The sequence below is a fragment of the Rattus norvegicus genome, chromosome 15 (genome assembly GCF_036323735.1).
Source record: "Rattus norvegicus strain BN/NHsdMcwi chromosome 15, GRCr8, whole genome shotgun sequence".
Classification (NCBI taxonomy): domain Eukaryota; kingdom Metazoa; phylum Chordata; class Mammalia; order Rodentia; family Muridae; genus Rattus; species Rattus norvegicus.
Window position 1 is genome coordinate 36,048,947 of NC_086033.1, and position 121,896 is coordinate 36,170,842.

The following is a 121,896-nucleotide window of genomic DNA, read 5'->3' on the forward strand; positions in this document are numbered from 1 at the left end:
CAGTCTGTCCCATGTCCAAAAATAACCGTCAGTCCAAATCCAAGAACACAGAGGACAATCAACACACAGACAGCTCGCCCCTGCCACAAGCACAGAAACCAGGTTATAGCAAGACTTGGTCAGCTCCTGCCGATACTGTGTTTTGCTGTTTCCAAAAGGAGCAGAGTCCTCCCTACTCCCTCCCCACTCCTCCTCTTCCTTCTTTAAATTGAACTTGTTACTCATCTTGAGCTTGGAGCAGCTTCTAGTTAGTTGGCTTTTCGCCCCCAAACCAAGAGAAGTTTGCCATCGAGTCTTACTAAAAACTATGCAGTATGTCTGCAATAAATCCACTTTCGTTTTTATACCACTGAGAGCACCGAGACTCGTCTCAAAACTGAGGAACGTGAAGATTGTTTTTTTTTGTTTTTTGTTTTTTTTTGGTTCTTTTTTTTCGGAGCTGGGGACTGAACCCAGGGCCTTGTGCTTCCTAGGCAAGCGCTCTGCCACTGAGCTAAATCCCCAACCCCAAGATTGTTTTTCATTACAAAATGTATCAATGAAATATTAGCAAATCACCAGACCCAGATGGGAGCTTTGTGATGGAAGGGACTTGGCCAGATGCCTCCTCTCTGCTCTGGCTCCCCCAGTAAGTGTTGATTTCTATGACTCTGTTCTCCGCAGCCCCCTCCCTTCAGCTCCTTCAACTTCAGAGTAACTGCAAAGTCTGACTGGGGAGGACCCGGGTGTGCTTTCCAAGGTGCCCAGGTTCCGGAGTAAATCTCAGTGGAGTCTTAGTCCTGACCCTCTGAGCCACACATGAGCTCTGTTAGCAGCCTGGAGAGCCTGTGGACTCCCTTCACTTCCGAATCTGGGAGCAGCTGTGCAGCGCTGGCCTGGGGTGTGTGAGGTCATAGGTTCAACACTAAGCAACAACCACAGAAAACTAATAGTAATTTATGAGAAAAAAAATTTTTTTTGGTTCTTTTTTTCGGAGCTGGGGACCGAACCCAGGGCCTTGCGCGAGAAAATTTTAGTTGTGTATGATGGCACATACCTGTAATCTCAGCACTTAAGAGGCTGAGAGAGGAGAATGGCCACAAGACCATACATTCTGCTGAGTTGTACAATTTCCAGTACTGACCTAGGCTCTTGTCTCCAAAAAAAAAAAAAAAAAAAAAGGAAAAATTTTAAAATTAAAAAAAAATTTAATTTAACTTAAATTAAACACACTTGATCATAAAGGGAACCAGTTTTACTGAAACACAGTGTGATCTGGTTCTGTGATCGAGTATAAACACGCATGCGTGCATCAGGCTCTGACGGCAGATCTGACGTGCTCAGTGGTCTGCAGCAGCCATGGCTGTCCGTAGCATTCCAAGAACGATGGCAACAGTTGTCATGTCATGGGACAGTGCCTAGAACTTCTATGGAAACCCCAGTGCTACCAAGATAGTCACACAAAAAAGAAAACCAGTTTTAATGGGAAGTTAGATAAAATAAAGACGCAGTTTTCACCAATTCGCAAGCCCGCTGGTGCTCTCTCCACTTGAGATTCAAAAGAACCTCTCACCTGGACCCCTGTTTCTCCGAAGAGGATTTCGAGAGCTCAGGAGTTCAGGATGGGCTTTAGTACCACAGTGAGACTCCCACATCACAAATAAAGAGGGGGTGAAGGGAAGGAAAAATTACAAAGAAGGATGGAAAGACAGAAAAGGGAGGAAAGGAGGGAGGGACAGAGGTGGGGAAAAGGGAAAAGGCGGTTAGGCGGGGGTGAGGGTGGGGGTGGGGGGTGGCTGGGAGGGCAATTAAAAAGAACCTGGACTCGTATTGACACTGTTTTAGTTTCTTTCCCTGTTGCTGTGATGAACTACTTAAAGGCAAAAGGGTTTCTTTTAGCCCCCAGTTCCAGTTTGCTGTCCACCATTGCAAAGAAGGGAAGGCAGAGGCAGCCTGAAGCCGCTGACACATCATGTGAAACGCACTGCCGCACTGGTTGGCTAACATCTTTTTTTTTTTTAAGACAGGGTCTTCCTAAGTAGGTGTGTCTGGCCTGAAACTTACAAGGCAAAGCAGGCGAGCCTTGAACTAGACATCTGCCTGCCTCTACCTTTCAAATGTTGGGATGAAAGGCATTTGCGATCTCGGCCAGCGCTTTCTTCACACCTATGCAGTCCACAGTCCTCCGCACTGGGGATGAATGGTGCCACTCGAAAGGTATGGGTGGTCCCATGTCAATTAATGTGACCAAGATAATGGGCCTCCAGCATGTCCAGAGACATCCCCAGTGATTCCAACCTCCGTCAAGCTGTGTAAGTGCTTTGAGAGTTCAGGCCATTTCAAGTTTCCCCCTCTCTGCTCCTTGCTTATCGTTATGGCGTTCCTCTACTTTTCCTGCCTCCACACCTGCCTCGTGCCACCATGCTTCTCTGCTGTGGTGAGCTTTTATCCCTCACCGTAACCCCAAATAAATGCTTTCTGCAATAAGTCGGTTTGGTTGTTTAATCATAGCATAGAGAAGGAATATACCTGATGATTTGAGTTTGATGTCCAGGACAGGGAGAAATCTCTCTCTCTCTCTCTCTCTCTCTCTCTCTCTCTCTGGCTCTCTCTCTTTCTCTCTCGCTCTCGCTCTCGCTCTCCCTCCATCCCCCACCCCCCAGAAAGCTTGTTTCTGACTTCCATGTGCACACCATAGCACATGCTGCACACACACATAAATAAACCCATGGAAAAACTAACAATGAAGGACTCTGGGAAAACAAAAACAATAGTGTAGTCAAGCGGACCTTGCAGAGGCAGCCTCTAAGCATCATGGTAAAAGGAGAAGTGGCTGCTGAGAGCTCCCAGTGTCTCAGACATGGAGGTGTCCTCAAAGCTGAGAAGAAGAGCAGGCTAAGCTCCTCTCAGAAAGAGGCTGTGTCCCTTATAACCAGGGAGCTTCCTTGGAGGGTAACTAAGGTGAACAGAGGAGCATCTCGCAGAGCTGTACCCTGTCAGCACACTGTCTTCAACTTGTGACCCAAATCTTCTCAGACAGCCTTGATAAAGTTAGGGGAAGTTTTGTTGTTCAGAGAGTGTGGGTAGGAATGGCAGCCAACACCTGTAATCCCAGCGTTGGGAAGGTGAGGCTGAGGACAGAGGGTTTGAGGCAAGGCTGAGCTACAAAGCAAGCTCTGCCTCAAAACAGCAGAATTAAGATGGTCATGTGGTGGAGGTGGAGGCAACAGGGAGAGAATCTGTAAATCCCTGGCCAGCGGGGAAAAATAGCGTATTTATGGAGAAAACGAAAGGAAGGAAGGAAGGAAGGGAGGGAGGGAGGGAGGGAGGGAGGGAGGAAGGAAGCATGTGCATGTCTTCCTCATTGTGTCATGATAAAAATTTCATAAATTCTATGTTCCTGAAACCAGGCCCAGGAAGATGGCTCAGTGGGTAAAGATGTTTGTCACCAAGCCTCATCCCCAGGAGCCACGTGATAGAAGGACAGGGTAGACTTTCATAAGTTGTCCTCTGACTTCTGACTTCCACAAGCATGCCATGGAGTGCACGTGTGCGTGCACACATAACACATACACACACACACACACACACACACACCACACATACTACACACACACCACACACCACACACCACACCACACACCACACATCAACACACACACACACACACACACACACACACACACACACACACACACACACACACATCATACACACCAAAGAGAGACAGACAGACAGACACCCAGAGATGAGAAAGACAGAAATGTTTAAAAAAAAAAGGAATTTCATAAACCCATCATTTCACAACTGTGGTCCCCCAAATAAACAGGTTGCACTTCTGACCCCACTAATTCAGAGTATGAAGGTTTTCTCACTCCCAGTCCACCTCAGTTGCTTCAAGACTGGGGTCGACAGTAACACCATACAATTATCTCCGGTTACAGGTCCCTCTCAGACAAGGTCAGAAGCCAGCTGTGGCTGGTATCATCAGCAATGCTGCTGTCCTGAGGTTGGAAGACAAAAATGGGGACATTAGAGAAAGAGTTAGTTGGGCAGAGATGCACACACCTTTAGTCCCAGCACTCAGGAGTCAAAGGCAAGCAGACCTTTGTGAGTTTGAGGCCAGCCTGGTCTACAGAACATGTTCCCAGAAAGCCAAGGCTACACAGAGAAACCTTGTCTCAAAGAAGCCAGAAAAAGAGAGAGGGAAGGAGGGAAAGAGAGAGGGAGAGAGGGAGAGAGGGAGAGAGGGAGAGAGGGAGAGAGGGAGAGAGGGAGAGGTTGCCGCTTATCTAACCTGAAATCATTAGCAAGCAGAGCCAGGACCCATCGTGGATGTCAGAACTATAATCTGGCTGATCTTGCCCTGTGCTGCCCTGTGCATTCCTCTATGATAGGAGGGCTTGGGCCAAGCAGGAGGGATGAGCTGGAATTTTTCCTTATGCCCAGTTGCAGGGAAGTTGAGAGAGATTTAAGGTGATGTCAAGAAGTTCTGGGATAAAGTTCAAAGTGTCTATTGGCCAAACAAACACATTAAAAATGTTTAAGTTGGGGCTGGAGAGATGGTTCAGCAGTTAAGAGCACTGACTGCTCTTCCAGAGGTCCTGAGTTCAATTCGCAGCCATCTGTAATTGGACCCGATGCCCTCTTCTGGTGTGTCTGTAGACAGCCACAGTGTACTCATATATACACAGTCCACACGGGCAACGACAACACCTGGGTAACAGGGGATCCAGCCAATAGATGAGGCAAAAAGAGCGAGACCACGAGGATCATGTATCTCTTGTCTATGCAGAGACAGCTGTGGGTCATCAGTACAGAAGAAGGCGAGTGGACATGACCTGCTTATGTGCACCCAACACCATGGCAACTCTTGTTTCTTTTTCTTTTTCTTTTTCTTTTTTTTTTCGGAGCTGGGGACCGAACCCAGGGCCTTGCGCCTGCTAGGCAAGCGCTCTACCACTGAGCTAAATCCCCAACCCCTCACCATGACAACTCTTGTCCCAAAGTTCAAACTTAAATCTGATCTTGCTTTTTAATTTAATAACCAATTTCTAGCAAGTTTATGGAAGAGAGGAAAGTTGCTAAGGGATACTTAAGCAGACTGCACTCCACAAGCATTCCTCTCTCTCTCTCTCTCTCTCTCTCTCTCTCTCTCTCGTTTTTATTTGTTGATGCTTGGTTTCTTTTGAAATGGTCTTTCCACGTAGGTCTGGCAGTTCCTATGTCATCTTGAACTTGTGACAATCCTCCTGCTGCAGCTCCCTGAACATGGGTAGCATCCATGTATCACCATTTCAATGGATTTAATGCCCTCTTCTGGGTCCTGAGAGGACCTGCACGCCTCTGGTATACACTCACACATATAACCATAAATCATTTTTTAAATCTTAAAATACTTTTTAATGAATAAAAGTGATATAAAAAGGAACTTAGGGTTAAAAAAAAAACAAGGTCAGTTGAACTGCATGCTATACATGATATTCCATCAATAACAAACAAAGATATATCAAATAATAATAAACAAAAATAAAAAGAGGGAGCTGGAGAGATGACTCAGTGGTTAAGAGCACCGACTGCTCTTCCAGAGGTCCTGAGTTCAGTTCCCAGCAAACACATGGTGGCTCACAACCATCTGTAATGTGATCCGATGCCCTCTTCTGGTGTATCTGAAGACAGCTACAGTGTACTTATGTATAATAAATAAATAAATACTTCTTTGAAATAAATAAATAAAAAGAGGATCTCGACCAGGACAGTCTGCTGAAGGGTTACGGTCTGGTGAGTCATGTCCCAAGTAAAAGTTTGTTGTTGAAATAGTCATGGCCATGTCAAGGACCCCAGAGCCACAGATCCATGGAGGACTGGAAAAGCCTTCCTTCTGGGTAAAGCCCAGAGACAACCAGCAGAGCTTTTTTTAGCGACCAAATGCAAGCATTGATAGTGTGTGCAGAAAGTGCCCGCATAGTTTTCTCTCCCCAGGTACTTACAGCCTGCTCCTCTACAGAGCCTGCTCCTACCTAAACCTGTCTCCTCCACCCAGCTGCACACCACAAACCCCGCCTCCTCGTCTGGCTGGGTGCGTAGCCTTGTCTTTCTGTTCCACTTTATGAAGGCCCAAGCTTCTGGGTGCTGCTTCCTTCTATCCGAGAGTGCAGACCACCCAGCCCTGCTGTGTCTGTCCTTCTGTCTTTTCTACATTCCTTCGCTGCTCCAGCCATGCCCAAGTCTCTGGATCCATTCTGCTTTTATGTCCCATATGTCCATTATGCTATTGTGTTACATAGTTACCTCCACAGGTCCCAGGTACCTCCATAGTTACCCAGGTCCACAGTTTATTTTAGGGTCACTCTTGGTTTTACGTATTCTAATGGCCTGGACAAATGTATGATGACAGGGACCCATCATTTTGGGGTCAGACGGGGCAGTCCCACTGTGCTTAACCTGTGTCCATCAGTCTTAGTTAGGGTTTTACTGCTGTGAACAGACACCGTGACCAAGGCAAGTTTTCTTTTTTAAAAAAAAGTTATTTATTTATTTTCATATGAGTACACTATAGCCATCCACAGACACACCAGAAGAGGGCATCAGATCCCATTACAGATGGTTGTGAGCCACCATGTGGTTGCTGGGAATTGAACTCTGGACCTTTGGAAGAGCAGTCAGTGCTCTTAACCTCTGAGCCATCTCTCTAGCCCAAGGCAAGTGTTATAAGGACAACATTTAATTGGGGCTGGCTTACAGGTTCAGAGGTTCAGTCCATTAACATCAAGGCGGGAACATGGCAGCATCCAGGCAGACCTGGTGCAGGAGGAGCTGAGAGCTCTACATCTTCATCTGAAGGCTGCTAGATGAATACTGACTTCCAGGAAGCTAGGAGGATTGTCTTAAAGCCCATAGTGACACACATCTACTCCAACAAGGCCACACCTTTAAATAGTGCCACCACTCCCTTGACCAAGCTTATACAAACCATCACATTCCACTCCCTGGCCCCCATACATTTGTTCAAACACATGAGTCTATGGGGGCCATACCTAAACATAACATAATAAAAAAGCACATTTAATCCAACTTCCAAAGTCCCCATAGTCTATAGCAGTCTCAATAACGTTAAAGGTCCAAAGTTCAAGGTCTCTTCTGGGATTCATCCAATCACTTAACCGTAATCCCCAAAGCAAGACAGGAAACCAGCTGGGCAAACTCCAAACTCTGCATCTCCATGTCTGATGTCAAAGAAGCCTTCAGGGCTCCAACCCCCTTTTCATCTTTGTTGACTGCAACAAACTTCTTCTCCTGGGCTGGTTCCACTTCCTGTTAGCAACATTTCTCAGGAGATATCCTATGGCTCTGGCATCTCAAAAATCTTGGAGTCTTTAAGGCAGCTTCAATGTTACAGCTTCTTGTTCCAATGCCTGGGATCCACACATGCTCTTCTGAGCTCCTCCAAAGGGCTGGTGTCACATGTCTAGCATGTCCTCTGTAGCACTCTAAGCTCAGGATGATCCATTCTACTGCCACTGCTGTTCTTGGTGGTCATTCCATGGTACTGGCATCTCCAGTACTCTGGGGTCTTCTGCTACAGCTAGGCTTCACCAATAGCCTCTCATGGGCTCTCTTCATGGGACTGAGCCACAAATCCTTTGCCTGATCCCTTCAGTCCTGGGCTGTCAACTACAACTGAGGCTGCACCTTCACCAATGACCTTCCCTGGCCTCTCACAGTGCCAAGCCTCAGCTGCTCTTCATGACCCCTTCATGCCTTCAAAACCAGTATCACCTGGGTAATTCTTACACATTACCAAGTCCAGCTGCAGCACGAGGTACAACCTTGGCTATCTCTGGAACACAGCTTCTTTGTGCTCCCAGAAAACACCTCCCAGAAGATTTCACCTCAGTGATGCTGGTCTCTTCTTAATCACACTAATTTCTTAGCTCCAGCTCACCAGCGTCAGTTGTCCTAGTGGTCCCTTCTATTCTGGACTCTAAAGCCAGGGCCACATGGCCCAAGCTGCTGAGTTCTGCTGCTTCCTGGGGCTGGAACATCCTCCCCCAGGTCCCCTTGTTCTATTATTTCTGTTTTCCAACTCTCTCACTGCCTATGCTTGGCTTTCCTGGAACTAGCTCTGTAGATCGACTGAGAGATCTGGGTGGCTCTGTCTCCTGTGATGCTGGGATTAAATGTATGGTCCACCATATCTGGAGTTAAGCTTTTCTTCACTAGTTTGTCCCAGGCTGGCCTAGAACTCAGAGATGTTTGGCTTTGTCTCCTGGGACTAAAGGTATGTACAACCATGTCTGGTTCTAAACTTAGCTGGGTAGGATCATGCCCCCCAAACCCCCTAATCTGCTATTTCCTAGAATAGGATTCAGCTCTATTTCACTTCCTGGTGCCCCTTTAATACCATATATTTTATATTTTTCCTTTCTAAGCTTGCTATGCTTGCTTAAAACACTCTTCAAGAGACTTAAACAGAGAACAAAGTGTCTGCTGGGCTTTTTTGAGACTTTCTTTGTCAATGCAATTAACACATTTCTCTTTACCTCAGACTCAGGTAAATGCTTCAGACAGGGCAAAAAGCAGCCACATCCTTCACCAAAATACCACAAAAGCAGAGAACTGTTACCTGGTCCTCTGTAAGAATAGCAAGTGAAGACTATTCTCATGACACCTCTGAATATTCTCCTAGCAAAGATTGTCTCTAGAGTCTAAGCAGCAAGAAGGGATTGTAAGGACTATCAAATAACCCTAGAGAATCCGAAGTGTGTGTTCAGCTTGCCTTCTCACCAGAGCACAGAAGTGTCAAGGCCTATAACCACTATCGTCAGTTCTATCTTTTGTCCATACGCTACATCCGACTTGTTTTTAAAGCAATCTGTTAAAAGCAGTCACCAGATCTTTAACAAACTCTATGGATCAGTAGTGAGATTCAGAACATTATGTGCGTATTGTTAGTTTAGATTCTTTTTTAAAGCGACTGCTTTAAAATGGAGCTGTGGGGTTAATGTTTTACTCTCTATAGCATATTGTGAAGGTTTTGTTTTGTTTTGTTTTTTTTCCTATCAGTCTTTCCCACTAGTACTTTTTTAGGTTTTGTTTTTGTCTTGAAACAGGCTCTTTCTACATAGCCCTGACTGTCCTGACACTCTGTAGACCAGGTTGGCCTTGAACTCACAGAGATCCACCTGTCCTGCCTCCAGAATGCTGGGGTTAAAGGAATGTACCACCACGCAACTGGGTTTGCTTCTCTTGTATTTCGCTTTACGTAAAAAGAGCCCAGTTCATCACAGCCCCAAAACAGATGGTTTCACCCCATCACCTACGGAAATGGTATCATTTGGCTGCAGGCCTTGCAGTACCTGTCTACCTTAGCGGTCCATATAAAATCAGTCCAGTCGGTTTGTCATCACTATGACTACCTTGTTCATATTTTTACATGTCGTGTGAATATTCTTAAGCTTTTCGTCTTCGCTACACATTTTCATCATTACGCATGAAAATGTCACGTTACGCTTACTTGGACAGTGAACGTGTAAGAAAACAAGACTTGGGGTTGGGGATTTAGCTCAGTGGTAGAGCGCTTGCCTAGCTAGCGCAAGCGCAAGGCCCTGGGTTCGGTCCCCAGCTCCGAAAAAAAGAAGAAAAAAAAAAAAAAAAACAAAACAAGTTTCCCCCCCCCCCACAGACGCCTGTAGACCATTGCGCATGCGTCCGTCCCGCCCCTCTCCCAGGGCAACACGTACGCGCCGGCGCGCGTGTGGCCACACACATAAGAAAGTGCGCTTGCGCCGAGCGACGCCCCGCCCTGCCACTCGTCCGCTATAAAATCTCGCTCCTTTCCTCGCGAGAGACGACTAGCTCATGCTCGCCGCAGGGGTCGGAGGTCAGGGCGAGCGTCTCCCGGGCCGAAGGAGGAAGATGGCGGTGGAATCGCGCGTTACCCAGGAGGAAATTAAGAAGGAGCCGGAGAAGCCGATCGACCGCGAGAAGGTGCGGGTCGCGGGCGGCTGCGGAGCAGAGGCGGCGGGCCGGCTGGCGGGCGGGCGGGCGCGGCCTGCGGACGGGTGGGCGGGAAGGCCAAATGGCGCGCCAGAGGCTGACTCCCCGCTTCTTTCCAGACCTGCCCGCTGCTGCTGCGGGTCTTCACCACCAACAACGGCCGCCACCACCGAATGGACGAGTTCTCCCGCGGGAACGTGCCTTCGAGCGAGCTGCAGATCTACACCTGGTGAGCCGCGCGGGCCCGGCGCCTTGCGGGCTGCGCCCTCAGGGACTGACAGGGCGGCCTTACTCGCCGTGTAACGCATTTAGGAGTGGGGTGAAACGTTAGGTTACAGTGAACTCACCGGTCTTGCTCTCACCGTGTGGCCTCCTGGTACAGAATGATACGTAGTTTAAAATGCGGCAGAGAAGATGGTAGATGACTGGGAGTCGGCTGTTGAGTATATTATGTTCTCGGAGCGTAGGCAATAGGAAGCCTCAAGTCTGGTAGCACCAAAATATTAAAAAGCACCATCACACCCGAGTCCTTTCTGCTCCGGCCCTCGGTGTAAACGCGTTTGGTGTGTGCTCAGTGAAAACGGCTGTCCAAGTGTTTTATCTCCGAGTACCTGCCTTGCTGCCCACTCAGCTAGGACCGTTACCCGCTTGTCCTTCGTATTGTGTCCGGTTGACACTGATGGCTTTGGGAAAGCAGCAAAGGCTAACTTTAATATATTTTTGTTGTTGTTGTTGTTGCGGTGGTAAGATATACAACACATAATTGGCCACTTAAAACTTTTGAAGGTTTTCTTTTTTCTTTTTTTTTCTCGGAGCTGGGGACCGAACCCAGGGCCTTGCGCTTGCTAGGCAAGTGCTCTACCACTGAGCTAAATCCCCAACCTCGAAGGTCTTCTTCTTAAACCTTTTCACACACTTCACAACCAGGAACTCTGCACCTTTTAAGCAAACGGTAATTTCCTATTGCAAGCGGACCTCTTGAGTTTGAGGCCAGTCAGACTCGAAGAGTCCTTGTCTCAGAAAACAGACAAACAACCCCACCCCAGCCCCAAAACACGAGCTAGTGGTTGAATTTATAAGGGAGAACTTTTAACAGCCTGATGTAAGCCACTTTCTCAATACTACAATTCTCTGTATCTCAACAAATAAGTTTTGCAGCTTGCCAGGACTTTCCTTACATCTCGATGATATCAAGAACTGCTTTTCTATAAGGTGAGCTCAGCTTTCCAGAGAGGGTTATCTGTTTGGAGAGATTGTTCCAGAGCCACATGGATGTCAAAATCTTGGAACGGTAAAGTTTTTTACTTTAAAGACTGTTGTAGTGTTTATTGTCCACACCCTACAGCATCTGCTCTTGGGACTCTCCCTGTGAGAGCCAGCCCTCTGCCAGGGCAACCCAGTCTAGAAAAGCTTCTTTACTTTAAAAGTTGCCTCAAAAGAAACTCAGAATTATATCACTCCAGAGTTTATGCCAGCATTGACATTCACTAGGGGCAAAATGCAAAACGTGAGAGTTAATTGTGGAATAGAATAGGAATTCTGGCTAAGTAAAATTTAGCTGCATAATTACATAAGAAAGTAACTGTCAAAAAAAAAAAAAAAAAAAGAAAGTAACTGTCTTTTTCTCTGAAGTTTTACAACTTATTTGGTTCCACAATGAACTACATACAGTTCTGAAAAAATAAGATTTTACTTGAACTATGCATACTGTGAACTATATATTTTTGTGTCAGTTTTGGTATTATATCTTTCAAATTTTAACTTATTTTTATGTCTATGGACATGGGTGTTTTACTTTCATACATATGTGTGTGCACATATAAACGCCTGGTGTCTACTGAGGTCAGAAGTGGGTGTCAGATCTCTGGAGCTGGAGTTACAAATGGTCGTGAGCTTCGATGTTGGTGCTTGGAGTTGAACTCAGTGCTCCTGTGTCTGAGAGATTGCGTTTTGTCACAGGGATAGTGAGAAATACCTATCTGAAAGGTCCTCCTGGGTATTTTCACTCGTGTGCTGAGTAGGCTGGCGTGGAGATACGCTGTTCACAGCAAACATGCAGTGGGCTCTGCGGTTCTCTCCTTGGTTCAGTCCCATCAGTGTTCTCATTCTGAAGTGTCTTTCTAGGTTCTACTGTTTTTCCCAGCGCTTGGCACAGAACTGTTTCAGGTTTATACTTTGCATTCCACTTACCTCCTGTTGTTGGCAACACCAGTGTAACCGTGAACTAGGCTAAAGGTTTACATTTTCAGTTACTTTGCTCTAGATTGTGCTGTATAAGCACGAGGGCCTATATTTAGTTTTGAGTTCATATGTGTATTTTTAAGTTAATAATGACTTAAGTTGTAAAAGCAGCCTGAAGTTTGTCTTAAAATTTCATGTCCTTGGCTTTAGGATTCAGTCATTTAAAAAAAAAAAAAACTTTTTTTTTTTTTTTGTAAAACATTTTGTTGTTTCTATTGTTATTTTGTGTTGTATGTGAATTGTGTAAGTGCCATACCCCTTAGTCAGAGGACATCTTTTGGAATATTTCTCTCCACGTTTACTTGAGAGTTTTGGGGATTGAACTCAGGACAGTCGGCGACTACCTGCTGAGCCATCTCACTGGCACATTTGTTTTGGGTGTATATGTGGCCTATGGGAGTGGAGGTCAGAGGACAGTTTGGGAGGCAGTTGTCAGGCTGTCAGCAAGCACTTCCGCCCATAAGCAGCCGACTTGCCTTGCCTCCATCATTAAGATTCTGAGAGAAGACATTACATATCCTTATGAAGATGCTGTCCCAGCACATTGGTCCTAGGATGCATTCCACTTTTAGATGCCGAAATGTATGGCAGAGCGTGTACCTTAGAAGATAGTTTATTTTGTGTAGTTGAATAATTTGGACTGAGCCAGATGATGTTATGTAGTCTCGGAACAAGGCATGTGGGGCTCTCCTTAAGCCCTTGTAGCAGGATTCTGTAATTTATTAATGTTTTTCCACACTGCGGACAGCAGGGGAAATATTCAAAGCAATTTTTCTTTGTTGTTATTAGGGGTGTGTATGTGTGTATTTGCGCACATGCCATGAGATGCTTGAGGAAGGTCAGAAGACAACTGTGGAAGTTGGTTCTCTCCTTTTGACCCTTTCTGGGTTGACACAGGTGCCAGGACTGTGCAGCAGACTGACTGCTCTGCTAGGCCATCTTGCCAGCCACAAGTCATACAGTGTGAATCACTGGGCTACGAACGACTCAAGGACATACAACTTGCTTGTTTTTAATGCCCCTGCTACACTAGTGTTTATTAATCATAATTATCTCTTCAAAAACTTCAGGATGGATGCAACCTTGAAAGAACTGACTAGTTTAGTAAAGGAAGTCTACCCAGAAGCCAGAAAGAAGGGCACGCACTTCAATTTTGCAATTGTTTTTATGGATCTTAAAAGACCTGGATATCGGTAGGTGACTTGTGACGTGAATTCCTGTTATTTCTGCATTTTGCGAGTCAGGTTCCCTCCCCTAGTAGCGCACATATATTCTCTTTCTGATACGATGCGCGGTGCTAGTATTACAGGCACATGTCACCGTGCCTGGCTTTGGGATAATCCCTTTAGCGTCTGTCTTTAGTGGCAGTAGTGGTGTCTGTATAGGCTTATATTCAGATCTGGCTTAACTTGAATATAGTGCTTAAACTCTGGATTCATCATGGGAAATCATCTTGTTCTTTATATAGTCTGTACTGTTCTGTTGATGCAGTGCTAGTCCATTAACTGTTGGCTTTCTTTCCTGCAGAGTTAAAGAGATTGGCAGCACCATGTCTGGCAGGAAGGGCACTGATGACTCCATGACCCTGCAGTCACAGAAGTTCCAAATAGGGGATTATTTGGACATAGCCATCACGCCTCCAAATCGGGCACCACCTTCGTCAGGGAGGATGAGACCGTACTGAATTTTATTGACTTTCTTGAAGTTATTTTTCAGCCAGTTTGTAAAATAAACTTACTTAATCCTTTCCTCCCCCGGACTTTGCCATTAAGCCTTTAAATGTTCAATGAATTGTAACATTTATTTAGGAATTAGAATTGGATGTACTTTGGTATATTAAAGAAAGTCCATATGTTTTAAGCCCTTCTGTAAAATATGAAGAAAAAAGTGCTCTTAGCATTCTGTATAAAGCAGTACTGTGAAATACATGTGTTCATTTAGCCCAGGTGTAAAAGGTAATTGAGGCAGGAGTCTCACTTGATAATGGAGGGTTTTTATTAAGCAGTAGCGGGCATTTTTGAAGTCCTAATAAGGCAGAATAAGAAAGCCATGGAGTGATATAAAATGGTGAATATGTTTGTGGCATTAGACTATAGGCCTATGGGAATAAGGCAAGTTGGTTATCTTGTGTTGGAAACGTTTGACTCACTTAAGTGACCCATGGTAAAGTAGATGGCAGGGGCTGGAGAGATGGCTCAGAACTTAAGAACACCTGTTGCTCTTACAGAGGAACCAGGTCTGTTCCCAGCATCTGTACTCTTTTTTCCCAGCTCACAACTCTGTGTAACTCCAGTCCTAAGGGACCTGATCCCCTCTCCTCCTCTGGGCACCAGGTATGCATATAGTGAAGGGAGGAAATGAATCCAAACTTAGCTGAGTGCAGCTTAACCTCAAGCTGAGAATGGAAATACATCCTGTCAAGTGCTGGACACCTCACTGGAGAGTTGTGAAAGCTACATATTTGCAATAGGCTTTAAAATAGTGCGTAACAGGGCAAAGGGGGATGGCTGAACCAGTAGTCATCAACAGTAACATGTTTCAGTATCACATGTGCAATGTGCATGCCAGCACATGCACCTGAAGGGAGGGCGAGTGGAAGGGTCAGAGTGAGTGGAAAGCTATCAAAGCTCTTTGATAGGAAGAACTAGATGTTTCTGAAGTTTCTGTTCCTGGCTTGTGTGGGACAGCTGTGCCACACTGCTAAGCACTATCTTAACAAAACCTCCACACCTGAGGTGCAGTGGTGATCCCTCTCCACTGGAAAGGTGAGGCTGCTTGGTGAGCTCATGATGGTCATTAGGGACAAGTGACCCTGACTCCAATCTTAACACATGACTGGTCTCCACCGTGAAGGTGGTGTAGAACAGCACAGTGACTGTCTATCAATGCCTCTGACTTCTAGGGTTGACAGGTAAACTTGTGTATTTACTTTATTCTATTTATTTATTATTTATTGACCAGGTAATCAGTCTCTGAGGATAAAATCATAGATTCTTTTCTTCTTCCAGATAAGGAAATTCATAGGGGCAGTAAGCTAAAACCCAAGCATAATCGAAATAAAATTGCATTTATTTTGGAGGAAGGGGAGTGTGGAGGTCAGGTCAACTTTTGTGAGTTGGTTCTCTGCTTCCACTAATTTGAGTACCAAGAATGAAACTCAGGTTGTTATGCTTGATAGAGTAGACCCCTTCACTGAGCCATCTCACTGGCCCAAAGAGCATCTTAACATTCAGGGTTTTTTCTATTGTTACTTTGTGAGTGTTTGCCTGCATATATGTGCACTGTGTCTGCATGGTCCCAAAGGTCAGAAGGTGTTGTCAGGCCCCCAGAACTGGCATTACAGATAACTGTAAGTCTCCATGTGGATCCTGGGAATGGAACGGAGTCCTTGGTGTAAGTATCAAGTGCTCTCTGTAGCTCTTGTTTATGAGACAGGGCCTCCCACTTTGTAGACCATGCTGGCCTAGAATTCACATTTCTGACTTGCCTTTGCTTTCTATATTGGGATTAAAGGTAAGATAGGGCCATGCCCAGGCCAAAGAGCACTTTTAATATTAAACATTTAGAAAGTCACATTAATTAGGGAAAATCTTTAGCTTGAGAATGTTAGATAATCATTATGTGAAAAGATGCTGTGGTGATATGCAGAGCCTTATATTTTGTCAAGACAGGGTTTCTCTGTAGCTCTGTCTGTACTGGAACTCAAATGCTAGCCCAAGCTGGCCTTGATTCAGAGATCACCTGCCTCTTGCCTCCCCAGTGCTGGAATTAAAGGCATGAGCCACCCCTGCCCAGCTGCAGAGCCTTCCAAGTGTGGGAGTCAGTGGAGTGGGGAACTGCACAGAAGTTTCTAGTGAGCACTAGTTTCCAAAGAGGGACACACACGCCTGTCCTTTACTCTGCACCATAGGTCGCTCCTATCTCCTAACCCTAGTCAACTGCTTTCAAGTTTCCAAGGAAAAAAGGGTCTTTTCATACTCCTGAAATTCCTGACCATCCAGCTATTGGGCTTATAGATCTAGTTGTACTCAACTAAAATAATTTAAATGTGAATGAGGTGAACTTTCAGAGAAATTGTCTGTTTAAGAAACTTGTAGTGTTCCTGGTTCACTTCACTCAAGTTTTTCATCACTGGTGGCACAACAGGTGCCAAGGACTTAAAGATCAGATAGAGCCTCTCAAAAATATCTTACAGCAAGGATGGCAAGAATGTACAGATGCTTATGACAAGTGTCATGAAAAGGATAACTGCTGGGGCTGGAGAGATGGCTCAGCGGTTAAGAGCACCCGACTCTCTTCTAGAGGTCCTGAGTTCAATTCCCAGCACCACATGGAGGCTCACAACCATCTGTAATAAGATCTGATGCCCTCTTCTGGTGTGTCTGAAGACAGCTACAGTGTACTTATAATAAATAAATAAATAAGTAAATAAATATTAATAAATAAATAGAAGGATAACTGCTGAAACCACGCAGTACAGTTCTGGAGATGGTAGGAGCTTGTCTTCAAATTTGAGATTGCTGCTCAGATAAAGGGCTCGATAAGCAGAAGAGGACCCACAATGCCCACAACTTTGCAGTTTTAATCAAATGCAGGGCCCTGCACATTAAGCAAGCACTGCCCCTGAGCTACACTCCAGGCTTCTCACCCAACTTTTTATGTACTGTAGGCAAGATTTGATGGTAAGGAAGGAGAAATGTCAGATTACATACCAAGGTGAGAACTGAGTAAAGGACATGCCAGACTTTAGAGACCATCAGAGCTTTGTAAAACAGTGTTTTACACTACAAGTTCGGTTGCTTACCTCAAATGTAAGAACTAACTACATATGCTAATAAAAAGCATTTAGAAGCATACATGACAGTTAAATCTCAGTAACTCACACTATTACTAGTTCAGTAAACAGGAGACCAGGGCAGAGGTCACAGAAAGGTTCCTGCTCTCACCAGCAGGTGAACATGAATTTACATTTGGATATACAGTACAAGTTCTTAGTATGACAGACAACAGCACCCAAGAGCTGTACTGGGATCTGGAACCATCCTCTAATACTGTTTAGTTTTTGTTTGCAATAATAAAACTACCTACAACTAGCTTAAAGCACAGGCCTTATGATCATTTTACAAAAAGTGCAGAGCACAGCTAGCTGGCCTGAGACGAACTCACAATGGATGTCTTGCTGTGTGGCTGTGTCCAGGTGTGCCTCTGCATGTTCAGAAAAGTAAACTCCAGATTCCACAGTTCCCGGAGGCCCCAGTACTGATGAGCATGCTTAAGAGACTGCAGTGCTGCTTGGCTGAGCCTAGAACTGCATTATAAGGTTTTAAGTGTAGAGGAGCAAACTACGTCAGAAAGACGAGAGAATGAAGCAGAGCAGGCAGTGTATTAAGATCAAGGCAGGATGCTGAAGATTGGCATGGCTGCTAAACTGCACATTTCAGGAGAGCAGTAAGGTTGAATCTCATTCACTAAGACCAGACCAGTGGGAAAACCCCCCCGGAAAGACCACAGTGAACTACAAGCATCACCATCTAAATGACAGACTAGGAGAGAGCTGCTGAGGGTGAAGGCCAGGGAAACAGGAATTTTGTATAACCTGAGGGGCCAAGGTCTACTGGTGACTTCACCCTGAGCTACTGCCCCATCCATTTATTTCCCTTTAGCAAAACCCCGAAGGGCTGCCTAAAGCTACTCTCTCCTTCCTCTGCCCTTTCTTCGGTCCATCCCAAACTTCATGTCAAAAATTAACAGTTGGCAAACCTAACAGTAAAACTAAGTCTCGGAGTTCTCAGCAGCCATGAAAGAAATGGTACTCTGCCTGAAACACTTTCCCCTGTGTATACTAGCCTCTTTCTCAACCTTTCCTAGAACACTGTCCTCTTCCCTGGGTCCTTAAAAATTTTTATTAGATTTATCCTCTGTGTTAGGTGTGTTTTGCCTGTGTATACACACACCTGTGTTATGTTTGGTGCCCATGTAAGTCAAGAGGGCATCAATCCCGTGCAACTGGAGATAGGGATACTTGTAAATTACCACTTAGGTGCTTGGAATCAGAACTGGGTTCTCTGCAAGAGCAAGTGCTTTTAACCTCGGAGCCATCTCCCCAGCCACTCTCTAGAACAGCAGAATCAGTTATGTGAACTCTTGACTACAAATGCCATGTAGTAAAAAGGGCTGCAAGAAAGTGCAGAGTTGGCAACATGAAAGAAAGGTGGACTAGAGTTTTATTCTGAAAATCACTTATTTTACATTATGTACAACAGCAACAACAAAAAAATACACTTAGAATTATCCTGGACTTTTCTCACTTGATTCTTTTATGTACGTAAGTACATTGTAGCTGTCTTCAGACACACCAGAAGAGGGCATTGGATTTCATTACAGATGGTTGTGAGCCACCCACCATGTGGCTGCTGGGATTTGAACTCAGGACCTCTGGAAGAGCAGTCAGTGCTCTTAACCACTAAGCCATCTCTCCAGCCCTCCACTTGATTTCCAATGCACAATTACAGAGTAATCTTTATGCCACACAAAATTTCCTAAAGCTGTCAGATGGTGGTGGTGCACATAAACAGGAAGATCTCTGAGTTCAAGGCCAGCCTGGTCTGAGTGTTTCCGGACTGCCATAGCTACACAGAGAAACACTGTATTGGGGAGAAAAAAATTCCTAAGACTAGTAAGTCAGTTGGTAGTAAGCCAGTTACTTCTCAAAACTGTAGCTGGTCCCTACAGAAGAGCTTTTCATCTCTACCTGGCTGCAGCACAAAGCTCTCCCAGCAGCACTGCCATGAACCTGGAGAATTGCTTTCTAGTTGTTCTTGGATCAGAAGAACCCTGGGCTCTGAGGCCAAGCTCTAGATTCCAGATGTTCCCACGGCTTCTGCCTCAGCACAGGTGTTCAGAATCTTCCAGGTAGAATCAGGATCTGCTGGGTGGTCAAGCTGGAGAGGCCATCACAGTGTGGTGAAACAGAAACATTCATGTAAGAATGAAGTAAGATAAACCCTGGGAGGAAACCCTCTCCACCTCTGCTACTCTGTTAATCAGTTAGAATTTGGAGAACTTCAGTTCAGCTCACTTTCCAGCTTCTGTATTTATCAGATGTATCCACAGTAGAATTCCTACAAACAGAAACAAAATCAACTAAGGACAATTAAGAGATGAACAGTAGCTAAGAACTTTATACTTTTACACACCCACACACTATAAAAGAAAAAGAAGGGGTTGGGGATTTAGCTCAGTGGTAGAGCGCTTGCCTAGGAAGCGCAAGGCCCTGGGTTCGGTCCCCAGCTCCGGAAAAAAAAAAAAAAAAAAAAAAAAAGCTATGTGGCGACATTTGCCAAAGCAGGCAGGCAGGCCGATCTCTGTGATTTGAGGCCAGTTTGGTCTATGTAGCAAGTTCCAGGCCAGCCAAAACTATACAGTAAGACTAGTTCAAGAACTGATGATAAAGATTAAATTAAAATGGAGGGGGTTGGGAGTGGGTTTATTATCACACAAGCAGACTTATAATCTGGGAATGAGGAATCCCAGGACCAGCTCATGGCACTGGGAAGGGAAAGGGAACCTTGCCACCATTCTCACCCTACTTCTCAAACGCCTCAGGTGACACAGGCATGGTCTGCCAGTTGTTCTTACTCACTGTTACCAGTTCTCCTTGTTGGCAGCGCCCCGGGTGCTCTGCCCCTTGGACGTGAAGCCTCTCCTCAGTGGCATCGCTTTAACATCAATGGGAGAAGCTAGGTTGGAGTTGTACTTTAACATCTAAAACAAAAGCAAATTTCTTTTTGAGGTCACGTGAATGACAAGTCTAGAAAGTGTTACAAACATTCAAGAAAATCCATTAACAACTTTTTTTAAAAAAATATGCAAAGGCGAGGTTTATTACAGAGACCTATTATGGAGATCTCCAGGCCGACACGTATCCCAGGCAAGAGACAGAGGTGTCGACTGCCATTAACAACTTAAGGGTTACTAACAATACCTTAAAAAAAAAAAAAAAAGTCAGCAGTCCATACAGACATTGAACAGTAAAAGATATAAAACTGTAACTTCATATGGAAGTTTGATGTCTAAAGTTAACTGAAGTTAATGGAAACCCCCTGAGAGCCATGTTAGGTCTGATGATGGTATAGAAATGACAGAAGACTTTCCAATGCACTGGAGAAGATATGCGACAGCTGTGAGTGAGAGCGCTGCATCTGTGCAGGACAGCAAATGAGCATCCCTCCTGGATGGGGAGGCTCACAGGCCCCACCTCTCCCTGGAGTACATAGATACAGTGAGTGAGGGGGAGACCCTCGTCAGTGGCACAGCCACTCAGAAACAAACCCTCAGTCATGCCTGTCTCATCCAGAGTGTCTCACTCTCAACATAAAAAAAGAGAGGTAGTTGGAAAGGGGAAAGGGATCTGAAGGAGCCGAACAAGAGAAGGTAGTGGGTGTTTGTGTATGTCTGTAAACAGGAACAAAATATATTATGTACATGTATGAAAATGTCACCATGAAACCATTACTCTATATAATACACACATGCCACTTAAAACTTTGAAAGAAACAACTAGAAGTAGCACACTGAATGTAAGGTGTCCTTGGGACTGGGCACGTAATAAAATGGTAGTGCTTCTGTACCATACACAAGTCCCAGGGTTTTACCCCTAGCATTGTTTAAAAAAAGCAACCAACAAAAACACAAGGGTTCCTTACCTTCACAGAGAAAGACCTACAGCGGGAAATAGTAGCCCTCCACATGTGCCCTCATAAAGACAGACGGTTCCATACCTATTGTTTTTATCTTCTAAGAAAGCAAGCAGTCAGGTAGGAGGACTGGAGACAGCAGTTAAGCTCTTATAGAGGACCAGAGTTCAGTACCCAGATCCCATTTTGAACAGTTTACAATTGCCTCTAATGCTAGAGCTGACTCCCTCTTCTGACAACTCTGGCACCAGTGCTCATAGGCACACTTATTCCTACACAGATACACCTACATTAGACACAGGTAAAAGTAGGTCTCTAACAGAAGACAAGATCATCAGAGCCCTTGTTGATCTTTCAGATGAATCAGCTCTGGCATTCAGGGTTCTTCTCACAGTTTACTGTTCTCATGGCACCCAATAAGGAAGGCAAAGCAGCTGTAGAGCGGCAGTCCCTTAGGAACTCTGCACATCAGTGCTAACTGCCTGGCCCTGTAACCCAGATTAGAGTCAGATCAGTCAGCTCGTACTGCCCACTAGTTGGAGGTGCCACACTGCAGTCTAATATTTTCACACCATGTGATACCATGTGGATCAGTGCCTGCAAACGGACAGTTTGAGAAATGCAGACACGAGTGTTAATGAGACCCTGCCATGGAGAATATAGGGCAAAGAACATTCTTACTTTTAATGGTACAACAGCTGATATAGCAACTACAGATTAAAATGTAACAAACAATACACTGTAGAACAAACTACAAGACAAAGTACCTTAGGAGAATAATGTTGGTAAAACCAACCTAGAAACTGCTGTCTGGTTCAGGAAAGTCTAAGGTTTTCCTCAATACCCAAAGTCACCCTTTGGCATGATGGTAAATATGACAGTTTATATGCAATTTCAGTTTTCTAACACACACACACGTATATATAAAATTTTGAAAATATTAGGAAAAAAAGCCTAGAAAATGACCTGGAGGATGTCTTCTGGAATTGCAGTGACTTTCGGAGGAGACGGTGTTGTGAAATTTTCATAAGAAGTAATTGTTGGAGAATGGGGGTCTGCAAAACTCTGATAGCATTCATCTGAATTTAAAATTAATGGGGCACAATCTTTATCTTCCAAATCAGTTGGTGAACTATTTGGTTTTGATAGTGGATAATCTATAGACACCTGTAGAATAAAAATAAATCATTAAACTATGGTAAGTAAATAAAGATGTTGTAAATAATTCATTTGGTTCTGTTGGAGTCTATTAAGGCAGACCCTGAACGGTCCCACTTTCCTGAGTGCTATCCAAATCAACAAAGTCATATACAGAAGACAAAGTGCTGTTTTCAGTACTGCTCGAGGTAACTGGAAGAACTCAACAGAACAGTGGCTGAGCTCCAGACATGGACAGATCCCACCACCCCATCTCAGCAGCAGAAACCCGAGCCAGGTGAGAGCTGCAGTGAGAGACTGGGTAGCAGCATCTGAGTCCTAAGGAAGAAGATTAGCGCTTTTAACTTAAGGAACTTTACCAGAGCTGTATGGGTCTCTACAGCGGGAAGCTTTAAACTACGAGTGCAGACTTGAGGTGCTAAGGTAGAGCATACAAACAATGGGAGGAAAGGCTAGTCTGGGCTAGACGTGAAAGCCCAGCTCAGAAGAACATAACACTTATTATATACACTGTCTGCATACATGCAAGCTCACTCCCGAATCCGAGAGGGGCTAAGCATACACTTTGCACACACCAAGTCTTGGGTTAATAAAGAGCTCAGTTGGGAACATCCTGTCAACAGGGTGCCTTTCACAGGGGCAGAGACCTAACAAGTGGGCTTGTGCTTGGTTCAAGAGAATGAGCAGGTCGCAATCAGTTCTCAGCTGAAGCAAAGTCAAGGCCACTGTGAGCTACATGAGACCCTTTCTCTAAAAACAAAACAAAAAACCATAGCAAACGTACAACACACACACAGCACCAGAGGATGTAAATGAACTGAAAACAGCACATGCAGCAGCCACCCTGTTAGTAAGGCGCTGTTATCTACAGCAGCGCCATCCAGGATGACTAGTCACAGCTCAGGGGCACCAAGACACACATTATGTATGAGCTTAAAGACTTTGACCAGTGGCTGCCGTAGCCAACACTAGGAACAACAGACCATTCCCACCACCGTCAACAATCTTGTCAGACAGTGCAGTACTGGCTGTCTCACCTGACTAACGAGTAAGGCTTTGATTATGTTAAATAAGTTAAGAAAAATGAAAAGGGGAAGACATTAAATTACTTAAAAACCTGTTACTTAGGGAGAACCAGTTTGACGTTTCTATTCATCGTTTTTTTCTTAGAACACATGTGCATAGAATCCTCTATCTTTAAGCATCACATTTCTTCAAAATCATCTTCTTTCAGCCTTCTGATTTAGACTATGACAAGATTCGTGGCCTCAGCTCTTCGATGAGTTTCATACATTCACTCTGCTGCTCTGTCATTAGCTAGCCACACTGACTCCATGCCTCTACACTCCTCTCTATAGTGTTACAGATCTGTCTCAATTGCTTTAAACAAATTTAGACATGAGAAAAATGTACAGCTCCTTATTTACGGTGCTAAACTCCCTCCCAGAATGCACTGCACATGCACATGCACTGGTCTGACTTGTTACACATACTGTGTCCAGAAGGAATGTCTCAGTCATGGGGGAGATCTGAGCTTTAGTGGAATTTTACCAGATCTGTACTGTCCATCGAAGAAGGAATTTTCAAGCCAGGAGTGCAGAACTTAGGTGGCAATGGTGAATTTATGTATTCCACATCTAGAAGACATAAATTAAGTTAAAATATTTAAATTTTAAAAAATTGCATGTGCATGCATGTATGTGTGTGTGCGTGCGTGCGTGCGCGCGTGTAGGTGTGCACCTGAGTTACAGGTGGCTATGAGCGCTTGATGTGGTTACTGGGAATCCAACACGACTGTGCTCTAGGCGTGTGTGCTAAATTTCCCCAGCCCTGAAATTCTAAATTTTACGTTAAAAGCATTATCAATCTAGTGTGTATATTTTGTTACTAGTGTATTAAAGATGTAGGTATGGTGTGTGGTTTGGCAGGATGAGAAAACCCACAACTGCCAAGTTCACCACATTGGTCACCAGCATTACACAAAGGGCAGCACACTGAGCTCTGCTGTAACAAACAGGAACCGGTGACAGTGGAACATTTGGGGAAACACTTAGACTGAGGATTTAACTTAGCTGTTAGAGGAGTGCTTGCTTAGGTCTTAGGCTCAGTTCCTACTATCAAAAAGAAAATCAATAAGATAACTAAAAATAATCTATTTAAAACCGTGTAAATGGCCATGGCTCAGCTCGTAAAGTTACTTGCCACATAAACCTCATGTTCAATGCCCACATGAAACAGTGAGTCAAAGTTTTCCTCTGGCTTCCACACAATATGGCAAGCACACATCCAGCCCCATATGCAAACATCATGTGTAATATATGTAATCATACACCCAAAATAAATGAACATTACAAAAAAGCACCACAAAACAAGCAAGCAAACATCAGTTGGTGTAGCGCTTGCTTCCCATGCACAAAGTCCTGAGTTCAGGCCCCACCAATACAGAAAGCTGGGCATGGCGGTGTACTTGGGAGATGGAGGAGGAGGGTCAGAAAGGTGAGGCCAGGGCTGAAGGGTGGCTCAGTGCTTACGAGCGCTGCTCTGGTAGTTTCTAGGCTTGGTTCCCGGCACCAACATGGCAGTTTACAACCACCTGAAGCATGCGCTCTCAGGGACTCTAGTGTCCTCCTCTGCCCTTTGTGGGAACTACACATGCATAAAGCACAGAAACACATGCAGACAAACATACACAAAAGTAACAGTACATAAATCTTAAACAAAAAACCACAACACAGTGGTCCACACCTTTGATCCCAGGACTCAGGCTGAGACAGGAGGACAAGAGGACAACTCTGAGTTTAAGACTCAAGGTAAGACACTGCTAAGAGCGCTCTCTCCCTTATCTTCTTGGGTGAGTGACTGGTGTGGGTGCCCAAGTGTCTCAGTGCAATGGCTGTGCAGGCAAGAGGAGATACCACGTGTCTTCCCAGTTGCACCCCATCTTTGTTTCTGCTGTTGCTTTGTTCTTTTCCTACAAGACACTATTTCTCCAGAGTGTAGCTCTGAACTGTCATGGAACTCTGTAGACCAGGCTGGCCTCAAACTCTGAGATCCACTTGCCTTTTCCTCCCGCGTGCTGGGATTAACGGTGTGCACCATCAGGTCCAGCTTCTACTTCTGTGTTTTGAAACTCATAGATTTGGCTTGAGCATTGGGGGGTTCACCTGTCTCTACCTTCCCCAGTGCTGGTGTTTAAATGCATATGTCACCACGTCTGGATTTTCCTTCTGCCTATTTTGTTTTGTTGTTTTCTGAGACAGGGCTTCTCTGTATAGGCCTAGAAGTCAAGGAAATCATTCTGAACCAGGCTGTCTCTGCCTTCCTAGTGCTGAGATTAAAGGTTTGTGCCATCATCACCTGGCTCCATACCTGGATTTTTATGGAAAATTTGGGGCCTAAACCCCATTCAGTCCTGTTTGTGTGGCAAACAATTTGCTAACTAAGCTGTCTCCTCAACCATACTTTAAAAAACAAAAAAACCCCACAGAACTATACTTTATAGGGAATTGACTTCTGAATAAGGCATAAGGGCATGATGCAATTACATTTTTAAAAGATGTGTAAAGGCTTCCCTTTATGTGTATGGGTATTTTCTTTGCATACATGGTCTGTGCATGTCAGAAAAGGAGATGGTTGCTATCAATCAAACCAGGTCCCTGGAAGAACAGCTACTGTTGGATAGTTAATAACTCTATTAGTTCTTATTATGACCTCACCAACATCCCACTAATCGAGACACAGTCCTAGCAATTTATTTAATCAACCTTAACACAATTGTTGGCAATCATCCCTAAAATATTTCTCTACAACAGACGGCTATTTCCCAGCTGCTCTCCCCAAGTTACTTGCCAAGAGTCATCCTGTCTGTGCTGGACTGGCTCTATCAGTCCATTTCCTGGTCCTCCATCTTCCCTCCTCCCACCTCTCACTCCTGCCTTCAGCCTAGTGGTCCCCACCTACCTCTATTCTCCCCAGTAATTGCTGTCAGCCATTTTTATTTAATAGGCAAGCAAAGTTTATCCAACATCATTTGGTGTACATGAGAAATACACTCCTCTGAACTGCAATCAGATCTTGGGGCCAGTATTAAGCATCTGAATACATAGCGGCCCTGACTAACACAACAAACAGCAGTACCTTAATGCTGAATTAGCTCTGTAGCCCGAACTTCATTTTTCTTAAAGTAGGTGTAATGATGGCTCAGTGGTTAGGACCTGGCTGCTCTTCCAGAGGACTATGGTTCAATTCCCAGTACCCAAATGGAGTTTACAAGCATCTATAACTCCAGTTCCAGGGGATTCAACACCATCTCCTGACCTTGAAGGTGCCAGATATGCATGTACTTGGTGCACTGACATACATGCAGACAAAATACCCATATACATCAAAAAATAAACAGAACAAAACAGCATCTGGGCAGGCAGCTCTTTTGTCACCACCATGCCCAGTGCTTTCCTTCTGATGCACTACTGAACCTGTTCTCTTTCTTTAATATAGCCATGCTCTTCCTTATGGAACTGTAAGCTACTATGAGTATGGGCCAGTTACATTTCTTTTTTTTTTTTTTTTTTTTTTTTGGTTCTTTTTTTCGGAGCTGGGAAAAGGCCCAGGGCCTTGCGCTTCCTAGGTAAGCGTTCTACCACTGAGCTAAATCCCCAGCCCCGCCAGTTACATTTCTAAACTTGCTTGGACCAGCAGTGCTTATTAATTTAATAATATCGTTCAATTAACACCTTTTCTAAAAATAAGCACAAAACTTTGGAAAGATATGATAAAGACAATTTTGAACATTTGTCAATAAAGTGAGAAGAGCTCACAGATTTGCAAAACTTAAAGAATAAACTGGTGCTGATGAGACAGCTCGATGGTTAAGAGCACTGGTTGTTCTTCCAGATGACTGAATTAGGTTCCCCAGCAACCACACGGCAGCTCCAGAAGATCTGACTTCTCTTGTCACTGCCACAGGCACTAGGGGCACATGTGGTACAATCGTGCACATAAAATGTTAAAATATATATAAATATATATATTTACATTGGTGGTGGGATTGTAGTTTCTGACACAATTTCAAAATAGCACACACTGGCCTCAAACTTGGCCTTTTCCTCCCTAGAGATAGAATCACAGGTGTGCACCAAATCTGTTAGAATGGGATTGCTCAGTCAAAGAAAAGCCTACTCTGCAAGCACGGGGACCTGAGTTCAGATCTCTAGCACCAATGTAAAAAGCAGGGCAGGGCAGTGTGTGCTTGTAACTCCAGTGCTATGGGGGCTGGGGGCAGGCACATCCTTGAAGCTCACTGGATTTAATGAGAGAGCCTGTTTCAAGTACAAAGGCGATGAATAATCGAGGGAGATGCTCTATTCATCCTCTGGTCTCCACACAAACCCACATGAACACCTCCTAACAGAGCAGGTTAAAATATGGAGAACAAAAACCTGACGCACACCGCACACCATCAAAATAATACCAAAAACAACTGGGGCAGGACATATGGCTCAGCAGTAAGAGCCCTGTCTGCTCTTGCAGAGGACCCAGTTCCAGTTCCCAGCACCCACACCGTGGCTCACAACTACCACTAATTCCAGCTCCAATGCCCTCTTATGGACCCCAAGGGTATAAGGCACATATACATGAAATAAAGAAAAAAAAATTATAAAAATATATGTCTTCCATGAAATCAAGCTAAACCTAAGTGGAATGGTACTGAATAAAACCCAGTACATGTTGCCGTAATTCCCAACCCCAATAAGCCCATATAAAAAACACAATCCGATCACTGTAATTGTAAGCTATGTGCCTAGACTGGGCACATCTAGCACTACACTAACTCGTTTCCCAGCTCTAAGATCCCTTGCTACATGTGATTTATTTCTGCAGGCCATACAGTTCCAGTCCATCCTGGCTTCCTTCTGTCTTCTGTTCTCTCTTCCTCTTCTTGTGCCCCTCTCTCCCTCAACCCAAGCCAACTCTTAAACCTCCAGTCCCACCTTTTCCTTCCACTGCCCAATCACAGGCTCCTGCCTTTATAGACCAGTTAAGATTTATAGACCAGTTAAGATGGGAGAAAGCTCACAGGAGCTCACCAGAGTAGTGATGGACTGCTAGTAGCCCCTCTTGAGGAAGTAGAATTAACATCAGAATACAAACAGCACCAGGACAACCCAAACACCACACACTAAAAAGATGCAGAAAACCACCTAAAATTAGAGAACCATTGCTTACAAAAATAATTAGGAAAGAGTACAAAGGAGAAGCTAATTTTTAAGCTCACCATTTTTTTCCAGCTGCTGGATCATGGGACCAGGAATGGCAAAGGAATTATCACTGGTCACGGGCCCTGTCTCTACAGCTTCTCCACCGACACCACTCAGAGGGGAACTGTAAAGTCACAAGAGTTAACAGTCAACCTTTGTAGAAAACTTCATCTTACTTGCTGCAGTCTGAAGTAGTTAACCTTGGTTTATGAAATAAGGACCAACGGAAGAAATCACTAAGATAATTAAAAAATAAATTTAATACACATATCTTTTACTTTAAGTATTTAAAGTAGTGTACATATGCACTTTAGATATTCAACTATAAGGCAGGGTGTGGAGGCACATACATGCAATCCTAGACTTGAGAGACAAATGATGCCCTGTCTTGATCCACTTGAACTGGACTAACAACCTCGTACTGTGGAATTTTGCTACCCAGCATATAAAGGCAGTAAGGGAGCAAGACTTCATTAATAACCTAGTGTGGCAGAATAGTTTTTATTAGGCTGTCTGATAGAAAGCAAAATGATTAGAAGCTCAATGACGAGATGGAGGTGGAGACGGCACGGTGTTAAGAGCACTGGCTGCTCTTGCAGAGGATCCGCAGGGCTGTTCCCAGTGTCCGTCCGTCCACATGGCGGCTCCCAGCATCCAACTCCAGCCCAGGGGATTTAAAGCTCTCCTTCACAAGGGTGAGACATGAACAAGGTGTACAAACAGACCCAGGCAAACACCCAAACACACAAAATAAAATTAAAATTAATTAAAAAACCTGTCATTATTTACTCCTTAAATTCTCTAAGGAAATCAATGGCTCATACTTTATTGATGAAATTAGCGATTCAAGAGATTTAAAATATGAAGTAGCTGAAATCTTTCTAAGAATTGCTTGGAGAGATGGCTCAGTGCCTCCTGCCCTTCCAGAAGACCCACTTTGGTTCCTGGCACAGATATCAGGGACAGCTCATCTCGCCCGTCTCAGAGGCTAAGATTAAAAAGAAGTGAAACCAGGCCATGGTGGTGCACACCTTTGTTCTCAGCATTCTGAGGGCAGGGGCAGGGGAATCTGAGTTCAGGTCATCGAGGGCATATTAGAGAGACCCTAACTCAAACAAACAAGCAAAACCAATGACAAAAAACCAACAGACACAAACCCCCAAGTTCTGCTGGCTTGGATGTCAGGAAGGGGGATATTTACTTATTTACTCACTGGTGGGAGTGCAGACAGGCGCTGCACTAGGAAAACCAAGTGTGGAGGGTCCATATAAAGTTATCGAGGGAAAGCTAGAGCTAGAGACTCTCTTCCATCATTCAGCCGCACGACTCTTATGCATGTACCCAAAGGAGTCTATACCCCTACAGAGCTATCTACTCAACTGTCTTCATGGCTGCTTTCCCCATGATAGCCAGGAAATGGAAATAACCTACAAGAGCTGGTGACAGATTTGAAATGTGGTGCATTTACACAGTAGGATATTAGTCAGCTGATAAAAAAGAAGTTAGGACATTTGCAGGGAAATGGACGGAGCTGTAAGCCATCATTCCCAATGAGCTGACGCAGACCCTGAAATGCAAACATTATGATTTCTCGAGTACGTGGAAAATGCAGAGGCACACCCTAAGGGGACAGGAGTAGCTTTTAAGGACAGCAGACACAGCATAGGAGGAGGAAATAATAGAATAAGAAGGATTAAGTGGGGTGAATGAGATGAAGGCAGGATCTTTGACAAAGTCATAGAGACCTCCTACTGTAGAAGCTTCCCAATACATACCCTCACACAGAAAGTTTAAAAGGAGTTACCCTGAACACTGGCCCCGACCCCTGAGACACCACAGGCTATCATATCAGATAAAAACCCGGTACCTGGGGCTGGGGATTTAGCTCAGTGGTAGAGCGCTTTCCTAGGAAGCGCAAGGCCCTGGGTTCGGTCCCCAGCTCCGAAAAAAAGAACCAAAAAAAAAAAAAAAAAAAAAAGAAAAAGAAAAAGAAACCCGGTACCTGGAATAGGTTATCTTTTAGAGCTATTTGTTAGTGAGGCTCCACAGACTCCTACACATACAGACGAAATATACCCATATGCTCCATATATACATATACATATATATGGTGTTTCAGAAATAAAACACTTTCTAGCTGAAATTATGGCCTGATCCACAAGATAAAACCGATAGGTAAAACTTATTGGGGACAAGAACCTGTGGCTAGAGAGGTCTTAGCTCCATGGACACAGTACTAAACTAGAGCATAACGACACTACTATGCCACACATTAGTGCACATACTCACCCTTTCTTTTTTGAGACAGGTTCTCTCTATGTAGCCCTTGCTGTCCTGGGATTTTCTATGTAGACCAGGCTGGCCTCAAATTTGGAATCTGGAGATCTGCCTCCTGAGTACTGGATTAAAAGCCATACCCAGTCTGATATTCAGAGAAGCTTCACAGTTTTTTGTTTTGTTTTGTTTCTTTTAGACAGCCTGGCTATCCTGAAACTCACTCTGTAGACCTGGCTGGCCTTGAACTCACACAGATCAGCCTACCTCTGTCTTCCCAGGATATCCAGCTTGGAAAAGCTTCTTTTTTCAGATGACCATTAACACAGAGACATGGGGAGGATAAGAGACCACAGAGTGCTCAGTTCTAAACGGGACATCATCCCAAGACTCAGGGGTCATTTTGGAAGAGGCAGTAGAGGGCTACATTGCAATAGTGCTTTCTTGGAACAACAGGACAATTGCATAATGGACTCACAATAGTTTTGACAGAATGCACAAGGTTTAGCCACACAAGACGCCAACATGCAGGAGGAGGGTTACAAAGCTCCCGTCTCAGCCGTGGAGCTAGAGGCAACTGTTATCTGCTGGGACAGGCATTATGCCCGCAGGAAGCAGACTCCATGGGTTATTTAAAAGAAAAAAAAAAGCCGTGAATTGGGGGAATATAATAAAAAATACTGTATACAGTTTTTAAAGAATTAACAAAGTGTTTTCAAGGGACTGGATAGATAGCTTAGTAGTTAGCACCACAGACTGCTTTTCTAGGACCCGAGTTTGGTTCCCAGCACCCGCAGTCAGGGAGCTCACAAAGGCCTGCGCCTCCAGTTCCAAGGAGATCCACTGGCTCTGGCTCTGAGGGCTCTTGCACGCACCAGCACACACCCACACATGTAATTGAAAATTACAAAAGTAAACCTTAAAAACAACTCAAGTTGCTTACCTTTTAATACTCTTCATATTTTTAAGTCCCATTGTATAATCCTCATTTAAACACATCGTATATTCAGATATACCAAAGTGTTCTAATTTAGGAGTTACACACTCAAAATCATCCATCTTCAGAGCACATCTAGGCGTCTTCAACACCTGGACAGAGGGGTCTTTGGCAGGAGTGGTTTCAGATGCACGGTCTTCTTTGAGGCTGACAGTCTCTTGGCGAGGATTGGCTGGGCCTTGGGAAACCATGTACCGCTGAAGTCCAAAGTCTGACAGCTGTGGGCTCCTCAGGGGCTCCTCAGGAGCAGAACCGCGCGGAACACGGGGCTCAGACAGCTCCTGCTTCACACCAGGCTCTTGAGTATCTTTACACACAGCTAACCCTGGGCTGGAGTTACTTACTCTGTGCTCACATGCTGAGAGGAAAAGTCAAAGAGGTAAATTCTGGCTAAGCATCAAGACAGAGAATTTCTTGATTATTAATATCACAGAAGAGCCGCCCGAAAGGTTCCATGTTGGTGGAAACTTGTTCTCTTAGGTTTTCATTTCAACTGTCTCTTCTCAAAGTCTGGCATATACATCTTACCTACTTGTAGTCTATCTAGGCACTTGACAGACATGAAACCACTTTAAAAAAATCAACATCCACAAAGAAGATCAGATCCCTTACTTCCTCAATGTGACTTATTGGTCAGTATTTCCTGGAAGTATTATTAATACAAAATTAGTGTATAATCAACTATCCTAGATTTAACACAAACTGTTAACAGTATAATTTTAATCTTTTAATTTTGTAAAAATTTTAAATTACATTTGTGTGTGTATGGTGGGGGGAGACAGAGATAGAGAGACAGACAGTGTACATGTGGTGATTTCTAATCTCTCCTATGGGTTTTGGAAATCAAGCAGATTGTCATGTCTGGTTTGGTGACAATGCCTTTACCCAGAGCCATCTTGCCAGCCATAGACTTAACTTTTAAGTACTAGAGTATAGAAGGAAAGGAGTAGTATTTGAATCTATGCTTCTTTTACGAGGAAAGCAAATTACACATTTTTTAACTTTGAGAGTAAGCAATTCTGACCATCATGTTGACTGACAGTTACCATACATATATATTTGCTGGATTGCATTAATGCTGTCATACATACAGTGATCATCCACACAAAAGACCATGACTCTGAAGCATGTTGAAGCCAGCACTCGAGGTGCAGAATGGCGGCGGCTGCAGCAGCTAACACTGGGCAACAGACAGACTGGCTAGCCGCCATCTAGTGCCCTTCCTGCACTGGCCTCAAAGGGCTGCAATGTGCTCAGCTCTAACTGGTCCTTATACAACCTCATGAAGTAGACAATTCATTATCTCCACCTTACCCTGAGGAGCAAGGTCAGTAATTAGGCTCCAACTAATAGCTAATAACAACTGGTGACAGTTCTCCCTCAGACCCCTAGGATTACAGGCATGACTTGCTTTACTAACTAAACCACTATGGCATAATAACTAGCTTTTTTTCTTTTAATCTCCAACTAAGAAGGTATTTTATCAATTTATACAGCTTAGGCATTTTGTTCTGCAGGAGAAGAATCCGAATATAAAAGAAATGAAAACGCACCACAGTCCTCCAGCTACTTACTGGCGGAGCTGACTAGGTGTGCTTTGCCCATCCGTCAGGTGGCTGCACCTGCACTCTCATTCTAAACCGCTCAAAAGCTCTCAGCTACCACTGTGGAAGGAGGGTAAGGGAAAGTTCATTTCTTGCTGTCAAGTCTTGCTATTGTCCAGGAGGGCCCTCAAGTCAAGACCAGAGGGGCTACTTTCCAGGCGCACTGACTGGCATCGGGCTGATTGCTCTGAGCAACAGACCCAACTGGCCCCAGCTGAGCCCTCAGCTGTCTTAATCATCTGCCTGCTTCCATACTGAGATGCTAGGAGATGACGCAAACAAACCTGAATCCTCCTTGTCACGTGCTTGGTATCCGTACTTCTGGAAAAACTCTCTCAGTTTTATGATGTCTGCTGAATTTTTTTTCATCAGTACTTTTGCTGCCTTTATGAAATGTGTGCTTTCTCGACTTTCCAATCTTGCTTTATCAAGATGTGCATTAACATCATCCTTATAGGAGGAAAGCAAATATATTACACATTTTCTAACTTTCAAGTTTACTGTGCGATGGTTATTATTATGTTTAAGTTTAAGCTTACTATGCTTGGGAGACCAAAAAGCAAAAGCGCATTCTAATAAGCCCTAGCCTGTGCAACTGTAGCCTCCCCGTTTCCCAGACACTGAAGACTATTCTTGAAACTGATGGATCCTCCTGTAAGAGATGCTATTCTTGCAAGACAACAGGTCCCAAGACTGTTTTCTCTGCTTTTGTAATCAAGTGTGTTCACTCTGCTCAAAAAAGAGGATTATGACACTGTTAGACATGTATGTTAAATGAGGCCTTGGCTACTTAGGGACCACATGTAACCTAGGGGTTGCACTGATAAGCCCTGGACTGATGTGGCTGACTGCTCATCTCTGATGGTCTCAGATGCAGTCCTGGCACCAGTCAGCTCAGGTGCCAATGTCCAAGTATCCAGGTAACCTCCTCTTATTAAAACCTTCGTCTCTGTGAGGCTGTGATCTCTGGATGACCCTAGCCCCGTAACAACTTAGGCTAGAGAAAATTACCTATATAGAAAAATGGTAAGTAAATAGTACCTTTAGAGTCTGGACTTCTGAATAAAGGTCACACAAAATTCTCGCTGAAGAATCTTCAAAGTCTTCTAGCAAGGAAAAAAAAGTCCAATAAACACGAGGAAAATAAAAAGAACAGATAAATTACACAAATCTCCAGGCCTATGCCTTTGATCCAGAAGTGAGAAGCAAAGGAAGATGGATCTGTGTGGGTTCAAGGCCAGACAGATCAACACAGCAAGAACTACATAGTGAACTCACCAGGATAAAGTGCCTAACACCAGGCATAAGCACAGAAACACACTAATAGCAAATGATACAATGCAACGAGGCTCGCATGCTCTAGTCCTACAATGTGGATGAGCATGAGAACAACCAAGGCTACAGGACTGCACATTCCCGGGCTCCTGTTACAGGAGAGGCCCAGAAGAGCCGGTTCCCTGCACAGAAAGCAGCCATAGGGTTGCCTAAAGCCAGCAGGATGGACTGACAGGATTATGGGAACTGTTTCTGGCTGAGAGTTGTTTTCTAATGAATCAGTTTGGATTTACTGTAGTTGAGCTCTGAATTCAAGGCCAGCCTGGTCTACAGAGTGAGTTCCAGGAGAGCTACACAGAGAAATCCTATCTTGAAAAACAAAAACAGAAAACCCAAAAAAAGAGAGGGAGAGAGGAAAAGAGAAGGAGAGAGAAACAACACCTATAAAGACGAACACAAGGCTTCTGTAACAAAGTTCCAGGGAGTTGGTTATATTTTGGGAGTTATTAAAATCTAAGCCCTCCTAACTAGTAGTCGCACAACTCTGACTATACTAAGAACCAATGAAATGCATTCTTAAAAGTTTTAGCGGGGTTGGGAATTTAGCTCAGTGGTAGAGCGCTTGCCCAGCAAGCGCAAGGCCCTGGGTTCGGTCCCCAGCTCCGAAAAAAAGAAAAAAAAAAAGTTTTAGTATATGCAAACTAACTCAAAGATAATCTAGAAGTCCATTTAATGATTCATCACCATAGCCACTATCTTACGGTTATCACTGCTGTAATCAAACAGCACAATCAAAAGGAACTTTGGGAGGAAAGGGTGTATATTTGGCTTACACTTCCACATCACTGTTCGTCATCGATGGAAGGCAGGCAGGAGCGATGCAGAGGCTATGGAGGGTGCAGCGTGTGAGCTGCACTTATGGGACCAGTGACCACCAGTCCTGGGAGGGCATTACCCATCAACCACTAATTAGGAAAACGCCCTACAGGCTTGCCTAGACCCTGATCTTATGAAGGTAGCTTCTCAACTGAGTCTCCCTCCTCTCAGGTAACTCCAGCCTGTGTCAAATTGACATAAAATTATTTTTTTAAGTTTTGCAAGTGAAGCCACTGGCAATATTCCCTGTATTTTTTACATGTTAAAGAGTTATTACATTTTCTTGTAAAACAAACAACAAACTATTAAATGAAGTTTGTGCAGAGGTAATGTTTTAGTAAGACTACAGACCGACACTCAGTGAGAAGCAACTTCTATATGGTCGAAATGAGTCAGCCCAACATCATATCGCACACTGTAACCCCTAAAATAATGGTTAAAAAAAAAGCTGCAATCAACGGTTAAGTGATGTCTGCTGTGAATTAGATAATACATATATTTTTACTTTTAGGTATTTGAAATCTCCTACAGTACAGTTACTTTTATAGTCCCTGAAACATTTTCAAGTGGAGAGTTAGTTATAAGAGGAATCTGTGTCTACAGAGTGCAATTTTTGTTCTTTTCTTTCTGTTTTCCAAAACAGGGCTTTTCTGTGTACCCCTGGGTGTCCTGGAACTCAATTTGTAGACCAAGCTGGCCTCAAACTCAGGGATCTATCGCCTCTGTCTTTCAAAGAGCTGGGATTAAAGGCAAGTGCCACTACATTCCACTCTGACTGTCTCACTGTCTGTCTCTTGTCTCTTCTCTTTCTCTCTGCCTTGTTGATTGGTCAGGAACTACCAATCAAACGAGATCAGACCAACGCCATTCCTTGATCTGCAACTATTTTTTTAAAATCTCTAATGCAAGTCAAGAATGGTGTTTACTTTTATTATTAAAAAAACAAAACAAGGGGCGGGAGAGATGGCTCAGTGGTTAAGAGCACTGGCTGCTCTTCCAAAGATCCTGAGTTCAATTCCCAGCAACCCTTGGTGGCTCACGACCATTGTAGTGGGATCTGTTACCCTCTTATATCATGCGTGCCTAGATGCAAATAGAGCACTTGTTAAGTCCGGACTCCTCCGCCTCACTCAGTTCAGGAAGGAGCGGCGCCCAAGAACGACAAGAGCAATGCAAAAGCAACAGGCTGTATTCAGGCAGAGCTCTGGACCAATACGTACCTCTCGCAGGAGGCAGAGGGATTGGCCCCAACCACAAAAGCACAGAGTTTATATAGGGTTTTGGGTAAGGAGCGGGAAAAGGATGGCGGGGCGATACATGATTGATCCTCACGCTTATTTAAACTTAAGCAAGTTTTGGGCGGGCAAAAGGGATATCTGGGGTCCCACAGATGTCGGAACTCTGGATACAGGGTGGAGGAGGTCATTTACGCCCTTGGAGTACAGCTATCCGATCTCATGAGTTCCTGGAACACAAACTTCTCGATACATGGGTCATGTAAGAGTTAACTTGTACAGGCTGAAAGCCAGGTTCAGGCCTTGAGTGGGTGGGCGATAGGGACGAGTTTTTGAACAACATTTCACACTCATATACATAAATAAACAAAGAAATTAAAAAAGAAACACAGCAGTGCCGAGTATTTGTACTGCAGATGCTTGCTTCAATAGGTGCCCGTTAGAGTGAGAGGAAATCACTTTACTCCCTACAGAAAACAGTGCATCTTTAAACAGCTGACTCCGGATGTTGTTAACAAGCATGCAACAAACAGCTCGCCTCCGCTCCCCTGCCCCCACACCGGAGAACTTGTCAGCGTTGTTTTCCTCACAGATCGACAGCGCCCACTGAGGACCGTGTCCCTCGCCCGCGTCCACTCACCGCTGTCCTCCCCGTCCAGCGCTCGCAGCAGCCGGGCCGTCTCGCCATCCAGCACGGTGGCCAGACTCCGCAGTTTACAGTGGAAACTCTGGATGGGGTTCATGCCGAAGGCAGCTGAGCAGACAGCGACCTCCACTCCCCTCGAACGCGCCACACATTTGAATCCGTGCGTCGAGGAGGCGCCGCCCGCCCTGCGCAGGCGCAGACTTTTCTCGCGAGAGCGGAAGTCTCGCACCAGGAACGCTGCTAGCCGGAAGCAGCGCGCGTGCGCAGCCGCTTGGGTCAGTGTACGCGGAACTCTAAGGGAACCTCTCCGTGGTCAGTTCGTACGCGAGGTGGGTTTTCGGGGAGGTCCCCTCTTTCCCAGTAGTGTAGTCGGCTCCTGGTCACTCACTTCCGGCGAGAAGCCGAGCGTGCTCTGGATTCGGTCCCGTGGCCGCGGGACGTGGGCGTTAGCTTGGCTCGCTCGTTGCTCGCTTCCGTGTTCTGGGGCTCAGCGTCCGCGGCTTTCGTGTCCTTTCCTCAGGACGCACCATGTTCCTCACCGCTGTCCTCCTTCGCGGCCGCATTCCGGGCAGGCAGTGGATCGGGAAGCACCGGCGGCCGCGGACTGTGTCTTTCCAAGCGAAGGAGAATATGATCCGTCGCCTGGAGGTGGAGGCCGAGAACCACTACTGGCTGAGCATGCCCTACATGACAGCGGAGCAGGAGTACGGCCACGCCGCAGAGCGAAGGGCCCAGGCTTTTGAGGCCATCAAGGCAGCAGCCACCTCCAAGTTCCCTAAGCATAGATACATTGCAGACCAGCTAGACCATCTCAACATCTCGAAGAAATGGTCCTAACCCAGAATCGACACCCTTCAAGATCACGGATAATAGACTGCTCTGTCCTTACTTGGTCCTGGAGCTGAGAAAATGTAATTTATGTACCAGTGTGACCCCATCGACCAGTATCTTATTAAAGCAAACCTGATTAATAGTTGTCTCATATGGAATACTTGGTACCCTACCTAGGCGTTTGTTTCATGCCTGTAATCCCAACATTAGGGGCTGGGGATTTAGCTCAGTGGTAGAGCGCTTACCTAGGAAGCGCAAGGCCCTGGGTTCGGTCCCCAGCTCCGAAAAAAAGAACCAAAAAAAAAAAAAAAAAGAGGTAGAGGCAGGAAAATCTTTGTTGGTGTACTTTGTAAGACCTAGACTCAAAGCCAGAAGAGAATATTTGAGGCTCTAACGTTGCTACATGTACATAATTGGTCTATTTTCAGTTTTTTTTTTTATTATCCTGGCTTCAAACTTGCAGCAGTCCTGGCTGTGTCTAGCTGCTGGAATTACAGGCAGGGCTCCCTGCCCTTCTGTAAATGTGGGTTTTTTCCCTTTGTCTATGTAGCCATGGGACTTGCTGTGTAGACTAGACTGGTCCTGAGCTCAGAGATCTACTGGCCTCTGCCTCCCACGTGCTGGGATTTAAAGGCAAGTGCCACCAAACCCCGCCTTTTTTATTTTTAAATATGGCTGTAAAACTAGAAACTGATGAGTCTTTTAAGTCTGAAGTACTTGGCTAGAGCTTTGTTGTACAAGAGGTGTTTTCTGTCTAGAATAGCCATTCTCAACCTGTTGGGCATGACCCCTTGTGGTTATAGAACCCTTTTACAGGGTTTAATATCAGATATTTATATTATAGCAGCAAAATTAGTTATGAAGTAACAAAATAATTTTGTGGTTGGGGTCACCGCAACAGGAGGAATGGTATTAAAGAGTGTAAGGAAGGTTGAGAGCCACTGCTCTAGAATAGAGCCATAGAGCCTGCCTTTGACTCCCAGCATTCTGTAGGTGGAGATAGGATCAGAAGTGCAAGGTCAGCTTCCATGCAAATTTGAGGCCAACCTGACATACCTGAGACCACTTCTCAAATGAAAGAGTATTTTCCTGTAGAATGTAGATTCTATGAGTGGACATGTGATGTAAACATGGTTATTAGAACTGTTAACAGGAAAATTTCTGTTTGTTTAGTCTGATTTTTTTGAGTACATCTATATTGCCCACACTAGCCTGGAACTCCTGTCTATACTAAATGGATACAAACAGTGCAAGGGTGTTTTGTTGTTTGTTTGTGTAAAACACCATTTTTTTTTGTTTGTTTTTGAAACAGGCATTTTTCTGTGTAGTTGTGGCTATTGTCAAATTCACTCTCTAGACCAGGCTGGCCTCAGACTCCTAGAGAAGTGCTGCCTCTTGCCCACTGAGTGCTGCGATTAGAGGTGTGCACCACCATCAACTGTGCACACAACTTTTCTGAGACAGGTCTTGCTACACTACTGTTGTTGAACTTCTGGGCCAAATTGATCGCTCCTGACTGAGCATCTGGGTCTACAGGTGTAGGGCAAACTTGGGGTTTTTTAAATTTATTTTTAAGACAGGTCTCACTGTATAGTCTTGGTTGGCCTAGAGCTTGATATGTTCACCAGGCTGGCTTCAGATTTAGATGTCCACCTATCTCTGTCTCCCTAGTGCTAGAAGCTACCATGCCTAGTCCTTTTTAATATTTTGGATGGGAGATTTCATAGAAAGTTAGCAAAAAGAGGGAAAAAAGTTCAAGTCTATTGTAACTGTAACCAAGTAACATTTTTCTCACCACATCAAAACCTAGAAGTTGGCATGGTCTGTGGAGCTTTTTATATGCACCCCATATTTATGTGTACAAGTCTAGTTATCATATAACCATGGTTCCAATGCTATAGCGTCCTTCATTCTCTTTGTAGCAACCGGACTCCCCTACTATTGTTCATCTGTTTTTATTTGAAGGATCTGTAAGTAGAATTATATTGGCCTTTTAAAAATGCATAATGTAGTTTATTTCCTTTGCCATCTATTCTGGTGGTTACATATATTGTTCACTTCCTTTTTTCACTGTGTAGCCCAGGCTGCCCTTGAACTCAGGGATCCTCCTGCCTCTTCCCGTCAAGTACTAGGATTATAAACATGTACCACTATGCCTAGCAAGCTTGCTTGTTGACTGCATCGGTGTGTCATGGGCCTCTCTGGGCATGTACACAGATCTTCCTTAGACTTCTAATACACGCATGATAATATAGATATGCCTCCCATCTATTGATAATGGACATTTAATTTTTTTTCCTCCAACAAGCCTTGCTGTCAAGCATGTCAGTATACATGTGTTCTCAATGACTGCAGTGTGTGGAACAGTCCTGTGGTACTGGGTAGTGGGTCCTGTGTACACCAACACTGTCAAAATGGTGTCCATCAATTACCAATTTATGAGGTACTACATATTGTTTATGGTAGCAGACTTAAACAGTGAAAGAAAGTCTATGATTCAGAGACTGCTGGGCACTCTGGTTCACATCTTTCCCGATGGCAGCCGAAGCTCAGTGTTCATACAGAGGGAATTATGAGTCATCAGAAATGCTGAGAGCCAAGTATGCACTTGGACTGTTATTGGCCCCTTTGTTTATAACCACCCCCACACACAAACACACACACACACACACACACACACACACACACACACACACACACACCTACCTGTAATTTGGCTTTTACAGTTTTCCTAAGCGTGCAGGAAAAGTGTGTGGTCAGTGAGACAAGCAGTGAGGACTATGAATGGCTCCCTTCACCATTCTGCTTACTATTTTCCTTTTTCCAACAGTATGGTATTTCCTTGGGCATGAGTCAACTACTTTTTCTCCTGAACCTACCCAATGGACAAAACAGACTTACTAGTTAAGTATTTTGCTTATGAAACCAGTACACTGAAATATATCTACTGCTAACACGTAGTCAACAGTACCAAAACTATGTAAACGAAGGGCCCAGAGTAATCACTGCACTCAGAAGGACAGGTTAGCGCTATAAACATGACGTAACAGCTTTTATTTTCTACTTATTCTCTCATGTATGACTTCTGGAATGCATTTCACCCCCATCCCAATCTCTTCCCCCCAATCCACTCCTCCCTTTATTTCTCTTCAGAAAAGAGCAGGCCTTCCAGGGGTACCAACCAAGTAGTGTAAGATAAGTGAAGCAAGTTTTTTTTTTTTTTTGTTGTTGTTTTTGTTGTTTTTTTTTTTACCCAAGGGGGTTAATAGGATATAATCATTTAATTGCCCAGATATTGGGGTGCAGCTTTAAAATCTTTTTCTGTGTGGTTATTGGGGGCTCCCTGGATTTATTCAGTTTACATTTATATGAAAAATAATTCATTTTACAACTTGACAAATAGGGAGCTCAATTGAATTGAAAACCAACTAGAGAAGATTCTCTTATGAAAAACTGAAAGGGACAGGCTGGGGAGATGATGGCTCAGTCGTTAAGAGCATGCCCTGCTCTTACAGCAGACCTGAGATCATTCCTTAGTGCTCGTGCTGGGTGCTCACAGCCCCCCTAGTGTGCCAATTCCAAGGGATCCAATGGCCTTTTCTGGCCTCATGTGCACACATCCTCACCCACATGCTTACACATATTTAAAAATGAAGTGAGAACTTTTACAAATTGAAAGCAAAATAAGTTGTTTCTAAACTATAGAAGATAGTTGGCTGTTAGGCATCCTTCATATACCTTCCGGGAAGACTTTGCAATCTCCCAGTGGCTCACAACAAACTGGACTTTGTATGATACTCTTTACTTAAGATGTGAGCAACATGAAATGATTGTGACACTATGTACTCTGTGATGGGGTCAATTTTTACGGGCATGTTTAGAGTAGAGGGACTGTGGTGGTTTGAATATGCTTGGCCCATAGGAAGTGGCACTATTTGTTAGTGTGGCCTTGTTGGAATAGGTGTGGCCTTCTTGGAGCACATGTCACTGTAGGTAAGCTTTGAGACTTCCTAGTGTTCAAGCTCTGCCTAGTGTGTGAGACCCTCCTCCTGACTGCCAGTGGAAGATAGTCTCAAGGCTGCCTTCAAATCAAGATGTAGAACTCTCAGTTTGCAGGCCCCATGCTTTGCTGCCATGATGGTAATGGACTGAACCTGTGAAACACCATCCATGTACCTCTATCTGGTCTCTTGGTTGCTCAGCATTGTGTTGGGGAAAGTCTCCTTGAGGTTTACTTCAACTTTCTACTTCAAGCATTTCTGACTTTATAGATGATGGTGAACACAAGGACAGAGGGTGTGGGAGTCATCTGTACCTGCCTTTTGTTATCACAATAGTTATTGGATGTTTACAGTGAGTTGCATGTGGGAGTTCCTTTTGACATTAGTTCTGCTTTCTGGTGGAGCCCACATATGTTCAACTGTGTTTCTTCTTCTTGCTCTTCTTCCTGTGTCCTGAATACTTTCTGAAAATTCCTAATGTGAAAATATTCTTGACCCATTATGAAGAACACTCAAGCAGAAGCCATGTGTGTTTACATGCCACCATTGCCATCCAAAGAGTACACATGGACAGACCCATAGCTCCAGCTGTATATATGTAGCAGAGGATGGCCTTGTTGGGCACCAATGGGAGAAGCCCCATTGTAGGGGAATGTCAGGGTTGGGGGGCAGGAAGGGGTGGATGGATGGGTGGGGGAACACCCTCATAGAAGCAGGGAGAAGGGGGATGGGTGGGAAACCGGGAAAGGGGATAACATTTGAAATGTAAATTTTAAAAAATCCAATAAAAAAATATAAAGGTACTTTATCTCCCAATTGTCAATGAAGCAAGTTTTAATACATAGATTCTAGAAGGAATTATTCCATTCCCTCATTACCTTCTACCATCCTTTCTTCCCTGTAAAACTGGCATGAGTGAATCCAAAAAGTGATGTAAAATCACATGTACAAACTTTCTCATCTCTCTAGATTATAAAACTTGGTAGTACTGGTGGTTGAACCTGGGGTGTCATGTTATGCAAGGGCTCTTCCAACTCAACTACATACCCTGCCTGAAGGGTAGAGGGCTTTTGATGGCTGTGGTGGTGTTTTGATGGCTGTGGTGGTGGATGCCTTTATCTCAGAACTCAGGAGATAGAGCAGGCAGAGCATTGGATTCCAGGCTAGCCTGGTCAACGAGGCTGTAGCTTCACAGTGAGCCCCCTCAACAACAAAGCCTGTGGGGGTGCAGCCCACAGGATTTAGACAAGGGCTGTGGGGTCTCCACCAGAGAAGACCTCTCAGAAAGGGTCAAGCGCACAGGAATTCTGTTAGCCAGCTGGTGATGCACTGGGCATCTGTTACTCAAGTGCAGTACTGAGCCTGTCTTAGGGTGAGCTTTTAAGTAAGAGAAAAGCCCCACACCTGACATACTTCAGCTAGCAATACAGCTAGGCGCAGGACTATGCAGGCCAAAAGATACGGTTAGCACGTTTAAAGGCTCTCCCACAACTACAGACTGTGATTGGCTAATTGTTGGTTTCCATCTGGCAGATTTTGCTGCCTCTGTGCTTGTTTCCACGGCCTGATGGTACTTCCAGCATGGTGTCTGTTGTTACAGGTTCATCACGTAGCCTAAGCTGACCTGCAAATAGTTGTCCTCCAGTGCCAGAATTCAGGTTTTCAAACTGTACTTCCAGCACACATCCCACGTCTCCCGACTTTGAAAGGGCTGCATGACACAGGCCATCACTTTCATTTGAAAAGGCTGAAGCCAGGGGTGGTGCACACTCAATCCCAGCACTTGGGAAAAGCAGATGCATCAGTAAGTTCAAGGCCAGCCCGGTCTACTGAGCGAGCTCCAGGACGGCCAGAGCTGCTTGCTTACCATGTAGAACAGAAAAAAGACAAAAACAAACAAGCCGACGGTGGAGGTGAAGTTGGCAGTAGCTAGTTCACTCATGCCCAGGCTCACTCAGAGCGGACAAATCTCCAGTTCACTCATGCCCAGGCTCACTCAGAGCTGACAAATCTCCCTAATGCATGGTTTCTACTTCCAGTGGCCAAATGAAATGAGATGGAGAGCAAGGTTTTGGGGTTAGGCTCTTCTCCTTGAGACAGTCTCATTGCATAGCTCAACATGAATGTGAATGGCTCAATCCTGCATCAACTTCCCAAGTGCTGGAATTACAGTTGTGAGCCACCACTTTTCTCTGTGTCGATATCCCAGGGCTCACTGCAGTCTTGGGTCCCCTCACTGGCCCCCCAGCACTGTGTCACCTCAGACCTTACTACAGTCATGTGTTTGCACATGCACAGGCTACTGTGCACATTTGGCTTCCTGGAACCAAACCCAGGACTTCAGGTTGCTTTTTGGCCTATAAGTTTTAAAGTAACTGAAAGCCTTGAAGAATGTGTGTGCTATGTGAAAAAGGCAGTGTCTCCTCACATAGGTAGCATGATGGTCTAGCATCCTGTCACCACTGATGCAGACTAAGGGCAAATTTTCTTCTTCTTCTTCTTTTTTTTTTTGTTTTTTTTTTTTTTTTGTTTCTTTTTTCCAGAACTGGGGACCGAACCCAGGGCCTTGCGGTTGCTAGGCAAGCGCTCTACCACTGAGCTAAATCCCCAACCCCGGCAAATTTTCTTCTTGAAAACCAATGCAGGCACCTGGTAGGAGAGTATAAAAAGACAAACTCTGAAGTGGCAGCTCTCAACTCCAAGCAGCTCTTAGGGGTCGGTCATGTGTGTTTTAGACACGCTACCACACATGCAAACAGCAGTGGAGTCAGACACAGAGCACTTCAGTCTTTGTTGCTTTGAACAGTAGTTTTTTTTTTTTTGTTTTTTTGTTTTTTTGTTTTTTTGTTTTTTTTTTACTTGTAGGGGAAGACAATGCATTACCACAAATTATGAAGCTGAGTTTCACACATTTGGGGAAACTGCAGGGCTCAGCACATCCAGATCAAAATGAATAAGCCTTACCCTGGGAGAACCATCTTCATGACCATGGTAAAAATCCTCTGTCAGATAAAGTACAAGTCCTTAAGATAGAGTGAATCAAAGGCCACTGCCAAACAAATGTGCTCTCTTGAGACTGCTAAAGGCACTAAAACATTAAACTCTGATCCTTTGCGATTATTTTTTTTTTTTTGGTTCTTTTTTTTGGTTCTTTTTTTTGGAGCTGGGGACCGAACCCAGGGCCTTGCGCTTCCTAGGTAAGCGCTCTACCACTGAGCTAAATCCCCAGCCCCCCTTTGCGATTATTTTAAATTGTGTGTGTGCGTGTGTGTGTGCGTGCGTGCGTGCGTGCGTGCGTGTGTGTGTGTGTGTGTGTGTGTGGTGGGGGGTATGCGCATGGACTGACACCAGGGCCAGGTGTTAGGTTCCCCAGAGCTGGATCAGTCACCATTACAGGTGCTGGCAACTGATGTCTGGTCCCCTGGAAGAGCAGTAAGTGCTCTTAACCACAGAGCTCTCTCTCTATCCCCTGATTAATAGCTATCTACAGTTGACTGGAGCCAAGTAACAGCAGAGCAACATGCAAACAGTAATAGAAACTTAGCACTGTGGAGATAGTAAGGGTGTCAGCCTGTGATGAAGGGAGGCAAAGCTACAGGATAAAGGGTGACTTAAAGATACAAAATATGGCCTGGGTCATCGAGCAGAAGCTGTTAGGGAGTTGGACAGTTGGCTGAGTGCTCAGGAGTGCTTCCCACTTTGAGAGGGACACTGGGTGTCTACCAACTGCCTTCAGAGCCTCCCCCATCCCCAATAAATCTTAAACAAAAATACAGAATGAAAAACCATTAGGAGAGAGTCATGAACACAAAGTCAAAGAACTATTGAATGACCACGAAGAGCTGCTATCTTTGTACACTTTGGGACACCATCAATATAGTGGTAGTATTTTGAGACCATCTCAACCATGTGGCCCTGGCTTGCCTGGAAACTGATTATGTATACCAGATTAGCTTCAACTTACAAATAGCCTCCTGCCTCTGCTCTGGTGTTGGGATTATAGTTGTGCACCACCAAGACTGGCCTGAGACAGTGTACTTACTGCACCAGAGAAGGTATTCATCTATGTGAGTCTGAATTGGTTCTTACAGGTCCTCCTGAGATTTTAATGGTTAAGATAACATCCATTACTCAGTACTTTAACAAACATATCTGCAGTAATGCATGATCCTAAAGTGCCTTCCTTGTAAAAATGATGTCCAGTAAAAGCTCAATTAAACCTTTTGGGTTCTGAATAAAAATATGTAAACTACAATTTAGTTAAATTGCCTCTCTTAGAGTTTCTAGAAATTCTTAAGCTCCGGAGTTAAGCCTGCAGTTCTCAGCCTGGGTGTCACAACCCTTCACAGAGGTTGCCTAAGACCACGAAAAAACATATTTGTATTACAATTCATAACAATAACAAAATTAGTTATGAAGTAGCAACAAAATAATTTTATGGTTGGGGTCACCACAACATGATGAACTAAATTAAAGGGTCACAGCGTCAGGAAGGCTGAGAACCACTGAACTAAACAATACCTTTAACAGATTTTCATGCTGATCAAAATGAAAACTATTTTCTCATGTGCAAATGTAATGGCAACAAAACCATTAAAAAACAAGACAACATCTCTATCTGTTTATTAATAAAGTAATTATGGTTTCTGAAAAAAAATTGTAAAATGTACACATAGTAATGCAGGTTATGCCATCCAAAGTACAGAGCACAGAGTCATTGGTCATGGTCCAGGTTCACACAATGAGAAATAAATAGAAGGCTATGCTATTGATAAGACAACTAAGGTAAACTATATTTCAAACTTGTTTATAGAAAAGCATATTAAATATCACCTTAAATAGTATCCATCTTTTCTTTTAAATGGGCATAGGCTTATCTGTAATCACGTACAAATATAATAAACTAACAGCTTTCTCAGCTCCTGAATACACATACAATTCCTTGCTTTACCTAACTCAAGAAAATAATATAGCATGAAGTCATTAGAAAAATATGGACCTTTCTGAATCTCTATTGTATTTTAAATTTGAATTTAAAAATACAGCTTAGATCATATGAAACATGAATTTCAGATTTACATCTTATTTGTACTTTTACCTATGTTCTTATTAGATTGACTGAAATGCAAAAATATGATTTCTTAATATCAGTTAAAAATACGTATGCAGACTGTAAGTACTACTCTGTAGAACAAGATGTAAGCGAAGCATTGTTTGAGTTACTGCTTTTGAATGCCCCAGATATGCAGGCTCTAACACTAAGCCTGTATGTAACATAGCTTTGCTTCAGAGATAACTGGAGGTCTCATGACTCATTTCAAGCATTCCTGTAAACAGTCAAAATTTGCTTTCTGTAAGAATTAAAATTCAAGTAAAGTTCATATTTTAAGCTAACCTGTTATGCTTTTAACACATTGAATCATTACTATGTAAAAAGTTTTTTTTAAAAATCACTCTTACATGAAGAAAAACCCAACTCTGTAAACATGCTCATGTCAATGCTGGCACACTGTAAACATGCTCATGTCAACAGCGGTACACTGCAGCGCTTTGGTTGGCACGGTGACAGCGGTCAGGTGCAGGTACTCACAGTCAGTACCTCTGTCTGTGTCTCCTGTCTCATGTTTTTAATGGCAAGGGCAGGACCTGAAATTTAACTCCATTTTCTTCACAAATGTTCAAGTGTTTGAAATTTTGGCAAAGCTTCCTTTTAACGTTGTCCCCCCAGCTGATAGCAGACTCAATACCAGTTCAGACACTAAGCAGCCAGCCTCTCCCTGATCCCCATACCACGTGCTGGCCCCTAATGAATGGTTTACTCACATGTATGAACAGCTTCAGCCTGGGCCAGGGATGGAGCTCAGTGGTAGAGGACTTGCCTAGTATGCAGAGGGCCATGGTTTTGATTCCCCAGCAAAAAATGAAACAAAACCAAAACAACAAAAGGCAGCTAGACATTTTAGGACATGGCAAAAGGCTGGCTATAACGGCTACCAAAGCAGAAAACTAAAAATGGTTTGCTATGCTAGTAAACAAAGGATGACCACTCAGAACTTCTACATAACGGTGTGTTAAAGGGTCAAATATGACAGGTGCATGCAAAGCCCTTGATCTAAATATAGAAACTCTGAAATATGAGAACATTCTGAAAGTAGCATGCAAATGACCAAATTGAGGTTGTATTTCTGGCTAATAATTGGTCTTTTTTCCTCTTGGTTTTCTGACACAGGTTTCATGCAGCACAGGTGACTTGTGAACTCACTATGATGCTGAGAATGAACTAGACCGACTTCATTTAGACTCCCAAGGGCTGAGATGGCCAGCATGCACCAGCACGCCTAGCAGTCACTGGTATCTCTTAATTGTTTTTTTTTATAGAATGAAAGTTTTAACAATAAAGAGTTGAAATGAGGGGCTGGGGATTTAGCTCAGTGGTAGAGCGCTTACCTAGGAAGCGCAAGGCCCTGGGTTCGGTCCCCAGCTCCGAAAAAAAGAACCAAAAAAAAAAAAAAAAAAAAAAAAAAAAAAAAGAGTTGAAATGAAGAGGAATCCATACTACATACAATTTTAAACCTTGGTGCCAATGCTAACTCACTCCTTTGGTCCAAAGGACCAAAAGTTACTTACTTAAGATTCAGAATTAGTGCAGTTAAAGGGAATCCAATAAACTTCCGAAATCACAAAGTTAAAGCAGCAGCCGTCCTGATTTATGCAGGATTAGGAAATCACAGCGCTATCTTTAGTACGCTCGCTATTGCAAGGACTTCAGAGCTACTTGGGTAAGTGAGAAGCAAGGTAATTCACAAACCTCAGCACTGCATAATGTTGGGAGCCTCTGAACTGCCATCTCTACTTTGCCTGTTCACAGACCACTGGACTATCTCCTAAATATAGCCATTCCTGGTAAAGCCGCTAGATGCTAAAAACACACTATCTTTTAAAAGGAGAGTCTATGGCACATGTAAATGCCAGAGGACAACATGTAGGGAGTTGGTTCTCTTCTTCCAGAATGTGACTGATGTCAGGTTGTACATTTGAGGGCAAGGGCCTTTATGTATGGAAACATTTCTCCTGCCCAAGACTCGGAATTTGTATTTTTTTTTAATTTTTTATTTATTTCATCCTGATCTGAACTGCATTTTCAGTCACTGTTACCATAGTAATTTCCAGACATTGCCTAAACTGAAAGCCTATTCAATAGCATATTGTAGTCTATATACTTTTAGGGATGAAAATTTGTTCAGTTGTTTATAATATTCCTTCTTTCATTCTCTCTTCTTTATCCAGTCCCATCTATTCATGTATGTGTTACGTCTTTGGATAGCATGTGAAATCTCTGTGCTTTCCTGCCCATATAAAATTCCCCTGAAAATTCACAAATAGTAATTAAAAAGCAGAGAATACCAAACTATTTCTTTTCCTACCATGTTTCCTTTGCGCCTTCGGCTCACACTACACCACATGTTGTATTAGTCTGGGTTGTGGATACGGTCCTACGTAACTAACGCTGGACTCAAATTCACAGCAATCTTACCTCAGCTTTCTGAGTGCTGGATTACAGACATGTGCCACTTGGCTTTTAAAAGTACTAATTAGAAGTATGAATGCTTCTAACTATACCTTTACTGAATTATATTAATATCTTCAGTGTTCTAAATGATTATATTTAGGTATCTGAATCCTTCTGAGTGTTATTTTATAGCCAATAATTAAAAAAATCTTTATTAAAATGTTGAAAAGTATAAAACAGTAATTATAAATTAGTAAACATCTAATAAAAAAGAAGTATTCTTCCCTTCACTCAGCATAAGACTCGGTGATTTGGCTAACCCCCATTGCCCTAGATATACTTTATCACAGACAGTTTTTTAGTTTGTACTTTTAGGGTGAAAATTTATGCGGATACTAGAAATAACTCTAATGTTGTGATTTAGATGTTAAAAATACATACAGCATGTTAACATGTGACGATAGCATTGTAAAACAGGTAAGACAGGTGTCATTTCCAAAGGAAAATTAAGTCACTTTTGAGCTGTGAGGCAATGTTACACAATGGACACTAAGAATTAAGTCACTTTTGAGCTGTGAGGCAATGTTACACAATGGACACTAAGAATTAAGGCATCTTTCTGCTTTGTAGTGCTTCTGTGGAGCCATCACTGTACAAACACGTCCTTTTAAAAATATATCTTCTGTTATACTGCGAGTATTTCATTCCATCCATCATTTTCTTCCAAATAAAACTGAAAATAGTCCAAAATGTGTTTTTATATACCTACAAAAAAAATTGAATTATCAGTTGAAAGCCAAATTTTCTATTTCCTTAGATATTTAATAAATGGTCCTGTGGCTAAGCAAGTTAGAAATCAAATTCTTCAGTTCTACTGCAATAATACAGACTTCTGTTAGCAGTGAAGAACTGGGCTTTCAGTTCATACTCAGCACGCCCTACCTGCCCGCTTGAACACCACCAGGGAGTCAGTAATCACATGCGCCTACCACTAGAGGAACTTCAGCCGAGGACTGACTACATGAGCAGTACCAATGTAGGAAGCACTGGTTGGGGACTTTAGCTCCAAGTGTCTGGGATGGATGGGAGTGTACCCAACATGCAGAGCCTGTAAGCGAGCTTCTCTTCATGTGTAGCCTATTCTGCCAGATGTGGGACTTGGAACCCCTGCCTCTGGAACCTGGATCTCACTCCGTCCTAGGCCTTGGGCCCTGTCTCTATCATGACATAAGCTCCAGGTCCTATCAAAGACCTCATGATACCCTGGGGTGGGAGATGCAAATGCTCCACTTGGGAGACCAGAGAGGAGAACCCCTGGGGAAAGTAGAAGCAGCCAGGAAGGAAGGGGACACTCAGTGTGTGCTGCTCTGGGCCATAGGTTTGAGACAATGCTTTATTGCTGTGTCTTACAAACGATCTCCAAAACCCCAGAAGCCCGTCCTCAGCCTTTAATCAATCTTCACTTGATCAAATAATGGCAAACCACTCTTTTTTCATTATCAATTAGTTTTTTCATTAATCCACCAACAAACTGTTAGTAACGTTGTGTTAGAAGTAGTAAGGAAAAATGAAATTCTGGTAGAAGTCACATTCAAGTCATAGGCCAGAACTGCTTGATTTGGGTGATAATAGTTGAAAAAAAATTACAAATTGTTTTGAGATGAAATATGCAAATAAACTACATTTGTGGAAGGAAATTACCTTTTTATTGTCTTACCTTTCACTCATCAAATGGTTAGTTATGAACAGGCAGTACTCAATTTTCTATTGCCACTGTAACATGGTTATTTGTCCCTGTAAACATATAATTAATTATAAGACAAAAGAAAGTATTGAGTTTCCAGCTAATGATGAGGCTCATTCCATTAAAAACAGAACGTGAGTAAAAAGAGGTGGATTGTGGGTGTGAGTGAAGCGTGTTAGAGCTCATCAGCCTTCCCATGCTTGCTGTGTGAGCATGCCACCATGGGCAGGAGGTTAAGCAGCTGTAATTCAGAAGTTCATGAAACACCTCTCCCATTACCTCACCTAGGAGCTGGCTAATCTTAAAGACCCTGTGACACTATTAACAGATTCCCTTCAGTTATTTATATGATGTGTTTGACACCAGGTTCTCACTTTGTATGGCTCAGGTTGGTCCTGAATTCATGGAATCCTTCAGCTCAGCTTTTGAGTTCTGGAATACAAGGGTGTGCCGCCAAGATAGGTAAGGAAAAAAAGTTCTATCTGTATAGATTGAGAGACTACACTTCTTCAGGACTCATCTCTTTCATTCCTCTGAGAAACTGGTATCACTCAAAACACAACACACAACACACCACACCCATACCCACATACGTCACGGGCAGACACTATTATCTTTCCAAATCCCCTGATCTCCATTCTGTATCTAACGGTTAGATTATAAACCAACACACATGTCCTTTGCCTTTCATGGATCTTACTTCCCCCACCCCCTGAAGCTTAACTAGGAACTGGACAATGAGTAGCAATAATATGCTGTCCTCTTTCCTTATCTGTACGCCACTCAAGTCACTGTCCTAACTTCAAAAGACATACTTTCAAAATAAGGAATAATGCTGGGCGTGGTGGCACGCACCTTTAATCCTAGCAGTCAGGAGGCAGGTCAATCTCTGTGAGTTTGAGGTCAATCTGGTCTACATAGTAAGATCCAGAAAGCTAGGGCTTCAGAGGGCTGAAGTACTGTGGTCTGGGGGTACTGTCATGGTGAGCTTGTTAAAGACTACTGGCCTGGTGGGATTGGGTATGTGGGACATGGTAACATAAGAGGTTAATAATTTTGTACAGAAAGATTCTTGATGTTTTTAAGCAGTTTCCTTAAAATGCATCTTATGGGGGCTGGAGAGATGGCTCCATGGTTAAGAGCACTGACTGCTCTTCCAAAGGTCCTGAGTTCAAATCCTAGTAACCACATGGTGGCTCACAACCATCTGTAATGAGATCAGATGATCTCTTCTGGTGTGTCTGAAGACAGCTACAGTGTGTGTGTGTATAATAAATCTTTAAAAAAATTTAAAAAAATTCATCTTATGGAAAACACACAGAAAACAGAATAGCAATGAGAGTCTGGGTATGGTCAAAGCAGAACTAGATGTTAGAAAATTAAGAAGACATGTTTCAGGGTGGTCAAACACAAACAGTGATACTTCAGGCTGAAAATTAACTAAGTCTGGCAAAAACCAAAACCAACACACACACACACACACACACACACACACACACACACACACACACACCCCTGTACCACCACCACCAAACCAAAACCAAACAACCAAACAACCGAACAGGTGTAGTGGGAGCCATGGGAACCATTAGTAGAAATGGCCAATTGGCAAATATGATCATTGAACCAATGTTTGGTAGTTGATAGGAAACTGGTATAATTAATGTTATGTTAAAAAATACAAATAAAGGAACATTCGAATATGGCTTTTTGGAAAATGACTTTAAACCACAGAAATTATGGGGTGCCATGAGACTTCTGAAAAAAAAAAAAAGTTCCAAATGCTTCTCAAAGCTCTAGTGAGCGAGTCCCTGCCCGCTGCCCAAGGATCAGAGGCATTCCGACCTTCCACAGGGCACTTCCTGGAGTCACTATGAACTGATCTGAGTATCTCCACCTGTTTCCAATAGTGAAGCAGATTACTGCAGTCAAGACGTACCTGAGAGTGCCTGAGACAAGACTTGGGTTTGTGACAAACTCGGCTCTGGGCAGAAGTCCCCCTTAGTCTCAGCAGCCATTCTACACTGCACTCGCACTTCAGACTGAGTTGGTAAGAAAAGCTAAAGCCGTGTCCACAATAGTCTTTAAAGACTACAAAGCTCCCTACATTCTCAGTGAAGGTCTCCCGAGGAGTCCAGGTTTGTGTACAAGTTATAATCCTGCCTCGGCCTCCTAAAAGCTAGAATTATAGGCTTGTGCCATCATATCTAGTTGAGTACAATGCTTTTCATACATTGTTTTCATCTACTGGAATGCTAAAAAAAGTTCTTAAAATATTACTGAGACTAGTCAATGCCCGACTACTTTCTATCTATACTGGTACAGAAGGCCGTGGCTGGGAGACAGCCTGGCTGAGGAGAGCAGACAACAGTCAGTCACTGTGCCTCTGCCCCTTTCCCAACAAAGCTACCAACCACCACCAGCATCTCGGGCACGCAGCTCATCGCTGTCCTAGGTTCTGCTATCTCAGCTACCACACAGTTCTGGCTTTCTACTGTATCTGCTGAATCTGGAAATCTTCCTGTGAACCAGACGAGAATTATTACCTGATTTGGTGATTCCTTCCTCAGCTCCATTCTCTAGCCACTGAGATTCACTGTCCAACAAACGGTTTTTTGACTCACTAAGTGGTTTGATAGGAAAAGGTTGATTTGAGCCAATACTGAAAAAGGAGCAGACAATTCAATGAATAGTTTAGTGCTCAATTAGGGAAACTTAATAATTAATAAGCAGCAAATTAGTATTCCTTCTCTGAAATATGTGAGGGCAACTCATGAGGTCTCAGCACTCTGAAAAGGCTCTCCAGGGAAAAATGCCCGCAGCCCCCACCCCAGTGAAATGGCTCTCTAGGCCCAAAAGTGTATATTCCAACACTACCAAAGAAACCAGTTAGACTGAGAAACAGCTTCAGAGGTTGGTGGGAAAGGGCTTCTAACACTTGTTAATCGGGAGCTGTAGTAGCACAAGGACAGGTGAAGAGCTATGTCTGTGGCCCGGACAAAAAGTTACCTGTCATCTCCCAAGTTTTCTGCTTTCTACCTCTGCAGTTTAGATCTAAGGGGAAAAAATGATTCAGTGATTTATCGTAGACTTATTTTCTAACTACGAGAACCAGGGAAGAAGGGAATGGAGGAAGGAAAGGAGGAAAGGCATTGCCGGTGCTTATGGGATGGACTCTCTGCTGGTACTTTATACACTATCTCCACCCTCTCAGAAAACCAAGGAAAGGAAACAGCCCTCATTCTTCTTGGTTTTCAGAGCTAAAAAAGACTTGGTGAGTGACTTAGAGCCACAGTAAATGCTGGAACTGAAGGGCCAAAGGCTTTTAGTGAAGCATTAGGCCTGCCTGCTGATATCAAAATCCTATGGAGCTTAAAACTCTGTTTCATTTTTTGTGTTGAAATATCAATCTATGAATCAATTTTCTTTTTTCTTTTTTTTTTTCGGAGCTGGGGAACGAACCCAGGGCCTTGCGCTTGCTTGGCAAGCGCTCTATCACTGAGCTAAATCCCCAACCCCATGAGTCAATTTTCTTGATGTGCAACTATATTAAGAATTTCCTTTGAGTAAGAAAATATTTGTACTTTCAAAATTCTCATTAGTTACTCCAATGTAATTAAAATCTAGTTATTAAAATTAATGGTTATTAGAATAATGACTGTGGCTTTTACATTTTCTTTTAAAAATTAATATATTGAAGTCTTTTTTTTTTTTTTTGGTTCTTTGTTTTTCGGAGCTGGGGACCGAACCCAGGGCCTTGCACTTCCTAGGCAAGCGCTCTACCACTGAGCTAAATCCCCAACCTATATTGAAGTCTTAAAAGGGATTCTTACTTCTTAGGATGAAGACATAGTATATTTACTGGCCTCCTGGTTTTCCCAGATACTCAGCTGCACATGACTGTCCTGATCTGATTACTGACATGTAGTCTGCTCTGCTCCACTCGTGTTCAAGTTGTACAACGTTTGATACTAAGAATAGCAGGCACCTAACACATATCAGTCCTCCATTATGAAGAGAACACCAATAGATTTTTTTTTTCTTCTTCTGTCTGCTTCCTGGAGTGCTACTGTTCGTGCACAGATAGTTCATGTAGAACAGACATCAGATTGTTTTATAATGAATATTGAAAATCTTAGGAACAAGAAACACACCTTCTGATGTATTCACCCTGGTTTGCAATAGACGCTTGTTCTGGATCCATCCCCACAAGGCGAGTTGGAAAACTGCAACCATCACCCAAGCTGTACGATGAGAAATAGTAATTATCTTAGTATTCACTTAACAAAAAAGCTCAAGTTGAAAGATTTGCTTTCAGAGACATGGTAGAAATAAACTACTAAAGCAAGTTACTCCTGGAGACAGTGTTCTCTCTAACTCACATGACTTAGAGAGAACGTCCTCACTGCTAAGATCACAGTGTGGCTGCTTAAGAGCACTGGCCGATCATCTACAGCACCCACATGGCAGCTCACAACCATCACCATCATCCAGGAACATCAGCCAGTTCCAGGGGATCTGAACCTATTTTCTGACCCCCATAAACACCAGGTACACATATGGACATATACACACACACATACAAACTCAGAAGATATCTGATAACAAAAAGGGGAACCCACTCCAATTATGACTTCACTGATCAGAGAGAATATCCTAATAATCAGATAGTGTGCACTTCATTCAACAGGAGTAAAAAACTCTTCACTGAAAACATAAGACAATAAAGCACACACCAAAGAATGTGAATATATAGCAACAAGGTTTACAGAAAATGAAACACACACGCACGCACGCATGCATGCACGCACGCACGCACACAACAGCAAACAGGATCACAGAGCTGTGGGAAGCAGCTGTAGGCAGGCTCAGGAGGAGTCCCTACAGTGGGGAGGAGACAGAGGAGACACTGCTAGCCGTTCCTACTGCTGAGAACTCCAAGCCAGAGAGAGACATTCACCTAGCTGGGAATGTGTGCACACCTATAACCCCAACACTGGGGAGACAAATGGGCAGACTGGACTTCAGGGATAGTTTGGGCTATGAGACCCTGCCTTAAAATACAAAAATACAAACTAAAAAACAGACAAAAGGGGTTGGGGATTTAGCTCAGTGGTAGAGCGCTTGCCTAGGAAGCGCAAGGCCCTGGGTTCGGTCCCCAGCTCCGAAAAAAAGAACCAAAAAAAAAAAAAAAAAAAAAAAAAAACCAGACCAAAAAAAAAAAAAAAAATCAAATGAAACCTCCCAACTTTAATCCCAAACAAAAGAAACCTAAAAAAAATCATTAAATTTTATCACAAAAAGATTTTATAATTAGCAAAAAATAGTGATTAACAGTAGTCTTTTTAAAAATTTTATTATTATTATTTTTTATTTATATGAGTACACCATATCCGTCTTCAGACACACCAGAAGAGGGCACCAGATCCCATTACAGATGGTTGTGAGCCACCATGTGGTTGCTGGGAATTGAACTCAGTAACCACTGAGGCACCTCTCCAGCCCAACAGAAGTCTTAAAAGTTCCAGAGAAGGCATATGAAATTAAAAAAATAAAAAAGGTGATTATACTGGTCAGCAGAAAATAAGGTAAGCCAGAAGACAGTAAGTAAAACAACGTCTAGAGTTCTACATCAAGAAAATACAAAAAATAAAATAAAGGCAAGCAAGCCATTTTCAGACAGAAAATGGTAATTTGACTAAAGAAAAGCTCCTACAATTCCCCTGACCTCCTTCCTTTTAAGACAGGGTTTGACGATAAGATTACGTCACCCGGACTGGCTTCAAGTTCATGATCCTCCTGCAGTGTGAGCCTCTACCCAGCACACCTACAGATCTCAGTTAGGGTTAGGGTTAGTCTGTGTATCACCTACACCTCAGGTAAAACCCCTTATGTGTTCAGACTGAAGGAAAATGGAGTTATGTTGAATGTGGTGGGACATGCCTTTCTTTTCTTTGTAAGTTCCAAGCCAGCCAGGACAACATAGTGAGACTCTTGTCTCATATTATTAAAAAAAGAAAAAAGGGCTGGAGCAATGGCTCAGTGGTTAAGAGCCCTGACTGCTCTTCTAGAGGTCCTGAGTTCAATTCCCAGCAACCACATGGTGGCTCACAAGCATCTGTACTGAGGTCTGATGCCCTCTTCTGGTCTGCAGGTATTCGTGCAAACAGAGCACTCATCCATAAAACAAAAAGAGAGAAGAGGACACCTACACACACTTTATTTCTGTTCTGTAATCTATGAAAATATTTTTTATGTTCCTAAAAGTGATTTCATTTCGGAGAGCTTTTTAAAGTTATTTTCATTTTTCTACTTCCCATCCAAATGTATACTTATTTATCTAATTTTTAAAAACAGCAAATATATGCTTTTATGTATATTTAAGATAGTCAGAGGCAGAGGCTACCACTGACCCCTACATTTTGTAACTTACCTTGAAAATATTGGAACTAGCCAATATTTCTTTTCATCACCAAAGACTTGTCGCCAATTTTTACTGCATCCAAGAGAGAAACCATTTCCATCTATTCCATAAGAAAACATAGGTGCACGAAATGATTCTGTTTATAAAAAGAAAAAACCAACAAACATGTATATATACATGAATAAATCTTGCCTATTTAAAAATTATGAAGGAAATGAAAAGTAATTTTTTTTTCTTTTCTTTTTTTCGGAGCTGGGGACCGAACCCAGGGCCTTGCACTTGTTAGGCAAGCGCTCTACCACTGAGCTAAATCCCCAACCCCGAAAAGTAATTTTTTGCCAATGTCTGTGACATAGTCAGCTATAAACATCATGGTAACAGGAGATAACTAGAATGACAAGCATCTGAGATGACAAATATCCTAATTATCGTAATATTCTAAACATCTCAGCATATATATATATATACAATTATGTCAGTTAAAAAACCTATTTAAAAAAGATAAATTTGACTTATTTGATCAAAGTATGTTTTCATTTCGACCCTCCAAAATGAAAGGCAGAAATAATTACCTAATATTACATTTATTTGATAAATAAATTACCAGGGTCTCCCTGTGTAGCTCTGGCTATCTAGGAACCCACTATGTAGACCAAGCTGGCCTTGAACCTACAAAAATAGTCCTGCTTCTGCTTCCCAGGTGCTGAGACTAAAGGTGTGGGCTACCATATATGGTTTTAAAAAACAGTGCTTGAACATTATACTTTTGATTTATTCTCTTTTGTGCTGCTAGGAATTGAGTCCTTGCACATGCTAGTCAAGTGGTCTCCCACTGACTAATACCTAGCCTTTACTAAAGATATTCTATGTCACTTGATTTAGTGCATTTCAATTCATTTTTAAGGTACTGGAACTTGTTCACTTTTTTTTTTTACTTACTCACTTTACATCCCCCTTACTGCCCCCCTCCCAGTCACTCTTTCCCACATTCCTTCCTCCCCTCTACTCTGAGTGGGTGGGAGGTCCTGGAAATTTCCCCCACCCTGGCTCTTCAAGTCTCTGATCTGGGTGCTTCATCTCTCACAATGCAGCCCAGCTAGTGGAACATAACGCATACATAGGCAACAGCTTTTGGGATAGCTCCGGCTTTAGTGGTTCTAGACCCACATGAAGGTCAAGCTTCATATCTGTTACTTGAGCAGGGAAGCCTAGGTCCTTTCTGGTTGTAATTCAGACTCAGAGCTCAAAGGGTTCAGGTTAGTTGACTCCGTATTCCTGTTGAGTTCCTATCCTCTTTGAGGCCACAATGCTTCCTTCCTCCTGTTCTCCTATAAGAGTCCCCAAGCTCCATCCACTGTTCCTGTGTGGCTGTGGGTGTCTGTGTCTGTCTGAGTCAGCTGCGGGGTGGAGCCTCTCAGAGGACGACATGGTCTTGCCGGTAGGGTTCAGGGGTCTGATGGAGCTGGAGGAGAGGCAGCAGGAGGATGGGAACTTGTTCACTCTTTACTGGTGAACTTCCTATATATTCCTAACAACATGGGTATTGGGATCTAAACAAAAAATTGGGTAGAATATCTATAAATCTAGTCTAGCAAAACCTACATTTACTAAGTACTGTGCCGTTGTGAGTACAGAAGTAAAGGCAGCTAATCCTGTAGTATAGAGGCTGTGTCTTGGGGTAAGGGTAGGGTAGGTGAGGATGAGGATAGAGCTTGGAATGCTCAGACAATGAGACAAAAGAGGGAGATTAGAGATCACTGCTTCAAGCTTTAGTGTAAAGAGATCCAGAGTGAGGTCTGGGTAAATACAGATATCAGAAGAAAAGTTATACTTTGTTTTTAAAGACAAAGTCCTTCAACATCTTACAGGCTGGAGTCAGACTGACAATACAGAAAAGCAAATAAAAGCAAAGGCGACACAGAGGAAAGGACAGAGTCTCAGGCAGAGTTCTAAGATAGATCTTACAGTAAGGCTGACATGCACAAGTGGAAAAGCAGATGTGTGTAGAAGGCAGGAAAGGTGAGATAAGAACAGAGTGGGGAAAATCAGGGCCGGGTGCGGCGGTGCACACCTTTAGTCCCAGCACTTGGAAGGTAGGGGCTGGTGGATCTCTGATTTTCAAGCCAGCCTGGTCTACAGAGCAAAAAACAAAAAACCCCAAAAAACCCAGTCCTGAAAAACCAACCACTGCATCCTCCCCCAAAAGGACACCTGATTAATAAAGCAAACAGCTGAGGAGGCTGACTGACCTTACCACTGCTTCCACCCTCAGTGTTTCTGACAGTCTTAGGCTGCCCATGATCTCACTGTGGCTGAATTACACTACACAAAAATATCACATTATATTATGTTGCATAGAATTAATAGTACTCTTTGGGATAGTGCTTATTTCTATAATTTTGGAAGTATCTGCACACAGGCTAACTCATGACATATCTGATTTTTCACTAATAAAAAATTGTGGAAAAAATTATTTCAGGATAACAGCAGTGTGCCTAGACACACATGCTTTGGTCTGGAACTCAACTGTTTCCCAAGATATGTCCTCAAGGGTTAGCTGCTAGCCGATGGCACCACCTCAAGGAGGGAAGGGTAATGTCCTTAAAGAACTTAATGGGACCTGAGGGGTCCTCTCTCCTCCTTGGCTGGGGGTGGGTCAGCAGCTTTGCTGCACCACATGCTCCTGGCACGGAATATGGATCCCCACAGCACAGCACAGGAGGTGGACCAGGGCTGAAACCTCTCAAACAGTGCAAAACCAAATCCTGACTCTGCTTCCTTTAGGCTGACCCAGCTGAGTTACTCTATGACTCTTACAAACAAGGGTTCAGACTCCCAGCACAAGAAACAAGCTTCTTGAGAAACAAATTAAAGTGTGTGACTCCCATCTGTAATAACTAGTTGCTCCTTAGATCTAGCTGGTCAGTACCAGTGAAAATGGTACTACTACCAGATTTGTCAATTTTGAAATTAATAGTTTTTCTTTTAATTTTATATGTATAGATATTTGGCCTGAATACGTATGTACAGCCCATATGTGTCTGGTGCTCAGAGGCCAGAGAAGGCACTGGGTCCCTTAGAACTGGAGTTGGACAGTAATTCCATTTTTCTATGTAAATCTGCTTTGGTTTGGTTTTTTTGTTGGAGTTGGTTATATTTCCATGTGGGCTCCTCTTCCACGTGGGCTCTTCAGACTGAACTCAAGATCATCAGGCTTGGCAGCAAGCACCCTTACCTATCCAGCCATTTCTCCAGCTTTGTAGTTTTATTTTAAAAATTAGAAAAAAACAGAAAAGAACAAAAGCAGTAACAAAAATACTATGCACTAAATTTCACTGAAAAATGAAACAAAGTAGAAATAAAAAGACGTGTAGTAGTTTCAATGAAAATGGCCCCACAAACTCAGGGAATGGCACTATTGGAGGTGTGGTCTTGGAGAAAGTTAGTCACAGAGGGCAGGCTTTAAGGTTTCAGAAGCTCAAGGTAGGACCAGTGTTGCTCTGTCTTCCCATCTAGGCACAGAATTCTCAGTGTATGCCTGCGTGCCACCATGTTTCCTGCTCTAACAACAATGAACTAAACCTCTGGAGTGTAAGCCAGCCCCAATTTCATGTTTCCCTTATAAAAGCTGCTGTGTCTGTTCACAGCAATAGAAACTCTACTAAGAGAGGTTGGGGATTTAGCACAAGGGCCTGGGTTTGGTCCTCAGCTCCGGGGAGGGGGAGGGAGAACACCGAAATAACAAAAAGAGAGTTCAAGGACAGCTAGGGCTATGTAGAGAGACCCTGCCACCAAAAAAAAAGGGGGGGGGGTTTGCTGGAGAGATGGCTCAGAGGTTAAGAGCACTGATTGCTCTTCCAGAGGTCCTGAGTTCAAATCCCAGCAACCACATGGTGGCTCACAACCATCTGTAATGGGATCTGATGCCCTCTTCTGGTGTGTCTGAAGATAGCTACAGTGTATTTACATATAATAAATAAATCTTAAAAAAAAAAAAAAGAAAGAAAGAAACTCTACTAAGTCAACATTTCCTAAGTATTAAACTTTAGAACATATGCCAGTCAGGTTGTATATCTGTGGGGGTCAAGAATACACAAGGAGTATCCTGCTCTGTCTTAGCAAGAAGACAAACTGAAGGATTTAACATGGTTTTGGTCAGGCCAAAGAGATGGCTCAGTGGTTAAGAGCACTGACTGCTCTTCTAGAGATCCTGAGTTCAAATCCCAGCAACCACATGGTGGCTCACAACCATCTGTAATGAGATCTGGTGCCCTCTTCTGGTGTATCAAGGACAGTGCGGTCATATACATAAATAAATCTTAAAATGGTTCGGGTCTGAGAATGAACTACTTTAAGGCATGAAAATCTATCATTCAGAGTAATAGCTTTTACTTATAATGTATAAACAATAAATTTCGCCATAAATCATACACATAGTCATTTCTGCAATCCTCTTCAACCCCAGTCTTACACACCCACTGTACCCAACACGGTCAAGTTTAAACACATAATTACTCTTCATTTCTTTTATCACCTACTATAATCTTTCTATACATTTCACATTCATTTGTGGTCATTTAAAAAAAATACTGGGTTGGGGATTTAGCTCAGCGGTAGAGCGCTTGCCTAGCAAGCCCAAGGCCCTGGGTTCCGTCCCCAGCTCCGAAAAAAAAAATAAATAAAAATAAAAAAAATAAAAAAAAATACTGTAGTCTATTTACCTATTGTTGTTCTATTTTTTCCAACCAACCAGCAATGGTAGCTGAACAGTGAAAGCACACTGACGAAGAACATTGCAGACACAAAGAACAGGAACAGAACATGGAACTTTGCGCTGGGGAACTTTGCGCTGGGGAACGTTAAAACTGTTGGTTCATTCTGAGGAAAGAAGAAAGAAGGGTTAATTGTAAGGATACTGAATCTCTAAAATGTAATTTATAATCTAGTTCTTCATATTGAATCTGCCAAAAAAAAAAAAAAGTCATACATGAAGAGTAATAAAATAAGACCATGTATTCTGAGCAATGAGTACAGAAGCAAATGATGGGACCTTCATAGCAGGCTGAGCCTGTAAACACTCCAGTAATTTAAACACTGTCCCTAGGGGCTGGACAGACAGCTCAGGGTTAAGAACACTGACTGTTCTTCCCAGCACCACATGGCATCTTACCACATTGTCTGTAACTCCAGTCCTAGGAGACCCAACACCCTCTTCTGACCTCTGGGGCGCACCAGGCACGTACTACGTACTACACAGATATAAAGGTAGGCAAATACCCACCCAGACACATAATAAATAAATAAATTAATTAATCATTAAACATCTAATAATCTCAGCGATTCAGCAATAAAATGAGAAGACGGACTCTTCTCCCTAGCAATTTTCTTTGACACCCTATATACATATTCAGATTTTCCTCAGCATCCAGAGGAACATGGGTACTTCAATTTGCATAAGAGCAGTTGCTTAATTAATATGCTCTAAAAACAAGTAGGATGTGATATATTCAGTTTTACTGCTGCCCATGTTCTTGGATGTGCTGATGCCCACCTTCTCATCCTTGTTTCTTTTTCTTGGGAGTCTTTGTAGGTAACTGTCATTTGTGAGAGCTGCCATAAGGTATTGAAGAATGAACAGTTTCTGTCATTCCTTCTTACAGAAATATGGCTAGGAAGAAGCCTTTGACCATAAAGGGGCTGGGGGTGTAGTTCAGTCAGAAAGATGCTTGCCTAGTGTGCATGTGGTCCTAGGTTCAGTCCCTAGCCTGACAAGAAACTGGATATGGGAGTGCACTCCTTTAATACTAGTACTCAAGAATAAGGTCATCTTTGACTGCACAGTAAGTTTAAGGTCATCTTTGGATACATGAGACTGTCTCAGAGGAGGGCAGTTTGAGGGGAACAATAACAGGCTGAAGAGATGACTCCTTTTTAAGAGCTCTGGCTGCTTTTCCAGAGGTTCCCAGCACCTAGCTCAATGGCTCCCAATTCAATTACTTACAACTCCAGCTACACACACACACACACACACACACACACACTCTCGCACACTTGCTCTTTTACTTTTTTAAATTTCTGACCAAAGAGGCGGTAAGAAGACTCAAGAGGTTAAAATGTGCTTGTTCAAGCCCAACATCCCGAGTTGCATCCCTAGAACCTATTTGGAAGGAGAACTGACTTCCAAAGTTAACCTGTGTGCTTGCAAGCATGTACATACATCATATACACAACTATAATTTAAAAAAATTAATTTAAAACAAAAAGCGTTGGACAGGGATTAGAGAACTAGAAGGGTAAAGGTATTTTTTTCTGGAAGCCCATAGACCTGAATTGAAACCTCAGCACTCACGTAAGTAGTGAGAATGGCTACACACAGCCCTGTAAGGAGCTGAGAGGCAGACCAGGACAGTATGCTAGCCAGTGAGCCTCTGGTTCAGTGAGAGGCCCTGTCTCAAGGCACTAAAATGCAAATGGTAGAGGGAGACATCTAATATGGCCTCCCACGTGTGTGAGCACCTGTACACTCATGTGCTTATATCACGAACTATACACACACAACTCTGACAGACTTACCTGAAGTGTGTGTGTGTGTGTGTGAGAGAGAGAGAGAGAGAGAGAGAGAGAGTGTGTGTGTGTGAGAGAGAGAGGAAGAGAGAGAGAGAGAGAGAGAGAGAGACAGACAGACAGACAGACAGACAGACAGACTGAGATTGAACCTGGGGACTCCAAAGCTTTACCACTAAACATCATGTCACTACAACCTTGCATTATTCTGATACTTACCTTTTTTTTCCCAGAAAAACCACTATACATTTGAAACACAGTAATCAGTCTATCTTGCCAATTATAGAGCAAATTTTAACTACATACATTCACTCTGTAAAAGACTATGAGAATGTCATGGCAATAATGTGTTTTACCTTTGGGCAATTCTCTGTAGATTTCCTGCGGCAAAGCTTGTGCAAACAAAGACAATGCATTAAGAAAATTAACTTATAAAAACGTTATCCTGGAAACTAGGCTTTATCAGTTGTGTGCATTTGGAAGGAATATAAGGAGCTGTCCTCTAATTTAGGATCTACATTTTCCCAAAAAAATAAGAAAAATACAAGTAAAAACATTTCTCTCTTCAAGCACATCTCAGAGCCCCTCTAAACATGCACTTTTCCATGTCTAAAAGAACTAAATAAACATTTAGCGGGTACATTTGTATGTAAGTCTTTAACCTCAGGTTTCTTAGTGGTTCGAAATGAGATCTGATGACTCAGCAACTTCATTGCTCCTGCGGTCTCAGCTGGGAAACAATGGCAGCCTCTGATGGCAGCTGTGCTGACTCAGCTCAGCACAGACAAGTTAGCATGTTACTCCTTTCCCCACTCTACTGGAGGCAGACAGACATGAGACATACACTCCTAACACCAGACATCTCTAAGGCCCCTCTATCACTTAGCCCTTCTCTTCCAGGATTCTGGGTGTGATGGTTTGTATATGCTTGGTCTAGGAAGTGGCCCTGTAAGAAGGTGTGGCCTTGTTGAAGGAAGTGTATCACTGTGGGTGTGGGCTTTAAGATCCTACTCATAGCTGCCTGGAAGTGAGTCTTCCACTAGCTGCCTTCAGATGAAGATGTAGAACTCTTAGCTTCTACACCATGCCTGCCTGGATGCTGCTATGTTCCTGCCTTGATGATACTGGAACTGAACCTCTGAACCTGTAAGCCAGCCCCAATTAAATGTTGTCCTTTATGAGACTTGACTTGGTCATGGTGTCTGTCCACAGCAGTAAAACCCTAAGACACTGGGCTTCTCCTTAGTGTCCTTCCTGAGTCTAATGTAGCTGTAAAAAGATCCTTGGGAGCTGGGTGGTGGTGGTGCAGGCCTTTAATCCCAGCACTCGAAAGCAGAATCAGGCAGATTTCTGAGTGTGAGGTCAGCCTGGTCTACAGTGAGTTACAGAATAGACAAGAATACAAGGAGAGAAGGTTCCCTTAGTATAACCAAAACAGTCCAGTGACACCAACAGATTAAAGGCTCTTCCCTGAGACATCTACCAATTCCCTTATGCCTTGGGTCAAATCTTCACTGTGAGCCCATCTTGTCCATTCACTTTAATATGCAATCTATTCCATTTCAAGCACCCAGGTATGTGAAGGTAGATTGGTTGCTTAACCATGAGGTCCAGTTTGCACCTTGTACTCAGAGTCCAGAAACTTAACACAACTAATAAAGCTGGCATTGGCAACAGATGCTTGTCTTTCTAACATCTCAAAGAAAGATGTATGGGGCTGGGGATTTAGCTCAGTGGTAGAGCGCTTACCTAGGAAGCGCAAGGCCCTGGGTTCGGTCCCCAGCTCCGAAAAAAAAAAAAAAAGAACAACAACAACAAAAAAAAAAGAAAAGAAAGATGTATAAAACTTTGCATATTTTGGACACAGTGTGATCTTGAATTTATGTGTATTAGCATTCTTCTGTGAGCCCCAAGTCTAAAAAAATACACCTCAAAAACCACTTTGAAGACTTCATTTTGGTTTTAGAGGCTGGGCTTTACCATGTAGCTCTGGCTGGCCTAGAACATGCAATGGAAACCACATTAGCCTCAAACTCACAGAAGCATATTCTTTAAAATAAGAGAAATAACTAAGCTAGTTCAGTTTTGTTTTACTAGCAAAATATTCAACTCTGGTTCATTTTAACTCGTCTAGACTACATCTTTCAAATAATGTAACTTAGCCACAAACTCATAAGCAACCATCAAAAGGCTATCTGCAGGTCACCCTGGAGAAGTCCACATCAAGGCCTTGAGAGCATGATGCTATTTTCCTGCCCATCTTTCTCTCACCACCTGCTCAACTCTAAAGCAGTGCTTCACAAACTTTCCTGATGTTCCTTTAATACAGTTCCTCATATTTATTGTGGTGATTCCCTACCATAAAAGTATTTTTGCTGCTACTTCATAACTATAGTTTTGCTACTTATGAATAGTAATGTAAATATTTGATATGTAGGATATCTGATACTCAACCAACCCCTGTAAGAATCGTTTGGCCCCCAAAGGGGTCATGACCCACAGGTTAAGAACTGCTATTTTAAAGCATGAACTGTGTTTTCTCTGTACTCAACAAACTCACCAATGCTGACTTGCCCTAAAACTCATGTCCGTAGAAGTCCACAAGGAAGCACCTTCTTGGGACAGTGCTGGGCTGCATCTCCCTGACGTTGCTGAGGGTTGACCAAAACCCTTATGCACACAAACTATCACTGAGCAGAACTTATCTAGTTTTTGGTTTTGTTTTTGAGACAAGTAGCTCACATAGAGCTCCAGCTGTTCTGGAACTCACTCCGTAGACCAGGCTGGCTTCACACTCACTGCGATCTGTTTCCTGAGTGCTGGGATTAAAGGTGTGCACAGTATGCCAGATGAAGTTTGCTTACAGTTTAAAAACCACACATTTTTAAGGATTTGATTTTAATGAGTGGCTTTTGTGTGCACATATATACTGGACCATGTTCAAGACTATAAATGGATGTGAGCCAGCATGTAGATATGAACACTCAAACCTGGGTCCTTTGCAAGAGCAACAAGTATTCTAAACCAATGAGCCATCATCTCTCCAGGCAGCCTCAATTACAATGTTTTAGTAAAAATCTCTAAAACATAAAGGTATTTCCTGGACATAACTATGTTCCATGACTCGGTACTGTACACTGCTTATAACTAACAAATGACCTTAAGAAGCACCTGGCTTTGCAATACAGACCTGACCTTATCATCTGTTTCTCTATACTCTGTGACCTGGGTAGTTACCTAATCTCTCCAATCTCAGCTTCTCACTCTGATAACTGTAGTAACAACAATCCTCTGTACAAACCATGGCTCCTTAACTTCCTGGACAAACACTCTGGGATCTTGGGCTTCACTGACTTAGGGCGATACTGCCCTCACACGCTGGCTGGTACTCAGAAAAGAACTCCACACTAAAAAGAACAACTTTCATATGCTAACCAATCCAGAGCCTGAACTCCAAGCCTGCCCTCCCTGTTGCCACCCCCACCAGGAAGCAGTATTCCTTTAGTTTAGTCATCCAAAAATCCACTGAGATTATTCAGACTGGCTATTCCTAAAGCTTTTTAGACTCCAAAGTTGTTGCCCTCGCTGAGCCCCCTGAATAATCGTCCCTCGCTTCTATTAGGCTGTATCTGTTCTCTGTGGGGCCTTTGAGTAATTACCTTCTGAGCAGCAGTAGGCTCTAGCTCTGTGGGTCTCACCAGAGCAGGGTAATAACAAAACATATACACACCTTAAACTTTATTCCAGGTGTTAGGAAGAGTATATGTGAACACATTTGTGTGCCACAGTTACCTCCTCTGCCAAATCATGGTTTAACTGTGAAAACGTGAACAATGAAAGTGTGAGAAGAAAATGGATGACCACTTGTACTGTCTCATATCAAACAGAGAGCAGCCAGAAACACAAATGAAAAGAGTTTAAAAATAGAAAACTTTGAGAAAACCAAAATGTGTTTGGAAGATACAAGCTAAAATATGAATGGAGGCTTTCAGCAAGTGTCAGAGGATGGTAAGTATCTTCAAGACAGCCTGTGCCACGAAGATGATAATGTTAGGGGCATGAACACTGGGGCTGCCTTTCACCCTGGAGACTTTGCTGTGTTGTGGTAAAAGCTGGCCTCTACAGCTTAGGCCCAGGCAAACCTATCTCAGCCAACAGAGTACAGGTCTACAGATGCACAGTGGCTCCTGATAGGAGAAACTGCCAATTTTAGTGTTCCCTCAATTACGAACTTTAGTTTTCACCACTGGGGATTTCTATATTTTACTAAAGGAAGTCTTATCAATATCAAGATCATAAAGATTAGTATCTTTTCTGTGGAAATAAAAAACTATCAGAAAGGGGCTGAAGAGATGGCTCAGAGGTTAAGAGGATTGGCTGGTCTTTCAGAGGTCCTAAGTTCAATTCCCAGCAACCACGCAGTGGCTCACAACCATCTGTAATGGGATCTGATGCCCACAACCATCTGTAATGGGATCTGATGCCCTCTTCTGGCCTGCAGGTGTACATGCAGATAGAGCACTGTACTCATAATAAATAAATCTTAAAAATAAAACTAATCAGAAAAAGTCAAAACAAAAATAGAGCTCATAAAAAGATATGGCTATGACTAATAAACACAGTCTTACACACGCAGAACAAAGTTACAACTCTGTTCATAAACCAACAGGTGCTGCACTTTAAGGAAGTAGTATAAAAACATGGCATCAGGGGGCTGGGAATTTAGCTCAGTGGTAGAACGCTTGCCTAGCAAGTGCAAGGCCCTGGGTTCAGTCCCCAGCTCCGGAAAAGAACAACCACAACAACCACAACCACAACAACCACAACCACAACAACCACAACCACAACAACCACAACAACAACCACAACAACCACAACCACAACAACAACAACCACAACAACCACAACAACAACCACAACAACAACAACCACAACAACAACCACAACAACAACCACAACAACAACCACAACAACAACCACAACAACAACCACAACAACAAGGCATCAGGACACAGACATGGTGAGGACAGGAACAGTCTGGGACTTACAAAGAGAAAAATAAAACCAAAGACATCTCAAAAAGCTGAGGCAGGAGGACTGCCAGGAGCTTAGGCTACACAGTGAGTTCTAGACTAGACTAGCTAAGACCATCTCACAGAGAGATATCTACTGGATGCTTTTCATTTACATGTTTACATTAATTTAAAATCAATCACTTTTGTGCAGTTAAGTATTACTCCAAAAGTCATAATTGAAAGAGCAGTGTACGCTAATATTTTACCATTCAACAAACATTTACTAAACACCTACTGTGTTGTATGCCAGGTAACATCCTAGATGTTCTACTGATGAAAAAGACAAAAATTTCTTGCCTTCATGGAATTTAAATTATAAGAATATATAATTTGGGGTTGGGGATTTAGCTCAGCAGTAGAGCGCTTGCCTAGCGAGCGCAAGGCCCTGGGTTCGGTCCCCAGCTCCGAAAAAAAGAAAAAAGAATATATAATTATATAGATCTGCCTGCTGCTAGACCCATGTATCAGAGGACAAATAAGAACTCAGAGATGACATCACTACTGTAGCCTGTCAACCAATGAACTGGTACAGATTTTTTTCCCATTACATGAAATAAGCACAGGGAAAAAGAATGGAAAGAAAACAGGAAGTGGGTTTGAAATGTGCATTTCTATGACAGCTTGATCATGTCTGCCAGCTCAGTAATGATCAACTGAAGGTTGGATACTGGGTTCAGCAGTGTAGGTTCAGTCAGGACTGAGCCTACATTTAATGGGACTGATGACACAAGGGGAAAAATAGAGATGAAGAATATTCAGATATGTAAAGATTTAATGAAAAGGTAGTTTATATATTTTAAAGTTACTTCTAAACTGTATCAATAGCACATAAACATATAAAAATCAAATAGCAAGACAATGTTATTAATAAAGAACAGCTGTCTGTTCCTACACTACTTCTTTTTTTTTTTTTTTTTTTTTTCCGGAGCTGGGGACCGAACCCAGGGCCATGCGCTTGCTAGGCAAGCGCTCTACCACTGAGCTAAATCCCCAACCCCCCTACACTACTTCTAAGATTTCTAAGAGTTCTTTTCACACTTTTGTAGTTATTTCCCCTCAAGAATATAAATTTACAAATTAAAAAGATATGAACTTGATTATGTATTCTGAATAGATAAGCATTTGCAATGGTACCTGATAGCCCCAAGAAAATGGGAATAACCATGTCTCTTCTCCTGGCAGTCCCTCAGAGCAGTGAGCACTGTCACACCTCTCTAACATTCCAGAGAAGCCAGGACACACTCACAGGTCATTCTCCCCCAGACAGCAGTGCACACTATTGCACTAATGTGGGCCTTGTTCCTGGTACACAGCACATCCCAGTCACTCCCCAGTCACTGACCTACTAGATGCTTGTTTCTGCATGCTTTCCTCTCACAGATAAAGTTTATTCCCTTGTTGTTGTTAAAACATGATTATTTTCAACTATTTGTCACTTTTTAAAAATCTGAAAAGAACATACATGCCAGCTCACAATCTTCTGTAACTCTAGTTCCAGAAGATATGATACCCTGTTCTGATCTCTGCAGGAACCAGGCACATCCATGGTGCACATAGGTATATGGCAAAACATCCATATGCACAAAATAAAAATAAATCTTTTTTAAAATTCTGAGGAAAAAAAAGTATGCAAACAGGAAGTGAGTATTAGACTGGGCCCAAGGGCATCACTCTGACTGCAAAAATGCAGTGAGTCTTATCAAGCCAAGCTACAGGACTTACTTCTTTAAGACAGCTTAGTGATCTGCATCCCACAGAGACACTTCTAGTTATGTAATGTACGGTATTTACAAGTACACATGCAATTTATATGAAGGAAATGATAGCCCTGTCTGCACCATTATAAAATCTAATCCGATCTACTTATAAAAAAATACTAAGTAACTCTTTCAAATACGTATCTTTTACATATGTTTAAAACAGAAAAAAGACTTACCGTCCAAAATTTTATAAAATACTCTAAAACTGTTGCAGCCACGAAAAGGCAATACAGCAGAGAATACAACAAAAACAGCATGAAGAACTTGTAATTAGTAAATCCCACACAGTTATTCACCCTGGAAGAATACAGAAAGTAGCATTATAAAAATAAGACAAATAAATCATAAACGCAAAATGGTCTCAGGGCTTGTGGGAGAAGGATGGGTCAGTCTCATCAAATAGCTTGGCTCTGTGAGATGTGAGAGTTCTGGCAGCTGCCCACATGACACCGCTGACCGGATAGAGGTGGTTAAGACAGTAAATTAATGTATGTCTTTTAATCCTAAGGAGAAAGAGGACGAGAGGCCTTACACCATCATTCCTTGGCAATAGTCAAGTGAGAAGTAGGAAACAAACAGTACTTAACTATGGATGTGTTTTAAATTAACATTATATAGATTTTGCAACTCTAATGTTAATTTTTAACATCAACTTTTGGATTATGTATCTATCAGAAGATATTTTTAAAGGGAAAAATATATATCCCTATCCATATATACATGTGTGTGTGTGTGTGTGTGTCTGTCTGTCTGTCTGTCTATGTATATTATAGTAATTCAATTGTGCTCAAATATAAGTAACTGAACTGAATCAAATATAGGAATATTAGAGCTGGGTATACGGTTTTAGTTGTAGAGAGACCGTATGCTTAGAATGTGTTGGGACTCAGGATTTAAAAAACAGTACCACAAGAAAAAAAATCATTCTCAATTTCCTGCTTCTGATGCCCAACCCTGACCCCCATGGCTTAGGCAATTTCCTATTTCTCATACATACCATGGACAGTGATGATCCATCTTAAGAACACATCTAGGAAACAAGCATAAGAAAATTCATACAGAAAAATTCTGACTCTAGTTCTCATTATTTTACTGAACTTAAAAATATTCCCTTAAAACTAAATCTCAAGAAGCAACGGAGAAACATAGGTAGCTTGTGATACCCTGTAACAAGGTTTTATACTGTGAAGTCAGCTGCATCGCACCTAGCCCACTGGACCAGACCAAATTACTCCCACATGAGTATGACTCTTGGCGCATCAGAAAGGCCCACTTTAAACCTCAGCTGAGGGCTGCAGAGATGGCACTGCTCTTCCAGAAGTCTGGGGTTCATATCCCAGCACCCACATGGTGGCTCACAACCATCTGTAATGGGATCCGATGCCCTTTTCTGGTGTGTCTGAAGACAGCTACAGTGTGCTCATATAAAACAAGTAAGTCTTTAAAAATAACAATCCACTAAGGAGAGAAACAGATGGCCCTAGCACTATGAGCATGCTCAGATCAACAGTACTGATCCTTAGCACTGAGCAGACACTAACGCCTGGATGGGGATGGGCATGTTCCTGCATTTTTTTTTTTTAAAAGATTTATCTATTTAATGTGAGTGCTCTGTCTGCATATATACCTGCAGGTCAGAAGAGGGCATCAGAACCCATTATAAATGGTTGTGAGCTACCATGTGGTTGCTAGGAATTGAACTCAGCGAATTCTGCATGAGTAGCCAGTATTAAGGGCTAAGCCATCCATTCTTTAACATAAAGTTTCCTCATGGTGATCACTACTATCCTTTTGTCACAAAGAACCAAAGCCAAACCAAGCTTCCCTCCCTCCAGAGTACTTATTTTATACATGTAGAAAATGAGACTACAGATCTCACAAAGTAAGAATGAGAAATCTAACACCCAGGAAGTTGACCAGCTTTTCTAAGTGGTTTGGACTAGTCGGGGTTTTATACTAACTTCTCACATGAAAACAAGGATTAAAGTGGAAGTGATGGCAGATGAAAACAATTATAGTATTTACTTCACTAATTTTTTTGTTTAAATATCAACATTGATAATAGAAACAAGAAAACATCATTATAGTCTCTAATTCAAGAAGTAATCAATCAAATTTTACAAGGAAGTTGTAATCATTGGCTCATTAACATGACATTAAGCATAGTACAGAAAGCATGTTTAAGGTTAAAAGTCTATTCAACTGGCAGAGAAACTCTTCTAGTTGAGTCTAGCTTACATCATCATTTATGATAGTTCATATGAAGAAGCATGATGCCTGTCTGTCTGTCACCAAGTGCCAGGTTAGAGCTAAAGGGAAGCAAACTAAGTAACGCTCACCTGTCACATGCTGAGCAGTGATGGGCCCGGTCAGGTTTAATCAACTGACATTTTTCACAATATCGGATAGCTAGAGAGAGAAAAAAAGGAAGAAACTTAAAGGTGTGTGGTGGTTTGAATAAAAATGGTCCCCAAAGGTCCTAGAGAGTGGCCCTATTAGGAGATATGGCCTTTTGGAGTGAGTGTGGCTTTGTTGGAGGAAGTTTGTCACTAGAGGGTGGGGTTTGAGGTCTCACGCTCAAAACCAGGCTAGTGGCTCATTCATTACTGATGCCTGTGGATCAAGATGTAGAACTGTCAGCTCCTTCTCCAGCACCATGTCTGCCTGCATGATGCCATGCTTCCTGCCATGATGACGATGGACTGAACCTCTGAAATTGAAAACCAGCCCCAATTAAGTGTTTTCCTTTATAAAAGTTCCTGTGGTCATGGTGTCTCTTCACAGCCATAAAACCCAAACTGAGACTATGTGCAAGCTTAACTAATTTATAAAGCTTCATTTTTGGAATATATTCTGGAAACTGACAATGACTAATTTAAAAATACCAGAGTATACCAGAGAGCTTCTCAAAATGTCAAGAGAAAGGGAACTTCACAATGTATCCTCCCAGAAGTTTTCAAACTAAATAAAGCAGATCCACAGTAAGTAAGTGACTGGCAGAAGGCCAGACACCAAGCTTAATAACAGAAATAGGCCAGAACTCCAGTCCAGAGTCCCAAGCCAACGTTTGTGATATAGCACAGTGTCTATAATAGCTTATCAATGTACTTGGAGCCATCTTAAAGCACTCTGGTTTTGAAGTTTTGGAATAGCTTTATTTAAAGACCCTCTAAATACTGCTGTCTGCATCTATCCCTACCCTAGACCAACGACCACACACTTTTGCAATAACAACAAAAACGTCTTTCTAAATAAATTCTAATACATGTCACAGTATTACTTAATTCACATTCAACTGTTCAAAAGACATGATCACCTCTATGTGCCAGGTATTCTCAACAAAAATCCCTGCTTTGTAAAGCTTATGCACTATATTCTAGGGACGAACAGAGTCAACAAGATAAATAGCATATTAGACAATGACATCAGACAGTAAGGACAGTGGTCTAATTTTACAACATCTGAGAAAACAAAGGGGTAGAGACTGAGGATGTAGCTCAGAGGCACAGTACAGCCTAGCATTCATGCACAAAGCCCTAGATTTGAAGCCCACCACTGCATGTACAAGACACATCAGTACATGCCTATAATCCCAGTACCCAAGAGGCCTGAGGCAGTTCAAGGTCATTATCAACTAATTACAACTGGAGTTCAAGGCCAGTCCGAGATACAGGAGACTTCAGAGGAAATAAAACAAACGAACACTATTTTGAAAAATGAAGACTATTTAGAAGGAACAGAGTCTGTGATAGAAAACTGCTTGCTCTTATAGAGGATCAGAATTCAGTTCCCAGAACCCATGTCAAGTGATCTTAACCATTTCTAAGTCCAGCTCCAGACCTCTGGCCTCCTAGTATACATACCTACATGCAGACACACATACCTAAACCTAAGAAAAAATAAATATTTAAAAAATGACAAACGAGCACTTGCCTAGCAAGCGCAAGGCCCTGGGTTCGGTCCCCAGCTCCGGAAAAAAAAAAAAAGACAAGGATGTTCATTACAGCTATTTTAAATAATAAAACACCAAGAAGAATGTCTGGGGTTTTTGCTTTTTGTTTGTTTGTTTTGGGGGGGGATTGAGTATTTTTCATGAATGTATGCTCTGTAAAACCAGTTTGTGCTTGGTGGCCTTGAAGGCTGTAGAGGGCAACGGATCCCTAAGGACTGGAATTACAGACAGTTGAGAGCTGGGAATTGAACCTGGGTCCTCTGGAAGATCAGCCAGTGCTCTTAACTGCTGAGCCATTTATTGTTCTAATCCCTAAGAATAACTTTATAGATGAAAATGGTTTATATTTATAGCATACTATTCTGCAAACAGGAATTTCCCACATAAAACACACATCCCACTGAGGAAAAGACAGTAAGCTGAAGGCAGCGCCACCAATGCTGAGTCCACACAGGAAACGGAAGCATAAGGCTTCGTGTAAGGTAAGTTCAGGATCAGAAAGCAGCCAAGCACCTCGTGTTCCCTTTTTCTACTGCTCTACATCCTCCCTCCACTCAACCTGTGACCACCTTGCACGGATCTGGGCAGCAGGCCCTGTAGAAAACATGGGTTGGAGTCAGCTGTGGAATTGCAAGAATTTAATCCGGCGCTTGGAAGGCAGAGACAGGTAGATTACGAGGGGTTTTAGGGCTACACAGTGAAACCCTGTCTAAAGGAGGGAGGGAGGAAGACAGAGAAAGCACTGCTCAATAGGAAGATAAGGAAATGGCTGCAGTCAAAGGAGCTTCAGGTTCCTGTACAGAGCAGCCAGGACAGCGCTGAAGACAGGCACACAGTGTGGACAGTGCTCTTCGGAGTTTCTGCATGGCAAAAACCGCCCAATTCCAGAAATAAAGGTGAACAAAGTACAAGTCTCCTTTCAAAGTTAGAGACACAAGAACGGCTCTGACTGGACAGACACTGAATCAAAAGGCACATGCTCAGGTGAATAATGAACCCTGACAGAGGATCCCTCTGAAATCATAGAACAGGAATCCAAGGTGCAGCTTCTTTGTTGATAAAATGTGCCAGAAATAAAGATATGCGGAGAGACACTTGGAACCCCCTCTTAGGCTATCAAACTACTCAAACAGTGGACATCTAGAAGCAGGAATTTCTCAAGGAATCTCATGCAGGAAGAAGGACAACTGAGGTCCTAGGGACAACCAGAGGAGGAACTTGTCTCCCAGGATTTACTAGTCAAAGGCCTACGGAAGCTGCAGAGATGTGCTGAGCCATACAGGGACCAGGACTGCTTGGTTATGTCTCCCTCTTGCCTCATATTTAAACTTAACCCTGTTAGGACACCAGAGACAGGCTCAGGGAAGTCACCAGATCTTGCTGTCTTTCTTCCAATGGAGCCACTGAATACATCTCGGGGGACGGGGGAGGGGGGAATTGAATTTCTATGAATCCCTTTAATTGGCTTATTGAAGACTTACTAAGGTAGCTAAGCATGGTGTGTTAGGGCTACCAAGGCAACGCTGACTGACATGGACTGTGTATGTCATGTAACTGTGGCTCCACCTAATACTTGGTATACCATGCAGGGCTTGCAAGGTTACTGTACTAAGTAAGATCCTTGAATCTGTTGTAAGTCAGGAAGAAAACTATTAAACATAATGAATGGTTACCACATGCTGGTGTCAGAGCTTCACGGTTAAAAATGATATAGCTGAGGGCGCAAGCTCTATCTCAGGAGTCGAGTGCCTGCCTAGACTATGAGAGGCCCTGAATTTGACACACATCAAGGGATAAAACATTGTTGAGTTAAGAAACAGAACACAGCCAGGCCTAGCGGTGTACACATTAACGGTGCCTTTCAGGAAGCAGGAGGCAGAGGGAGATCTTTGTAAACACAAGGCCAGTCTAGTCTACATCATGAGTTGTGGGTCCCAAGACAACAAGGGCCCCAATACAGAGAGACCCTGTCTCAAAAATATAGAACTAGCTCGACTTGAATTTATAATTCTCCTACCCGGGTACTGGGCCTAGTTAAGAATCATTTTTTAAAAAATTCAAATAGCTATTTATCTTTAGGGGCAATATGTACTACTTTAACCCTGGATGGTCTTAGCCAGGTGTAGTAGCACATGCCTTTAATCTCAGAACCAAGGAGGCAGAGGCAGGTGGATCACTGTAAGCTCTAGGCTACCCAAAGCTACAAAATTAGACTATCTTTAAAAAGAAATCTGGGGCTGGGGATTTAGCTCAGTGGTAGAGCGCTTACCTAGGAAGCGCAAGGCCCTGGGTTCGGTCCCCAGCTCCGAAAAAAAAAAAAGAACCAAAAAAAAAAAAAAAAAATAAATAAAAAAAAATAAAAAGAAATCTATGAACAGACTTTTGACAATTATACACTGCCCAAATTTTGCACAGCTTGGGAATTTATAAACCCACTAGGGTTTAAAACATCTAATATAGAGAACTACAATCACTATGATAAACCAGTTATTTCAAAATTCTATATAAAAAATAACTATTTTAAATGACCTATTGGAAATGAGATTTGCTAAAACGTCATCATATACTAAGCTGCACACCCAGGTGTTTTAGACCTTATATCATTTAATATTTTTTTTAATATTTCTAGCAACCCAGGGACATAGACAATTTTTCTCATGTTGAAATGAAGAAACTGCAACAGAACAGGAGGCAGGGGAGTCAAGGGACCTCTCATCCTTGTTGGACATAAATGAAGAAAACCTCACAAACAATATTATGAACCACATTTACAGTCAAAAGTGTATGCTCTGACCTTGGCATGACCTATGTACAATAAGAGTTTCTTTGGCTTTCTGACCTGTTTTTAATTTCTTTAGTCAGAAATCTGTACAAGATACCTCATAAATCATGTAGTGGTCACATCCATAAAAAAATTAATATACCAAAGCACCTTTACTTAATCTCTTAAGTTTCTAACAATGTAGCCTCAAAATCTAGCTATTCTGTGTGAAGACACAAAAAGTAACTCCTTGCTGAGAAACCCACAGCAGCTCCTGTGTGCACTGGTGTGCTCGACCTGCCCTCCCTCACACTGAGGCATATACGGCTTAGTGGTGGAATGGCTGCCTAGTGATACCAAAAGCTTCTCTTACCTTTTGAAGCTGACGTGGTGTAGACAGGCAAGTCTCTTGCTGCTCTTCTCAAAATGTCTTGCTGTCTTTCTTGGCTGAATTCCTTCTCATAACGTTCCTTCTCAGAGTTTGACAAGTAGAACTAGATGGAGACAGACAAGTACTAAATTTGTGCTTCTCAGCTAGTGTGCTAAGAAAAAATTTTACCTGAAATGGGGGGAGGATCCCCAAATACTGTGCTTCATGAAAACAGAACTCATTTCCAACTTGACTCTGTGTACATTTTAACAAAAACTGCCCAGAGTTAAATGCTAGCACTTCTTATGGACGATAGTGCAGGGCAGGAATTCATTAATTCTGCACCTCTGCCTTTTACAGATGACATTAAAGTCTGTAATAAATAACTCAGTTAAAAAAAGGTGGAGAGCTGAGGAATATGGCTTAGTGGCAGAATGATTGCCTAGTGACACCAAATATTTTTAATAATTATATAAGTAAAATTAAGTACATATAACTAAGTAAACATGAAACATTTCTATGTAAACATAAGCAAATGTAAGTTTCTGTCAAGTGTCTTTCTTCTCTACTTGCATGTTTATGTATATGTAAATGTATGTCTATGTATGGTGTATGTACGTGCTCAAGGTGGTGCATGCACATGTATATATATAGCAGACAGAGATCAGTATTAGTGTTTTTCTCAATCGTTCTCCACTTTATTTTTGCTGGATGGCTAGCCAATTAGCTTCCATGAACCAGGCGCCTGTCTCTGTGGACCAGTGCTGGGGATACATATGCACTGTGCTCAGCTTTTATGCTAAGGATCTGAAGTCAGGTTCTGACAACAAGCACTTTACCAGCTCAGCCTTACCCCCAAGGCTGCTGTTCCTTCTCTGTTTCTTTGTTTCTTTGTGTAGCCATGGCTGTCCTGGAACTGGATCTGCAGACCAGGTTAGCCTTGAACTCCTGCCTCTGCCTGCCTCATCCTGAGACTATTGGCATGCAACACTGCGTCCAGCTCCCTCTACTCTTAAGATTCTTCACACACACACACACACACACACACACACACACACACACACACACACACACACACACACACACTGTGTTCTTGAGCTATTGAGGGAGTGATATAGATGCCCTTATTTACAGGGCTGAACACTCAACAATTAACTTCTCAGCATTTTGACCAGTTATGAGTCTTTGCAGTAACTGCTACCATCCTATAAAAAAAGCAGCTTTCCAACCACAGCTAGGTTCTAGAGAATTTAATTTTTACAAGGAAAGCCAAAAGGTTGCTATGCTCGAATTATAGTGAAATCCCTGGCAAGGAGCCCCGTGTTTTGTTTTTCCAAATGTTTCAATGAAATAAAAAGTTAAGACTCATACTTTCATTGTTTTAAATTTATTTTTTCTTTTAATTATGTGTAGGTGTATGCCCCCATGTGGTGAATACAAGTTAGTGTGGTGTTAGCAGAAGTCAGAGACACTGGATCCTCTGGAGCTAGATTATAGATTGAGACACCATCTGTCATGGGTTCTCAGTACCAAACTCAGGACCTCAGGAAGAACAGCCAGTACTCTTACCCAATGAGTCATCTCTACGGCCCCATTGGTTTTTTTAATTTTTAAAAAGGCAACCAACTGTGCTATATTCTCTTCAGAGTCACCAAGGTTCATCATCCCAAGGGCCTTCCCTCTTCCATGACCTCTTGTTACTAGGAATTTCTACATTTTTTTAAAATCAAATTTGATGGTTTTGCTTTTTAAAACTAAGACTAACAGACTTGTCATTTTAATCATGTTTCAGATTTTAACAATAGATAGAAACTTTCCATTTTTACTTATTTGTGTTTTCTTTGTAAAAGGCCAAGGGCTCATTAATTAGAATTTCACACAGTCCCGTTTAGGGAACACTTTGATCTGTGATAACTCAAACAGGGAACTGCACCATCGCTGCTAGTACACAGTACCACTTTAATAATAATAATAACAACAACACTATACATACTGTTATAAATAAGACAAGAGCTTGGGCTCAGGAAACCATGACTGGAAGAGATCAGGAAATTCTCTTATTACGTATTACTGGCAAAGACAGACAGCTGGTCTGCATTCTCTGGACTCTTTCTAGCGACCACTAAGGCGAATGCTCTAGCCTTTTACCACTGCCATCACTGCTTACCCAACCTCAACAGCAGTGCATTCAGAAGTAAGGACATCTTCCTAGGTTATCCAGCATGGCTCTCTCAAAATGAAGAGTAGTCAGACAAGGTGTAGACAGTCTTACAGTGAAAGTCTACACAAACCTTCCTATGCCTCATAGACTAACACTTTCAGGAAGAGAAGTAAAATCTCATGGTACGATGTTCAATGATTACACAACAGAGCCTCTGACCAGACACATCTAGCCTGCTGCAGCATTCCAGAGCTCAGCTTGACCACACTTTTACCCATCATCACCATTTTTCCTTAAGAATTCAGGTCAAATGAAAACTTTCAGATACCAGGATATATACAATGTTCAATACTACTGACTATAATCCAAATTAAATTATGAGATGCCATTATTAGCTTAAATTCAATGTTCAGGAAATTCCACTTAAATATGTAAATTAAACAAGGATGGTTCTGCATGAATTTAGCAGGCACAAAGTCCTGGGTTCAATCCCCAGCAACAAAATGACTAAGAACATCATTTTTACTCTAAAGGTAACTCACAGTTTTGTTATGTTGCACAGGGTCATCTCAAACTCCTGCATTCACACATTCCTCCTGACCCAGTTGCCTGTGTAGCTAGACTACAAGCTTACTCCACAATCTAACCATAAACATAAATTAAATACCAATTAGGAAGCCAGGTACAGCAGGACACACCTTCAACACTCAGGAGGCAGAGACAGGCAGATCTCTGAGTTTGAGGGTAGCCTGATCTATAGAGCAAATTCAGGGCAGTCAGAGCTACACAAAGAAACTGTCAGAACAAAACAGCAGTAACAACACATCCAGGCCCCTGGTTAAGGAGATGGCTGGTTCAGTGAGTGATTAAGAATTTCTTTTTACTCTTTTAAGATTTATTTATTATGTATGAGTATACTGTAACTGTCTTCATGCACACCAGAAGAGGGCATCAGATCTCCTTACAGATGGTTGTGAGCCTCCATGTGGTTACTGGGATTTGAACTCAGGACCTCTGAAAGAGCAGTCAGTGCTCTTAACCACTGAGCCATCTCTCCAGCCCAAAGAATTTCTACCGTTATTCCAAAGGACCTGAGTTTGGTTCCCAGCACCAGCGTGCCAGCTTACGACTGTTACTGACTCTAATTCCAGAAGTGTCAGCACCCTTTCTGAACCTTCACCAACACCAGACACATATGCAATGCACATTCATACCTGCAGCGTTAACACTCATACGCATAAAATAAAAATGACGAACAGCTAAGCACTGCTTCAAATGGCACAGATCTAAAGATGAATAAAAAGAAATCTTGCCGTCAAAGAATTGTGAAATAAAAATCAGTGCACTAGCATCCCATGTGCTATGCAGGTGCTGCTGAAGAAAAGGCATCCCCAGCGGCGGGCTCTACACTCAAGTATTTGCACCTGCAAGGCCAGGTGTGGCCACTGGGGCAGTGACAGCAGGACTGTCACTCAAGTAACCACTACTTTTCTGACTGATCTGATGCCCACTCCACAAGAGGGAATACATTCCTAGTAGTAAGATAAATGCCCATGGCCGGAAGGTAGGGCAGTGGTGACGACGTGCACCACCGCTTTTACTGCTGTTTTGCCAAACGCATGACATGGTGTCAAACTGCCTTATACTTATGTCTTCACCCATACAGTAGAGCTGCACTCTCAGCCTTGGTCAGAAGCTTGCTTGCAGTGGCTGACGGTTAATGCAGAGACTTATAATTGTACAAAACACTATGAACACATGACTGTTGACGGGTCAGCTCTAAACACAACCTCTCCATCATCCTTTCCAAGGCTCAGGAAAGCTCAGGAAACACTGTGGAAGGTAGGAGGAGGGGGAGGGGGAGAAAGAATGGAAGAGTGAAGAGCAGGATGGACACACTGTTTTCTGGATACACTATGGCCACTGTACTTAGGAGCTCCTGGTTACCTGTGTGAGCCTGTGCCAACATTCCACCACAGACAGGCAAGAAGCTCCTGAGGTCCCACCCCTAGTTGAGGAGAGGGCACATAATGGCTATCAAGGATGGGAGAATCATTTTCTTCAGTGGTGTGGGCACTGCAAGTTGTCCTGTGTTGTGGTTTGCCCTGGAGTTATCTGTATTTTGATGCTAATTCCACTGCCCCAAGGACAGCTGCCTAGTTGTACTCAGGACTCAGGTGACTTCACCAGGACCTTCTCCCCACTGAATTTGTAAAGTACAGGTGAGGTAGGTACAGGATGGAAAGGAGGCCTGTCATTGGAGGAGAAGGAAGGATGGGCAGGAGAGAAGTCTGAGCCTGGCAGCAATCTCTCTACTTATCTAGTTCCCAAGGCAGGTTTCCATGCCAGAAACACACATCCCAACTCCGTGGTGGCCCAGACCAGCCGCCCCACACTCCATTACACTTAAATGTACACATGAAAGAACACACAACACAATAACCTTTGGCCCAATTGGTAAGATATAATTGCCCACTTGAACATACAAAGCCCAATACACATCCATCCCTTAAAAACCTTAGTAACAACCTGTAAATACACAGAGCAGAATCTTAATGTCACCTGCCATATTGTCCTGCCATGGCTTCTCTTTTCCTAACGTTACTTCCATTTTCTAAATTTATTGTAATCTTTCTGCCATACGCCTGTTTTAACACCCGACTATGAATTTAATATAAAGACTAGGTCTATCTAATTTTCCTGTTTAGTCTTTAAACCAGAAGATCAGAAGCAAGACAGGTACTTGGTAGACAACTGTCCATTGGAAAGAAAATAATTCCAGCTTCTATAACTTAACTCCCCTAAAAAATTTAGGTTTTGCCTTTTAAGCACATTTAATTGCCTGCGTCCTAACCCCTAAGTGATTTCATTCTGATCTAATACAGTTCCACTGGCAGCAAGCTAAGCGTTTGGCAGTTACATCTACAGTGCTAGTTATCACTATACGGAATCTTAATGAGGAAAACAATTTTTGGTTTTACTTCTGCTTTTGGCTATTAAGAGACTTAGTTTAGGTGGCACTTGAAGACTTAGAATTCATTCATCAATTGTCAAGCACCCATGATGTGCCAGATTTTCACTAGAGGTATGGCAGTGAACGCAGTGGACAGATCTGAGCCTAGGGCAATCTATCTATTTGATAAAGTGGCCACCGTTGCAGCAGTGAGCTCAATGGTAGAGCAGATGGGGAGTTCCAGGGCAGGGCCTCTGGGGTAGTGACTGTGTGGTGACAGAAAGAGTATAAAAGGGTAAGGTCTGGGCACTACAGTAAACCACCACAGTAACACTCAGTAGTCGGCATTATGTCAGGCCGTTCTTAAAGTACCCTTTACATTTTACAAGCATTTACTATTTACTCAGCCCTTCTAACAATCCCATGTGTGTGTAATACTGTCTGTCTCGTTTGCCAGAGGAAGCATTAAAGAAAATCTCCAAAGTCACACAGCTAGCAAGAGGTAGAATGGTGTGACTCCAAAACAAATCCTTGTCCTCTCATGTGTCTTGGAAGGATTAGGCACTGTTTTGGTTTTCTATTTATTTCCTGTGTTGGGAACTATTTACTTGTTACACATGTTTAATTTTCTTTTGGCTTTTGTTGTTTTGAGACAGGGTCTTACTATGTAGACCACCTACCAGTGCTTTCCAAGTGCTGGGATTAAAGGCATGAACCACCATGTCCTGCCATGTGCTATATTTCAAGTCATCACTCCTAAGAATTATCAATTAGGTCTTTTTCAACTTAAAAGATTATGAAATGGACAGAGGTTGGTAACGTCACGTTAAGGACTAATTATTACCAAATGCTTAAAGAACATATCTAAGAGACCAATAGGTTTGATTTGTGGTTTACTTCTCACTCAGAACAAAGGCATCAAAAGAAAAAGGAGGCAGTAGCTCATGCAGCCTCATCAGCTAAAGTTAGCACACACACAACCCGACAGAGCAAGTCCAATCCTGAGGGACGGAACACAGCCTTACCAGTAACCAGCCCAAACAACAGGCCCAGTAAACACAATGTCAACTACCACAACAGAACAGTAATAGTGAGAATGGCCTACAACAGCATAGATGAATCCTACAATTAGATAAACAGACACACAAGCATTTATGAAAAGGAGAGAAATGAATCCATATGCAAAAGTAAGGCAGAACAGTGATTTCTTGTGGTAAGGCTGATCATCTAAGATTGATGGAGGGTTAGAAATACTCTGCACCCTGAACTGGCAAAGATAACAGCTAACATATATATTTGACCTTTGTGAAATCTTTTGTTTTTTGAGGCATGGTCTTTCTATTAAGTAGTTCAACTGCCCTGGAAGTTGCTAATGTAAACCAGGCTCGCTTCAAACTCAGAGATCCACTTGCCTTTGCCTCTCAAAGCTGGTATTAAAGGGTAACATCCCTACCGCCACCACCCCATCATGTGCGAGCTAGTTTTATGTCAGCTTAACACAAGCTAGGGTTACCTGAAAAAAGGGAAACTCAATTGAGAAAAAGTCTCCCTAAGATCTGGCTGCAGGGATTTTTCTTAATTAGTGAGATTGATGGGAGGGCTCAGCCCATTGTGGGTGGTGACATCCCTGGGCTGGTGGCCCTGGGTTCAGTAAGAAAGTGAGCTGAGTAAATCATGGGGAGCAAGCCAGTAAGCAGTACCTCTCCATGACCTCTGCATCAGCTCTGGTCTCTGGGATCCTATCCTGTTCGAGTTCCTATCCTGACTTCCTTCTTATGGACATTAATATGGAGGTGTAAACTAAATAAATTCTTCCCTGAGTTGCTTTGGTTATGGTGTTTCACTGTAACAACAGTAATTCCATCTAGGACACCTGGCCTAGTTTGAAAATTTTATGAAATGTACACTTGGAACTTTTTTTTTAAACAAGAGATTGTCTTTTAAAGTATGAAATGAAAGTTGGTATTTAAAACTATATGGTCTACAAATTGTGAAAAGTTAACATGAAGAAAATAATAATATTATTATCATATTTGAATATTAATCCTGAAGCAGGAATGTTAAAAATTTTCCTTGTAAAATGTCAGTCTTCACATATATCCCACAGAGACAAGCATGATTTTTCTGACAAGAAAACTGAAGCTCAGAATTAATGTGTTGGAGAGAAAAATCAAACTCAAACAATCTTAACTCTAAACAGTGTGTGTGTGTGTGTGTGTGTGTGTGTGTCTGTCTGTCTGTCTGTCTGTCTGTCTGTGTGCATTTGTATGTGCTTGTGGATGTGTGTGCTGTTTGTTTTTGGGTCTCACTAAGTATGTCCAAGGATGGCTTTGAATTTGCAATCCTCCTGCTGAAGGCTACATTAAGAGGAGTGTGCCACCATCATGTCCAGCCTACACAGGACTCTTGATCACCTTGCTATACTAGATTTCAGAGAGGGAAGAACTCATCTGTGTCAAGGCAAAGGAGACACCAGTTATAAAACCTACAGCACTTAAATGTTTACCTACATTATATACCTATATTGCTATTACCTATATATCCTCCAAGCAAGTCACAGCAAGAAATGCAGTCACAGCAAGATGAACCGTGAATAACTGTTTTCCACAGTGACACATCCTTTAAATACGGCACATTTGTTCACGGCTGAGAGAATATGCTGAGTTTCTAAAAACCAGCCGTACTTACCTAACTCAATTCTGACCATAAAACTTCTTACTTGGTGTTTAAGAAAATTCGGCCTGCCAAAAACTATTAGTACAACTAAACATTTCCTATGCTGTCAGTAGATTATGCTGAGAACAAGTCAATGACTCACAGTCACATTACCAAGGAATTTTACAAATGGAAACAGAGCAGCATTTCATGCAAGGTTTTAACATAGTAAGACAAGGGAATATCATTCCATAATCAGTTAAAACATTTGACAATTTACCAACAGAAAATTTACCTCTTTGGAGGGGCTAGCGGGAGATGTGAAAATTGTCATCCAATAGGACCATACAAACATAACAAAGAACAGATGGAAAGCCACAAGGTAAACAACGGTCTTTCCTGGTAAATAAAAACAAATAATATTTCATTGAGTCTAGGTGAGAAAAATGTATTACATTAAAACAGTATGGGTCACAAAATCTAATTTAATAAAAACCTTTATTTAAATATCAAATATATAAACTTTACTATATAACATTAGGAAGATATTAAGAAATACTCAATACTTATATTTCAGAGTTTAAGGTTATAAAACAAAGTTTACTTATAAACTGTAAGTTTATAGGAAAAGACTACATTTGGTGAGACTTGATTACATTCAGTTGCCGAGGATCTCAGCTAAAAACACCTTTGAACATCTGCCTCTACCTTCTGAGTTCTGGTGTAGTGTGTGTGTCATCATACCTAGTTGGGTGTGAATTCTTAAAAGAAAGTTTTTTTGACAGGCTGACCTTGAACAACTCTCCTACCTCTGCTTCTACGAGGAGAGTTGAGGACAGTTAAACAGTCTTAGTGTATGTAACACATGTGCAACCATAACTGGCCATTATTGTAACTTTTAAAGTTTTCCTTAAATGTTAATTTTTAATAACTTTTCAATTACTTAAAAGGATCCATCACTATGAACATTAAATCAGGGGGAATTGGAAACAAAAAGTTAAAATGTTTTTACTATCACCAAAAATAATGAAGAAATTTGAATAACTCAATTCCTGTCTGGGTTAGAAAGAATGTATTCTGAAATTTACTCTCTTGTTCAACATTGGTAACAAGAAAAAGTTAACTTCTGCTCTAATCTTTCCCAAGTAGATTAGTGTCACATTTGACACATGGGACTCAAACTATTAACTCACTGATATGGTCTTAAGCCCTTTGTTGTGGTCTATAGTCTATTTGAAACAAGTACGGCTGGCTTTTTAAGAAGCAAGAACCACTGACTAGGGCTGAACCTTTTTTTTTTTTTTTTTTTTTTGGTGTGAAATGTTCCATACATAAACTCTGAGGATAAGTTTGAACTCACTTTTAAAGTCAGATTATGGGGCTGGAGAGACAGTTAAGAGCATTGACTGCTGTCCTGAGTTCAATTCCCAGCAACCACATGGTGGCTCACAACCATCTGATGTCCTCTTCTGGTGTATCTGAAGACAGCTACAGTGTACTCATATATGCATAAAATGAATAAATCTTTAAAAAAAAATCTAAAGCCAGATTAAATGTCATTTCTTCCACAAAAGTACTCTCCCTTCCCAGAGCTTACTTTTCACAGGTCACTCTTCTAACTCACACTTGCTTAGACTTCAATCACAGCACTTCTTTCAATAAAGTCAGGTGCTTAAAAATGACAAATTAGTAAATGCAAAACACCAGTGTATCCTAACATATAACTAGGGACTTTCTAGTCACATTAGGCTTCAGCTACTGCAGCTCCACTTCCTACTGGAGAGCCTCTTAGCACATGACAAGCTTTCTTTCTAACCCTTTTGAGGGTAAACAGGGAGGCTTAGAGAATTCACTATCTTACACAATGTCACCTGTATGAATTCTTAAGGCCAGAATTGAAATTCACAATTGTGAAGAGCTTCCGGGCCTCTTGGCAAGAATCTGACTGTGGGCTAGGACAGGGAAGTAGGCTCAGATATCTCAGTCATCCTTAGTCTAAGGCCTTACAAACAGTGATCACAGGGCTTTGTTTATGGCCTTGATTGTTCCTCGACTATCTGTGTTTATTGTCTTGCTTGTTCCTTAACCTAGAACTGGCTTTATTATCTGCATGTAATTAAAATGGTATAAAAGCAGACTGGGAAAAAATAAGCCAACCCGCCCCAGCCTCAGAACTGGTCGGGTCAGGCTACCGAGTGGTCTAATTGTCTTTTCTGGTTTTTTTTTTTTTTTGTTTTTTTTTTTTTTTTTCGGAGCTGGGGACCGAACCCAGGGCCTTGCACTTCCTAGGCAAGCGCTCTACCACTGAGCTAAATCCCCAACCCCGTCTTTTTTTCTTTTCAATCTTCGCTCCTGCCCTGGAGAGCCTGTTGACTGACTGAGCTGGCTTGGTCACACAACTGCTTGATAAAAATCTAAAGTCCTTCATTTATGTCCTCACCAAAATTGTGTTTTCCTCCACTTTTCCAGTCAGCATTTAACTAGTCAGTTCTACTTCTGTACTAGTATCTGAGTTCAAAATAAATTCCTTTATATTTCAAATACTCTTTCTTTTCACTTCTACTAATATTGTTATCCACACTAAAAACTGGGGCTTCAGTGAGCTGCATTTCTCCTGTGCTGATCATTCCTGCCAGGTCAAATCTCAGAGTCTACCCAGTGGGCTCAAAAAACACTGCTTCGGGCTGGAGAGATGGCTCAGCGGTTAAGAGCACCCGACTGCTCTTTCAGAGGTCATGAGTTCAATTCCCAGCAACCACACGGTGGCTCACAACCATCTGTAAAGAGATCTGATGCCCTCTTCTGGTGTATCTGAAGACAGCTACAGTGTACTTACATATAATAAATGAATAAATCTTTAAAAACAAAACAAAACAAAACACTGCTTCATTGGGTTTTTCTTTAGAAATGCATTTGGGCCTCCTCCTCTGACTTCAGTAGTATTTCACAACACCCTGTATTCACTTCTGCCTACATCAAGCCAGCATTCTTCATCTACGCACAGCTTTAAGGCATACGATAACACCAAAGTCCTTTAAAGTTAATTACTTACAACTAAGACTAACATAAACAGACTCTTCAACTGTTAATTTTTTAACAAAATTAATTATGTATTACAAAATAACTTCAACACTCACATGACTAATATGTAGTAAAATGGGTGGTTATTTCAAAATTCTACAGAGAACTTATACAGAAAGAGAGCATCAATACACAGACACTGAGAACTCCCGGGAGTGATGGTGATTTGGAGCTGATTATATTTTGACCCTCCAAGTGACAACTTTTATTCAACTATATTAAAAAGAAGTCAGTGCCTTTTTCTAGTGCGATCTCAGATCGACTTTAATAAGTCTCCAACAAATTGATTAGGGTTGGAATGTTGTGTTTTAAGAACCTGAGTCAACAGCATTTTCTAAACAATTTCAAAGATAAATTTGTTAGCCACATCTTGGACTGTTCTTTTAACATTTACTATTCCTTCAGGAAAGTTCTACTCTCCACGCACACAAACAAAATGGTCTGCTTCCAGTGTAATACAATTAAGTACTTAGCACAATGCCTTGGATATAATTAACAGATAAGAAGAGTAGGAGAAAATACTGGTTTTAACTAAGTCCAAATTCATATGATTTGTTTTGGTTTTTCTTTTTTGGGGAGGTGATGGAGGGCTGAGGACCATTTAGGGTCTTGGTCTTGTGTGTTTACCACTGAGCTGCCCTTCCAACAGCCCCCCCCACCCCCATTTTAAGAGACAGGATTTCTCTATGTATCCCTGGCTCTGGCTTTCCTGGAACTAGCTCTGGCCTCCAATTCAGAGATCTACCTGCCTCTGTCTCCTGAGTGTTGGGACTCATTCAGGTGTGTGCCACCACTGCCTGGCACTCTTTAGTTCTTGATTTTGGGGTGACTAGGTCTTGGGTTGCCTCTAAACTTACTGTGTAGACTGGGCTGGCCTGACATTCACAAAGCTCTTAATCTTAGTCTCCCAAGTGCTGAGCTTACAAGCATGCCACCATACCCAGCTTACATGACTACTAAGAGGTAATAGTCACATAGTAAAAGTGGGCTGACAAGATGGCTCAGCAGGTAAAGGCACTCACTAAACAGAATTTGGCCCACACAGGAAGTTGTCCTCTGACCGATTCATGTGCATGTGTACACACACACACACAACGTGAAAAAAGAAATACATAAAGTAGAATCTCTGCAGACAAATCAAAGCTCTAAGAGAAATCTAAACCTAGTTATCACAAAGTGTATATTCAAAAATCACCGGGTTGGGGATTTAGCTCAGTGGTAGAGCGCTTGCCCAGCAAGCACAAGGCCCTGGGTTCAGTCCTCAGCTCCGGGAAAAAAAAAAAAAAATCACCTGTAACTCAATGTTTCCTTTAGGAAAACCTTTAAGAAGGTAGAAAAATATTCTTTAAGACATGGTAAAGGGGTTGGGGATCTAGCTCAGTGGTAGAGCGCTTGCCTAGCAAACCCAAGGCCCTGGGTTCAGTCCCCAGCTCCGAAAAAAAGGAAGAAAAAAAAAAAAGACATGGTAAAAACAGAAACACAAACAAAAACAAAAAAACCCCTCAAGAATAACAACAATACAAATGAGAACTTTGAAAGAACAATGTCCAGGCTGAGTAGATTACAGTGTATGCCCAGGACTCCAGCCTTTGGAGGTTGAGCGTGTTTTGTCTGTAACTTTACCATTTCAATGCAAAGGCAGGTAGATCTCAAGTTCAAGATACAAAGCAAGTCCTGGTAGGCCTGAAAGATACCAAGGGCTCTGCCTTGAAATATAAAAAGCAAAATCTTCAGAAATTCTCTGTGTTTTGAGTCTATACTTTTAACAAACATAATTATGAGTTGAAGGAGGACAGGACAATTAAGACTGAATCTGTTTTTTCTATTGAAAATTAGACTTAAGAGCAACTTTAAATAATCAGGCATGACTATCTCTGGTGATAAGAATAAATACTTGGCTGGGTGGTGGTGGTGCTCACCTTTAAACCCAGCACTGGGGAAGCAGAGGCAGGCAGATCTGTAAGTTCCAGAACATCCAGGACTACACAGAGAAACCTTGTTTTGAAAAACCAAAAACAAAATAAATCAATGTTAATAAGTGTTAACTGTTTAGCTGTTTTAGAATCTTCTGGATTTTTGCATGTTAAAATCTATTTTTATTTTTGAAATTTTTACTTCAATGGTACTCCTAAAATTTTCATTAATGCTAGTTAGTGAAAGTCTTGAAAAAGATCTTTCCCTCTAGGTGTTATTTGATCGCTATAAAATCTTTGATTCCCTTGATGTAATAATACTTCAAGTCTGGTTATTTAGTTAAGTATCTGTGAGTAATAATGCGCTATTTTAAACAAATATATGAACAATGGAACCACCTGTAGCATTTGGGCATTATGAACGATCTCCCTCCCCTCAACCCAGTGAAGACTGCTATTAGAATCGAAATGGACAGAGTTTTGAGGAACACACAGGACAAAAATGCATGCATTTACACAGAGTAGAGTACTAGGAGCCTTACAAAAACATGGCTATGCTAATCATTTAAGATATTGTGTATCTGGAGAGACACCCAGAGTTCTCTCTCCTTTTAATTACTTAAGAGTTAAGATATAGATTCCCTTTTAGGAAAATGAAAACACTCTTATTCACTACTAAATAAAAAGCATATGGTTACAACTGAGAGTCTGCTTAATGTTGAGATGAAGAGTGCCTTACCTTTTTCTCCTGTTCTGGAAACAGTACCTAGAACAGAAGAAAAAAGTAAAATAAACATACTTTATACATGAAGTTTATTTCAGGTTGAATATTTATCTTAATTTCATTTTCATAAAACTTTAAAAACATTCTTTTATCATTAACAATATAGCTACTTAAAATTTTTAGAGCTCTTTAAACTTCAGGTGTGTTGACAGAGCTCTTTAATGCTTTCCTTAATCTTATGACAAGAACAGGACTATTCTCTTTATTAGGACTACAGTACACCTTGCGAACCTCTTTCAGAAAACTACATTCAAAATAAATTTCTTTTGAGCCTGGAAGATGATTCAGTTAGTAAAGTACAGAGATATATGCTCTGTCCCCAGCACCGGAGTGCCAGAGGTGAGCACATGCAGTCCTAATTCTGAGTATATAGTTACAGGCAGATCCCTGGGTGGCCAGTCAACCTAGCCTAATCAGTGGTATATGGAATAGGGTGTAGAGTGGGGTATAGGGTAGGGTACGGGGTTTGTGTGTGATAAGTAGACACAGTTGGACATGGTTGGACGGGAAGAAAGAACATAATATAAACAAGGGAGGACAGTTCCCAAGAGAAGAGATCCAAGAGTGACTTCTAATCCACACACACACATATACAAATTTCCTTTTAACTGATGCACAGTGACTATACCTATTTAGGGAACGAGTATAATAATTCATGTATGGATGGATCTAATAGATGGAAATTACGAAAGCCACAATTGGTCAAAATGCAGAGAAGAACTAACTGTGGAGTGCTCCTCTCTAATTAATACACAACACAACCCTACAGCTAAGGCTCAGCGCACACTTCAGACAAGGGAGAAGACTGTTAGAGCTAGAGGACCAGATAAAATAACACTCTTATAGTGAATCAGAATGCCTATCATCACTGACGATGACACACACAGATGAGTCAAAAGGATGTGAGGCAGGCAAACACAGGTTATTCATCCTAGGAGTGTACTTCGTTTTGGTTATGCACACACATTTCATAATAACTCACTTGGCAGCCTAGTCCCTTCACCTGTACATTCTATGCATACACATTCTTCTCCTAAAATATACCTAGCAATCACTGACCCTCCCCCAATCAGGCTAAATAAAACCCATCTTTGAACAACAGTATACATTTCCTCCCTCCTAGTTAACAACTGAGCTTAGTTTCTACTCAAATGTATTCCTAATGTATCTGAGTAAGAATAACTGAAGAGGGAGTTGGGGATTTAGCTCAGTGGTAGAGCGCTTGCCTAGGAAGTGCAAGGCCCTGGGTTCAGTCCCCAGCTCCGGAAAAAAAGAACCAAAAAAAAGAATAACTGAAGAGCCAATCTGGTCTAAACTGATTTGAGGTGCATGCTTTGACCCCTAGGAAAATTCACTATTTGCTATATTATGCTTTTATAAGATTAGATATGCAAACACTTAAAATCTCAGATGCGTTATGGGAAAGGACATACATACAGAAAAATGATATGACCCATCACCAAAACAGAGAACATCCTCACCATATCCCATAGCAACCAAACTACTCCTGAACCCTATAAACACAAGCCCCAAGTAACTGGGTCCTTTAGTGTTCAATCCGGGGTCTAGTGTCAGTTCTGACAGTGCACCCTCTATAACAATCTGCACCACCACTTTTATTTTTCGTTGAATAAAATGATCTTGCTACTTTTGCAAATTTGTTTGACCCCAATTTCAAATGTTCCGGTAAGAGATGGGAAACAACCAACCCAGATGACAAGTACCTAGGAAACAGTCACCACCAGTACATTCCCAGCCTTCTTGGTAGGAACAGGCGTGAAGTCACAAAAGGGTTTGCTACTTTAGGTATGTATTTCCATACTTTAAAAAAAAAAAAGCCTCCTTGCAGGCTGGAGAGATGGCTCAGAGGTTAGGAGCACAGGCTGTTCTTCTAAGGGTTCAGTTCCCATCATCCACATGGCAGCTCACAACCACCCATAACTGCAGTGCCAGGGGATCGACGCCCTCCCAGCACAGCATGCATGTGGTGCACAAACATATATGCAGACAAACAGCCATGCACAGCATTATTGTTAAAGCCTCCTTGGCTTTAGTTATATATTGACTTATGAATCAACGTGGGGAAAACATACACCTTTATACAACTACCTTAGATCCCATGAATATGCTATCTCCATTTTAGATTTCTATCCCACCAGTGTACTTGCTAGATTCATCCCTAAACGTCTGCTTTTGATGTTATTAGAAAAACTATTACTAAAATTACAAATGAGTTTTCCTGACTTTCTATCTATCTGGCTAAACTCACATTTTAGTTCTAGTGCCTTTTTGGGGAGTCATTGGAAGTTTTTAGTAAATGATAATCTAGTATGTCAACAGGTCACATCCTTGACTCTCAGTGATGAATTTCTACAGTTTATGTACTTTTAAATTTTATTTTGTGTATATGAGTGTTTTATTTGCATGTATGTCTATGGGCCCCATGCATGCCTAATGTCTTTGAGGTCAGGAGTCAAAATCCTCTGGATGGTTGGCTGTACACACTCATGTGGGTACTGTGGACCGAAGAGCATCCAGTACTCTCAGTGCTGAGCCACCTCTCCAGCCTGCTATGTATGCCCTATTGTTACTGTTTGAGAAAGTCTATCTAGTCCAGGATGGACGGTCCTGGAACTCACTGTGTAGATCAGGATGGCCTTGAACTCAGAAATCTCCTTCCTGCCTCTGCCTCCCAGGAGCTGGGATTAAAGGTCTGTACCACCACACCTGGCCTATGTATACACTTTTTAAAAAATTTTATGGATGAGTACACTGTCACTGTCTTCAGACACACCAGAAGAGGGCATTGGATCTCATTACAGATGGTTGTGAGCCACCATGTGGTTGCTGGGAATTGAACTCAGGACCTCTGGAAGAGCAGTCGGGTGCTCTTAACCGCTGAGCCATCTCTCCAGCTGGTGTATGCATCTTTTTTTCTTTTTTCTTTTTCTTTTTTTTCGGAGCTGGGGACCGAACCCAGGGCCTTGCGCTTGCAAGCGCTCTACCACTGAGCTAAATCCCCAACCCCTGGTGTATGCGTCTTTAAAGATAAAATCTCTCAAAGTCTACACTGATGTTTTTAATTAAAACTGATGCTTACAGCTTTGGTTTTCAGACGGCTTCTCCAGTGGCCTAAGCTGACGTTAAACACTCTACACAGCTGAGGATAAATACTGAATTACAAGTTTTATGCATGCTAGGCAAGCACTTTACAAACGATCTCAAACTGTTCCAAATTTAGCCAACAAGAACCCTACCCACAGGGTTGGGGATTTAGCTCAGTGGCAGACGCAAGGTTCGGTCCCCAGCTCCAAAAAAAAAAAAAGAACCCTACCCACTAGCCTTTACAAGGTCTTCACTTAACATTATATATTTTTTAATGTATTTTGTATATAAGCTTGTGTACCAGTCAGTCAGAGAACAATTTGCAGGAATTAGGTCTCTCCTTCCATCATGTGGGTCCCAGGGATTGAACTCAGACCAGCAGGTTAGGAGCAAAGGGTCTTCACCTGCTGAACCATCACCAGCCTAATACTTTTTTATTCTCCCTGACTGCCCAGCATTTGGGAGGCAGAGGTAGATCTCTATGAGTTCAAGGCCAGCTTACTCTACATAGCTGAGTTCCAAGATAACCAGGACTATGTTGAAACCCTGTTTCAAATACACACACACACACACACACACACACACACACACACACACACACACACACACACACACACAAAACCAAAAAGCAACCATACAAAATTATGTTTTAAATCGTGTGTACGCATGTGTTTGTATGAGTGTGTATGTAGATGGCCTGCAGAGCCCAGAAGATGGCACCAGTTCCTCTGGAGTAGTTACAGGCACCAGAGAGCTGCCAGACTTGATGCTAGGAACTAAACTCAAGTCCTCTGTAAGAGCAGTGTGCACTCTTCTTTTTTTTTTTTTGGTTCTTTTTTTTCGGAGCTGGGGACCGAACCCAGGGCCTTGCGCTTCCTAGGCAAGCGCTCTACCACTGAGCTAAATCCCCAACCCCAGAGCAGTGTGCACTCTTAACCAGTGAGCCATTTCTATAGTCCATGATTTTAGATGTATTTTTTTTCTTTTTTCTTTTTTTTTTTTTTTTTCGGAGCTGGGGACTGAACCCAGGGCCCCACTACCACTGAGCTAAATCCTCAACCCTAGATGTATTTTATGCAACATTAAGTGCTTGCCTGCACCACACTCATGCCTTATTCCTGAGGAGGCCAGAAGGCATTGGATCCCCTAGAACTAGAGTTATAGATGGTTTTAAACTACTGTGGGTTACAAAAAATGTACCTAGGTCCTCTGCAAGAACAGCAAGTGCTCTTCAGTGCTGTGCGGACCACCTCTCCTTTGTTTTGTTTGACCTAGCATTTCTATTTGTTTTCTACATTGAGATTCTAGATTCTGAAGGACACAAAGCATGATAAAGAGAATGCCTTACAATGTTCATCCAAGACTCTTAAGATAACAAGACCAGTAATACTGCCACTGAGAACAAGATTAAACCTTTCCTGGTTGCTGCCCAGTGCAGGGTTGGCTGATTCAAGATTCAGCTTCATAAAAAACCCATGACTGTGGCTGCTGAAGGTATTAATGGATGTTAATACAAGTTAATTTAAAAGTTATCAAAAGGCTAATGAGATAAATTGTTCATTAGCTAAAAGTGCTTGCTGCTAAGCCTGACTGAGTTCAATCACTGGGTCCAACATGGTAAAAGAAGGCAAACAGCCCCTTCCATCACCACCCACACACAAATACATAAGATAAATTATTCCTGCCTACAAAATTCTAGCTAATATAGACAAAATGAGGGCATTATGAAATTGTTTTTTTTTAAACTACTGTCTTTTTCAAGCAAGAGTCCTCAAAGGTTCTAAAGGAGTCCATCTGATGAAGTACCAAGGAACAGATGATTTCATCTCAAAGTGTTTCCATGTAAAATACATGTCTTAGGTCAGGCTCTGTGGAATCAAATGTTGTGCTAGCTATTTTTTATTTTATTTTGTCAATTTAAGATTAATATGAGAAGAGGGAGCTACAGTTAAGAAGCTGTCTCTGGAAGGCTGGCCTGTAAGTCTTTTCTTAAGTAGCAATTCATGAAGGAGCTTAGCAAGGCAATGAAAGTGTTCCTCCTCCTTGGCCTCTGCTTCAGCTGCTGCCCTGACTTCTTTCTGTAAACTGCTTTTGGTTCTGGTGTTTATTTCATCACAGCATTAGAAACTCTTACTAAGGCAGAAGGCAGCGGCTGAGACAGCTAGAGGGGCTGCCTGTTTTCTAGGGGAAACGTAACAGGACAGAAGGGTGAAGTAAAGCAGAACAGAGCCAGGTTCCTGCAATGATAAAGCAGGGAGCTCTGCAGAGAGCAGCCCAGCTCCAGCTCTCTGGTACTGCAAGCAGGCTGTGCCCACCCGCCCGCCTGGAAGGGTGTGACCTTGGTGAGGCATCACCAAGCTTGGCTGCAGCCTGCTGACTGCACTTGCCACAGCTGAGCCGCAAGTCCTTCCTCGAAGGCAAATCTGCATGGTGGAACTGAGTCTACCACAACCCCCAACAACAAGGAAACCTGCACCTTTGACAGATGAAAAGCCTGGCACACATCATCTCAAGCAGTGACCAAAGTTAAAAAGTGACAGCTTCCCTTCTGCTGCACTCCTGCTCCAGGCTGCTCTAGCCAATCATGAGGAAACTTCAGATAAACCCAATTGAAGGACATCCTACTCAGCATGCCTGTGATTTGAAAAATGTCACCGTTACACCACTTCAGATTAAGGCACTAGAGGACAGTTATAATTTGTGATCCCACTCCCCACTTTTTTATTTGCAGTTTTGTGGCTCAAAACAAGGGTCTTGCAAATCCTCACAACCAACTCTGTTTTATGAGATGGGAACTCACTATGTAGTAAAGACTGACCTTGCACTCACCATGAACTCACAACTCAAAGGGCTCTTGAGTCACTACACAGAAGCTGGCCTTGAAATCACAATCCTGTCTCCCTGAGTGCTGAGATTGAAGGCATGGACTACTATGGCTACTTTACCCATCTTTAACGTGTAACCCTAACTGGATGGTGGAGCAGGGGGAAGAAGAAAGTTATGGTGTTTGCAGAAAAAGGGACTCAAGTGGATAATCACATTATGCAAATTAAGCCAACACATAATGACAAATGTTCTCTCTCATTTAAGGTTCAAACATAACAGCAGAAATAAACAGGGACAAAGAATAACGAGAATTGTGACATTAGGAGAAGATGCTCAAATACAATATTGTGTGTGTGTGTGTGTGTGTGTGTGTGTATACGTACGTACGTATGTACAAAAGCTTGGGAAAAAAAATCTTAATAGTTACAGTGAAGGGACCTGGCACCCACAGCTTACTCTCAAACACTAGGAGACAATGACTGAAGAAAGCAGTAAGGGAGAAATGACAGCATGCAGGAATTCTGGGTGAGGTTTCAGGAAATTTTTCCCATCATTCTTCCCTAGTGAAAGTGCAAGGCCAGGCTTTAGCTCACTGAGCAGTGCTTGCAAAGCAGGCACTAAGCCTAGCTTCCACCCAGCACCTCGGAAGACAAGACAGATAATCGAGGTAAACGCATAAAGGAAACGCAATTTTACCCATGTGTCCTCCAATCCTGGACAGTGAGTGAGGCACAGTCTGGTTCTCTCTTCTGGTCTTTTACCAGTTCTCCCATCTTCCCATGATCTGAGGCACCTTTACCATATTCTAGGTTTTTATAAGTATTGTCTATTTCTAAACCCCACACTCTGTTCCACTGCCAATTCACTTCCCCACTAACTAGAGTACATAATTTTTAAATACACTTCCCCGCTAACTAGAATACACAATTTTTAAATACACTTCCCCGCTAACTAGAATACACAATTTTTAAATACACTTCCCCGCTAACTAGAATACACAATTTTTAAATACACTTCCCCGCTAACTAGAATACACAATTTTTAAATACACTTCCCCGCTAACTAGAATACACAATTTTTAAATACACTTCCCTGCTAACTAGAATACACAATTTTTAAAAGTATACTGTTTTGGAGCAGTTTTAGGTGCCCAACAAACATAAGAGAAAGCAAAGTTGTCGCGTGCCCCTCATCGCCATGCAGAGCAGGAATCTGCCGCAGAGCAGGGTGCTTTAGTGCACAACCTTGATCATTCCACTGCTCAGGATGGAGAGGCACGAGGCTCTCTGAGAGCTGACAGCCAGGTTCGTCTACAAAGTAAGTTCCAGGGTAGGCAGGCTATTCAGTAAGAACCCATCTCTGTCTTTCTTGAGGCTGTGTTGTTAAGAGTAGAAACTCCCAACTGTAGAAAGGGAACCTTGGCCTGGGTGGAAACCTAACATTCAGGCTGAGCTGGTTCGGTCACTGGCTAAGGGCACACCCCACTCACTTTAAGTCGTGTTAACAAAACAGAAGAATCAGTTCTTTAATGAGATACTGGATATTTCTTTCCCAGAATCCCTGACCCTGATATAGAAACTTATGGGTGGCAGGGGGATTCTTTTTTTTTTTTTTTTTTGGTTCTTTTTTTCCGGAGCTGGGGACCGAACCCAGGGCCTTGCGCTTCCTAGGCAAGCGCTCTACCACTGAGCTAAATCCCCAACCCGGGCAGGTGGATTCTTAAGTCTGCCAACTTTTTTCAATTTCTCTAGAAAATTGGAACCTTTCTTCTTTCCACCTTTTTTCCTAAGCCTGCTTTCCTTAAGTTTGGGCTTTTGTCTCAACATTTATGGCTTTCTGGTCCTTTCTCACAGCCATGTTGTCTGTCCTCCATTTGCCTCCTCCAGGCAGCTGCTGAGATTTACAGCCTGCCTGCCTTGTAGTTTCTCTTTTAAACATTAATAAACCTTGTCTTTGTGTTTTATTTGAGTCCATTCTTGAATTCTGAATGATGAGGCTAAGAACTCCAAGGGGACCCCAGTTTTCTCTGTATCACCGTCCAAAAAAAAAAAGGTCTGGTGAGGAAACACGAGGCCTTGGTTGAGAGGTCTTACCCAGCGGTCTTGAGACTTCTCCTAGTCCTAGTTTGCTCTGTTTTATTTTTCCCTACTCTAGGCTCTAGAAATACTGCAATAACTGTACGTAGTGCTCAGGTGAGAAACACAACCGTCAGACACATACATGCTGCTAGGAGAGTGTGAGACACTGCAGTAAAAGTCTGGACAAGGGAGCTGTTATGTGCAGAGGAGTCAGAAGGGCCCCTCTGTGGGTGCCTGAGCAGGGTGGAGGGGTGGCACTACTGCAGGAATAAACCTGAGAATAAACCTCAGGTAACTGTGCCTGGACTGACAAGTAGACTATTTATTTGAAGCATAAAAAACAAAGTCGGGGCAGTAGGCCATACAGAGAGCTAAGCTCACTGAGCCAACTGGAAAACTGGAAAACTACTGGAGACTGTGAAGCAGAGGTTTAATAAGCCTGATTTTGACTTTAAAAGATGCAATCTAGCTACCGGGAGGCTAGCAAAGGAATTGTGTAAGGGCAAGCTATGAAAGACTCCTACACATCTCTGATGTTAGCACCTTAATGAGGGAGAGGCAGATGGAGCTCTTGTGAATGCAAGACCTCATGGTCTATATAAAGACTTCTAAGCTATCCAGAGCTAAATCATGCGAGCCTGTCTCAAAACAAAAACAACAAAAAGTTATGTGTATATGATACTGATTGTGCCCACTGTCTTACTTAAGGTCTCTGTAGCTGTGCCGAAACACCATGACCAAAAGTAACTTTGGGAGGGAGGGGCTTAACTGGCATACATTTCTACATCCCAGTCCATCACTGAAGAAAGTCAGGACTAAACTCAAACAGGGCATGTGCTGATAACACATGCCAAGAAGGAGTGCTGCTCATGGCTCGCTCCTCATAGCTTGCTCAGCCTGCTTTCTTATAGAACCCAGGGCCACCAATCCAGGAATGGAGCCACCCACCACGGGCTGGGCCCTGCCCTATAAATCACTAATTAAGAAAATGCCCTACAGGCTTGCCTACAGCAGGATCTTCTGGAGGCATCTTAATTAAGGCTCCCTTTTCTCAGATAAGTTGTGTCAAGTTGACATAAAAATACCCAGCATCGTCAACAAGGTTTTATGTTTCTTTAAAAAAATTTTTTTGTATTTATTCATTTTATGTATATGGATACACTATAGCTGTCTTCAGACACACCAGAAGAGGGCATCAGATTTCTTTACAGATGGTTGTGAGCCACCATGTGGTTGCTGGGAATTGAACTCAGGACCTCTGGAAGAGCAGTCAGTGTTCTTAACCGCTGAGCCATCTCTCCAGCCCACCAATAGTTCTTAAATACTTATAGGAAACGTATCAGTTATTCCTTGAAAAATCAAAATACAGACTGAGCTTTCGGACACAGTTTACAATCTCAGCACTCAGGAGGAAGCAGGGAGGCTATAGTGAGTTTGAGGCCACCTTGGACTACAAAATCAGACCCTTGTATCAAAATACATGTTTAAAAAGGCCAACCACTACAAAATTCCTTTTTGTTTTAAAATATTAATTTTCAAGATCTGGTTTTCTATCTTACAGAAATCTATCCTGAAATGTAGTCACTGTTATTCTTAACCTTTTTATTTCAATATGTAAAAATCGGTGGTCCTCCTCTGACCAGGAACACGTAAATCTACATTGCTTCCAGGAAGAGCATGAAGTGTTTTTTTTGTTTTTTTTGGTCTTTTTTTTTTTGGTCTTTTTTTCGGAGCTGGGGACCGAACCCAGGGCCTTGTGCTTCCTAGGCAAGCGCTCTACCGCTGAGCTAAATCCCCAGCCCCGAGCATGAAGTGTTAACCATATTTAAACTGCACATGATGATGATGTGGGGCTCCTTCTCTTAGACAGCACATATAACTCTGACACTACCAGCAGTTTAATAACAAAATCGGTACATTGTTGCAATATAATACTAAAAAAAAGATCTAGATGAGAAAAACTATGAAAATTGAGTGAAAAGTGTTCCTATACTTTAAAAAAAGAGGAGGAGGAAGAGGAGGAGGAAGAGGAGGAGGAGGAGGAGGGGGAGAAAATACTTTAAAAAACAAAAACACTGAACTGGCCCATACCTTTAATGCCAGCACTCAGGAGGCAGAGGCAGACCGATATCTGAGTTTCAGGCCGGCCTGGACTACATAGTGAGCCTGAGTCAAAAGGTAACAAAATTAAACCAAACCCAGGTCCTCTACAAGAACAGCAAGAGCTCTTAACTACTCCTGGGCCATCGTCCAAGCGCTGTGATCTTACCCCATTATAAATGTGGAGATGCTGTGAAAGACACAGATATAAGTTGAGAAAGTAAAGTCCCTCTTCCTAGATCTCTACTTGAAGTTCGCTCCCTCCTTGGAGAAACCACACTACTCTTCTAAAGGTTTCCTTAGAAGTAAAATAGAAGAGCTGCATTATATCATCTCTAAAATCTCAACTTCTAAATTCTATAACCTACTTGCTCAAGAACATATACATGTCTACTCCTACAGCTTAAAATGACTGACAAGTGCTCTGATGAATGCTGGAAATCTGAAAAAAGAGCCGTATTAGCTAGGGATGCCCTTGGTGGTAGAACGCCTACCTAGCACACAAGGTTTTGGGTTTGAACTCCAGCAGGCAAGCAAGCAAACAAATCATGTCTAATTAGTATTCTCGAATATTAGCTTTGGAAAGGAAAAAATTAAAGGGGAATTCCAATCTAAAACTAAAACCAAATATTCCTGGTTCTTCTCTATCACTATCTGAAAGAATCGCTTAGTTGAATCACTTCTTAGTCAACTTTGTACTCAGTAAGGTCCTTCCACATGGTTCAGTCTCACTTCCTACATCTGCACACAGCCTCCTGTTTTGGGACACTGAGAAAGACGGGGGTAAAGGAAACACTCCCTCTGTGCCCACGAGCACCCAACACTTCTCTATTCATATTCTTTTCCGTTTATGTGTAGACACACAGTGGATCAAGGGGCTTACTGCCAAGCCTGATGACCTGAGTTCAGCTACTCCCAACACAGAGTAGAAACCAAGAACCAACTCCCAGAAGTCTGATTTCACAGACACGCACACACAAACACATAGGAAATGTAAAAATGAAATAGACTGATACAATAAAAATGGACTGGACTTCTCATCTCACTGTGGGTTATTTTTTAATAAAAACTATTTTCAAGGTAAGCTGTGCAATCTGAACATAATTCACATATTCACTGTTCCTTCAGGAACTTTAATTTCAAAACTATAAGGGAAAAGGGGTTAGGGGAGGGCATGCCCTTGATCCCAACAGAGGATCTTTGGGATCAGAGGACTTTGAGTTCAAAGTCAGCTTGGTCTACAAAGCAAGTTCCAGGACATCCAGGGATACACTGAGAGACCCTGTCTCAAAATTAAAACAATAAGAACAAACATTTAAACAAAGTCAATTCTTTTTTTTAAGATTTTTAAAAATTTTATGTATATGAGTACACTATAGCTGCCCTCAAACATACCAGAAGAGGGTATCAGATCCCATTACAGTGAGCCACCATGTGGTTGCTGGGAATTGAACTCAGGACCTCTGAAGAGCAGTCCTTGCCATCTCTCCAGCCCAACAGAGACAATTCTAATTTAACAATTTTAGCAAACATTTTGGTATTCAAAAAGAGGAGTCTAAATCATTACATACAACAAATTTACTATTTGGAAAGGTATTCCATAATTAATTTACTCAGAGTCTAGCTGTAGAGATAACTGTTCTAAAAAATAGTTTTGTTTGGGTCCACTGACAGGGCTCAGCAGGTAAAGCAACTGGCATGCAGACTACCTCATAGCTGTGGTAGAACGAACCTGACTCCACCAAGCTGACCTCTGACCTCCGCAAGTGAGGCTTGGCCTGTGTACATCCTTGTCCGCGCACTCACACCTTTGTGTTGCTGTTTTTGAGATACAGCTCTGTGTGTCACTGTGTATACCAGGCCTGCCTCTGCCTCTGCCTGTCTCCCTCGTGCTGGGACTTAAGACCCAGCAGTTTTATTCTGAGACAGGGCTTCACTATGAAGTCCACGCTAGTCTGGACCTCAGCTTCCCAATAGTAAGATGGCAGGTGTACGCTGTGTCTTCTTTTTTTTTTTTTTGGTTCTTTTTTTCGGAGCTGGGGACCTGGGGACCAAACCCAGGGCCTTGCGCTTCCTAGGTAAGTGCTCTACCACTGAGCTAAATCCCCAGCCCCACGCTGTGTCTTCTAAATCAAATGTTCTAAGCAGCAAAGCAATTTCCTAACGATGCTGTCATTTAAAAACCTGCCAGAAACTGGAGCTACTTCAGGGCCTTCTATGTACAGAACTTGGGTTTTAACCAAGTACCTGATTCAGAGTTGGCCAAGTCCAGAGCCACCATCGAGGTCTAGACACTACCGTTTTTGAGTGATCATTGTTTTTCATTCTTGTATTTACCTCATATGTTTTTCCCCAAAGAATATCTGTCCTTCAGACAACTGAGGACTGTGTCTGAAAATTAAAACCACATCATTTTTGGGAAACCAAGGGGCTGCTTTTTCCTAGGGCTTTATTTGATAATGCTGATGGGAGACAAACAGTAAAAGGCCAGTCATATAAAACACACACTCAAAGCTTACAGGCAATTATTTGGTGTCACCGACACAGTAATGGCCTAGGGTGTTTTGATGACAAGGAGTTTCCTTCCACCTTAAAGACATCCTATCTGAACCAATAGGCTAAGTCATTTAAGTATAATGCGATTCTATTCCTTTATTCCTGGAAATCAGGTAAGAACTATATGGTAAAAAATTAAATAAGAGGTAGAGCAAAAGTAAAAATAAACCAAAGCCCTAAAACTAAAGGTATAAACAATACAAACCTACGAAATAAACAGTTAAAAAAAATTGAGCTTGCATCTCTCATTCAATTCCTTGTATCTCAAAACACTGGTGTATGTCCAGCATTGAGACTCCCAGACTAATATTAAAAAGGGTCAAACACTGCCCAAACCAGAGGCTGGCACTTCGTGTCCCCTCACTGCAGACCTCGGAGACACACCTCCCTCCCAGGCCCCGGAGGCTGCTCTTCAGCTTACGCGCTTCTTCTCGCGCAGTTTGAGATCAACAATCTGGGAGAAAAAGATTTTTTTGTGCGTGTGTGTATGTTTAAGCCAAATTGACCTCACAAACCGTCTCTGAAGGGGGATTTCTCTAGTTCAAAAGGAAGGGCCTTTGTGAGCATTCCGTCACAGAAGGGTGGGAGCCCCAAGGCGACGGCAGCCACCCGGAAGCTCGGAACGTGGGCGGCGCGCAGGCCCGAACTCGGGACCCCACGAGCAGCGAGCCGCTGGCCGGAACCCTCGCACAGGGGCCTCACCGCCGGGAACCGCGGGCCGGAACCCTAGGACGTGGAGCCCACCGGCTGGGGAAGCGCAGGCCGCTCCGCGGGATAAGAACGCAGCGCCCTGGCCTCGGCCTGCCTCCCGCGACCCGGCCCGCCGCCCGCGCCTCCCGTACTCACTCACGCACAGCTCCACCACGTACGCGTAGTAGGACCAGACGACCACAAAGGTGATGAAGAGCACCGGAACCCAGCCCACTACGCGTTGGCAGCAGCGCCAGAGTGTCCAGGGCGCCATGTTCTTCTGCTGATTGCCTAGTCCAGCAGCCCACGGTTCTGCAGGGCCCCAAGACCCCTGCGGCTCTGTCACCACCTCCCCCGCCCCCGAGGCGCGGCTGCCGCGAGCTGTGGCGAAGGGCGACGCCGCAACTCCGCCTCTCCGGGCGCCCGGCCCGGGTCCGTCCCCGCCCAGCATCCCGCCGCTCCGCCCCTAGCCCCGCGCCTGGCAGTCCCCGTAGTGGGTGGGGCTACCGGACCGAATGAGGCGGGGCCTGAGATTGGGGCGGGGCTTCTTCTCAGGGCCGCCCACGGGATGGGGCGGGGTCTGAATGGAAAAGAGAGGAGAGTGCTAAGGGTATATAGGAGGCCGTCCAGGACTGGATGGTGAGAGGGATGGGGATGCTCAAGGGGAAAGGAATGAATCATTAGCCGCCCTGTGTACCTTGAGTGACTCTGTATAAAACTCTTTCCCTAGATTCTTCAGTACCCATACCAGTCGGGCTCCATATTACATAAGGCCGTACTTCACTCTAGCGTGCAAGCAAGAAAAGTATTAGATATATTAAAATATAAGACTCCTGTGATTCTGATGTGTCTCCAATGAAGAATCCCTGAGATAATCTGGCCCTCTTATCTCTCTTTCCCCCATGTTTTGTTTGAACTGGAAGGCGCCTGAGATTTAAGATGGAAGCCATATACAACTGGTCAATTTGATTCGGAGTTCATATTTAAGGTTACACTGTGAAAGCAGAATATAGAAACAGCCCTTTCCTGGCGCGGGATTTTCAAGAATTTATTTACAGCTGGAGATTGCTAAGTAATGACTGCAATCTTAGACTCTAGAAGCCTCGCTGTGAAGCATAATGTACAATCATTAGAAATAATTTCAGATGTTCTTTTAAAACGCAGTACGTTCGCTTATTTTATCTCTGTGTGTGGATGCACACGAACCACTGCTCATGAGCGTGTGTGTCATAGGGGTTGTCTGAGGGGGTGGTTTGTGTTGGGTTGGGTTGGGTTTTGGTACTGGGCATAGTGGCACATGTTTTAATCCCAGCACACTCAGGAGGAAGAGGGAGGTGGATCTCTGTGAGTTTGAGGCCAGCTAAAACAAGACTATTTATTAAAATCTCCAGGAAGAATGTAACTGTTATTATAGTATAATAAAGACTTAGTAAAATGAGTTAATATTTAGCCACCATACACTACTGTTAAATTACAGTAACATGCATAAAATATTCTGGCTTCAAATTTTTGAGTACATATTAGTGGCAAAGTTGACACAATTCTGGGACACTAAGGTGGGTAAAATGCAGCTATTTTCCCAGAAAAGATACAACATGGAATCTCGAGGCTAGCGGTGGAGCCCAATGGAGAGCACATGAAGCACAGGTGCAGCCATAGGTTCAGTCCCCAGTGAGGTTGGGTGATTATGACAGAATTAGGACTGACAGAAAAACTAGTATTAAGAATGCCGTCTCTTAGTCTGGAGAGATGGCTCGATGGTTAAGAGCACTGACTGCTCTTCCAGAGGTCCTGAGTTCAAATCCCAGCAACCACATGGTGGCTCACAACCATCTGTAATGGGATCCGATGCCTTCTTCTGGTGTGTCTGAAGATGGCTAAATAAATCTTTTAAAAAATAATAAATTTTGAGAGGATTAAAAAATATCTCGACAGGTGGTGGTGAACCTCTTTAATCCCAGCACGTGGGAGGCAGAGGCAGGTGATCTCTGAGTTCAAGGCCAGCCTGGCCTACAGAGTGAGTTCTAGGACAACCAGGGCTGCCCAGAAAAACAAAGTCTCAAAAAACAAAGTAATACAACCAAATGCTGTCTGTGGGCTAGGATTAGCAGGTAGGAAGTGAAGCCCCTTTCCTCTTGCCATCTTTGTGTGTATATATATATATGAGACTATTTATAAAGACTATAAAATTATTTATATAGTTTTATAACTATTCTAAAATTTACACCCTTCATCGCCTCTATGTGTCACGTTCACTCATAACTTCTGAGTCTTTCACAGTTCCAGGGATTGACCTAACTGGATCACTAAGGGAACAAAGAAAGGACATAAACAGAAGAGCTAAGGTTGGATGGTCTGGGCTCTCTGATGGATCCTGTGTCTTGATTAACGCTCTACTGTTGTGAAAAGACACCATGACCTCAGCAAATTTCAGCAAGAAAAGCAGTTAATTGTGGCTGTCTTACAGTTCAGAGGTTCAGTCCATTGTCAGCATGTCAGGCAACAAGGAGGCACGCAGGCAGACAGGGGGCAGAAGGAGCTGAGAGCTCTATATCTTTATCAGCAGATGGCAGGAATGGAGAAAGCCACTGGGCCTGGCTTGCGCTGTTGAAACCTTTAAGTCTTCCCCCAAAGAGACACACTTCCTCCAACAAGGCCATACCCATTTCAAGGCCACACCTCCTAATCCCTCTCAAGAGCAAGCATCAGATATATGAACCTATGAGGGCTGTTTTTATTCAAGCCATCACACCCTGGGACTCTATGTGGTGGAACAGAGAGGCAGCTTATGGCGTATAGGTGAAGAGAGGGCCATTGTGTACAGTTGAACAAAGGCAGGTTTAGCTACTCTCTATAGAGGTGTAGTTGTCAGGTCATTAACATCCTAGGAGACTGGGGAAAACTACAGTGGACATTTTTTAGTCACAAAAATTTCATTCTAACCAGAGGAAGCTTTGCCATGCCTCTAAGCCTCACTCATGGAAGGGTCTGCCAGCCCCATGGGGCTAAACCATTGGTCTTTGACATGACTGCACCCATGTCAACAACATACATTTCCTCAGGATTTAATTTACATATAATACTAGTTACAAAGGCATAACAGATCACAGCTAGGACAGTGGGTCTCAACCTTCCTAACACTGTGACCTTTTAATACAGTTCCTCATGTTGTGGGGACTCCCAAACATAGAATTATTTCCATTGCTAGTTCATAATTGAAATTTTCCTGGAATTATGAATCATAATGTAAATATTTTTGGAGATAAAGGTTTGCCAAAGGGCTTAAAACAACAGAAATTAATTCCCTAAATTCTGGAAGCAACACACTCTAAGCAAAAGTGTTGAGAGGCCTACATTCTCTTGGAAAGGGCTAGTAAGAACTCTTTTTTTTTCCCCTGATTTTTACTTGTTTGTATTTTATTATTGTTTTGAGACAAGAGCTTAGCATGTAGTCCAGGCTGTCCTTAAACTGATGATCTCCCTGCCTCAGCCTTCCATGTGCTGGGGTTAAAGATGTAGTCTGCCCCATCTAACTGTATAGGAAGAATTCTTTGCTCCTTTCCCTGTGGCTGTGGCCATTGGTCCTTGGCATTGACTCACAGGCCGTGTCACTGCAAGATCCCTGTCCATTGCCACCCCGCATTTCACTCTCCAGCCTTTCTCTTTTAGCCTGGGTTAAGAGTGACCCCTACTCTGGTGACTGCCCTAACTAGTACATGCATAGTGATTGTTTCCAATAAAGGCTAAATTCCTAACTACTGGAGGTTAGGGCCTCATCTTATGTTTGGGAAGGCACACCTCAGTTACAATATAATCTTGAATCAGAAATTAATTATCCTGCAAACCTACCTTGGAAGGTTCTTGAAGGGAGGAAGTATTTATTGTGAACCTGTGCCACCTGGGTCAGAAATATTTGGCAACTGTAAAATGACTTGCAGGTGTCTGTCTAATCTTTCAAACAGTCTTTGATTTCTGAGTGCCGCACGTGCACTCGGACTTTACCAGGGGTGTAGGAATTACTTCAGATCTGCTGCTTCTGGGTCTTAACGCTGTCTTTAGCGCAGGTTGTAATTTTCTTTTTAAAGGCAGGGTCAGGCATAGGGCAGTCCCCTGCTAACATTTGGGAAATGTGTTTGTCTTCGGTGTTCACAGGCACGCATTGACTCATGTTCCTTTGCATGTAAGCGGTCAGAACCAGCATCCCAGACCCTTCTGTTCCTTGCCAGGCTATGATTTCATTGCCACTGCTTTGAGTTCAGGTTAGGTCGTGATGTGAGCAGAGAAACTGGGTTTGATGACAGCTACTCTGACCACAGGTTAAAGAACAATAAAAAGAAAAAAGTCTTCAGACCAGGAGACCAATTGGGAGGCAGTTCCACAGGTGTGTTGAGGGCAGCCTGAACCTGGGCTGCAGACATAAGCCATCCCTAATTTCATGTTACTCCAAAACACAGCAGCGACAGAAGAAAATGGAAATTAAAAAGATTGCATTCTATGTCCTCAGTCTGTATCGTCCCACACCAACAAAAGAAATAGGGAAAAAAAATGTGTTCAATCTCTCAGACTGTGGCCTCCTCCCCCCCCTCCTTCTCCCCCCTTCCCCCCTCCCCCTTCCCCTCCCCCTCCTCTTCCCTCCTCCTCTATGCCAGTCACCAGTCGACCCTACGACTGATTCTGATGACTGATTTCTGGGTTCTCCATTACAATCACCAACAGCGACCTAAATATAGTTCAAGTTCTCTCTCTGGGTTGAAGGGTCGGGTAGGATCTTTGGGACTTAGATAAGGCATGTGGGTGTGGAAAGAGTCAAGGTGAATCAGGCGTGGCAGCAGACACCCGCGTTCCCAGTCTTTGACACGGATTGAGTTTGAGGGCAGGCTGTCTGGGTTATGTTAAGACCGAGTCTCAGTGAACGAAACAAGTGAAGCAAAGAAGAGAATTCATATTCTGAATTAAAGCAGAATTCCAAAACACGTCAAGAAATCTAACATTAGGGGTTGGGGATTTAGCTCAGTGGTAGAGCGCTTGCCTAGGAAGCGCAAGGCCCCGGGTTCGGTCCCCAGCTCCGAAAAAAAAGAAAAAAAAAAAAAAGAAATCTAACATTAAGAAAGGACACAAGTAAAAAGCTTCAGCAGAAGACGGGCGGTGGTGGCCCACGCTTTTATCGAATCCCAGCACTCGGGAGGCAGATGCAGGGGGATCTCTGGGAGTTTGAGGAGTGCTTGGTCTACAGAGCTCCAGGATAGCCAGGGCTACACAGAGAAACCCTGTCTCCAAAAATCAAAACCAAAGGGGAGGGGGGCGGGAGGTAGAAGAACGCAGGGCGCCTGGCGGTTTGGCTCAGTGGTGGAACACTCAACCCACACACTAGAGGGCCGTCCTTGAACCCTAAGAAAAGAAACCATTAGCCCAGGAGACATGGAGATGCCACGAAGCATCTGAACAAACAGGCCTTGCTTAGCTCCTGTTTTATTACCATTAAAGCACACCTTTCCTCCTCCAATCGCATCCATAAAAACAGATAGGCTTCCTGTTTGGATCTTCATCTCTGAAGGCTCCATATCATATAAAACATAGAAGTAAACTCATCTGGACACTCTTCTGTTGCTAACCTTTTATTATAAGTGCTTCCGCAGTGGAATTCACAACGGATGGGGAATCATTCTTTTGAGAACTGCAGGAGGGCTGTGTCTTGCTTTAGGAACCAGTGATTCAGTACAATCTGCCAACCTGAAAAGGCAGGTTGAGGTGTGGGGCGTGAGACTGGAGTCAGGGGCGATTCCCAGGTGCTCACTGAAGGACCTGGCTGCCGGGGTACGGGGGGGGGGGGATGGGAAGTGGAGGGGGGGGATGCAGGGGTCCTTGTGCTTTTCGAGTTTTGAAGTTTGCGTAGGGCCCCAAGAAATGCGTGTGCTCCAGTCCCGTACCCCGCTTTACCCTCAGCCTGTGTATATTAAATCCACAAGAGTAAGATGCAGACAATCACACTGATTAAACCAATACAGTATACGTATTGTGTTGTTCAATACATGATGGGGCAGGGTAACCTTATGACATTTGTTTTGATGGGACCACAGTAGTTACTTCAGATACAACTTGACAATTAATTTTGACTTATGCCTTCCCCAGTTGCTTTAGTTTTTGTCTAAATATTATTTGGGTTAATATAACCAAGCCAGGGTCAGGGACATGGAACTCTCACATGTGTTGCCAAGGCCGACACGATGACTGGGGAAGTGGAGAGCTGAGAACTGTCTAAGCAACCACAAAATGAGTCAGGACATGACGGTGTTATGTCAGTCACTTCACATCGATGGGTTATTATAGGTAAAAAAGAAAAAGAAGGAGGGCGTAATAATTAAAATGTTTGAAGAGGACAGTGGGGATGGTGATTAGCAGTGGCTTACAGTACATCCCCAGAGAGAATTGGGATAAACACTGGGTGTGGCCCCAAGGCCATCACATTCCCTACCTTCCGTTTCCTGGGTTCTATAACAGAGTTCCAGACCTTAGCACAACTGACTCAGTAATGGAAGGTACCATTCAGGCCGTAAAACAGCAGACATCACCACCTGCCAATAAGGAAGACAAAGTCCTAGATTCAGGCCATAAAACAGCATGCAGACATCACCACCTGCCAGTAAGGAAGACAAAGTCCTAGCCCATGAAAGTTAGTGCTTCTGGGGAAGTCCCTAAATGTACAAACCTTGCTTTTTGGGTTCTGTAGATATGCTTCTGGCTAATGGCTCTTGCTAACTGAGTTGTGTCAATCCAAGAAATTGTTTTTGTGCTTAAAAGCTCACCCTGAGAAAGGCTGGGTGCTACATTGGGATCCCAAACACCCAGTGCGGTCACCAACTGGCTAATAATGGCTTTCTATTGGCTTAAATCTATGTCTGAGCTGCTTTCTCTGGTGGATACCCTACGACAGGTTCGTATGTTAGTCAGGGTTCCCTAGAGGAACAGAAGCAATGGGAAAATACACGCACGCACACACACACACCACATATTTGAGAACTGAGAATCCTTGAAGTTTATGTGGTCCTTGAGGCTGTGTGTCCTAGTGGCCAGAGAAGTCCCAGCAGTAGCTGTTTCTTTCTAGGCCTCCTCTTGACAACCCTTAGTTGCTTGGTCCACAAGGTAAGGAGTCATAGCAGTCCTGGTGTGGTGCCAGAAGCCTAGAAGGTTCCCAAGGATTGTTGGGTGGATCCCTAGCCCGTGTTGAAGGCTTGGAAAAGCTAGTTGTGAAAGTCAGTGGTGGGAGCTGCAATGACAACAGAGAAAACTAGCTGTAAGAAGAAAGGCCAAGGCAGGATGATCCTCCTTCTTCCCAGGTCAGCCATGCAAACAGGACAACTGTTTGGGTGAGGATCCACACTCAGGTGGTTCTAATCCGTGCCAAGTTGACTTTAAAACCACATTCCATACTTAGCGCCACAAAACCAAAAACCAACAGCACAGGAGGCAGAGTCTCCTTTAGTTGCTTTTCTTTTTATTTGTTTTGTGTCTGTTTGTTTTTGTAAGACAGGGCTCCATATGTAGCTCAGTCTAGCCCTGAGTCATCCTCCTGGGTTGCTCTCAGCAATGTGGAAGTTACAGCCATATGCCAGCAAGCCTGCCTCTATGTGTGATCTTCATACATCAGGGATTCCAGAAAGCTGCAGGGCTTGATGCTGTCTTGGCCACTCAAGATTCCTCCGTTGAGAATTCTTGGTTTAGCGCTGCACCCCATTTTTTATATTGGATCATTTGGTTTGTCTGTGTCTAACGTCTTGAGTTCTTTATATATTTTGGATATCAGCCCTCTGTCAGAGGTAGGGTCGATAAAGAACTTTTCCCAATCTGTATGCTGTGGTTTTTGTCGTATTTATTGATAGTGTCCTTCGCCTTACAGAAGCTTTGCAGCTTCATGAGCCCCGTTATTAATTGTTGACCTTAGGGCCTGGGCCATTGCTGTCCTGTTGTCTCCTGTAGTGATGAGTTCAAGGCTTTTCCCCACTTTCTGTTCTATTAGATTTAGTGTATCTGGTTTTATGTCGAGGTCTTTGATCCATTTGGACTTGAGTTTTGTGCAGGGTGATAAGTATGGACTTATTTGCATTCTTCTACATGCAGACATCCAGTTGGACCAGCACCATTTGTTGAAAACGCTTTCCCTTCCCATTATATGGTTTTGGTTTCTTTGTCAAAAATCAAGTGACTGGGCTGGAGAGATGGCTCAGTGGTTAAGAGCACTGACTGCTCTTCCAGAGGTCCTGAGTTCAATTCCTCGCAACCACATGGTGGCTCACAACCATCTGTAATGGGATCTGATGCCCTCTTCTGGTATGTCTGAAGACAGCTACAGTGTACTCATAAAATAAATAAATCTTTAAAAAAAAAAAATCAAGTGACCATAGGTATGTGGTTTACTTCTGGGTCTTCAATCTGATTCCATTGATCAACCTGTCTGTTCAATACCATGGAGTTTTTGTTACATTGCTGGGTAGCACAGCTTGAAGTCAGGGATGCTGATACCTCCAGAAGTTCTTTTATTGTTCAGGGTCGTTCGAGCTATCCCAAGATTTTTGTTTTTCCATATGAAGTTGAGATTTGTTCTGTCAAGATCTATAAAGAATGGTGTTAGAATTTTGATGGAAATTGCATTGAATCTGTAGATTGCTTTTGGTAAGATGGCCATTTTCACTATGTTGGTCCTACCGATCCATGAGCATGGGAGGTCTTTCCATCTTCTGAGATCTTCCTTGATTTCTTTCTTCATGGACTTGAAGTCCTTGTCATACAGCTCTTTCACTTGCTTGGTTAGAGTCACACCAAGGTATTTTATATTATTTGTGGCTCTTGAGAAGGGTACTCTCTCCCTAACTTCTTTCTCAGCCCGTTTATTGCCTGCATAGAGGCATGCTACTGAGTTAATTTTGTACCCAGCCATTTTGATGAACCTGTTTATCAGCTGTAGAAGTTCTCTGGTAGAAATTTTGAGGTCACTTATGCATACCATCATATCACCTGTGAATGGCAATACTTTGACTTCTTTCTTTCCAATTCATACCCTCATGATCTCCTTTAGTTGTCTTATTGCTCTAGATAGAACTCCAAGTACGATATTGAAGAGATAGGGAGAGAGTGGATAGCCTTATCTCGCACCTGATGTTGGTGGAAATGCTTTAATTTCTCCCCATTTAATTTGATGTTGGCCATTAGCTTGCTGTATGTTACCTTTATTGTATTTAGGTATGTTCCTTGTATCCCTGATCTCTCCAAGACTTTTAATACAAAGGAGTGTTGGATTTTGCCAAAGACCTTTTCTGCATCTAATGTTTTGATCATGTGATTTTTTTCCTTTCAGTTTGTTTATATGGTAGATTACATTGATCAATTTTTGTATATTGAACTCTGCATCCCTGGGATAAAACCTACTTGATCATGGTGGATGAAGTCGTTGATGTGTTCTTGGATTCGGTTTGCTAGTATTTTATTGAGTATTTTTTGCATCAAAGTTATTTAGTTAGGGTTTTCCTGCTAACTGTGAACAGACACCATGACCAAGGCAAGTCTTATAAAGACAACATTTAGTTGAGGCTGGCTTACAGGTTCAGAGGTTCAGTCCATTATCATCAAGATGGAAAGCAGACAAGCATAGAGCAGAGCTGAGAGGTTTACATCCCGATCTTCAGGAAGAGGGAGGGAGGGAGGGAGGGAGGGAGGGAGGGAGGGAGGGAGGGAGGGAGAGAGAGAGAGAGAGAGAGAGAGAGAGAGAGAGAGAGAGAGAGAACACACATGCTAAAGAAGGGGGAGTGGGCCTGGCATGAACTTTTGAAACCTCAAAGCCCATGAACAGCAACACACCTACTCCAAAAGGTCACACCTCCTAATCCTTCCAAACTGGGGGCTAAGCACACAAATGTATGAGCCTGTAGGGACATTCACACTCAAACAACCACAGTGACTGTAGTCTCAACTCATCTTTCCCTGGATACAGGGATTTTGTAAACCCCTCCACTGTGTGTATGTGAGAGAGAGAGGGGTGGGGGGGATTTAGATCCTAGATCCTTTCTCAATTTAAATATAAGTCCTCATTCTTTAGTGAAGGACTTGGTAGGAGCCTGGAGAGCAGGGACAGATGACTTTGGTGGTGAATTAATTAGCATCCTCATTATTGGGAAAAAGTACTTGACCCAAAGCAAATTAAGGAAAGAGATGTTTGTTTTGGCTGACAGTTTAAGGGTACAGTCCATCACACACAGAAGGTCATCATGGCTGCAGGAACTCAAGGCTTCTACATCTGCATGTGCTCAGGCCCACAGAGCAGTTGTACCCACATTCAGGCCGAGCCTTCTCACTTCAATTAATCTAATATAGATAATCCTTCACAGCCGGGATCAGAGACTTGTCTCCTTGGTGACTGTGTGTTGACAATAAATATTAGCCCTAACAAGTGGTGTTGGAACAAAAATGTGACTTTCATCTCAAAAGGAATAAGAGATAATTTAATCCGGGGTCCTGTGAGTGACTATGGCCCAGTAACGCAGATTCTTGTTGCTCTAAATGCACCCCATACTCCCAACATGGTAACAGTTTTATATTGTTTTTACAGTAATAGAACAAAGAGAATCATAAATCAATTTAAATGCACGCACACACACACACACACACACACACACACACACACACACACACACATACACACATTGGTGGAAATATCAGGTAGGCAGTTCACAGCAAAGTGGTAAAATCTCTAATCTCCAATGCGATCTAATAAACATTCTCAACCTTTGTGTTGGTGGAAGAGTTACCCAACAGTCGCAAGGATCTTAGCTAATACACAGAGGTAAAAATGTCCACTGACAGAGCAAAGATAAGCAAAGAGAAATTGGGTTCCCGACCTGTGACATTCCCCTCTCACCATCAGTCAAGGAGCTTTGAAGACTGTACTATGCAATGAGGTCATCCATTCACAGCTGGGTGAAGGGAAGCAGCAGGTGCAGAGCGACAGCTGAGAACGCAGTCAAGCCGATTGGCTGCTGTCCGCTCAGGTGTCCCACTCGCCCTGCCCACAGGGACACTCGCCCACCCTTGGTTTGTTCCACAGTGTGATGACTATTCTTGCTTGTCAACTTAATGGCATCTAGAATTAGCTAAAACCCCCAAATTGAGGACACATCTGTGAGGGATTTCTGTTTAATTTTAATTGAGATGATCTACTTCTAGTCTGGATCATGAGGCAGGAAGATGCACCATTAACCTGGGCCACACCTTCTGCTGGGGGTACAAGGAAGAATGTACTAATGGAACAAGGAAGCGTTTGCTCTTTGTGTGGGGTCTAGTAGTCTTTCCACAAGTCACATGAACACCCATCTCAGTCAGACTTGGATGGTTTATTGAACATACATCCTAGTACTGATTGGATCAGGGACGTAGCTTAGAATTATCTAAATTACGGCAAAAAGATTTCTCAGGGGCAGGAAGTGCTGCCTGGTGGTCTGCTCCGACTCAAGCCATTTTCAACACAATCATTCATATTGACCTTTAACTTGATGGGTCCTACTTAAAGCTTTGGGGAATGTCTTAAGATTAACAAAACTTTTATAGAACATAGCAGGATGTGATCAGCATGACGCTGCTCTGAGTCAAGGTACTTTTCTCTGTCAATGACTAGCAGGCACTTCACAGTACCACTATGAAATAGCTGGCAGGCATGGAGCAACAGCTACAGCTATGCTGGGTTGGGGATCAGACCTCAACCCTTTGCCCGTTTGCTCTCGCTGACAAGTCCATTATGTCACTGGCATTTAGAGCCTACTTCTTCAGGATTCCAGCATATACTGAAGACCAGCTGAGACATCCAGCCTCATGGACTGATAAACTACTGCATCCTTGGAACTTCTGTTCACAGACAGCCATTGTTAGAATAGCTAGACCACAGCCTATAAGTCAATCTAATAAATCTCATATATGTACGTATGTATGTGTATATAGATGCATATATGTATATACACACATATATGGAATATATTTTGGACTATATATTTTATATGTGGGATACACACACACACACACACACACACACACACATTCTAGAGAACTCTGATTAAAACACACAGTTCTTTACCACATTCACTCAACAACAGTCTAAGTCCTTAAACAAGGGGAGAGTGGCATCTTTGCTTGTCAATACCTTTATTTGCTTTTGTGCTTCTATCTTTTGTTTATTTGTTTGTTCAAGACAAGGTTTCTCTGTGTAGCCATGGTTGTGGAACTCTGTAGACCAGGCTGGCCTCCAACTCAGAGATTCTCCTGCCTTTGTCTCCCAGGGGCTAGGAGTAAAGGTGTGCACCAGCAGCCCCTGGCTGCTTTTGCTCTTCCTGATCCCTTGGTCAGAATGAGCTTCCAGAAAACAAGTCAATCACGTTGGGGGTTTGAGGTGATTCTCCACTACATAGTTTGAGGCCAGGCTGGGCTACATGAAATCCTCAGGCCCCTAAAACCAGAAAAGATCATGTGGTCTGCCTGACACACTTGAGGCTTTGGTTTTGGGTTTGTGGTACTGGATTGATCAAGGGTGGCACACTCCTTGGACACGTGAGCTGCACCCTGGCCTTCTCTATACTTGTTGTTTTGAGACTGGGTCTCACAAATTGCCCAGGCTAGTCTCAAACTCATTCTATACCCAGGCAGGCCTTGAACTTGTGATCTTCCTGCCTCAAGCTTCCAGCATGGCTTGGATAGGAGGCCTAAGGCACCAGAACTGGCAACTTGATTGAGTTTGATGGCTTGGCATGGTCGCAAAACTCCGTCTAACAGTTCCTCACCCCTCCCAATGCTCTGGGGCTCACTCTGCAGCTTGTTCTTGAAACTAAGCATCCACTCGCTCAGGTAATACTCTTTTCGCTCCTCCCCTTCGCCCAGCCTGACTGTGGGGGAGGTCTCAGGTCTATCCACTGACAGTGATGGGTCGGAGCCTGGACCTGTCATGGGCCCTGGCAGCCCTAACAAGCTAGGTTGAGCCACCCATGCTCAATTAAACAGGGAAACAGCAGTGAGAAGCAGAGAAACGAAATGTACCCACGTGGTTCCAACAGGAAGAGGAACAAAGAGGTCCAACGACTCTGTGTCCTGGAGGGAGCAAGGGTGACCTAAACATGAGCCAGCCCGAGGGAGCAGGAGCTGGAGAGCTGCTCCCATCCTTCAAAGGCTGTAGCACTTGGGAGAGTGGGCCCTGTGCTACCCCCACCCCCAGGCTCAGATCCAGGGCTCTGAGTTGGCCCACCCCATAGCATCTATCTCATCGGTGATGGTGAATTTTTACACAGTGAATGAAAACATGCTTCAGTAAACAGTTTTAGCTTCTAATAGTTTTTTATTTTCTCCCCTTTAAAAACATTTTTTTAAACATCTGAAACCATCTTACTTTTACAGATTAGTTGGAAAATATTTCAGAGAATTTCTGTAGAGGAGTCACCCAGCTTTCCCAAATGTCAGCTTACATAACTGCCAAATACTTATCCACACTCAAAAACTAGCGTGTCCAACAGTATAACCTAAGCCACACACTTCACCAGGATGTCACAGTTCCCTCCAAGGCCGGCCCATTTTCTGTCCCAGGACTTCTCACCTGTGTGTAGGCCTTGGGCCTTTATAGTGAGCTCTAGTCTGGATGTGGTTTCTCAGTCTTTCTTTGTTTTGTATGATAAACACTTTGGAAAAGTACTGGCCAAGAGGACCAGAAAGACAAGGCAGCATTCTCACTTGTGTGTGGATTATAGAACAATCACATTCACAGGATCAGAGAGGAGAATGGTGTTTACTAGAGGGTATGTGTGTGTGTGTGTGTGTGTGTGTGTGTGTGTGTGTGTGTGTGAGAGAGAGAGAGAGAGAGAGAGAGAAGACAATGGTACAACGTTTCCAAGAGACAGAACGGATGATTTTAGTTCTTGATGACAACATAATGATCAAGGCAGTATTTTGCATGTTTCAAATTGTTGAGGGTAAGTCCCAAATGCTCTACCTATAAAAAATAGTATGTGAGGTAACAGGTAACAGGTTTAGTAGTTTGATTCAACAATCATTTTTGTGTGTATATATACATATATACATATACATTCATATATACATACACACATGTATATATACATATAGCCCCTCGGTTCTATAATATATATATATATATATATATATATATATATATATATATATATATATAACATTTATTTTGGCCCATTTGCTATATTTAATTTACTATTACTGTGCATGTGCATGTATACATACTCAAAGGATAATTCTATGGAGTCAGTTTTCTCCTTCAACCTTTAAGTGGGTTCCAGGGATTGAAAATCAAATCACTTGCCTTTCAAGGCAGGTCCCTTGTCTATTTACTGGAAAGACTTAGAAAGTGACTCAGATGCCAACACTCTTATTTAAAAAAGGGTAAAGGAAAAAAGAAAAAAGCCATTCTTGAAAGGAATGAACTGCTGTAGAATTTGAGGACAAATTCTGAGTGGAAAGAAAGAAGCCGGTGTTCATGGAGGCAGAGGCAGGTTATTTGAATTCTGTGAATTCAAAGCCAGCTTGGTGTACTTGTAAAGTTCCAGGCCAGTCAGGGCTATAAAGTGAGACCCTGTACTACCTACCGTGTCACTACCCCCAACCCAAAACAAACAAAAAGGAAAGTGCTGTTCAGGTCTTTTGTAGGAAGGCCCTTAATTTGAGTTCATTTGATGATTTCTCAAATCATCACTGAGGGTGTGGATTTTTTCCCCCTTTTTAAAAGATTACTTTATTGGTATATGTATATGTGTGCCTATGTGAGTTTTTATGTGCACCCTGAGAGTATGGGTGCTCATAGAAGCCAGCGAGTGTGGGATTCCCTGGAACTGAAGTCACAAGTAGTTGTGAGGTAACTGATGTGGGTACTGGGAACTGTTGCTTTAAAATATAAAATCCCAAACATTCAATGTACCAATGAAGACTCAGGATGACGTGGTAAAAGTCCGCTAGCTCAGAGAGGCAGAGAGAGCAACCAACTGACTGACTTTCCTACTTCACTGATGTCCCAAAAGGAAAAAAAAAAAAAAAAAAGAAACCCAAAAAACTCCTTGTTCGTGTCTTAAATACCCTTCAACCCAAAGTCCCTCCTTCCTATTTCCTTATACTCACTTCCTGTCTTGACCTGGGTTGACTTTATTTACCTCTTGTTTACCAAAAGTTCTTGGGGTTGAAGGTGTGTGCTAGGACTGAGCCGCACCACAACAAGCTTTTTCCCAGTTCATAATCTTGGGCTCACAATGTGCTCCAATACACTGCAATGGAGAACTGAACCTTGGGCTCTTAAGCATGAAACCATCTCTTCAGTGCTTGGAGCTGAGGATTATAGGAAAGGAAATCAAATAGGCAACAGGGTGCATTAGATGCATCTTGCTAAGTGTATGGGTGAACTGCATATGACTTTCGGTAACTTTTGGCTTTGTCTTAAACAAGGTGCCATCTCCATGTCTGTTGGAGTTAGGGTTCTATTGCTATGATAAACACCACTGACCGAAAGCAACCAGGGGAGTGTCTTAGGGTTTTATTGCTGAGGAGAGATACCTTGACTATGGCAACCGTTATAAAGGAAAAATTGTTCAAAGGTTCAGTCCATTATCCTCATGGCAGAAAGCATGGCGGCATGCAGGCAGACATTGTGCTAGAGAAGGAGCTGAGAGTTCTCTAGATCTGAAGGCTACAGGAAGAAAAGTGTTACACTGGGCCTGGCTTGAGCATCTAAGGCCTTGAAGCCCACCCCCTAGTGACACATTCCAACCAAGTCACACCTATTCCAACAAGGCCATACTTCCTAATAGCACCACTCCCTATAGACTTATGGAGACCGTTTTTAATTCAAACCACCAAAGGGAGGAAAGGATTTATTCTGCTTATAGTTCTGAAGTACAGTGCATCATCCAGAAAAGTCAGGGCAGGAACTCAGAGCAGGAACCTGGGGCAGGAGCTGAAGTAGAAGGTATGGAGGGATGCTGGTTGCTGGCTTCCTCAGCCTGCTTTCTTATAGCACCACCAGCCTAGGTGTAGCATCATCCACAATGGGCTGGGTCCTCTCATCTTGATTATTAATCAAGAAAATGCACCGGAATTCTGACAGGACCATAACCACACGCAGTACCATGAGGCTGCCAAAGGGAACCCTATCTTCTGCACGTATGCTGGAATGTGAATATAAGCAGCAAGCTGACAACAGCTGTGTACATAGCAACAACAAGCTGACAACAGCTGTGTACATAGCAACAACAAGCTGACAACAGCTGTGTACATAGCAACAACAAGCTGACAACAGCTGTGTACATAGCAACAACAAGCTGACAACAGCTGTGTACATAGCAACAACAAGCTGACAACAGCTGTGTACATAGCAACAACAAGCTGACAACAGCTGTGTACATAGCAACAACAAGCTGACAACAGCTGTGTACATAGCAACAACAAGCTGACAACAGCTGTGTACATAGCAACAACAAGCTGACAACAGCTGTGTACATAGCAACAGCAAGCTGACAACCGCTGTGTACATAGCAACAAGCTGACAACCGCTGTGTACATAGCAACAACAAGCTGACAACAGCTGTGTACATAGCAACAACAAGCTGACAACAGCTGTGTACATAGCAACAACAAGCTGACAACAGCTGTGTACATAGCAACAACAAGCTGACAACAGCTGTGTACATAGCAACAAAACCGTGCACAAAGTGGCCAAGCTGACCATCCATGCAAA

At 42.8% G+C, this 121,896-nt stretch overlaps 4 protein-coding genes and 2 long non-coding RNA genes across 17 annotated transcripts; 4 read left to right on the forward strand and 2 right to left on the reverse strand.

The window, feature by feature from the left end:
* The first annotated feature begins 1,353 nt into the window (after positions 1–1,353).
* On the forward strand, positions 1,354–2,466 carry LOC134482228 (uncharacterized). Its single transcript, XR_010058262.1, has 2 exons — positions 1,354–1,619; positions 2,003–2,466. It is a non-coding gene; the product is annotated as an uncharacterized LOC134482228 (long non-coding RNA).
* Positions 2,467–9,837: 7,371 nt separating this feature from the next.
* Sap18 (Sin3A associated protein 18) lies at positions 9,838–14,143 on the forward strand. Its single transcript, NM_001033685.2, has 4 exons — positions 9,838–9,969; positions 10,098–10,207; positions 13,290–13,412; positions 13,747–14,143. The coding sequence occupies exons 1-4, from the start codon at positions 9,841–9,843 to the stop codon at positions 13,901–13,903; spliced, it is 519 nt and encodes a 172-aa protein (NP_001028857.2). The 5' UTR covers positions 9,838–9,840; the 3' UTR covers positions 13,904–14,143.
* Positions 14,144–18,425: 4,282 nt separating this feature from the next.
* Ska3 (spindle and kinetochore associated complex subunit 3) lies at positions 18,426–37,617 on the reverse strand. 5 transcript variants are annotated; one of them, XM_006252074.3, is made up of 9 exons: positions 37,232–37,365; positions 34,247–34,311; positions 33,490–33,655; positions 31,548–31,959; positions 28,348–28,454; positions 23,625–23,710; positions 21,882–22,082; positions 19,862–19,983; positions 18,426–19,340 (listed from the first exon to the last, which is right to left on the reverse strand). In XM_006252074.3, exons 1-8 carry the CDS (start codon positions 37,332–37,334, stop codon positions 19,864–19,866), a joined length of 1,260 nt encoding a protein of 419 aa, XP_006252136.1. In that variant the 5' UTR covers positions 37,335–37,365; the 3' UTR covers positions 18,426–19,340; positions 19,862–19,863. The 5 variants fall into 5 exon arrangements, with proteins under 5 accessions (XP_006252136.1, XP_006252137.1, XP_063130480.1 ...); XM_006252075.3 differs by having other exon boundaries at positions 19,858–19,983; XM_063274410.1 differs by having other exon boundaries at positions 34,247–34,308; positions 37,232–37,363.
* On the forward strand, positions 37,511–38,373 carry Mrpl57 (mitochondrial ribosomal protein L57). Its single transcript, NM_001109649.2, has 2 exons — positions 37,511–37,566; positions 37,758–38,373. Exon 2 carries the CDS (start codon positions 37,766–37,768, stop codon positions 38,072–38,074), a length of 309 nt encoding a protein of 102 aa, NP_001103119.1. The 5' UTR covers positions 37,511–37,566; positions 37,758–37,765; the 3' UTR covers positions 38,075–38,373.
* An 8,304-nt stretch (positions 38,374–46,677) lies between these two features.
* Zdhhc20 (zinc finger DHHC-type palmitoyltransferase 20) lies at positions 46,678–105,600 on the reverse strand. 8 transcript variants are annotated; one of them, XM_006252072.5, is made up of 14 exons: positions 105,288–105,598; positions 91,732–91,758; positions 86,294–86,397; positions 78,233–78,353; positions 73,486–73,555; positions 72,144–72,176; positions 71,323–71,443; positions 64,668–64,703; positions 62,469–62,625; positions 57,757–57,883; positions 55,478–55,567; positions 53,870–53,985; positions 51,297–51,373; positions 50,186–50,344 (listed from the first exon to the last, which is right to left on the reverse strand). In XM_006252072.5, exons 1-13 carry the CDS (start codon positions 105,580–105,582, stop codon positions 51,336–51,338), a joined length of 1,335 nt encoding a protein of 444 aa, XP_006252134.1. In that variant the 5' UTR covers positions 105,583–105,598; the 3' UTR covers positions 50,186–50,344; positions 51,297–51,335. The 8 variants fall into 8 exon arrangements, with proteins under 8 accessions (XP_008768972.1, XP_063130338.1, XP_063130340.1 ...); NM_001039336.2 differs by lacking the exon at positions 64,668–64,703 and having other exon boundaries at positions 49,755–50,344; positions 105,288–105,586; XM_008770749.4 differs by lacking the exon at positions 51,297–51,373 and having other exon boundaries at positions 105,288–105,599.
* On the forward strand, positions 86,393–105,970 carry LOC134482124 (uncharacterized). Its single transcript, XR_010058145.1, has 2 exons — positions 86,393–105,337; positions 105,862–105,970. It is a non-coding gene; the product is annotated as an uncharacterized LOC134482124 (long non-coding RNA).
* The last annotated feature ends 15,926 nt before the right edge of the window (positions 105,971–121,896 follow it).

Bases quoted from the DNA above. Each gene is read 5' to 3' on its own strand.
- Zdhhc20 (XM_006252072.5), bottom strand. From the start codon at position 105,582: ATGCTGGGCGGGGACGGACCCGGGCCGGGCGCCCGGAGAGGCGGAGTT. The intron at 72,177-73,485 runs GTGAGCGTTACT...CTTGTTTCCTAG, and splicing joins CACTGCTCAGCATGTGACAG to ATGTGTTCTTAAGATGGATC. The intron at 71,444-72,143 runs GTATGTATGAGA...GTATTCTTCCAG, and splicing joins ATGGATCATCACTGTCCATG to GGTGAATAACTGTGTGGGAT.
- Sap18 (NM_001033685.2), top strand. From the start codon at position 9,841: ATGCTCGCCGCAGGGGTCGGAGGTCAGGGCGAGCGTCTCCCGGGCCGA. The intron at 9,970-10,097 runs GTGCGGGTCGCG...GCTTCTTTCCAG, and splicing joins AGCCGATCGACCGCGAGAAG to ACCTGCCCGCTGCTGCTGCG. The intron at 13,413-13,746 runs GTAGGTGACTTG...TCTTTCCTGCAG, and splicing joins CTTAAAAGACCTGGATATCG to AGTTAAAGAGATTGGCAGCA.
- Mrpl57 (NM_001109649.2), top strand. From the start codon at position 37,766: ATGTTCCTCACCGCTGTCCTCCTTCGCGGCCGCATTCCGGGCAGGCAG.
- Ska3 (XM_006252074.3), bottom strand. From the start codon at position 37,334: ATGAACCCCATCCAGAGTTTCCACTGTAAACTGCGGAGTCTGGCCACC. The intron at 34,312-37,231 runs GTGAGTGGACGC...TTTCCTTGCTAG, and splicing joins GCTGGACGGGGAGGACAGCG to AAGACTTTGAAGATTCTTCA. The intron at 19,984-21,881 runs GTCATTTTCTAG...CTTTTGTTTTAG, and splicing joins TTCCAGAAGACATCCTCCAG to ATGTTAAAGTACAACTCCAA.